The sequence below is a fragment of the Hyperolius riggenbachi genome, chromosome 12 (genome assembly GCF_040937935.1).
Source record: "Hyperolius riggenbachi isolate aHypRig1 chromosome 12, aHypRig1.pri, whole genome shotgun sequence".
NCBI classification, from domain to species: Eukaryota; Metazoa; Chordata; class Amphibia; order Anura; family Hyperoliidae; genus Hyperolius; species Hyperolius riggenbachi.
Window position 1 is genome coordinate 159,591,816 of NC_090657.1, and position 144,179 is coordinate 159,735,994.

At 47.0% G+C, this 144,179-nt stretch overlaps 3 protein-coding genes across 29 annotated transcripts in view; 1 reads left to right on the top strand and 2 right to left on the bottom strand.

The window, feature by feature from the left end:
- Positions 1-26,197: 26,197 nt before the first annotated feature.
- On the bottom strand, positions 26,198-79,710 carry LOC137542565 (opioid growth factor receptor-like). The gene is made up of 8 exons (XM_068264587.1): positions 79,595-79,710; positions 70,430-70,477; positions 64,430-64,480; positions 62,002-62,056; positions 48,797-48,875; positions 37,017-37,083; positions 32,708-32,856; positions 26,198-26,857 (listed from the first exon to the last, which is right to left on the bottom strand). Exons 2-8 carry the CDS (start codon positions 70,469-70,471, stop codon positions 26,230-26,232), a joined length of 1,071 nt encoding a protein of 356 aa, XP_068120688.1. The 5' UTR covers positions 70,472-70,477; positions 79,595-79,710; the 3' UTR covers positions 26,198-26,229.
- Positions 79,711-108,625: 28,915 nt separating this feature from the next.
- Positions 108,626-144,179, top strand: part of GATA5 (GATA binding protein 5) — a 2,064,317-nt gene continuing 2,028,763 nt past the window's right edge. For 20 of the 26 annotated variants that reach the window (XM_068262929.1, XM_068262901.1, XM_068262917.1 and 17 more), the window contains exons 1-2: positions 108,626-109,824; positions 109,863-110,443. The gene's annotated coding sequence lies outside the window, so the exon portion shown is untranslated. The remainder of the gene's footprint in view (positions 109,825-109,862; positions 110,444-144,179) is intronic. The other 6 variants (XR_011025213.1, XR_011025214.1, XR_011025210.1 and 3 more) reach the window with 1 other exon arrangement.
- The window catches only part of LOC137541556 (opioid growth factor receptor-like protein 1), an 84,561-nt gene continuing 67,008 nt past the window's right edge, over positions 126,627-144,179 (bottom strand). For both annotated transcript variants that reach the window (XM_068262894.1, XM_068262893.1), the window contains exon 8: positions 126,627-128,482. In XM_068262894.1, coding sequence (XP_068118995.1) covers positions 127,510-128,482 — 973 coding nt within the window. In that variant the 3' untranslated portion in view covers positions 126,627-127,509. The remainder of the gene's footprint in view (positions 128,483-144,179) is intronic.

The following is a 144,179-nucleotide window of genomic DNA, read 5'->3' on the forward strand; positions in this document are numbered from 1 at the left end:
GCTTTCAGCACTTTGTTGAATCAATGCCACGTAGAATTAAGGCAGTTCTGAAGGCGAAAGTGGGTCAAACACTGTATTAGTATGGTATTCCTAATAATCCTTTAGGTGAGTGTATAACACAGCACTGTACAGAGTATATTGTCTTGTCACTGACTGTCCCTCAGAGCGGCTCACAATCTAATCTCTGCCATAGTCACATCTACATATGTATCGTGTAGTGCATGTATCATAGCCTAGGGCCAATTTAGGGGGAAGCCAATTAACTTATCTGTATGTTTTTGGGATGTGGGAGGAAACCAGAGTGCCCAGTGGAAACCCACACAGGCACGGGGAGAACATACAAACTCCTTGCAGATGTTGACCTGGCTGGGATTCGAATCAGGGATCCAGCGCTGCAAGGCAACAGCGCTAACCATTACAACACCGTGCTGCCCTGCTTACACATTCCTTAAAGAGAATCTGTACTCTAAAATTCTTACAATAAAAAGCATAACATTGTATTCATTATGTTCTCCTGGGCCTCTCTGTGCTGTTTCTGCCACTCCCTGCTGCAATCCTGGCTTGTAATTGCCAGTTTTAGGCAGTGTTTACAAACAAAAAACATGGCTGCTAACCATCATGTGATAGGCTGAGAGAAGCTCAGTCTGACTCATACCCTCTAGATTGTAAGCCTTTGGGCAGGGTCCTCCTCCTTTTGTGTCCTACCTGATCATGCACCTCCATTACTGTGCACCCATGCTATGCATTTGAGTGAACTCAACTTGCCTAATCTCCATGCTCCCATCCAGTGACTGACTAAGCATTACCTTGTACTCATACTGTGCTGCATGATCTGGTTTTTCTTGTTGTCCTGTATTGTCGTATTGCTGTATGTCACCCCTAAATATTGTCTGTAACCGAAATTAATGTTCAGCGCTGCGTAATATGTTGGCGCTTTATAAATACAATAAATAATAATAATAATAATAATAATAATACAGAGCCTGGAGGGGGCTTGGAGAGGGTGTGTATAACTTCTACCTATCACAAGCAGAGCAGCACATTCCTTCCTGAGCTGACAAACCCGGCAAAGGAAAGAAGATTAGATTATATAACAGAGATAATACAGCCATTGTGCAACTAGGAAAGGCTGCAGTAAGACAGACCACATTACAACAGCTATAGGAACTTATAGGATAGAAGAAATAAGGCTGAACATTTTGTTGCAGAGTCTCTTTAAGGCCTGGTTCACATTATCGTGCGCATTATGATGTGTGACACGCAACAACAGCAGAAATGCATAGACAGCACTTCTGCTGTTCCCATCATATGCACTGCGCAGCATATGTTCTCCCCCTCCGGAGCAAGTGTGGTAGTGAGTGGTGGAACGCGTACCATAGGTTGTGTATGAGAGCAATGAAACACATTTAACAGTTGCCTGGCAGCCCTGCTGATCTCTTTAGTTGCAGTAGTGTCTCAATCACACACCTGAAGCAAGCATGCAGCTAATCCAGTCACACTTCATTTAACATCTGATCTGCAGGGGCATGCCGCTCATGTAGCCCTCCATCCGTGTGATGGTCGCAATCCCATCAGCATTTCAAAGGACCTGCATCTGAAGCTTGCTCCTGCCCGCAATCAGACCCGGATATTCCTCACAGGAGCCTACAGGCACAGATGTCCTGGCATCCTAGACTTCACCCTCCATGCAGGGGCGTATCTGGGTAATATAGAAACTATGGCAAACACTGAAATTGCGCCCCCTCCCCACCTCGGTCAGAACCCCCTTCCCCTCTAAAAACAGCATCATTTCTCATGTAAATGTGTTATGTGTGCCAGTGTTTCTGCGCTTGGGATATTGCTGAAGTTACTTTTTTGGAAATATTTTTTCTTATTTCCACTTTCCTCTTTTCTAACACTAACCAAAGTATGCCCTACATACATAAATTAAGTAGCCATGTTCCCCAGATAACAAAATTAATCTGATCTGAGGTCTGAGTAACAGGGAAACATAGGGGCAGGCATGGCGGCGCAGCACAGAAGAAGGCATGGCGCCCATTGTGCCGTGGTGCCCATGGCACAAGCCATGTCTGCACCCCTCTAGATACGCCTCTGGCTCCATGAACCTACAAATCCCACCGAACTCAACCACAAGTGTGCCGGCTGGCCCAGCTGTCACTTCTACCTTACTTCTCTTGCCATCGTAGGTAGCTACAGGTGTCCCTTAGTATTAGGTAACCAGAAGTACCCTCAATATTCAGTAGCTGGAGATGCCCCCAAGTATTAGATAGCCAGAGGAACCTCAGTATTCAGTAGTCTCTTATTTACACTCTCATCTGGACTCTGCATAGGGAAGGAGGGAGGCGCTGTGGGAGGGGAATGAGCGCCTTTCCATCATCAAGCGCCTGTAGGCACGTGCCTACATTGCCTTATGGTAAATACGGCCCTGCCTGCAATGCATGCTGGGAGCTGTAGTTTGTAGATGTGTGTACATCTCCAGCTGGGAAGATGTATGTACTACAGCTCCCAGCATGCATTGCGACCAAGAACAAGCTTTGAAGTGTGGCCAGCTGTAAACGGGATGGCGACCATCACAGGGATGGGGGGGGGATACCCCCCTGTAAGTAACCAATCATGCTCCCCCTAACACCCGCCCCATAGCATTCAGTTTTTCAAACATCCCTTATGGAGAAGTTCAATGTAAAAAAAACATTTTCTGTGCTCATTTCCCTTTAAAGGGATACTGTAGGGGGGTCGGGGGAAAATGAGTTGAACTTACCCAGGGCTTCTAATGGCCCCCCGCAGACATCCTGTACCCACGCAGCCACTCACCGATGCTCCGGCCCCGCCTCCGGTTCACCTCTGGAATTTCAGACTTTAAAGTCTGAAAACCACTGCGTCTGCGCAGCTGCATCCTCGCTCCCGCTGATGTCACCAGGAGTGTATTGCACAAGTCCAGTATGCTCTTTGGTCTGCGCAGTATGCTCCTGGTGCCATCAGCGGGAGCGAGGACACGGAAATGCAGGCGCAGTGGTTTTCTGACTTTAAAGTCAGAAATTCCAGAAGTGAACTGGAGGCGGGGCCGGAGCATCGGTGAGTAGCTGCGCGGGCACAGGATGTCTGTGGGGGGCCATTAGAAGCCCCGGGTAACTTCAACTCATTTTCCCCCGACCCCCCTACAGTATCCCTTTAAAGGGAACCTGAGGTGAAAGGGATTTTTATAGGCATAGCTGCCATATGTAATTCCTATTAAACAGAACCAGTTGCCTGGCTGTCCTGCTGGTAGGATTAGATTGTGAGCTCCTCTGTCGACAGTCAGTGACATGACTATGTACTCTGTAATGTGCTGCCAAAGATGTCAGTGCTATATAAATACATAATAATAATAATAATAATAATAATAATATGGTAGGACATTAGACTATGACTATGGTGGGATAGGCTGACCAGGCGTCCTCTTCTGTCTGGACAGGTCCACTTTTTCAGACCTGTCTGGGCCGTCCTCCCGGGTTTTTGAAATGTCCGGAGCCGGGGTTCACCACATTTTTTCCCCCCTCACCCCCGGGGCCCGACTCCGATCCCCCCCTCCCTCACCTCGGGGCCCCCCCTCCTATTATAAGCGGCAGGAGAGCGGCATATACAGCAGGCTCCGGTAGGGTAATCAGACGCTAGATGTCCAGCTCCCTCCTGCTGGGCTACGCTGTCTCCTCTGTATGCCGCTCGCACTGCTTCCTGGTTTATTGCGAGCAGCATACAGAGGAGACAGCGTAGCCCAGGAGGGAGCTGGACATCTAGCGTCTGATTACCCCGCCGGAGCCTGCTGTATATGCCGCTCTCCCGCCACTCATAAAAGGAGGGGGCCCCAGTTGAGGCAGGGAGGATAGGAGTCGGGGCCCTACCCCACTAAACTACTCGTCTACCTACCTGACGGCTACCTAACTGCCCACCCGGCTACCTAACTGCCCACCCTCCCACCTAACTGCCTACCTAACTGCCCCCCCTCCCACCCAGCTACCTAACTGCGGGCCCTTCCACCCGGCTACCTAACTGCCTACCCTGCCTCCCAGCTACCTAACTGCCTACCCTGCCACCCAGCTACCTAACTGCCTACCCTGCCTACCTAATTGCCCACCCTCCCACCCGGGCTACCTAACTGCCTACCCTCCCACCCGACTACCTAACTGCCTACCCTGCCACCCGGCTACCTAACTGCCTACCCTCCCATCCGGCTACCTAACTGCCTATCCTCCCACCCAGCTACCTAACTGCCTACCCGGCTACCTAACTGCCTACCCTGCCACCCAGCTACCTAACTGCCTACCCTGCCACCCAGCTACCTAACTGCCTACCCTGCTACTCAGCTACCTAACTGCCTACCCTGCCACCCAGCTACCTATCTGCCTACCCTGTTACCTAACTGCCTACCCGTCTACCTATTTGCCTACCCTGCCACCCAGCTACCTAACTGTCTACCCTGCCGCCCAGCTACCTATCTACCTACCCTGCTACCTAACTGCCTACCCGGCTACCTATCTGCCTACCCTCCCACCCGTCTACCTATCTGCCTACCCTGCCACCCAGCTACCTAACTGCCCACCTGGCTACCTATCTGCCTACACTCACACCCGTATACCTACCCTGCCACCCAGCTACCTAACTGCCCACCCGTCTACCTATCTGCCTACCCTCCCACCCGTCTACCTTACTGCCCACCCGGCTACCTATCTGCCTACCCTCCCACCCGGCTACCTAACTGCCTACCCAGTGCAGTGTCTGCACCGCAAAGAGCTTGCCAGCCTGCCCAACCACCCTCCCTCCAGGTAATTAATGTTAGCCCACTATAGACCTGGCTACATATACTGCATTTTGTGGGGAAATCTGGCGACAATCTGATTGCATTTTGTAGGGAAATCTGTCAACAATATGATTGCATTTTGTAGGGAAATCTGGTGACAATTGGATTGCATTTTGTGGGGAAATCTGGTTATAATCTGATTGCATTTTGTGGGGAAATCTGCCTACAATCTAATTGCATTTTGTGGGGAAAGGTGCTGCCAATAAGAGTGCATTTGTGGGGAAATGTGCTGCCAATAAGAGTGCATTTGTGGGGAAATGTGCTGCCAATCTCATTGCATTTGAGGGGAAATGTACTGCCAATCTCATTGCATTTGTGGGGAAATGTTTTGCCAATCTCACTGCATTTGTAGGGAAATGTGCTGCCAATCTCACTGCATTTGTGGGGAAATGTGCTGCCAATCTCATAGCATTTGTGGGGAAATCTGCTGCCAATCTCATTGCATTTGAGCGGAAATCTGCTTTTAATCTCATTGCATTTGTGGGGAAATCGCTGCCAATCTCATTGCATTTGTGGGGAAATCTGTTGCCAATCTCATTGCATTTGTGGGGAAATATGCCAATCTCATTGCATTTGTGGGGAAATATGCTGCCAATCTGATTCCATTTGTGGGGAAATATGCTGCCAATCTCATTGCATTTGTAGAGAAATATGCTGTCAATCTGATTCCATTTGTGGGGAAATCTTTTGCCAATTTCATTGCATTTTGTGGGGAAATCTTCTGCGAATCTGATTGCATTTTGTGGTCGGCTGGCCCTTCACCATGTGGTTTGGAAAAACCCGCAAAGTTGAACAGCACGCTGCTAAGCTCTTTTATATCCCCCCCCCCCCCCCCCATGGCCTCGCCCACATGCTGTTGTGATCGTCCTCTTTTCTGGAAATCAAAATATGGTCACCCTATGGTGGGAATAGAGTGGGAGCTCCTCAAAGGACAGTCAGTGACATGGCTATGTACTCTGTAAAGTGCTGTAGAAGATGTCAGAGCTATATAAATACATAATAATAGTATCATAGGACATTATGCTATGACTATGGTAGGGATTAGATTGTGAGATCCTCTGCGGACAGGCAGTGACAGTTCTATGTACTTTGTAAAGCTGTAGAAGATGTCAGTGCTATATAAATATGCAGTATAATACAAACTAGTGATTTGGATGCATACTTACAGACAATTTGATGGCCATTCTTGATGAATGATGGGAAATGACATGTTCCTCCATATGTGAAAAACTAAAAACTGGGCAGGGCCTACATCAACTTCCTGTAAAACTACATCACTTCCTGCAATTGTCCAGATTATATTGTGAGTAAAGCCACTTCATAAAACTAGCAGTAGAGGGCAGTAGATACGCTATTATACATTATAATTATACTTATCACTAATAATTGTACTAATCACTATAAAAGGTGGCCACACAGCACTAGCAGATTGCCAGGAAAAAGCTAACTGCTACAACAGGGGACCCAATAGCATGGTCCGACTTGCAGCATTGCCATCGTATTGATGGCTGCTGACCCAAATCACTATTGCACCAGGAATCACATTTAAAATCTCTGGACTTTCACGATTCGGGAAATGCTGGCGCTTTGTGATCTCTCGCAAAGCATCGCCAGCCTTAGCTCTGCTGGAATGTAGTCCAAAAAAGCATAATTAACATCTCATTAACTACTTCAAGTTAAAGCTACTTAACTCACCACCTCTTCCCCGGTACTGCCAGAACTCTGCATTCTACACCACCTCTTCCCCAGCACTGCCAGAGCTCTGCATTCTACACCACCTCTTCCCCAGCAATGCCAGAGCTCTGTATTCTACACCACCTCTTCCCCAGAAATGCCAGAGCTCTCCCTTCTACACCACCTCTTCCCCAGCACTGCCAGAGCTCTGCATTCTACACCACCTCTTCCCCAGGAATGCCAGAGCTCTGCATTCTACACCACCTCTTCCCCAGGAATGCCAGAGCTCTGCATTCTACACCACCTCTTCCCCAGCAATGCCAGAGCTTTGTATTCTACACCACCTCTTCCCCAGCACTGCCAGAGCTCTCCCTTCTACACCACCTCTTCCCCAGCACTGCCAGAGCTCTGCATTCTACACCACCTCTTCCCCAGGAATGCCAGAGCTCTGCATTCTACACCACCTCTTCCCCAGCAATGCCAGAGCTCTGTATTCTACACCACCTCTTCCCCAGCACTGCCAGAGCTCTCCCTTCTACACCACCTCTTCCCCAGCACAGTCTCAGCAACAAGCCCAGCAGAGGCTATCGCGGGTGATGACAGAAGGTGCTCACCTAACATTTATACTAGGACTAACCAATCAACTAAAAGAAATCCAAAAGGGGGTCGTGACCGGAAGCTCATGAGGTAGAGACGTGCTTTGGAGAGGCTCCATGCATAAACCCGCTTAAAAGCTAACAACCGACACGCTGGCTGCTTCAAACAACACCCAAACTACTGCTAAGACTCCCCCCAACATCAAGCCTTTCTCTCCGATCATGACTCGCAGAGGTTCCGAGACAGCAGCTAAGCTCCGCCAATTCCAACATACCAGCCAAGATGGTGCTGACGTTCCTAGCATCCCATGCACTCCGGAGAGTATATCGGAAGATTAATCCTCCCAGCCTCCTCCTGAACCAAGCCCTCTGGAACAGCTCTTGGAAGGGGTCACCACATGCCAGACCAGCCTGGCCGCCATTACTGTCAAGCTGGAGGAAGTCTGCGACGATGTCTCGCTGGTACGCCAAGACATGCAGAATCTAAGAGCACGTGTCACACAGACGGAAGACCGCATCAGCGCACTAGAGGATTCTACTAGGCCGCTGCAACCAGAAATGCAAGAGACACAGCGTGAGCTTAAGTAGAGTGACCAGATTTTTGTGGGTCCAACCTGGGACGGGGAGGGGGGGTAGGGGCGAAAAGTGGGGAGGAGCGCGCAGCGACGAAGACTGGGGGCGTGGCCATGCCATTGTATGGGCGGAGCTAACGTAATGATGTAACAGCGAGGCATAAGAAAGCAGTGTTTACGCCATGATGTGGACAAACGAGACTTTGCATCATGGGTGTGCAGAAACTGTGTGATGCTAATAGTATACCGTAACCACAAAGCAGCAAACATAGCCATCTATGACCGTTAAATAATAAATGCAGTAACAGTTACCCCGGACACCAGAAAATAAACGCAATGGGCAACATGTCAGTACAAAATAAATGTAATGCGGGCAACATGTCAGTATAAAATAAATGCAATGCTGGCAAACATGTCAGTACAAAATAAACGCAATGCGGCCAACATGTCAGTACAAAATAAACGCAATGCGGGCAAACATTTCACCAGAAAATAAACGCAATGCGTGCAAATATTTCACCAGAAAAGAAACGCAATGCGGGCAAACATTTCACCTGGAAAAAAAAACACAATGCGGGCAAACATTTCACCTGGAAAAGAAAGCATTTACTCACCTGGCAGAAGTCTCCGGCCTCTGGCGCGCTGCTCCCAGGACCATCTTGCTGCTGATCTTCTCTCCCGCGCTGACAGGGCTACGGCAAGATGGCGCCCGAAGCCCTGTACTGGAGACACAACTAGTCTCCAGTACAGGGCTTCGGCAGCCATCTTGCCGTAGCCCTGCTCGCCTGCCGGTGTCGGAACAGATACCGGAAGAAGAAGGAGGCTGGAGCAGTGCTGCGGGCAATGAACTGGCATGGCGTCTATAGACACCGCTGCCAGTTCATGAGTATAGAGTGGCCAGAGTCCCGAGGCCGGGACGTCCCGCTGCTTAAAGCGGGACGTTTCCCGGGACCTCATGCTGCCTGGGACAGCGGACCCCGAATCCGGGAAGCGTCCCGGGCAATCCGGGACGTCTGATCACTCTAGCTTAAGACCTTACACTCCAGGCAAGATGACCTCGAAAATAGAAACTGCAGATCCAACATTAGAATAGTGGGACTGCCGGAGAAGGTGGAAGGTGCCAACCCTGAGATGTTTGCAGAAACCCTCCTCACTGACATATTTGGCAGAGACTCCCTCTCCTCCGATTTCATCATAGAGCGGGACACGGAATCTCATCCAAGTTACCACCACCAGGTGCCCCGCCGCGCAATTTCATCTTTAAAGTACTGAACTACCGGGACAGAGACACCATCCTTCGTGCCGCTAGAAATAAGGGGGAAATCATCTATCAAAATGCTAGGATTTTATTTTACCCCGACTTCTCTCTGGAAATACAAAATGAACATGCTCACTTCATCGCAGCAAAGAAACATCTCCGTGAACTAAACATAGCTTACTCTATTATGTACCCTGCTTGGCTGCATGCGGCGGAAGGAGCCCACATTTAATTCTTCACAACCCCCCAGGAGGTATTCAACTGGCTAGAAGCTAGGCCTCGTAGCCCTCGTGCTCGCCAGTCGCCTCCTAGATCGCCAGATCAGTGAATAACTCTCGTTTTACACCACACAAGCATTCTACCTTCTACCCTCTTGGTGACTTTGCCAGTTCACTTTGTCTGCATTGTCCCACCGAACTCCACTAATTTGGTGGTCACCTCCGTTGTAAAGCCCACGTTGTATACCTAGCAATGGCTGCTCTGATATGAGACGTACTTACTCACGCCGTACACACAGCAGCTCCTGTACTCAGTTTCGCCAACAAGTTATCAGCTTGTGATGTTATCTTGCTGTATGTGCACTGTTACCTACGTAGCTCACTACAAGGATTAACTTTTTACTTTATGTTGAATTTCTATGCCCTAATGTCGCTTTAAAATGGCCATCAAGACGCCAATCCTAGAAAATGTGGAGTATCTGAACATTTAACCAAGACCAGTTTATTATTGATCCTATGAATCTTATGTCTGGTAACTTAGCCTTCTGCTTCGACACATCAGCATTTCATACTATGTACTTGCCTATACCGGTTGTATCGCAATTGTATGGATATGTAGTGTACTTGCACAACTTTACTTGCTTTCCCATACCCAACTCCCTTTACATCCCTATCCCCACTCTCCCTCTTCCCCACCCTTTCACACTCCTTCCCCCTCCGTTATACCCTTCTGTTAACAACATCATGCCAACAGGTATAATAGTTTTGTGTGCAGGTTATTTCTGTGAACTAGGTAATCACTTTCAGTAGATACTAAGTATCTCCAGGCCAGGTGTGTAATTCAACTATATGGTTAAAATTTCCAATAGCACAGACCCTCTCCAAGACCTTCAAGTATAGTCCCTTTCTTTATACAGTATACTAATGTTCTTTTACCTTGTGCTTCGATTGTGTTGTTTACCCAGCTATCGCCTGAAGTTCTGTTGTAACTCTTTTGATAGCTGGTTTTCTGTTAATCGTTATGGGTATAAAGCCCTCCTCATTTTAAAGGATGGGCAGGGTGGGATCCGGGTTTTACCTTTGCTTTCCAAGATTGCTGGTGCAATTCATCGTTATACAGGTCACTACATAATGGTATATTACTGTGTCTATTATTGTACAAACAAATGCATATTATATATGCTTTTTGAGCTATGGCATCTCCGTTAACATTAATAACGTGGACTGTACATGGAGTGAATGGCAAGATCAAGAGGCAAACCTTGATGTCCTATTTATACAAGCAAAAACCTGACATTGTGGCCCTTCAAGAGATCCATTTATCTGGTACTAAAATCCTAAGCCTTTGTAGGGGATGGGTGGGGTGGGCATATCACTCTAGGTTTTTCTCAAACCTCACATGGGGTATCACTTCTTATTAACTAAAAACTCCAATTTCAACCTTTAAAGGACCACTACCACAAATTATTTAATTTTTAACCATCGCACAGTAGATATAACAAGTATATAGAAGCCTCGCTGTGTCTTTTTTTTTCTTTTTGTAACGGCTCTTTAATTTTCTGTAACTCACTGAAATCCGTGTCCGTCAGTTCCTGACATAACGCTGACGGACTTTAGTAACTAAATAAACATCGCAGGGTGAGCCTTTTCAGGTTTTGGAAAAAAAGAGACATGGTTTAGCCCTTCTTTCTCAACTGACAAAACTACTGCACAATCCACCTGTTGCCCGTCTTCCCCCTCATCAAGAGCCAATACACCACCGAAGGATCCCCCCCACTCAGGCAGTCCGCAGGCTTTGAAGGAGGCAGCTGTCAGCACAGACTCTGCTGTGCAATGAGCCGCTCTCCCTCTCCATTGTTTAGCCTGCGGGTCTGCCAGTGATGACTGCAGCGTAATGAGCCGGTCTGCCGGCGTAATGAGCCGGTCTGCCGTCTATCGCCGCGGCTCTGCCCCCCGATGACGTGCGGCTTAATGAGCCGCTGTGTATGAGCAGCTGCTCCTCCCCGGCTTATTGCACTGCGGCTCATTAAGCCGGACGTCATCAGTGGGCCAGAGCCGTGGCGATAGACGGCAGACCGGCTCACTACTCCGCAGTCATCACTGGCAGACCCGCAGGCTAAATAATGGAGAGGGAGAGCGGCTCATTGCGCAGCAGAGTCTGTGCTGACAGCTGCCTCCTTCAAAGCCTGCGGGATGCCTGAATGGGGGGTGGGGTCCTTCGGTGGTGTAACGGCTCTTGATGAGGGGAAAGACGGGCAACAGATGGGCTGTGCAGTAGTATTGTCAGTTGAGAAAGCAGGGCTAAACCATGTCTTTTTCTTTTTTTCAAAACCTGAAAAGGCTCCCCCTACTATGTTTATTTAGTTACAAAAGTCCGTCAGCGTTATGTCAGGAACTGACGGACACGGATTTCAGTGAGCTATAGAAAATTAAAGGGCCATTACAAAAAAAACAAACAAAAAAAAACAGTGAGGCTTCTATATACTTGTTATATCTACTGTGGGATGGTTAAAATTAAATGATTCGCGGTAGTGGTCCTTTAACAACCCAAATTGACCCAATGGGCAGATTTAGATTTCTTAATTGTACTATAGCGTGTTTGCCTCTCCTCTTGTTGGTGTTTTATGTCCCCCCTCCATATTCGGTTACCCTCCTTAAAGAGGGCCTCTCTTTTTCAATGAAATATCATGGAGTTCCTGTAATATGGACGGGGACTTTAACTCAGTTAAAAATCCGCATCATGATGGATTTCCTGCACAGGCTGACAAAGAAACCTCTTTCTCCTTGTTCCTAAGCGAAATTAACATGCTCGATGTATAGAGCTGCCTACACCCTGGTAAACCAGGATATGCCTGCTCCTCAGTTACATATCATACTCTCTCATGTATAGATTTTGTCCTGGTGTTGCCTCCTCTGCTTCCTTACATATCCCAAATTAAAATATTACCTCGCCTCGTCTCTGATCATTCCCCTATCCAATTAACCATACTGTGGGGCACCCCCCCCCCCCCTCCTCCTCCTAGACCATGGAAATTTAATCCTTTTTGGACGGATCTTATTGAGGCAGATGGGGCGATAACCAGAGATAAAGAAACAGTCAGGTACAATCCGGGTCGGCAAAAGGGTATCAAATCTGCAAGAAGCTTGGTCAAGAGACAGACAGAAATCTGCAACAAGACAAGGCACTTGGTGTGAGTGCAATCTCAGCTACAAGCCCAGCATAGGCTATCACGGGCGAAGACTGAGGGCGCAGAATTCCTGTTTTAGTTCTTTAAAAGCCGCAACAGCTTAGGATTTCAATTTGCTGGGTCAGCCCCATTTTTTTGTGAGATCAGTAAGTGGAGCCACTTTACTGGAGAAATTATTGATACATTTCCTATAGAAAATTGTCAAAACCCAGGAATCGTTGCAAGGCTCTATGGCTGTTCGGCTGAGGCCAATCTAATACAGTTTTGACCTTTTCTTGGTCCATGGTCAACCCTGTATCAGAGATTACATAACCCAGGAATGTGACTTAATTCACCTTAACCACTTCCCGACCGCCGTATTGACAAATGGCGGCCAGGAAGTGGACCCCGCAAGGACCGCCGTATAGACAAATGGCGGCGGTCCTTGTAGGGGCATGGGCGGAGCGATCGCGTCATCCGTGACGCGATCCTCCTCCTCCGCCTGTCGCCGCTCACCCGCCGCAACATCCCGCCGGCCATACGGAAGCGCCGGCGGGATGTTAACCCGACGATCGCCGCATACAAAGTGTATAATACACTTTGTAATGTTTACAAAGTGTATTATACAGGCTGCCTCCTGCCCTGGTGGTCCCAGTGTCCGAGGGACCACCAGGGCAGGCTGCAGCCACCCTATGTCGCACCCAAGCACACTGATTTCTCCCCCCCCTGCCCCAGATCACCCACAGCACCCCTCAGACCCCCCCCTGCCCACCCCCCAGACCCCTGTTTGCACCCAATCACCCCCCTAATCACCCATCAATCACTCCCTGTCACTATCTGTCAACGCTATTTTTTTTACCCCCCCCCCCCCCCTGCCCCCTCCTGATCAACCCCCCACCCCTCAGATTCTCCCCAGACCCCCCCCCCCCCCTGTGTACTGTATGCATCTATCCCCCGTGATCACCTGTCAATCACCTGTCAATCACCCATCAATCACCCCCTGTCACTGCCACCCATCAATCAGCCCCTAACCTGCCCCTTGCGGGCACCTGATCACCCACCCACACCGATAGATCGCCCGCAGATCCGACATCAGATCACCACCCAAGCGCAGTGTTTACATCTATTCTCTCCTCTAAACACCCACTAATTACCCATCAATCACCCCCTATCACCACCTGTCACTGTTACCCATCAGATCAGACCCTAATCTGCCCCTTGCGGGCACCCAATCACCCGCCTACACGCTCAGATTGCCCTCAGACCCCCCCTTATCAATTCGCCAGGGCATTATTTACATCTGTCCTTCCCTGTAATAACCCACTAATCACCTGTCAATCACCTGTCAATCACCCATCAATCACCCCCTGTCACTGCCACCCATCAATCACCCCCTGTCACTGCCACCCATCAATCAGCCCCTAACCTGCCCCTTGCGGGCAATCTGATCACCCACCCACACCAATAGATCGCCCGCAGATCCGACATCAGATCACCACCCAAGCGCAGTGTTTACATCTATTGTCTCCTCTAAACACCCACTAATTACCCATCAGTCACCCCCTATCACCACCTGTCACTGTTACCCATCAGATCAGACCCTAATCTGCCCCTTGCCGGCACCCAATCACCCGCCTACACGCTCAGATTGCCCTCAGACCACCCCTTATCAATTCTCCAGGGCATTATTTACATCTGTCCTTCCCTGTAATAAACCACTGATCACCCATCAATCACCCCGTCACTGCCACCCATCAATCACCCCCTGTCACTGCCACTCATCAATCAGCCCCTAACCTGCCCCTTGCGGGCAATCTGATCACCCACCCACACCAATAGTTTGCCCGCAGATCCGACGTCAGATCACCTCCCAAGTGCAGTGTTTATATCTGTTCTCTACCCTAAACACCCACTAATTACCCATCAATCACCCCCTGTCACTGCTACCTATCAGATTAGACCCCTATCTGCCCCTAGGGCACTCAATCATCCCGCCCACACCCTCAGAATGCCCTCATGCCCCAGCCCTGATCACCTCGCCAGTGCATTGCTTGCATCTATTCCCCCCTCTAATCACACCTTGAGACACCCATCAATCACCTCCTGTCACCCCCTAGCACACCTACCCATCAGATCAGGCCCTAATTTGCCCCGTGTGGGCTCCTGATCACTCGGCCAAACCCTCAGATCCCCCTCAGACCCCCTTCCGATCACCTCCCCAGTGCATTGATTGCATCTATTTTCCCCTCTAACCACCCCCTGAGACACCCATCAATCACCTCCTGTCACCCCCTAGCACTTCTATCCATCAGATCAGGCCCAATACAACCTGTCATCTAAAAGGCCACCCTGCTTATGACCGGTTCCACAAAATTCGCCCCCTCATAGACCACCTGTCATCAAAATTTTCAGATGCTTATACCCCTGAACAGTCATTTTGAGACATTTGGTTTCCAGACTACTCACGGTTTTGGGCCCGTAAAATGCCAGGGCGGTATAGGAACCCCACAAACTGACCCCATTTTAGAAAAAAAGACACCCCAAGGTATTCTGTTAGGTGTATGACGAGTTCATAGAAGATTTTATTTTTTATCAAAAGTTAGCGGAAATTGATTTTTTTTTTCACAAAGTGTCATTTTTCACTAACTTGTGACAAAAAATAAAATCTTCTATGAACTCGCCATACACCTAACGGAATACCTTGGGGTGTCTTCTTTCTAAAATGGGGTCACTTGTGGGGTTCCTATACTGCCCTGGCATTTTAGGGGCCCTAAACCGTGAGGAGTAGTCTAGAAAACAAATGCCTCAAAATGACCTGTGATTAGGACGTTGGGCCCCTTAGCGCACCTAGGCTGCAAAAAAGTGTCACACATGTGGTATCGCCGTACTCAGGAGAAGTAGTATAATGTGTTTTGGGGTGTATTTTTACACATACCCATGCTGGGTGGGAGAAATCTCTCTGTAAATGGACAATTGTGTGTAAAAAAAATCAAACAATTGTCATTTACAGAGATATTTCTCCCACCCAGCATAGGTATGTGTAAAAATACACCCCAAAACACATTATACTACTTCTCCTGAGTACGGCGGTACCACAAATGTGGCACTTTTTTGCACCCTAAGTACGCTAAGGGGCCCAAAGTCCAATGAGTACCTTTAGGATTTCACAGGTCATTTTGCGACATTGTTGGTTTCAAGACTACTCCTCACAGTTTAGGGCCCCTAAAATGCCAGAGCAGTATAGGAGCCCCACAAATGACCCCATTCTAGCAAGAAGACACCCAAAGGTATTCTGTTAGGAGTATGGTGAGTTCATAGAAGATTTTATTTTTTGTCACAAGTTAGCGGAAAATGACACTTTGTGAAAAAAAACAATTAAAATCAATTTCCGCTAACTTGTGACAAAAAAATAAAAACTTCTATGAACTCACCATACTCCTAACGGAATACCTTGGGGTGTCTTCTTTCTAAAATGGGGTCATTAGTGGGGTTCCTATACTGCCCTGGCATTTTAGGGGCCCTAAACCGTGAGGAGTAGTCTTGAAACAAAAATGACCTGTGAAATCCTAAAGGTACTCATTGGACTTTGGGCCTTTTAGCGCAGTTAGGGTGCAAAAAAGTGCCACACATGTGGTATCGCCGTACTCGGGAGAAGTAGTATAATGTGTTTTGGGGTGTATTTTTACACATATTCATGCTGGGTGGGAGAAATACCTCTGTAAATGACAATCTTTTGATTTTTTTTAACACAATTGTCCATTTACAGAGTTATTTCTCCCACCCAGCATGGGTATGTGTAAAAATACACCCCAAAACACATTGTACTACTTCTCCCGAGTACGGCGATACCACATGTGTGGCACTTTTTTGCACCTTAACTGCGCTAAGCGGCCCAAAGTCCAATGAGTACCTTTAGGATTTCACAGGTCATTTTGAGAAATTTTGTTTCAAGACTACTCCTCACGGTTTAGGGCCCCTAAAATGCCAGGACAGTATAGGAACCCCACAAATGACTCCATTTTAGAAAGAAGACACCCCAAGGTATTCTGTTAGTAGTACGGTGAGTTCATAGAAGATTTTATTTTTTGTCACAAGTTAGCGGAAATTGATTTTTATTGGTTTTTTTCACAAAGTGTCATTTTCCGCTAACTTGTGACAAAAAATAAAATCTTCTATGAACTCACCGTACTACTAACGGAATACCTTGGGGTGTCTTCTTTCTAAAATGGGGTCATTTGTGGGGTTCCTATACTGTCCTGTCATTTTAGGGGCCCTAAACCGTGAGGAGTAGTCTTGAAATGAAATTTCTCAAAATGACCTGTGAAATCCTAAAGGTACTCATTGGACTTTGGGCCCCTTAGCGCAATTAGGGTGCAAAAAAGTGCCACACATGTGGTATCGCCGTACTCAGGAGAAGTAGTACAATGTGTTTTGGGGTGTATTTTTACACATACCCATGCTGGGTGGGAGAAATAACTCTGTAAATGGACAATTGTGTGTAAAAAAAATCAAAAGATTGTCATTTACAGAGGTATTTCTCCCACCCAGCATGGGTATGTGTAAAAATACACCCCAAAACACATTATACTACTTCTCCTGAGTACGGCAATACCACATGTGTGGCACTTTTTTGCAGCCTAACTGCGCTAAGGGGCCCAAAGTACAATGAGCACCTTTAGGCTTTACAGGGGTGCTTACAAATTAGCACCCCCCAAAATGCGAGGACAGTAAACACACCCCACAAATGACCCCATTTTGGAAAGTAGACACTTCAAGGTATTCAGAGAGGGGCATGGTGAGTCCGTGGCAGATTTCATTTTTTTTTGTCGCAGGTTAGAAGAAATGGAAACTTTTTTTTTTTGTTTTTGTCACAAAGTGTCATTTTCCGCTTACTTGTGACAAAAATTAATAGCTTCTATGAACTCACTATGCCTCTCAGTGAATACTTTGGGATGTCTTATTTCCAAAATGGGGTCATTTGGGGGTAATTTATACTATCCTGGAATTCTAGCCCCTCATGAAACATGTCAGGTGGTCAGAAAAGTCATAGATGCTTGAAAATGGGAAAATTCACTTTTTGCACCATAGTTTGTAAACGCTATAACTTTTACCCAAACCAATAAATATACACTGAATGTTTTTTTTTTTTATCAAAAACATGTTTGTCCACATTTTTCGCGCTGCATGTATACATAAATTTTACTTTATTTGAAAGATGTCAGCACAGAAAGTTAAAAAAATCATTTTTTTGCCAAAATTCATGTCTTTTTTGATGAATATAATAAAAAGTAAAAATCGCAGGAGCAATCAAATAGCACCAAAAGAAAGCTTTATTAGTGACAAGAAAAGGAGCCAAAATTCATTTAGGTGGTAGGTTGTATGAGCGAGCAATGCGTGAAAGCTGCAGTGGTCTGAATGGAAAAAAAGTGGCCGGTCCTTAAGGGGGGGTAAAGCCCTAGGTCCTCAAGTGGTTAAATAAACATTTTTCCAACTTGGCATATAATCGGTTTTCTCACAATTTTGTTAATTTACTTAACATGGTCACGATGCTCAGACAAAGAGGAAGAAAAAATCAAAATATCATCGAAATACACCACTATAAATTTACCCAGGAACTCACAGAATACATCATTAACCTCCCTGGCGGTACGCGCAGCTAGCACTTTGCTAGCCGCGCGTACAGCTTGATTGCCGCCGCTCTGCGGCGATCGCCCGCACGCAGCGGCGCAAGAGGCCCCCCCCGCCAGAGCCCTGCGCTGCCCGGACCAATGAGTTCCGGGCAGCGCTATGGGCTGGATCGGAGACGTCTGACGTCAGGACGTCGGCTGACGTCCATGACGTCATTCCGATCGTCACCATGGCGACAGGAGAAGCCAAACAGGGGAGCGCGTTATATACGCGTTCCCTGTTTGCTATTGTTGCCGGCGACGATCGAACTAGAGGGACACATGCGCCCTCTAGTGGAATTTCATGTAGCTACCACTCTGGTAGCTTTACATGAAACATAAAATATTTTTTTTTTAAAAATTGGATTTCTGCAATTTTTGCAGAAAAAATTAACCGCCAAGGAGGTTAACAAAGTGCTGAAAGACTGCTGGAGCGTTACATAAACCAAAAGGCATAACCAGATACTCATAGTGACCATCTTTGGTATTAAATGCAGTCTTCCATTCATCATTTTCTCTGATACGGATAAGATTATAAGCCCTTCTTAGATCTAACTTAGAAAATATTTGGGCTACAACCACCTGTGAGAATAAATCATCAATAAATCATCAAAGGTAAAGGGTAACGATTTTTTACAGTGACCTTATTCAGACCCCTGTAATCAATACAAGGTCTCAATCCATCATCTTTTTTCTCCACAAAAAAAAACCCTGCACCAGCTGGTGATGAAGAGGTTCTAATGAACCCCTTTTTTAGATTTTCTTGTATGTATTCTCTCATAGTCCGCTCCTCAGGTCTGGTCAGATTGTACAACCGACCTCGAGGGGGCATACAGAGTAAATCGAGGCGGTGAAACTTCAGCTGCTTTTGGAGAAAACACATCAGCAAACTCTTGGTAAGCTTTAGGCAATTGATGTTCAATGAGTTAAGTACAATTTAACACCACTTTTTGCAAACGTTCATATTTACACTGGATAGACCAGCTAATCAACTGACCAGAATTCCAATGAAACACTGGGTTATGTTTTCTTAACCATGGTAAACCAAGAATGATTGGATATGAAGGCAATCGCAGACAACAGAACTTAATGATTTCAAAATGTAAGGCTCCTACCTGAAAATTAACTTCATTGGTTATCCTTAACCCTTGATTCTGTTGTAACACGGTATCGTCAACTGCAGTGATGCGTATCAAATACTGCAGTTGTCTGAATGGATAACGTTTCCGCTAGGGAAATGTCCATAAAGTTTCCTACAGCCCCACAGTCAATAAAGGCCTGACAATTGTATACAATTTCATTTTTTATTATAGAAACTGGTAACATGATGAGATTTTTATCTGGAGAGAAGTTCTGATTGCTTAGCTGGATTCTCCCCACTCCAGCTAAGCACTAGCGTTTTCCAGCTTCTTGACTTTGTTAGGACATGATTGGACAACATGCCCAGACTCTCCACAATAGAAACATAATTTCTTGGACCGTCTGTCTCTGCTAGTGAAAGTTTCAAAAAATCTAATTGCATTAATTCTTCAGTGGTCGTGGTAACGTTACTAGAAGGAGCAGCTGCACCAAAAGATATATGAGAACGCCCCTGGCGACGTTGTTTGACACGTCTATCAACACGAATTGCCAAAGTAATAGCATCTTCAAGAGAAAAAGGTATTGGATGACTGGCAATGATATTATTAACTGTATCTGAGAGTCCAAACAGAAAGTGATCCATGAGAGCAGAGCCATTCCAATTAGTAGATATAGTTCATTGTCTAAATTCTGTGGCATACTCCTCTACTGTCCGGCGACCTTGTCGCAAGTTCCTTAACTTTTGAACTGCAGTAGAGGTAACATCCGGATTAGCGTGCAAGACAGACATTGCTTTAAACAAATTTTCCACTGAAGATAAGGCCTCATGCTCAGCAGGTAGGGCGTAGACCCAGGATTGCGGATCTGTAACGTCTGAAACTATGGAAACTATGAAACTCTGGAAACGTCTTGCTAAACTATTCAGTCACTGGTGCTGTTATTACCTTCCCAGCTCCTCTGGAAAGGTCTTGCTAAACTATTCAGTCACTTGTGCTGTTATTACCTTCCCAGCTCCTCTGGAAAGGTCTAGTTTAAAGAGAAATTCCAACCAAGAATTGAACTTTATCCCAATCAGTAGCTGATACACCCTTTTACATGAGAAATAGAATGATTTTCACAAACAGACCATCAGGGGGCGCTGTGTGACTAATTTTGTGCTGAAACCCCTCCCACAAGAGCCTCTGAATACCGCGGTACTCTGGGCAAACTGCCACAATGTAACAATGTTCACAGACAGGAAATGGCTGTTTAAAGCTGTCTGTAACAGCCAGAGCAGCTAGAAACAGCTACATAACTTGCCCACAGTAACAATGTCACCATGTAATACATGTCAGAATGTGAATCTGGGAGAGGAAAGATTTTACAATGAGCAAACACTGACTAAATCATTTATACATAATTATGGTAAAAAATGAAGCACTTTTTTTTACTACATTATTTTCACTGGAGTTCCTCTTTAACTATTCAGTCATTTGTACTGTCAGTACAGTACCTTACCAGCCCCTCTGGTAAGGTTTAGCCAAACTTCTTTAGTTCTCTCATTATTAGTACTTTCCCAGCTCCTCTGGTAAAGGTATTGTTATTTGTGCAGCTAGTACCCACCAGCTCCTCTGGTGAGGTCTAGCACTGTTCTCGCAGCTAGTACCCACCAGCTCCTCTGGTGAGGTCTAGCACAGTTGTTGCAGATAGTACTCACCAGCTCCTATGCTGAGATCTATCCATTTATTCTACTGTTGCACCAAACACCACACCTTACTCTCAGCTAGCTATACTAGTATTATTGGTGATACTGCAGATCACCACATAATCAGGTATAGCATCTGTATTATTGGTGATTCTGCAGATCACCAATGATCAGACGTCTGAGTGGCAGCACCCAATCGTTACAGAACAGCAGACCAGAAATAATATGGAGACACTGTGCGATCGGGTGGATCTGCTGGCTACCAATGTTAATGAACTCATTAAAACGGTTAACATGCAGCAGACCCAGATTGACCAACTAATTCAAACAGTTAAATGTTTGAAAGACCCTAATGCACAAGTGCCATCCCCTCATGTCATAGAACCCAGGGTGCCTCCGCCTGAAAAATTCTCGGGGCATCCCTCTGGTTTTCGAAATTTTAAACACAGGTGTTTATCTTATTTTGAATTACGGCCAGTATCATCAGGTACAGAACGCCAGAGAGTTACTTTAATTAAGACGTTATTATCTGGTAACTCACAGTCCTGGGCCTACAGTCTCCCTCAGGAAAATGAGGATTTGACCTCAGTTGACGTTTTTTTTTAAAGCAATGGCAGTTATATACGATGATCCTGATTTAGCCATAACGTCAGAAAGGAAATTGAAGACACTCAGGCAGGGGCATAATCCTGTTGAAACGTATGCAGCTGAGTTTAGGAGATGGGCAGCCTCAGCCAGATGGGGGCAATACGCACTCTTAGATTGTTTTTTGTCGGGGTTATCAGATGCAGTTGCTGACTTGATGTTGGGGCACCCCGAACCTAAATCATTGGACGAAGCCATTTCACTGGCTGTTAAAATTGATCGGCAAGTTCGCTATCAGAAGCAAGCTCGAAGTAAAGGTCCAGGGAGATATGCTTCTAGTACCTTTTCTGCTTCAGTGCCTTCCTCTCCACCTCGTGATGAGCCCATGCAGATTGGGCAAACCAAGCTGACAGAGGTCGAGAAAAACAGGAGAAGCAATGAAAAATTATGTCTTTATTGTGCTGAGAAAGGGCATATAGTGGCTGCTTGTCCCAAGAAGGCGGAAAACTCTATCGCCTAGGAGTAGCTGGAGGTACTACCCTAGGCGATCCAGTCTTACCTCTAAGCAATAAACGTTTATTACTCCCGTGTTCTATCACCTGGAGGGAGCAGGTTCACTCCACTCAGGCGTTTATAGACTCGGGTTCGGCTGTGAATGTCATGGCTTATGATTTTACTGTCAAATTTGGTTTTCCTTTAACTCCTGTGGGACATCAGGTGCGGATTACCGCAGTGGATGACTCCCCTTTACCAATAAAACAGTCCATCACCCAGACTCCTGTGTTGTTGTGTCAGTTAGGAGTCTTGCATAAGGAACAAATACAGTTTCTGGTACTCAAAATGTCCACCTCCACTGTCATTTTGGGTATGCCCTGGCTTAAAAAACATTCTCCTCGGATTGACTGGAGTTCCAGACAGTTGTTAAGCTGGTCTCCTTATTGTCATCATCATTGTCTGGAGAAGTTACCTTAGCCGCTACTGAAATTCAAGTGGAGGGGACTCTTGAGTCGTCCTCGGAACCCCCTGAGATGGATTCCTGGGTGGATTGGGTACCTATGCTAAGCCCATTCCAGCAGGACGTCCCTGGAGGGAAACCAGATGGGGTTCTATTCATCCCATTGCAATTCAGATTTTAGATTCTTCATGCATTCCATACCCATAAAAATGCTGGTCATCCAGGGATTGCTCGCACACAGGAGTTGTTAGACCGTTGCGTCTGGTGGCCTTCGCTAGTGTCAGATTGTAAGGAATTTGTCAACAATTGTTCCGTTTGCGCTAGGAGTAAGTCGTCTAGACGGGCTCCTGTGGGTACCTTCCAGTCCCTTCCAGTGCCTGAGCAGCCCTAAACCCATGTGTCCATGGACTTTGTGGGCGAACTGCCTTGATCAGACGGTAAAACAGTCATATGGGTGGTAGTCGATAGGTTCAGTAAGATGGCTCACTTTATTCCTTTGGATGGACTCCCCACTGCACAAGAGTTGGCAGGGCTCTTCATCCATCACATTTTCAGACTGCATGGAATTCCGGAAAATGTGGTGTCAGATAGGGGAGTCCAGTTCGTCTCCAGGTTTTGGAAAGACTTAGGTCATCATATGGGAATAAATCTATCGTTTTCCTCCGGCTACCACCCACAGACTAACGGGCAGAGCGAAAGGGTCAACCAATTTTTAGAGCAGTTCCTTAGATGTTACGTGGCTGATGCTCAGATGGATTGGGTCAAATTCTTGCCTTTTGCGGAATTTGCCCATAATAATTTGAAATGTGCCTCCTCGGGATTCTCCCCTTTTCAAGTGGTAACTGGGAAATCACCGAAGTTCTCTCCGCTGCCGGTGGTGTCATCACCTTTCCCGGCCTTGAAGGAGTGGCAAGGGACATTGAAAGAGATCTGGGGAAAAGTCAAAGAGAATTTGAAAAAGGCTTTTTCTACCCAGAAAAAACAGGCGGATAGGAAACGTTCTGTGGAGTGGAATTTTCTCCCAGGAGATTTAGTGTGGGTTTCTACTCGACACTTGGCCCTAAAGCAACCCTCTGCTAAATTGGGTCCCAAATTCATAGGGCCATACCCTGTGTCCAAAAGGGTCAACAATGTTACCTATGTTGTCTCGCTCCCACCCAGTTTCAGGGGTGGTAGAACGTTTCATGTATCTTTGTTGAAACCCGCTGTGCAGGTGGATTCCTCTCCCCCCCCCCCCCCCCCCCTGTGGTGATTGATGGAGAAGCAGAATATGAGATAGAGCAGATCTTGGATTCTCGGGTGGTGAGTAACTCCTTACAGTACCTAGTCCACTGGAGAGGGTATGGTGCAGAGGAGAGATCTTGGGTACCACTTTCTCGCATGCATGCAGAAGAACTCAGGGAGGAGTTTCATAGATTGCACCCTGATAGGCCGGGTGGATCGTTTCCGGAGTCCACGGCTAGAGGGGGGGTATTGTAACGTCTGAAACTGTGGCGGCTGCGGATGCGCAGGATAGATCCGCAGCCGCCTTTGTTCCTTGTTCACAGGCCTTATCCGTCCCGGCAGCGTCCAGCACGCCGGGAACGGCATTGTCTCTGGCTCATAGGGTCTCTGTATCGCGCGGGCGTGCGCGGAGACAGGACCTTTATGCTGGAGGAAGGCGCGTCAGCTGACCTGCTGGTCGCGCTCACGTCGGGAGTGACTCACACCGCTAGGATTGGCTGATTGCTAGGGGGGGGCGTGGCGATGGGCTCTCCTCTGCTTCTTAAGCCTTCACGGTTCATTGGCAACTCGTCTGCTGTTGCGAATACACTCGTGTTAGCGCTCAGACCTAGTGAGGTTCCAGTTGATGATAGATGTATATGCAGTGTTTGCAATATACATCTATCTATAGTTAGTTATTATTACATTGTATTTTTGATAACCTGTGTATGATTCTGGCTACTCTCTGACCTTGCTATTGCTAAACGATTCTGTACCTCTGCCTTTCTGACTTTAGGTGCTGAACCTCTGCCTGATATTAACTACTCTCTTGCCTGCCGTTTTGGTACGGTCTCTGCCTGCCTGTTATCGTACTTTGCCTGTCTGACTACTCTACTCACCAGTGGGCCCTTGCCACTGGTGAGGTGCTCTGGCCATTAGAACCCACCAGCTCTTCTGGTGAGGTTCAGACTCTCTAGTATAAGCTCCAGTGACTGTTAGTACCTTCCCAGCTCCTCTGGAAAGGTCTTGCTAAACTATTCAGTCACTGGTGCTGTTATTACCTTCCCAGCTCCTCTGGAAAGGTCTTGCTAAACTTTTCAATCACTTGTGCTGTTATTACCTTCCCAGCTCCTCTGGAAAGGTCTAGTTTAACTATTCAGTAAAAAGTAACAGAATCCAAAACAACCAATCATTCATCGGCGTGTCAGCAAGTCAGCTGACACGCCGGTACGCATGCTGTTATTGTTTACAGCAGCGGAGCACGTACTGAGGACGCGTCTGCCACTTGGTCAATAAGGAAGGAGCGTCATGCACTTCACTGACATCAGAGCTTCGCCCAGACCCATAGGCGTTCCGCCGCCATATGCGGCAAGGTTTTACAGGTATCCTCCTAGCTAAAATATCTCGCAATTACACCACGCCCCCAGTAATAGCATCTGTTTTAGATAACAAAGGAACTGAAATTCGTGGTCCAGAAGCTGTTAACTTTACCTTTCGTGAATTCCATAAGGATCTCGATCGATCAAACTCCCCTGATAATCAGTTGGATTCTGAGATATTCCTATCTGAAATCAAACTACCCCGTCTCACCCCAGATCAACGTGACCAATTAGATGAACCCTTCTCATTAGCCGAGCTGGAGATGGCAATTGCTAGCTTTCCCTCTAAAAAGGCTCCGGGTTTGGACGGAATTCCTATCGAAATTAATAAAACATTCTCTGAGGAATTAGCACCCTTCTCCTTGACCTTTATGATGCGGCCTTTGAGAATGGTAAATGGCACCCTTCCATTTCTTACTTTTATCCACAGCCTGACTATCCAGCACCCTGAATTTCACCTTAGAATTAAAACTGCTGCACTGATTTTGGTACTGGATAGTGTACTGGTTTAAAGATGCTCATACATCAGTTAATGTACGGGCAGATCAACCATGAGACAGATCTCTCTCTGGTTGGACCCGTGTCTTGCCAAGCCCCAGGTACTTTGTGCGTGATGCCACGTGATACAGGCTCTCATGGTAAAGGCAGAGGAGGCAGGGAATCTTGTTGGTGGATGGGTGAGACTTTAACACACTGCACATGAGCACAGGGGATACTTTACACTTGGGGGGACATTAGCCTGGGGTCCGTTGGTCGCCACAACCACCGTGCACCTAATCAGCATTTTTCAGCATGTCCGATCAATCCGCTCGACCGATTTCAGAATGAAATTGATTGAAACATTGATTAGGTGGACATGTTGCAGCACTCATTTTTCTCCAATTCAATAAACTTATTGAAATCGGAAGGTCAATTGGCCTGGAAAATCGCCTGATGTATGGCCACCTCAAGACAACATATTTGATATAGGAGACCAGGGTTTAGATCCTGGCTGGAGCCAGTACCTATTCCTCAGTCCTCGGGCAAGACTCACTAATGCTCCAGTATGGCCCAGGCCCACTGGAGTGGCTGTAGCTCTCAAGTGCTTTGAGTTCAACATGACAAAATACAATATATGTTCCGTCATTGTTTTCTTGACATCAATCCAAATGTCGAAAGCCTTCATGAAAACTATTTTCTGTTAGTCATAAAAGGTATGCTCAAAATTTGCTGGTTTGATGTCAGCAGATCTTCTCCATGAATAAGACCAGACCAAACCTCACTTGTTCAGTGGTCTTAAAAATGGCTTAATGTTTTTTTTTTTTTAAATAAAGTAAATACATTGCATGAGAAGGTACGATTTATTTTCTTACTACTTTTTAAGCTTTTCTACTACACATCAAATTTTTCTTGTCTTCTGTATTTCCAAAATAAGCCTGCCATAGGTCAAGCCATACATAAATGGAAAAACATAACAGGACTATGATAAATGCTCGCTTTCTCTTGTGCAAAAAGGACTTCCAAGTGTTTGCACTTCTTACATATTCTTTGTTATGGTTCTTCACAGGTTGATATTCCTGGAGGAAACTGTTCTTGACAGATTGATGTTTCTGGAGAAAACTGTTCTTGACAGGTTGACGTTCCTGGAGAAAAATGTTCTTGAAAGGTTTACGTTCCTGGAGAAAAATGTTCTGGAAAGGTTGACATTCCTGGAAAAAATGGTTCTTGACAGGTTGACGTTCCTGGAGAACCTGGGCAGGTCCCAATTCAAACTGGTATTTTGGCCGATAGTGGTCCCTGGCAAACTGCACCAGTGCCTGGCATTCACTATTGTCCTTCACTGTAAACATAAAATGGTCCAGAGCACTTCTTTTTACATTCTGTAAGTTGCCAGAACACAGGGTCTCCTCCAGGAAGAACCTGACCAGAGGGGCCTGGAAGTGTTCATACCCCAACTCCCCCAAACACTTCAGAATACGAGTGATCCGCAGGTTGTTGTGGGTGTTTCTGTGGAAATGAAACATCCTTAAATTAATCATTGAATTATGTACAGCAGATTTGTGCTTTGATAAGCTGGATATCCCTAAAAGAACATGAAGAATCAAAGCTGCCATGCTCCAGACATACACTATCCTACATCTGTTGCAGAAAATGTTTATGTGTATTAGTTCCTTGATTAGCCCTCTGATCAACCATGTGCTGACCTATTTTTGCAGGCTACAATCTTCAGAGAGATTGGTTTGTACCCCACTCTTCTGTGTTTTGAACAGCCGGATGATGCAATCCGAACAGTAGCCATGCTCACACAGCCTGCAACTAATTCCCTCCATTGAACACCTAGCCCATTTCTCATGTTGCTGGGGCACTCATTTTGTGACCTTTTTGCTAGCTTCCTGCGAAACGTGTTGCCATTGTGTTACAATACATTCACGCATGATAATAAATACCTTATAGGAGGGTTTGGTGTAATTGCCTTCTTAAAACAGAAGGAAATTTGCAATAATTCAGTTATAAATGAACATTTGTGGTTACCCACAATGCACACCTACTAAATATGCAAATTATCCCTTTTTGCCCTTGGTAAGCCAAGCAAGCATCCAGAACCGCTGGTTTATAGCAAGCCTATATAGGAGGGTAAGTTCACCACTTGTCATTTTTTTTAAACGATCTTAATTATGTAATAGAAATGCAATGCCTCCTATCGGTGGCGTAGCAATAGGGGGTGCAGAGGTAGCAACCGCATCGGGGCCCTTGGGCTAGAGGGGCCCCATGAGGCCCACTCTCAACCACAGTATTAGCTCTTTATTGGGCCTGTGCTTGTAATAAATCACTTCTATACAGTGGCTTGCAAAAGTATTCGGCCCCCTTGAAGTTTTCCACATTTTGTCATATTACTGTCACAAATATGAATCAATTTTATTGGAATTCCACGTGAAAGACCAATACAAAGTGGTGTACACGTGAGAAGTGGAACGAAAATCATACATGATTCCAAACATTTTTTACAAATCAATAACTGCAAAGTGGGGTGTGCGTAATTATTCAGCCCCCTTTGGTCTGAGTGCAGTCAGTTGCCCATAGACATTGCCTGATGGGTGCTAATGACTAAATAGAGTGCACCTGTGTGTAATCTAATGTCAGTACAAATACAGCTGCTATGTGACGGCCTCAGAGGTTTTCTAAGAGAATATTGGGAGCAACAACACCATGAAGTCCAAAGAACACACCAGAAAGGTCAGGGATAAAGTTATTGAGAAATTTAAAGCAGGCTTAGGCTACAAAAAGATTTCCAAAGCCTTGAACATCCCACGGAGCACTGTTCAAGCGATCATACAGAAATGGAAGGAGTATGGCACAACTGTAAACCTACCAAGACAAGGCTGTGTACCTAAACTCACAGGCCGAACAAGGAGAGCGCTGATCAGAAATGCAGTCAAGAGGCCCATGGTGACTCTGGATGAGCTGCAGAGATCTACAGCTCAGGCGGGGGAATCTGTCCATAGGACAACTATTAGTCGTGCACTGCACAAAGTTGGCTGTTATGGAATAATGACAAGAAGAAAGCCATTGTTAACAGAAAAGCATAAGATGTCCTGTTTGCAGTTTGCCACAAGCCATGTGGGGGACACAGCAAACATGTGGAAGAAGGTGCTCTGATCAGATAAGACCAAAATGGAACTTTTTGGCCAAAATGCAAAACGCTATGTGTGGCAGAAAACTAACACTGCACATCACTCAGAACACACCATCCCCACTGTCAAATATGGTGGTGGCAGTATCATGTACTGGGGTTTCTTCACTTCAGCAGGGACAGGTAAGCTGGTCAAAGTTGATGGGAAGATGGATGGAGCCAAATACAGGGCAATCTTGGAAGAAAACCTCTTGGAGTCTGCAAAAGACTTAATACTATGGCGGAGGTTCACCTTCCAGCAGGACAACGACCCTAAAGATAAAGCCAGGGCAACAATGGAATGGTTTAAAACAAAACATATCCATGTGTTAGAATGGCCCAGTCAAAGTCCAGATCTAAATACAATCGAGAATCTGTGGCAAGATCTGAAAACTGCTGTTCACAAACGCTGTCCATCTAATCTGACTGAGCTGGAGCTGTTTTGCAAAAAAGAATGGGCAAGGATTTCAGTCTCTAGATGTGCAAAGCTGGTAGAGACATATCCTAAAAGACTGGCAGCTGCAATTTCAGCAAAAGGTGGTTCTACAAAGTATTGACTCAGGGGGCTGAATAATTACGCACGCCCCACTTTGCAGTTATTGATTTGTAAAAAATGTTTGGAATCATGAATGATTTTCGTTCCACCACTTTGTATTGGTCTTTCACGTGGAATTCCAATAAAATTGATTCATGTTTGTGGCAGTAATGTGACAAAATGTGGAAAACTTCAAGGGGGCCGAATACTTTTGCAAGCCACTGTATATGCTTTGAATAGTAGTAAAGCAGTGGCTGGATAGTGAAATGGTTAAGGGCTCTGCCTCTGACACAGGAGACCTGGGTTCAAATCTCGGCTCTGCCTGTTCAGTAAGCCAGTACCTATTCAGTAAGGAGTTTCTTGGGCAAGTCTCCTTAGCACTGCTACTGCCTACTGAGTGCGCTCTAGTGGCTGCCTCGCAAGCGCTTTGTGTCCGACAGGAGAAAGGCGCTATACAAATACTGCAATTATTATTATTATTATAATCATTAACACACTGTTCCCCATCCCCTTCTTATATTGGTAGGTAAACAGAGGCGCCAGAAGGATAAAAGTACATAAAATTTTTTAAAAATTGCTGGGAGGAAGTGGTGGACTCGCCTCCGTTAAAGCAGACACCAAGGACTGTAAATATATAGATACCGTATATACTCGAGTATAAGCCGACTCGAGTATAGGCCGACCCCCCAACTTTTACCAAAAAATCCTGGAAAAAATGATTGATCCGAGTATAGGCCGAGGGTAGGAAATGCAGCAGCATTAATAATAAAAATAATTCCTCCTCCTCATCTGTCTAATCACAAATTGTAATTTGAACTCTCCTGTGTCACCTGTCAAGGTAAATAAGCTCATTTGAAAGCACAGGATGTTAATATGTCTGCTTCCATGAAAGCAGGAAGTAGACGCACTGCAGATGTATTGCAGGATTTTGTATCAGCTGTAACAAAGAATTGTTTTTCTTTACTATCTTAAGGTGCGTATCTTATAGAGCAGAGAGAAAGTACTGAGTTCTGCGTTAAAAGCTATCACTAATGGCAGCGTGCCCCCCTGCACTCCCCCACCGCAATGTGTAAAAAAAAGGGAAAAAAAGCTGAGCAGCACTAATGATCACATAACTCCCCCCTCCCCTCCTGCTCGTGGCTATGTGTACTGTAATCTGTGCCCCCTTCCCGTTTGCCGCAATGTGTACAGTAACCCACATGCCCCTCTCCCCCGCTATGTTTAACTTGAGTGCCCACCTCCCCGAGTGCACCTTCCTTCCGCAGAGTGTAAAAAAAAAAAAGCTGAGCAGCGCTAATGGTTGATTAACTTCCCCCTCCCGCTCGCCGCAATGTATACAGTAACCCGCGTGTCCTCCTCCCCGCTATGTGTAAAGTGCTGTAATCCATGTGACAGTCTCTCCCCGGCAGACTGGAGTGTGTTGCCAACCTTGGAATTGTCCTCCGTGTCCCCCGAGTGTCACCATATGCAGCGCAGCTTTGAGTAACTCACAGTGATCCGCGCTGTGTTCGGATGCCTCTTCCTGCCTGTCGCAGGCTCGTTGCTATGACGCCGCACGTGGTGCACGTGATTGAGTCATAGCAACGAACCTCCTCTCCTTGACAAAGCGGGGTTGCGCCCGCGTAACTAGTGGGGTAGCTTCGAGGGGATCCTCCGTCTCTCCTGCTGCACGCTTGCATCTTCAATCTCTACTTGGCTAAGTATTGCCCTATTGCACCTTCTCTGTGTACACAATTGTGGGCTGCTGCACTGTCAGATTCCATTAGGAGTTTATTTGCACATACAATGTTATAGTTTTTGTAAGATTGTGTTTATTTATCTTGATATTTGCACTATCTCAGCACTTTGTCCGCGTCTTGGACCTGTTTTTCACTTGTTCATTAACCAATTTTTATTGGTGATATTCACTAAGTGTTATGTTTCACTTATTTAATCATTTTTTCATGGTGTTGTGCATTTCAATTGCCTCTTAAAGTTATAGTACTGCAATACTGAACCCGGGTTCTCACAGGCAGCAGCTTCTATTGAGAAGCTGCTGTCCTGTCTCTTTATCTATGTTTTATTGTTGCAAGATAGATTTTCTCTATATACTATTACAGCAAGCAATATTTATCAGTATGGAGATATTTTATGGGACATTTTATCATGGTTTTTAAGCTTATTGTCAGGTTGTATTCCTGATTTTGTGACTGATTATGCTTAATAAAGACTTTTTGTAATTGTTAATATTGTAGCTGGAGTGGTGCTTTTTGAGGGGCCTCTTTTTTCTACATACAGTATAAATCTTTTTTGACCCCAGCACACTCTACCTTTATTCACAAGGGTGCGAACCAACATCTTTTTCTAAATCCCCTCCATATATCGACACCAAGCAAGCGGGCAGAGAATTACTCACCTCACTTCTGCGTTCCAAATGCTGGAGCGCAGCGTCACCGTCGCCACAGGTCTCTGCCTTCAATGCTGCCCACTGTGGTTCCTGATTAGCGGAAGCACAATGAGCGGCATTGAAGGCGGAGACCTGTAGCGACAGTGACGCTGCGCTCCAGCGTTTAGAACGCAGAAGTGAGGTGAGTAATACTCTGCCTGCCTTCTTGCCGCCGGTATATGGAGGGGGAGAGAAGCAGAAGAAGGGGGACTGTCCCCCCTCCCCGCTGATGTGCAAAGCTCTCCCCTCATGCTGCGACCCCTCCTGCCCCCCAAAACAACCTTGAGCGGGCCCAAGGGTGGGGGGGGGGCCCGCTCAAAATCTTGCAGGGGGGCCCGGGGACTTCTAGTTACGCCCCTGGTGATCAGGCCAGATCTACCATTCATGTACAGTAGGTGAAGCTGTCACACAGGGACCCAGATATAGTAGAGTTGGTGTACTGTGTAGACAGGAGCGGGAAGGGCAGCACAGGGCAATGATCAGACCTGATCTACAAGTCATGTGAGTAAAGCCGTCACACAGGGATGCAGAGATACCAGAGATGATATACAGTGTACACAGTATACGGTATAGACAGGAAAAGAAGGGACAGCACAGAGCAATAATCAGATCTGATCTACAAGTCATGTGAGTCAAGCTAGGTATACACTGTGCAACTGCACCACAATCAAAATAGCATGAAATTGGTCAAAGTACTGCCATTCCCGATCATAGAGTGTCGATCGCGGTATCGTTTAACTTTTACCCAATTAGACATTTGTATGTCAAAAATTGGGCAAAAATATTGTTTAGTTTATCGCCAACTTAAGGCTTCTTGCACACTGCATGCGATTCCGATTCAGATTCCGCTTTTTAATCAGTTTTTACCTCCGATTCAGATTCAGATTTGCAGTGTGCAAGGAGCAAACTGCAAATCTGAATCTGAATCGGAAGTAAAAACAGATTAAAAAGCGGAATCTGAATCTGAATTGCTTGCAGTGTGCAAGAGGCCTAAAGCTGTTACACACATTGGGTAGTCAAAGGTTTCCCATTTTTCTTCCCGTGGCGCACAAAATCAGTAACGCATTATAAATGCACTACTGATCAGAGACCAATATGTAACCATTTAAATTCATTTTAAAAGTACACCTGTCCTTTAGAACCAGACAGCATTTGCACCTAAGGAAAGACAACAATATCATACTTGAGGTTTGTCAGCTGCTACATAAGCAAACACCGGTAACTCACGTGTTTAAGTTGTGAAACCGCTCCATCCAGTTCTCGGCCCGCCAGACATCCCCAGTGTTTTCATCCAATAGCATAATGCCATAAAATCCCAGCATGAGCTTGTAAGACTGCAGGAGGCGCCTCCTGATGACATCATCACTCCTCATCACCTGAAATGGAGTAAGCCAGATCTCAAGTGAGGGATGACAGAGAGAGGAGGACAGACAGCAAATAAGGGCAAGATACTCGCTACCAGTGGCCAAACAGAAACGATTACTCAGGTCACGCTGTAACGTAGCTCCCAACTGTCCCTCTTTTGGAGGGACAGTCCATCTTTGGGAGCCCTGTCCCTCTTTCCTCCTCATTTGACCCTCTTTTAGGACTTTGTCCATCTTTCTATGTAAATATATATATTTCTCTACTAAAAAATGTGTTTGACTCTAAACTTTCTTCCCATCCTTTAAATTGATATATTACTAATTTTAAAATGTTAATATGAAGGAAAATGAACCAGGATAGAAAGGACCAGTGTGGTTTGAATTATAAAACAACATATTTTTCTTATTAAATATTTATGGTATGCCTGACTAGGGCTGTGATGAGGGCACGATCAGGGGCATGGCTTAAGTGTCCCTCTTTCTCATCTCAAAAAGTTGGGAGGTATGCTGTAATATCACTTGAATGATGGGGCTTTGCCCAATGTCTTTATTTGTTTGGCCCGCTTCCTCAGGTTAATACAAAATGCCTTGATAGTGTGAGAAAACGCGGAAAAGCCGCCGCGGGTGCTCAGAGCAAGGCGGCTGATTCCGCGTCCAACGCGGCAGGTTGCGCGCGTGGGCCTACATCTGCTAGCATGACTAAACGCGGAGAAACCGCCGCATGTCCTGAGAACAAGGAGGCGGATTCCGCGTCAGACGCGGCGGTTTGCACGCATAGGCCTACATCTGTCAGTATGGCTGAACTCGGAGAAACCGCCTCATGCTCTGATAGCGGTGCGGCTGGTTCCGCGTCTAGCACAGAGGATGGTTTACAACACGCCTGGTGTGGCTGGAACTGATAGTCCACACAGGTTCAGAAGGACACGCGCGCGCGCTGAGAGGCAGAGCTTTTATGACAGCTAGAAGGGAGTCAGCTGACCAAGCCGGTCAGCTGACAATTCAACCAGTTCCCAGTGGTCCAGCACTTAGGGGATATATACTGGGTGCTGGTCATTTCTCTGGTGTCTGCCGTTGCGATCACTACGTGGAAGCACTCAGACCTTTTTGTCAGAATCTGTGTTATTCCCTAGATCAGTTCCTGGGTGTTGATGACCAAGGACCTCACACCCCAGACTAGGAATTCTGTATATCATCTGTTATTCTCTAGACCAGTTCCAGGGTGTTGATGATCACTGACCTCACACCCCAGACTAGGAATACTGTATATTATCTGTGTTACTCCCCAGACTAGTTCCAGGGTGTCGATGACTACGGAGCTCACACCCAAGACTAGGAATTAGCTTTACCATCCTGTTATATATTAGACTAGTTCCAGGGTGTTGATGATCAAGGAGCTCACACCTAAGACTAGGCATTGTTGATTATTTGTTATGACCATCTGCTTTCCTGACCACTCTTCTGATCTCTGATTTGGTACTTCGCTATATCTGATATTCTGTTGCCAAACCCTGCTTGCCTTAGGATTCCGAATCAGTCTCCTGTCTCTGTATCTGATCTGTCTGTGTGTTGCCGACCTGGCTTGTCCGACCTCGAGAGCTATCTCCCCTGTTAAGAGATAGTTCACAGTTCTGTCAGTGACATTCCTCTATTGGTGTCACTCACACTCTGGTCCTTCCCACTCTCAGCCTGACTCCTCCCTTTGGGGAGCCTCAGGCCATTGGAAGGAACCTGTTCTCTGGGCAGTATCTCTTACTGCCTTGCACCCTCTATACGGGTGCTCTCAAAGTATTACTGTTGCACCAAACACTCATATTACTCAGGTGTCCAGAGGTTAGTGATATATCTGATTGTCGGTGATACTGCAGATCATCAATAATCAGGTATATATCTGTATTTTCGGTGATACTGCAGATCACCGATAATCAGATCCTCTCTGTGTTACATCGATCGTTACAGATAGCATAGGGGTTAGAGTGTAGGCGCCTACACTCTATATCTTCTCTAGATCTTCTGGAGAGGCAAGCAATTACCTCTCTTTATATTCTACAATTTTTATTTGTATTTAAAAATACTAAAATAGAACGCACATTGGGCGCCTCCATCCTACTCACTACCAGTCAGACCTCCTTTGGAGGTAATAGTTTTACAGTTTTTCTGGAAAGTCTATCGTACTACAGGAGAGCGACCACCCAGTATCCAGCAGGACCTGGAGCACCAAGCGGGGATGGTTAATTCCCTGCAGGCCTATACGGTGGTTGCAGGAACTGCAACCCACCTTTGCGAGTATATATTTATGAGTTTATCCTTCCTATACCTAACGATACTGCACCATTGGGCTCCCGGTTAGTGATGATCTAACACACAGTTATTCGGGCTCGGGTCGGCTCGGCCGGACATGGTCCAGATGTGCGGGATATTGGGCTGAACACCGAGCCTAATTGAAGTCAATGGGGACCCGAGCATGCCGCACATCTGGACCATGTCCGGCCGAGCTGACCCGAGCCCGAATAACTGGGTGTTCGATCAACACACTATCCCCGCGGCAAAGGAGTGATTTATTACTTAGAAAACGACCTGCAAAGTTCTACGACTTTGCAGGTTGCAGATCATGCTGCCCTGTAACGCAGGGCTTCTCTTCCTGGAGAGGCTGAGCTTTGACCTGTAGCTCAGCCTCTCCGCAATCAATCTCTGCAGATCTCTGCCTCCTCCCTGCCCCTCTCAATGGAAGAAGACTGAGAGGGGTGGGGAGAGGCGGCGATCAGCAGAGATTGATTGCAGAGGAGGCAGAGCTACAGCTGACAGCTCTGCCTCTTTGAGGAAGTGCAGCCCTGCAAGACCCTGGGGCTTTGCAGGGCTTATCTCTAGTAATAAATCACTCCTCTGCCGAGGGGATGTGGCGGTTTCACTCTGGCATTAAAGCTGAAGAGGAATGTTAAACAAAAGAAGAGAAAAAAAGAGACTTCAGAGTCTCTTTAAGTTAGCCACTAAATAGTACCACCGTGATTCAAAACCTCCTGCTTTTACTGACGGCTGACATGGTATAATGCTCTACTGCTATATCTTTAAAACTATCACACTTTTTCGCAAGATCTCCCAATCCCACTAAAATACCTTTCTAGGGAAAGAAAAGTCATTGTAGTCTTACATAGGTAGGGTTCAGGCTACAGTTACTGTATTTTCAGCATACAAGACACACTTTTTCTCCCCCAAAATTAAGGGGGAAAAGTCAGTGCGTCTTATAAAATCTGGCAAGGTGTTTCCCCCCCCCCCCTTCCCCCACACACAAGCTCCTACCAATGCTGCGGCACGTGCCATCTCCTCTGTCCGTCTCTACCGCTGTGTACAGCCGCTTCCGCTACTGTATACACTCATCCTGCGTGGCCTCCATCCTTCTGGGATCACCGGTGCCCTCTAGCTGCGCACAGAGTCAGGTCATGCATGACGTGTGCAGCTAGAAGGCGCCAGTGTACAGGAAGTGAAAATATCCCCCATTTTGTTGGAATGGGGAGAATTGCCATCACTCTGCTTATTTTGGTGTCCCAGAGACCAGAAGTTTCCTATGATAGCTTTGAAGAACCATGGAGGTCCCAGGAACTGAGTAAAATACACCTTCTGCTAGAGGCGTACAGACAGCAATAGTAACCTAATAATTCTACCCCTTTTCACGCTATGCAAAACCAAAATAAAATGAAATTCCTAGAACTATGCTTTAATGGTACCCTAGCGTTGATCGCCATATTGATTAAGTGGCAATTGGCCTGAACATTTATACTTGTGTTACTACATGGTTCAACAGGTCTTCAATACACAATACAGTCTATTGTAGGTGTCCAGCCAGCATCACAAGAGGGCATCCATTGACACGACTTTAAATTGGCTGAAAAGGCCTATACTGGCCCCTATAGCACACAATTGCTGCAAGAAAGATCTTACTATACCAGAAGAAAAAAAACACCAAAATCCCGAACCAACAGGGTGGATTCTTTTAAGCCCAGCACTGGGGGAGTGTCCGGTTACCGCAGCAACCCCTCCAGCAGTGACTGGGAAAACTCCCTTCCCTTACTACATCAGCACACTACCAAAGGTTTTTGGCAGAATAGCCAATTGCTCTAATTTCAGAAAACATTGCTTTTGTGACCAAATGCTTTTTTTTCTATGCACTTTTCAAATACCTGTATTTCATGTGGTGTGAGGGGAGAGGCATATGGGTTCACGCCACGCTCACGGAGAGGAAATAACCTAGGAAAATATAAATATAGTAGGATTACAAAAACAAAGAGAAAGAAAAAACTGTAAAAAAAAGTATGGGATGGGATCAGGGCTGCCATTAGAAATTTTGGGGCGCCTCACATATCATCAGGCCTGGGCCCCCCCTCCCTGGGCCCACCCACTGGTTGCTGTGCCCGCCCACTAGCTACCCCACCCCCGTGTCCGTGCGTGAAGTGCGCTGCATCGAAAAATGCATGGGTCCGACACCGAAGAAAGCGGCATGCACAGCAATGATGCGTCAAAAAGTGGGCATGACCATGGCATGTTGTGGGTGGAGCCAAATACTAGCAAAATACAGGTAGTCCCCGGTTAACAAATGAGATAGGGACTTGTAGGTCTGTTCTTATCCTTTATCTATTCTCTTTTGTCCCCCTCTTTTCTTCCTGTGCCTCTTTTGTCCCCCTCTGTCTCACCTCAGTTTGTGCCTCTTTTGTGTTCCTCTATGTGACCTCATGTTCCCGTCTCATCTCTTTTCTCCCTGTGCCTCTTTTGTCTGCCTCTGTTCCCCCTGTGCCTCTTTTGTCTGCCTCTGTTCCCCCTGTGCCTCTTTTGTCTGCCTCTGTTCCCCCTGTGCCCCTGGCTAGGGCAGGGGGGCGAGTTGAGACAGAAGGGGACAAGAGGTAACTCAGGGGGTGTTACCTCTTGTCCCCTTCTGTCTCAACTCGTCCCCCTGCCCTAGCCAGGTATAGGTGCCCCCAGTATAGGTATCCAGGCATAGGTGCCCCCAGTATGGGTATCCAGGCATAGGTGCCCCCAGTATAGGTAGCCAGGTATAGGTTCCCCCAGTATAAGTAGCCAGCTATAGGTGGTGCCCCAGTATAGGTAGCCTGGTGTAGATGGTATAGCTGGTTCCCCCGGTATAGGCCAGCAAGATACAGGTGCCCCATGTATAAGTATTCAACTATAGGTGGTGTCCCGGTATAGGTTGCCTGGTATAGTTGCCCCCAGTATAGGTAGCCTGGTATGGGTGGTGCATCAGTATAGGTTACCCAGGTACAGGTGCCGCCAGTATAGGTAGCAAGCTATAGGCACCCCAGTATAAGTAGTCAAGTATAGGTGGTGCCCCAGTATAGGTAGCCAGGTACAGGTAGTGCCCCCAGTATAGTTAGTCAAGTATAGGTGGTGCCCCAGTATAGGTAGCCAGGTATAGGTGGTGCCCCAGTATAGGTAGCTAGGTATAGGTGGTTCCAGCCCCAGTATAGGTAGCCGGTAGCCAGATACAGGTGGTGCCTCAGTATAGAAAGTCTGCTGTAGCGAGCTCACTCATCTGCTCCCCACGTTCAAGCACTGATGTCACTCATCTGGAACGTGATGTGCTGGTTAGTGAACCACAGTTAGTGTGCTGGTTAGTGAACCACAGGCCCGCAGCCAGCACACATGGCCCTTCCAGCGCTTTGGGGGGCCCAGGGCCCCCAAAATCCCTGGGCCCCTCACTGCAGTGTCAGTTGTACCCCCCTGACGGCTGCCCTGGTTGGGATGTTGGAGCAAGAAATCTTACTAATATTATAAATGTGAAAGTTTGCATGTTTGGATGTTTGTTACTCGATCGCGCAGCAATGGCTGAACGGATTTGAATGAAATTTGGCTCACACATAGTACATTACCTGGAATAAGATATAGGATAATTTTTATCCCCATAACCAAAAAGTGGGCGGGAAAATTTAAACTGCAGCCATTCTTACACTGTTAATGGCAGGGTTCTCAAACTTTGCACAGTTGGTCACTGGGTGACTGGGATTAATATTCTGAAAAGTGGGTGGAGCCTTCAAAAGCCAATCAAAATTCACCTATTGATTTTGAAGGGGAATATTTAATTGCTGCCATTCTTGCAGTGTTAATGGCACAAGCCTCAAACCTGCTACAGTTGGTCATTGGGTGACTGGGGCTTAAATTCAGAAAAGGGGGTGGAGCCATAAACAGCCAATCAGATTTGAGTAATTTCAGTGCAAATTATTGATGCCAAAGACAGCAAAGCTCACAAACTAGGCCTTTGAGAAACCAGCCAAATACACACCCGGGCAACGCTGGGCCATCAGATAGTATCTATCTACTGTATATTATTTATTTATCTATTTATTTTTTGTATTTATAAAGCGCCAACATATAACGCAGTGCTGGACATTAGTTTAGGTTACAGACAATATTTAGGAGTGACTGTGACATACAGCAATACGACAATACAGGAATACAAGAAAAACAAGATCACGCAGCATAGTATGAGTATAAGTCAATGCTTAGTCAGTCACTGGATGGGAGCATGGAGATTAGGCAAGTTGAATTCACTCAAATGCATAGCATGGGTGCACAGTAATGGACACGACACGATCGCGAACAACCGACGTTCGCCAGCGAACCGTTCGGGCCATCTCTAATATACAGTATAAACACACACACACACACATCTGGAGTATGGGATACTATTTCAAGCATAACATTATTACAAAGATGGGCAACTAAATGAATCAGGAGGATGGAAGGTCTCACTTACCAAGAAAGGTTGGGCAAACTGGGTTTATTTAGCTTGGAAAAAGGACCGCTAAGGGGTGACCTGATTAACATGTATTAATACATCAGAGCGGAATACAAAAGCTTGGCAGATGGGCATTAGTCCTTAGGCTTATGCAAAGGCCTAAGCAGAAGCAGGTAGAAAGGCAGTTGGCACTGCAGCAGTATGTAGTCAGCATGCTTATGCAAAGGCCTAGATGACATGAGCTGCGTATGTAGGAAAAAAGAATCTGGCATCTATTTAGGAAGGGGCTTTTTTACAGTAAAGGCTCATACACACGGGGTACGGCTGTCGCCGCAACCACGTGGCACGTGCGTGTTGCGGCGACAGGTCGCCTGTGTGTATGACGCGTGCGCCCCGAACCGTCGCCCGTCGGAGCTGTCGCCAGGCGATTGACATGTTCAATCGCCGGCTACAGCTGTCGCCACAACTTCGCCGGAACTGTCGCTAGTCCCGCGTGAGTATGCGGGCTAGCGACAGGAGACCTACGCGAGTGAATGGATGCTCCATTCACAAACAGCTTCTGCTGCGTCTCTGCCTTTCTGACGAGACGTGTGGACAGCTGTTGCGGGCAGGGAGCTGTCGCTCCCTGTTGGCGTGCACGCATGCAACGGGGGACAATTGTCCCCCGTGTGTATGTAGCTTAAGAGTTGTTAAAATGTGGAATATTTTACAACAGGAAACAGTTATGACAAATTATATATCTGCATTCAAAGGAGGCTTGGAAACTTTTCTTGCATGGGAGGACATCTGCCGCTATGATTACTAGGTGATTACCAGCAGAGTTGATCCAGGGATCTGTCTGCCAACTGGAGTCAGGAGGCTATGGGGGCTGCCATCTTTTTTTCCTTTAAGCAATACCAGTTGCCTGGCAGCTCTGCTGATCCTCTGCCTCTAATACTTTTAGTCATAGCCCCTGAACAAGTATGCAGTAGATCAGGTGTTTCTGACACGGAGAGGTTAGTGTGTAATATTCATTTGCAGCTACGTCATGTGTTTATTTTAAATAATTTTACTCACTTCAGGATTTTTTTGCCTTTCCCTGGATCAACTCAGATATGTGAGGGTGCAGGACGGAAAGGTACCTAATGTTTAATTCTTTATTTGTGTTTGTATTATTATTATGGGTGGACTTAATGGATGATGTATTTTTTCAACCAAACTAAATACGTGACTGTAAGGATCCCTCCTGCCGGTTGCAGCGGAGCTGCAGCTGAGCAGTTTTGATTTCTCTACTTGCATTTGGTTGCTTGGTTTTGCTTGCATTTGACATGAGAGTCTTTGCTATTTGCAATCACTCTGCAGCAGGGCCGTGCAGAGGATCATTAAGGGGGGGGTGCTCAAATTTGAAAAAGGGACCCTAATCGATCAATTGTGCTAAATTCTGTATTTAATACCCCCTCTCCAGAAAGCATTAGGCAGTCTTTACCCCCCCCCCCCCCCCACACACACACACACACACACACACACCTTTATAGAAGTATCAGGCAGACTTTGTGTCTTCCTCCAACTAACTCCTTTGGCGCCACCACCCTCAAATCAGCAGTCATAGGTGCCCACTGTTAGAGTGAGCACAGTGGTGCCCACGGTGGAAGCACGGACTCACCTTTCATTACTGGGACCTCTGTCCCTCTAGATCAGCACCCAAGCTTATTTTCAGGCAAAGAAGCAGTGGTTGTGAATATGCAGTGGTTGCTAAGCATTAGTAGATGCAAAAGTGCCAAGGTGCAGTGGGTGCCCAGATGCCGTGAGTGGTAAGATGCAAAGGCCCACTTTGTGCTAAGTTGCAGTGGGTCCCGAGATGCCAAAGTACAGTCTATGTCAAGCTACTGTGGAGACCAAGGTCCAGTTTGTATTGGGTGTTTATTTGCAGTGGGTGCTATGTAGTATTGGGTGCTGAATGAGTAGCAGATGGTGATAAACAATAGTGGGTGCCATGTGAGTGCTAATTGGTACAGGGAGCCATGTGAGTGTTGGACATGAGTGAGTAGGGAGTGCCATGTGTGGTCTGGATGTGTGCCATGGAAGAGTACTGAGTCTCATATGGGTTCAGACCAAGGGTGGGTACTGGGTACTATTTGGGTGCTGGCCATGGATGGGTACTAGGTGCATATGATGGCTTTAGAACTTGGTGCTGTGTGAGTACTGTGCCATATGGGTCTTGATTACGGGGGTTATAGGGTGTCATGTGGGTCTTAGGTGCAAATACTGAGTGCCAAGTGAGTACTGGGAGTGAGTACATGGTAACATGTGGGTAATGGGTGCTGGCTAGTGTGGTATTTGTTGTTAGTAAGTGCTAAATGCAGAAGCTGGGTGCCATGTGGGTTCTGGGTGCTGGCACAGGGTGTCATGTGGATTCTGGCTGTATTGATTGCAAGTACTCAGTCCCTTGTGAGTTCTGGGTGCATGCACTGGATGTCATGTGAGGGCTTGGTGTTTGTGCTGGCCACCAAGTGGAGGCTTAGTGCAACTGGGACTACTGCAGATGAAACATATGGGTGTTGGGTGCAGGTGCTGGGTATCACATTGGTGTGAATACTTGGTACCATGCCTGCACTGGGTGCTAGCTATGGGTGGGTATTGTGTGTCATGTGGATTCTGAGTGCAGGTACTTTGGTGCTAGTACTGGTTATGTGGGTGCAGATAGTGGAGGCTGGGTGCAAGTACTGTGCCATGTGGGTGTGAGTACTGGGTTCCAGCTATAGGGTGAAGGGTTGCCGGTATTGGGTGTCATGTGGCTGTTTGATGCAAGTACTAAGCACCATATAGAGGCTGGATGTGAGTATTGGGTGCAGGGTACTTGGTGCAGGTACTGGGTGCTTGCTATAGTGGGGGTTACTGGTTGAGTATAATGAGGGTGCTGAATATTGGTAGGATTGCAGTGGGTGTAGGGAATGGGAGGTCACTATGGGTAGTGCTATGAATGGCATAGTTGCTGCTAGGGGAGGTAGAGGTCAGTGTGGTTGCGGGGGGATGTAGAGGTCAGTGTGGGTGCTGGGGGAAGGGCAGGTCACTGTGGATACTGCTATGAATGGCATAGTTGCTGCTAGGGGAGGTAGAGGTCAGAGTGGTTGCTGAAGAAGGGAGAGGTCAGTGTGGGTTCTGTGGAAGGAAGAGGTCAGTGTGGGTTCTGTGGAAGGAAGAGGTCAGTATGGGTGCTGGAGGAGGGGAGGTCACTGTGGGTGCTGGGAGAGGTCATTGTAGTTACTGCCTTGTAAGGGTTTTTTTGCCTTCCTCTGGATCAACAGGGATATGTGAAGGAGCAGGCTGGAGTTGTACTTTGTACTGGTTGAACTCGATGGACGTATGTCTTTTTTCAACCAAAATAACTATGTAACTGGAGGAGGGAGTAGTCGTGGATGCTGTGTGTTGGGAGAGGTCCCTGTGAGTGCTTCAGGGGACAGGAGGGTAGCCTCTGGGGGAGGGAAAGATCACTGTGGGTTCTGGGGGAGGGATAGGTCAGTGTGGGTGCTGGGGTAGGCAGGATCACTGCTCGAGCTGGGGAGGGAGAGGTGATTGTGGGTGCTAGGTGAAGGGAAAGGTCACTGTGGGTGTTGGGGAGGGAGAAATCACTGTGGCTGCTAGGTGGAGGGAGAGGTCACTGTGGGTGCTAGGGGGAGGGAGAAGTCACTGTGGGTGCTAGGTGGAGTGAGAGGTCACTGTGGCTGCTAGGTGGAGGGAGAAATCACTGTAGCTGCTAGGTGGAGGGAGAGGTCACTGTGGGTGCTGGGGAGGGGGAGGTAGAGGTCAGTATAGATCCTAGGTGGAGGGTAAGGTCAGTATGCCACACTAGGATTCCTGTCTGGACCTCTTAACTTGAAAGTGTCCCAGGCGGGGGTGGAGCTTCCTGCGGGTGGGCGGGGCTGATTGTAATCGGGGCTGGGCTTATTTTGCGCGACCAGAGGGGCCAATTTTGAAGATTTTAAAAAGGGGGGTACCTGGGCACCCAGAGCACCCCCCTCTGCACGTGCCTGCTCTGCAGTCCAGAGCAGCTCAGGATGTTGTCATGAATCCGCCTATGGCCTGCTGCAGTTGAACTGCAGTCAGACAGCTCTGGATTTCTTACATGCATGTGGTTGCATAATCTGGCATGCATTTGTAATGAGAATCCCTTCCATTCACAGACAGCTTGCAGTCTTCAATCAGTGTAGTACAGGATTGCATGGTTACCATTCAGCTGTGTGGGAATTTGCATGTCTGTTTCCATTGGCTGATGTCCATATAAAAGCCTGCCTCTCATTCCGGACCTCGCCCGACATAACGTACAGCTTACCTGAGTTGTTTCTGGGTCCATGCTGTGAAAGTTGTATTTTTGTATTGCTTTGCTTTGCATTACCTTGCCTGCCTGGACGTTCGCTGCACCCGCAGGGGTGCAGTGAAGTCTTACTATCCTGTTAATTGGAGACTGCGTTCACCACATTGTGACTGGTAGTTATCCTGCTTGCTCTGTTCCTGTGGACGTGACTGTAGCAGCGGTTGCTATTAGTTCTGCTCCTACCTGTTAGTCTTGTCTGTGTCAGTGTGGATGTTTGCTATTGCTAGGCAAACAATCCTTCTGTCTGTCTGATCCTGCTAGTTCTGTTCCTGTGAACGTAACTATAGGCTGCGGTAGCTATTAGTTATGCTCTTACTTGTTGTCTTGTCCAAGTCAGTGTGGATGCTTGCTATCACTGGGGCAGCGATTAGATTGGCAAGCATTCAGCCTGTCTCTCTATTGTCTGTCTTGTTACTCAGTCAGACACTCAGGGCTACGGTCGCCCTGAGCAACCAGTGTGTCTTGTTCGCTGACAACCAATCTGTCTGTCTATTGTATGTCTTGTTATTCAGCCAGAGGCTCAGGGCAGCGGTCGTCCTGAGCAACCATTGTGTCTTGTTTATTTGTGGCGGTTATCGGAAGCTTAGAGCTGCGGTTGCTCTGGGCAATCTTGCTCCCTTGTCCATAACTCCTGTGGTGATCTTCCATCACCTAGCTGCATAGTCTTGTTTGTTCTGGTGGTACTCTGGCTTTCTTGGCCTCAGCTGCTATGCCTTGCACCTCCAAGGTCTGGGTGTAACCAAAGTCGGGCAGGTGTTATTTCCTCACCTCCCGTTCAAGCGGGGACCGGCACATAGGGTGAAGAAGGAGGTGGTAGATTGGGGCATAGCAGCTGAAAGAAAGCAGGAGATCAGCCAGGCATTACAGTAACTATATTGATTTACTTGTATCCACTAACAAACCTTGTCAAAATTTTGTTAGTACTTTTTCGCCTATTTTTGGTACTTTTTCAATACAAAAGTGCTGAAAAGTTATTTAACAAAATTATTTTGATTATTTTCTTGGACCAGAGCTGTCTGGGTATTCTGTAGCACTGGTCCAAGCCCTATCCAATAGAGCCATATCAAACCTTGCCATGCACTGAGGAGAACCAACAGTTTGAAACAGGCTGTATGCATGTTGGGTTGGTGTCGTTCTGTAAAATGTATAAGCTATAGGCTTGCTATATACCAGCGGCTCTGAATGTGAGCCTGGCTTCTGGGGCATAAAGAGATACTGTATATTTCGGACCATAAGACACACTTTTCCCCTCCCAAAGTGGGGGGGGGGGGGGGGGGAGTCAGTGCGTCTTATGGTCCGAATATACAGTCAGGTCTGCCACCCCACAATACCTGCGGCAGCTCTATCTGAAGCCCAGCATCTGCATTCAGCCGAGAATTGCGGCTCAATTCCTGTTTTAAGTCAGGGGACTAAATTAGATCTACAAGTGGCCTGTGCATGGGGTCTGGAGCGGTAGTTGGCGCGATTATGCAGGGCACTGTGGAGAGGCAATTATCGGGTCACTGCTGCAGCTCTCAGCTCCTTACCGATGTTCGATGTTCCATAGTAGGGCTGCAGGGTCCGTGTGGTGCCCCGTCAGATTGGCTTCACAATTCCTGCACATCGCTAAGAGAGAGATGGAGAACCGGAGGGCTGCAGGGTCTGTGCGGTGTCCTGTCCTGGGCAGCAGTGAGAGCGGTACCTGTAGGGATGGCAGTCTGCGGGTCCGTTCAGTGTCCCATCGTAAGCATCATCCTCCTGAGTGGAACTGCAGAGTGGGGGAAGAGGGGAAGAAGTCCGCGGGTGCACGCTGGTGGTATGTTGGAGGATGGTGCTTGCGATGGGACACTGCACGCAGTGGCGTAGCTAAGGAGCTGTGGGCCCTGGTGCAGGTTTTACATGGGGCCCCCCCCAAGAACTTTATACATAGCAATTGATACAGCGCACCAAAACTTGCCAAGGACAACCACAGTGTCAGAGGTGCAAGAAGGGGATTGGGAACAGTGTGTTAAGGATTACTACTATTCAAAGCATCTATAGAAGTGATTATTACCAGCACAGGACCAATAGAGAGCTAATACTGTGATAGAGGGTGGACCCTTCGGGGCCCCTCTGGCCCAAGGGCCCCGGTGCGGTCGCTACCTCTGCACCCCCTATTGCTACGCCCCTGACTGCACGGACCCGCAGACTGTCATCCCTGCAGCTGCCGCTCTCACTGCTGCCCAGGACAGGACACCGCACAGACCCTGAAGCCCTCTGGCTCTCCTCCTCCCTCTTAGCAATGTGCAGGAATTCTGAAGCCAATCCGACGGGGCACAGAAATGACCCTGAAGCCCTCCAGCTCTTCTCCTCCCTGGATTCCTGTTGCCTCAGGCTCAACTCTTCCACTCCTTTGGCCAACCACAGCCATCGACACCACCATGCTGGGCCGACTCCCAGCCAGCACTAAGACCACCCGCGGAGTCAGGCTGCCACATCACAGCTCTCCTCTGGAGCCCTGGAGACATCCACTGTTGCTTGCCAGAAGACCAGCACAGTACCAAGTATATGCCTCCAGATCCCATAGGCTTCATGGCCCACGTAGTGATGAACACACTTGCATATGTGCCAGGGCTGCTGCAGGTAATGGGGCCAGTGTGCCAGGGCTGCTGCAGGTAATAAGGCCAGTGTTCCAGGGCTGATGGCAAATCGACCAGTGTATGGCTACCTTAAGAATAACCCTTTTGTCTGTTAAGTTGCCAGGGCTGCTGCAGGTAATAGGCCAGTGTGCCAGGGCTGCTGCAGGTAATGGGGCCAGTGTGCCAGGGCTTCTGCAGGTAATGGGGCCAGTGGGCCAGGGCTGCTGCAGGTAATGGGGCCAGTGTGCCAGGGCTGCTGCAGGTAATGGGGCCAGTGTGCCAGGGCTGCTGCAGGTAATGGGGCCAGTGTGCCAGGGCTGCTGCAGGTAATGGGGCCAGTGTGCCAGGGCTGCTGCAGGTAATGGGGCCAGTGTGCCAGGGCTGCTGCAGGTAATGGGCTAGTGGGCCAGGGCTGCTGCAGGTAGTGGGCCAATTTTATAATCCCTCCTCCTCCTCCTCCTCCTCCTCCTCCTCCTCCTCCTCCTCCTCCTCCTCCTCCTCCTCCTCCTCCTCCCATCCATCCATCCATCCATCCATCCATCGCAGTAGGGAATTGCAGATTTTCAAAACCGCTTATATACCATAGCTGGGATTTGAACCCAGAACCTAGTGTGTAGTAGGTATCTGTCTTAACCTCTAGACCATGACCCACACTACATGCTAAAGCTGGCGGTAGCATAAACCATACTTCCATTATGATCAATTCGATAGAAAAAGTAGCATGATTAAGGATTTGTACTTTTTGAAAAGCATGCTTATATACCATAGCTGGGATTTGAACCCAGGACCTAGTGTGTAGTAGGTATCTGTCTTACCCTCTAGACCAGGTCAACATACTTCAGACCGCTGGTGGGCCGGAGTAAACATAAAATGATGTAGAAGTCTTTGCGGACCAGACAGTGAAGCATACCCAGGTGACAATCTGCAAGCCAATTGGACAGCAGTGTCACCTGATGTGGAATTTGATTGGAAACCAGCAAAATTTCTGCTTTCTGGCTTCCATGTGGATGGGGGGTGCTGCACTGCTATTCCATATGTGGACCACCAATATTTAAAGATGTAGCTGACTGCATTTATAAGCAATACATTTTCTGTGTGGGGGGCCGGTAAGAAAGCCTTAGGGGGCCACATTCGGCCCGTGGGCCTTAGTTTGAGGACCACTGCTCTAGACCATCAACCACACTCAGGGCCAGGCTTTAGCATGTAGTGTGGTCAGAGGTGGGACAAGGTCCTTCAGCACCCAAGGCTGAGACAGCAAAGTGCGCCCCCCCATCCCTCCCACCCCAGCTGTCACACACTGATTGCTATTACACTAAGAGGTGCCCCAGGGCCCCCCCCCCCCCCCCCCCCAACACCTTAATCTCTACTTATCTGGCTTGCAGTCGCTGCCATGTATCACCTTTTCTTATTTCTTTCTGCTTCAAACACAATTGGGAATGACAGCTGAATGAATTGTGCACCCCCTCCTACACTGCACCCTGAGGCTGCAGCCTCTCCAGCCTCAGCCTTACTCGTGGGTAAGACAGATACCTACTACCATGCAGTGTGGTTCATGGTCTAGAGGGTAAGACAGATACCTACTACACACTAGGTCCTGGGTTCAAATCCCAGCTATGGTATATAAGCATGCTTTTCAAAAAGTACAAATCCTTAATCATGCTACTTTTTCTATCGAATTGATCATAATGGAAGTATGGTTTATGCTACCGCCAGCTTTAGCATGTAGTGTGGGTCATGGTCTAGAGGTTAAGACAGATACCTACTACACACTAGGTTCTGGGTTCAAATCCCAGCTATGGTATATAAGCTGTTTTGAAAATCTGCAATTCCCTACTGCAATGGATGGATGGATGGATGGATGGAGAGGAGGAGGAGGAGGAGAGAGAGATTTTAAAATTTTTCCGACGGAATTCCGTATAAGTCGGAATTCCGCGGAACTGCCCCGGTATACCGTCGGAATGTAACGGTAACGGAATTTCTATATGACGGAATGCGGAATTGTGCCGGAAACGGAAATGGGCTATTCCGACCATGCCTGTTTGACCCAATAAAAGTAATTTATTTCCAATCACAGAGTGATCATTGAGGAGTTTACTGCCTCTTTATTAAACTGTTTGTAATTATTCTATTTCACTTTGGCACCTGTGGGTCGCTGGGAAGCCTAATGAGATAACATATAGAGGGGCCCGAGCATAGGAGTACTCTGGACTCTTCCATAAGGAGCTAGGGTATGATTCTAACGTATGGCTGCTGTTGTGGACTCACCATTGGATGTAGTTGTGGTTCATTTCTAGCTCATAGTAATCATCCTTCCAATAGTAGTGCAGTAATTCTATAAGTGTTCCTGTATATGACAAAAGCAAATGGACAAATTTACAGCTGTCCAAAAAGACTACAGAAATCATCATTGTGTATAATAAGATTGATAGACTGTTGAGCTGATCTATTGTCCTCAATTTTCTTTTGTGATCTGCAAGTTTTGTAAGTTGTGGTATGTAGATTATGTAAAACCTTTTCACGCCCTCTTTTGTGATTTACAACTTTCGTCAGCATCCTTTTGAGTTTTAAGCTGGCCATACACTAGGCCGATTCCCCGCCGATCGACAGCAGATTCGTTTACTGGGATCGAATCTGCTGTCACATCGTTCACGCTACACGCTAAATTTCGATCTATATCGTCCTGAAATAGATCGATCCCGTCGATCGCTCCGTGCGGGAAATTACTGTCGATCGCCCGCGGGTAGGGAGCGCGTCGCTAGCGGCGTTCGAGTGCCCGACGACCGACGCAATACAGCTACAATACATTACCTGCTCCGCCGGCGCGACTCCCCAGGACTCCGCTGTCTTCTCCGCTCTGGTCTGGTCTCCGGGTCCGGCATGCTTCCTGGCAGGAAGTTTAAACAGTAGAGGGCGCTCTACTGTTTAAACTTCCCCCAGACAGGAAGAAGTGAAGCATGCCGGACCCGGAGACCAGACCAGAGCGGAGAAGAAGACAGCGGAGACCTGGGGAATTGCGCCGGCGGAGCAGGTAATGTATGCGGGGGGGGGGGGGGTAGCGTCGGCAGCAGCACCACCACCACCACCACAGGTTGTGAACGGTTTCATGCTGAAATCGATTCACAATCTGTTTGCAGTAAAGGCAGCCATACGATCCTTCTCTGATCAGATTCGATCAGAGAGGGATCTGTTGGTCGAATCTAATGGCAAATCGACCAGTGTATGGCTACCTTAAGAATAACCCTTTTGTCTGTTAAGTTGTAATGCAAATAATCTGCTTGTCTGGTTTTCTACAGACTCAGTAAAATAAGTTAAAGTGCCCATAGATCTTCTGATGTATGGGCTCCTTAACATAATTTTACTGAGGCAGATCTCTCGCTGATTGAATCAGAATCAAATTTTATTTCACCAGGCACGACTGGGTCATGCCCAGAATTGGATTTAGCACAAGAAAGTGATACAACAAAGGAAATAGAAACAACACAGAGTTACAGAAACAACATGTTACAAAAAGGTAAAACAGTAATATTATTACAACCTACAGCAAGACAGAGAACAGTGAACAGTGCAATGATGACCGTAATCAGAAGGCAGTCAAGCAGGCCTAAGGGAGAGGGACCGCAGGGGAGCGGGTTGCATGGGCAGAGTTTAAGAGTCTAACGGCTCCAGAGAAAAAAGTGTTCCTAAGCCCCGTGGTCCTGGCGAGAATGGTACAGAGCCTCCGGCCCAATTTGAGCCAACTGAAAAGGCTATGGCCTGGGTGGGAGCTTTCGCCAGCAATTTTCATTGCTCTAGAGTGCAGTCTGGTGTTGTAGATGAGGTCTAAAGGGAAAAGGGGTCTCCCGTTAATTCTCTCTGAGCTGATGACCCTCTGAATTTTGTACCTGTCGCTGGTGGAAGAGCCAGCATACCAGACCAGGATGGACGAGCGGAGGACCGAATTAATGGTGGTGGAGTAGAAGGACTTCAGGAGTTCCTGAGCTATACCAAACTTCTTTAGTTGGCGAAGGAAAAAGAGTCGTTGTTGCGCCTTATTTTGAGTTGAGATGGTGTAGGACCTCCAGGTCAGGTCATCAGAGATGGTTGTGCCCTGGAGACAGACACTGGGTACTTGTCACACGAGCCCCACTGGCCGTGAACACGCAAAACCGTCCGATCCGATTCTAGCACACAGATTGAGAGCTATGGACGCAATCTGCGTAGAATTGGCGGAGTTTGAGCGTCACGACGCAGTAGGGAGCCTGTGAGGTTACGAAAATACACTTTTACTCCAACCCAGGGGTAGATTTGCCACCATCTCTGTTTTCTATCAGCCCAGAGATAACTGCTAACTGGCTATAGACCTGTGAAACAAACAACCGGTTAAAACTGTGCAATTCCTATCTATCTATCAAAACAGTAGCGTCCCTTCGGAAGTTTAGGTCTCGTCTGTGTATACTGAATAGAAGGTTTTACTGAGAGGTAAAGACCTTTTAAAAAGCCTTTATTTGTTACAATATAAATAATTAATATATACAGACAATCGTGAACAATTAAACGATGAGAGACAGTGATAACACAGTACATAAAAGAAAAAGGGATAAAAAGAACGAATACTTATGATTCTGTGGAAAGTCCGTTCGGGAAAAGACAAAGTTCCTTTGTTGCAGTTAGTTCGCAATATGGCCGAACCACATGGCCGTTGCTCCGCCTGCAAGATGGCCACTGCTATTTCCCCAAGCAGTGGCAGTCTTTTCGGTATGATGGAAAGTGGGGGAATTGGCTGGGGGTCCTCATGCAATCAGTTTTGAGCACTGACATTTCTGGGCGGAGTCTCAAGCTCAGCCCAGGGGCGTGTCAGGCAGTGAGTTCTCAGGGGAGGAACTTCCAGCCATCCACAGAATATGTCCAATTTCATACCCCGCCGGGGTTTTGTCGCACATGCAAACCGATTTCATATTCAGATTGGGCTGAGAATACACGTTCATAGGACATCAAACTTGCAATATTTGGGGCGCACGGGGACCCCATTATTCATATCTCAGCCCCTGCTCGGGTTACCTGGCTATGTCTAGTATCACCATATTCTACAGAATTAGGGAAACAAAATTATGTAATTTTCATATTCCTCCCATGGATGGTATTTGCAAAATGTGACAAAGTTATCAACACCATGCATTCCATACTCAGTTTAGTCGGTGCCGTCAAGACTGGGAGGAATGTAGGTGTCAATAGACCTCATGCTGTGCTAGCTTCCCCTGTTGAATAGACTCTGTTGGTATTTCAGCTCTGCCCAATTAGCACATTAGTGTCACCAGAGCTTTTCCGGGAGCCTTAACAGGATTTCTTGCTAAACCAGGTTGCTTTAGCCATATGCTAACGCAGGCCCATTCAGCCCTCATGGCAAAAGGGGGGGGGGAAGGCAGGAAGGAAAAACTTCTATTTTAAAAATAAAGAATGTCAGTTTTCCGATCACGGTTGCGATCGGACAATCGGCCGCGAATCCTCGGACGACTGGGCGTCGCCCGGCGTCACACCTCCCCCTTCCCGAGCTCTGCTCAGGGAGGTGTCAACAGGACGCCTTCCGTAGCAGCTATTGGCGCTGTTGGGTCGGGTTCCCCCTGACACCGCGACAGCCCATCAGCGTTTTGGTGTCGGCTGCCTGCTTTGTGTTGGATCGTAAAGTCGTACTGCTGCAATGACAGGCTCCACCGTAGGAGCTTGCCGTTGGTTCCAGCAGTACGGTTTAGCCAACTCAGGGGATTGTGATCAGTGACGATCGTGAAGGAGCGGCCGTACAGATACGGCTGCAGTTTCTGTAGGGCCCACACGATCGCCAGGCACTCCTTTTCAGTTGTGGAGTAGGCTACCTCTCGGGGCAGGAGCTTCCGGCTCAGGTAGAGGATAGGGTGTTCATCCCCCTTTCCATCCACCTGGCTGAGGACTGCGCCGAGACCGTAGTCAGAGGCATCGGTTTGCACCACAAACCGACGACTGAAGTCTGGGGCCTGAAGCACAGGGGCGCTTGCGAGGGCCTGCTTCAAGGCCTGGAAGGCATTCTCGCAAGCGGGGGTCCAGCTAACAACCTTGGGGTGCTTCTTGCTAGTGGCATCGGTCAGGGGCTTCGCCAGTGTACTATAGGCGGGAACAAATTTCCTATAGTAGCCGGCGGTCCCCAGGAACGCCTGGACCTGCTTTTTCGTGATAGGTCGAGGCCATGCCAGGATGGCGTCCACCTTTCCCGTGTCAGGTTTCAGGGTGTTACCCCCCACCCGGTGACCTAAGTACTGCACCTCGGTCATGCCAATCTGACACTTACTCGGTTTAACCGTCAGATTGGCCATGGCCAGCCTCTCTAGTACCTGGGACAGGTGTTTGAGGTGTTCTTCCCAGGTGGGGCTGAACACCGCAATGTCATCCAGATACGCTACAGCGAACCCTTGCATTCCCTCTAGCAGGTCGTTCACGGCCCGCTGAAACGTGGCAGGGGCGTTCTTCATCCCAAAGGGCATCATCGTGAACTCGAAGAGGCCGAACGGGGTGATGAAGGCCGACTTTTGCCTCGCGTCAGGTGCAAGTGGTATCTGCCAATACCCCCGGCTCAGATCCATGATTGATAGGTACCTGGCTGATGCCAGTGTATCTAGCAGCTCATCAATGCGAGGCATGGGGTAGGCGTCTGTAGTGGTGATGGCGTTCAGTTTCCTGTAGTCTACGCAGAACCGAGTTGTCTGGTCCTTCTTGGGGACCAGGACAACAGGGGCTGCCCAGGCACTACTGGACTTTTGAACCACCCCTAACTCCAGCATCTCCCTCACCTCCTTCTGCATGTCCGCCTGTACCTCGGGAGAGACACGGTAAGCGGACTGCCTGATGGGGGGATGGGTACCTGTATCTACCCCATGCACCGCCATACTGGTCCGCCCCGGGATACCGGAGAAGGTGTGCTGGTACTGGCCCAGCACCTTCTGTAACTGCTCTTGCTGGGCTGAGGCGAGCTGTGGATTGACGTTTAGGTCGCCGTCCACATCTCGTACGTCAGCCAGCAGGTCTAACAGGGGGTCTGCCTCTCCCTGCTCTAACCGGCTGCACACTGGCAGCGCATACTGGGTCCTGTCATGGTGGGCCTTCAGCATGTTTACATGAAAGCTCTTCTGCTTCCTGCCCCCCATGTTCACTAGATACGTCAGAGGGTTTAACCGCTGCACTACAGTAAAAGGCCCCTCCCAGGCTGCTTGCAGCTTGTTCTGCCTCACGGGAAGAAGGGCATATACCTTGTCACCCACATCAAATGACCGCTCTCCAGCAGTGCGGTCGTACCATGCTTTTTGTTTGGCCTGAGCCTGGGCCAGGTTGTTGGTCACTACTGCGGACAGGGACTCCATTTTGTCCCTGAACTTGAGGACGTAATCGACCACGGAGACATCAGTGGGGTCGCCCTTGCCCTCCCATGTCTCCCGCATCAATTGTAAGGGTCCTCGGACATTCCTCCCATACAGGAGTTCAAACGGGGAAAACCCGGTTGACTCCTGCGGCACCTCCCTGTACGCAAACAACAGATGAGGCAGGTATCGTTCCCAGTCCCCACCTTGCGACTCAACAAACGTGGTCAGCATTTGCTTCAGCGTCCCGTTGAACCGTTCACACAGTCCATTGGTCTGCGGGTGGTAGGGACTGGAGACAATGTGCGTCATGTGTATCTTTTTGCACAGGGCCTCCATGAGTTCGGACATAAACTGGGATCCCTGATCGGAGAGCATCTCCGCAGGGAACCCGACTCGGGAGAAAATGTTAAGTAGCGCGTCTGCTACCTTGTCCGCCCTCAGGGAGGAAAGCGCCATGGCCTCAGGATAGCGGGTGGCGTAATCCACCACCGTCAGGATGTACCTTTTGCCACTGCTGCTGGGAGTGGGCAATGGTCCAATTATGTCGACTGCCACTCTGTGAAAGGGCTCACCTATGATTGGCAGTGGACACAAGGGAGCCTTGCGGGGGTTCCCAGCCCGTTTTACCTTTTGGCAAACAGTACATGAGCGGCAATAGTTGGTCACATCGATCCGCATCCTGGGCCAGTAGAAATGACCCTGGATACGGTCAAGTGTCTTGTGGATTCCCAAGTGCCCTGCCAGGGGAATGTCATGTGCGGACTTCAGCACATGCCCCCGGAAGGCACTGGGTACCACAAGCAACTTGGTACCCACACTTGTTTCACCTTCGGTGGGCTGTACAGGCTCGCTGTACAGCTTACCACCTTCCCAATATACCTTGAAGGTATCTTCATTCGTGAGGGGCTCCGAAGCCTGCCTTCTGAGTGCCTCGAGGCTAGGGTCAGTCTGGAGTGCTTGCACAAATGCAGCACTCTCGCTCTCAGCCAGCTGGCCCGTGGCATATGCAGTTAGTGGCTGAAGGCTACCATCCCTGTGGTCAGAGGAGGGGGAGGAGGCCGGAACCTCTTCCACCTGCTCTGAGCCCAGGTTCTGAGCAGCGCGGCTGCGTGTTACTGCCAGTACAGGTACACCTTCAGACTGGCACATACTGGCATTACTCACATCCTGGCTGCATGCATGAATTACAGTGACAGGTACAACAACATTTCCATCACAAACAATCGGTATATCAAACACAGGTACCTGTGACACAGGTACTATTGGACTCGGTACCCCTGGACTGGGCACATTCAACCCACCTCCCCCCTGTTCTTGCCCCTTGGTGCAAAGTACCTTAGTGTGGGCGGAGAGTCCGTCTCCCTCCTGGCAGTCTGAGGGGCTTGGGGCAGGTTCATAATAGGACACAAGCTTGCCCAGGTCGGTCCCCAACAAAACTGGGACCGGCAGTTGGTCCAGGACCCCAACAACCTTCTCTTGAACCCCCACCCCCCAATCGATGGACACCCGAGCCTGGGGAATGCGAGAAAGAGTGCCCCCCACTCCAGTGAGGGTAAGGTATTTGTCAGGGAGGATATTTTCCGTCAGGGCCAGGTGCGCACGCACCAGGGTGACATCCGCTCCAGTGTCGCGGAAACCGGTAACAAGCTGGTCGTTCACTGTAACCAGCTGGTGGTTGCTCGTAGCGGAGTGGATCCCTCTCCCACCTGCGAACATGACGTTGTTGGGTGCTCCCGGCTGGGGTGCGCTGGCTGGCGGCAGTTGCCGTGGGCGAGGTGTAGGTGGTGCAGGAGCTGGCGCGGTCTGCCTCCGCTCCGGGCAGTTAAACTTCATGTGTCCGGGCTTGCGGCAAAAGTGACAGGTGATACCCTCTGTTACTGCAGGCCTGGACGCAGCAGCTGCGCTGGATGGCCTCTGGGGCGCACGGCTCACAGAGGTAGGAGAGTCTGCAAAATTGTGGGACTGACCTCCTCTCCAGCTAGATGGGGCAGTCCTGCGGGTCTCCGGCACCCTGGTCGTTGCAAAGGTCTCAGCGAGGTCTGCAGCGACCGTCGCTGACGCCGGTCGGCGCTCCAGCACAAACTGGCGTACATCAGCCGGGCAAATGTTCAGAAACTGCTCCAGGACGATTAAGTCCTCCAGGACACCGTAAGACCCTTTAGTGAGGCCTAGCGTCCACTGGCGGAGTGTGGTGAGCAGACTGCTGACCACATCTTGATAAGAATCAGTAGATTTTTTCTGCCAGGACCTGAACCTTTTCCGGTAGGCTTCTGGCGTCAGCTGGTACTTAGTGATTATAGCCTCCTTTATAGCGGTATAATCATTGTCCTTTTCCACAGGCAGCTCTGAGAAAGCATCAAGCGCTTTGTAGCGCAGCAAGGGTGTCAGATGTCTGGCCCACTGGTCTTGGGACAGACGATACTGACGGCAGGCCTTTTCGAAAGACCTCAAAAACAAGTCAATGTCAGTGTCTTTTTCGATAATAGCAAATTTAAATTTTGCACTTACTGGAGCGGCAGTCCCTTCAGCAGGGAGGCTGGGCGTTGAACTCCGGCTGGCTTGCTGCACTTTCGCCATGTTCAGCTCATGCTGTCGTCTCTCCCGCGCCTCTGCAGATTGGCGTTCCTCTCGCTTTTGCTCCGCCATGTACTGCAGGTACTTGTCCACATCAGTTTCCATCAGCTTTTGCAATGCCTGCTGCATTACTGGATCAACATAACTGGACAGTCCAGTACTGGCCGGTTCCAGGCGAGTACTTTCAGGGGTTCTGGGGTCGGGGATCACACTGACAGCCTCCTGCGTATCTGTTGCCGCATTGCCCGCGGGTTGCTCAACCTCGGTACGCACAGGATCTTCAGTCTCTGGTTCCCCTCGACTTGCGTTAGATGAGCCGGTGTCCTCCACAGTGGACACCTCCAGCGTCCGCAGATTCTGGCTATCCCATCGGTACAAGTCCGTTATCAGGTCCTGCTGTTTCTTGCCGCGGATGTCCATGCCTCTCGCCTCGCACAGACTCTGCAGGTCGGATAGGACCATGACCTTGTAATTCCCGGACATTTCCATGCCAAATAAAAGAAAACTTAGGGGAGGGGTACTGGTTACACAGTCTCTCTGTATATATGAAAAATATATTGCACTCAGTCACTACCAACGAATTAGTTCGTTTCTCGATAGGGCTAATTCGATAGCCCTACCTGAGATACTATCAGCACACACAGATCCCAAACGCTGCCGACCACTGTCACACGAGCCCCACTGGCCGTGAACACGCAAAACCGTCCGATCCGATTCTAGCACACAGATTGAGAGCTATGGACGCAATCTGCGTAGAATTGGCGGAGTTTGAGCGTCACGACGCAGTAGGGAGCCTGTGAGGTTACGAAAATACACTTTTACTCCAACCCAGGGGTAGATTTGCCACCATCTCTGTTTTCTATCAGCCCAGAGATAACTGCTAACTGGCTATAGACCTGTGAAACAAACAACCGGTTAAAACTGTGCAATTCCTATCTATCTATCAAAACAGTAGCGTCCCTTCGGAAGTTTAGGTCTCGTCTGTGTATACTGAATAGAAGGTTTTACTGAGAGGTAAAGACCTTTTAAAAAGCCTTTATTTGTTACAATATAAATAATTAATATATACAGACAATCGTGAACAATTAAACGATGAGAGACAGTGATAACACAGTACATAAAAGAAAAAGGGATAAAAAGAACGAATACTTATGATTCTGTGGAAAGTCCGTTCGGGAAAAGACAAAGTTCCTTTGTTGCAGTTAGTTCGCAATATGGCCGAACCACATGGCCGTTGCTCCGCCTGCAAGATGGCCACTGCTATTTCCCCAAGCAGTGGCAGTCTTTTCGGTATGATGGAAAGTGGGGGAATTGGCTGGGGGTCCTCATGCAATCAGTTTTGAGCACTGACATTTCTGGGCGGAGTCTCAAGCTCAGCCCAGGGGCGTGTCAGGCAGTGAGTTCTCAGGGGAGGAACTTCCAGCCATCCACAGAATATGTCCAATTTCATACCCCGCCGGGGTTTTGTCGCACATGCAAACCGATTTCATATTCAGATTGGGCTGAGAATACACGTTCATAGGACATCAAACTTGCAATATTTGGGGCGCACGGGGACCCCATTATTCATATCTCAGCCCCTGCTCGGGTTACCTGGCTATGTCTAGTATCACCATATTCTACAGAATTAGGGAAACAAAATTATGTAATTTTCATATTCCTCCCATGGATGGTATTTGCAAAATGTGACAAAGTTATCAACACCATGCATTCCATACTCAGTTTAGTCGGTGCCGTCAAGACTGGGAGGAATGTAGGTGTCAATAGACCTCATGCTGTGCTAGCTTCCCCTGTTGAATAGACTCTGTTGGTATTTCAGCTCTGCCCAATTAGCACATTAGTGTCACCAGAGCTTTTCCGGGAGCCTTAACAGGATTTCTTGCTAAACCAGGTTGCTTTAGCCATATGCTAACGCAGGCCCATTCAGCCCTCATGGCAAAAGGGGGGGGGGAAGGCAGGAAGGAAAAACTTCTATTTTAAAAATAAAGAATGTCAGTTTTCCGATCACGGTTGCGATCGGACAATCGGCCGCGAATCCTCGGACGACTGGGCGTCGCCCGGCGTCACAGTACTCTTATGACTTCGGAGCCATCAATATAAATCGGGGGTGGGTTAAGGGCATGCTTCCTGAATTCAATGATCATTTTGACTGTTTTGGTTTTGTTAAGGACTAGCCTGTTCTCTCTACACCAATTGTAGACTGTCTACCTCCCGGTGGTAAGCCTGCTCATCGCTCTTACTGACTAGGCCAACAATTGTGGTGCTGTCTGCAAATTTGATCATTTTGACAGACCTTGCTGTAAATGCTCAGTTATTCATGTATCCAGAGAACAGAAATGGCGACCAGACGCAGCCCTGCGGGGCCCCAGTGTTGGTCACTCTAGGTCTGGAGGTGATGTCACCCAACTTAACAACCTTGGACCTGTTCAAGAGAAAGTCTGTGATCCAAAGACTGAGAGTTTGATGGACATTGAGCTCCGTAAGATTGTCATGCAGAACGTGTGGGCAGATGGTATTGAAGGCCGACCTGAAGTCCAGGAGGAGGATTCTGGCATACGAGTCTGACCTGTCCATGTGATCAGTGACAAACTCCAAGCAGTTAATAATGGTGTAGTAAATGGACCGGTTTGCTCTGTATGCGAACTGGAGTGGGTCCAGTCGGTCCAGTGTGGTGTGCTTGATGAGGGACAGGACCACTCTTCTCAAAGGTCTTCATGACCACAGAAGTTAGGGCCACAGAGATCCACAGAGATCTGTTGCCTATCCACACAACACAGGCAATTGCAGATCGATTTCAGCATGAAATCTCTTGGTAATCACTGTGATGCTGCATCCACTGCCTCCGCGCTGTCACTCTAATGCAAAATGTGACCCCCCCCCCACAATGCCCGGTGCAGTATACTAAAATATGGCAAAGCCATTATATAAAATTCAATAGATTAAAAAACCAGAGATGACATGGTTAGGCATCAAGAATGTATAAGCAGCAGACACATATTTATCAAAACTGTGTAATACATAATATATGATGTCCAAATAACAGAACACTGCAGACATCTGTGAAGATGAAAAGGAAAAAAAGGGGGTGGGGGGGGGGGGGGGCGGGGGATAATCCCCAAAAAGTTATGTTCTCATATCCCTAGAAAGGTTATGTTCTCACATCATAGGTTAGGCTGATGTCCATTTTTGAATTCAACTCTGTGGGCAAACGTGTTCCCAATTTCCATATCCAAAAAGCCTCCCGTTTTAACAATAACCCGCATAGGTCACCTCCTCTAGGTGAAAGTGCCACTCTTTCTATGCCTTGGAAAGTAAAACTAGCCATGACACCCTGGTGTTCCCTCAGAAAATGCTTTGATACACTGGAAACCTGGGTGACATATGTTTCTTTCCTAAGGCACCTACCTGGTCCACTGTAGTGCTCTGAGATATGTTGTCTCAGGGGACGGTAGTACACCCCACGTACTGCAGACCACAAGCAAGGCAGGTGATGAGATAAACAACATTACTAGAATTGCAGTTAATGTATGGTTTCATTTCAAATCTCTCACTTTTTGAGATAGAAAAAAAACGCGGGAGATTTTTTCTACCTCAAAAAGTGAGAGATTTGAAATGAAACAATATATTATATTGTCCCCCCCCCCTCTTTTTTTTCCTTTTCATCTTCACAGATGTCTGCAGTGTTCTGTTATTTGGACATCATATATTATGTATTACACAGTTTTGATGCCTAACCATGTCATCTCTGGTTTTTTAAGCTATTGAATTTTATATAATGGCTTTGCCATATTTTTACATGTAATATTTGTATATGTCTCTTTAAGAGGGGTAGCCATGCCCTTTGTGGGCGGGCACTCGATTACTTAAACTTGTGATGGATTTGTGTATGCTGGCTATGATTAAGGAGCCTCTTAGAGCTCCGATACACGTCAGCTTTGTATGTGTTTACTGATGTGCTAATAAAGTTGAAGAAAAGTTTTTACTCAGCCTCGGTGTAGCGGAATACCCTTTTTTTTGCCTATATGCAGACAGGAGCTTAAAACCAGCGACAGACAGGTAAAGTATACTGCACCGGGGGGAAATGTTAAATTAGGGGCGGCAGCGCTGGGGTTTCCGTCTGGTTCATCACTCGTCCCAATATCACACGCCTTTACCGCCACATACCCAATCCAGCAAGTCAGCCCTACATCTTGCAGCATGTCCGGTCAATACATGTGACCAATTTCAGGCTGAAACTGGTTGCATCATCGTTCGCGCATGCTCTTGGCAGCACCAGTATTCATCCGATCCCATTATAATAATCGAATCGTGTGGTCGATCATCCGCCAAGTCGCCAGATGTATGGCCACCTTTAGTTGACCAGCTGGCTGGGGAAAGTGCATTAACATTTTGCAGTTGGAAACTTTTAAAAGAAGATTTTTAAAAAAAATATATAAATGTTATTCTTATTTCATGCTTAATCTAATAATAGATATCGATCTCATAGTCCCCAAGGTGCTTTAAACCTTGCACAATCTGGACCCCTAACTAGGATGTCAAGATAGAGATCTTATAGCATACTCGAGGTAACATGAGACATGATGAGATAGACATGTGCATGTACAGTGCCAAGTTTACAAATAACTAGGCTGTTTCTTCTTTTTCTGCCTGAAAGCATTAACTTTTAGGTTTTCAAGTGACAGTTTCTCTCCAGTGTGGACCTGATTGCACCTGATATCCTAGGCTTACAGTCCTAATCAGTGCTTTGATGGGCTTTGTGGGACAAATAGGTAACTGTATTGATGTGTGTATCCTTTAAAGTGGACCTGAACTCTTGCACAAGACAGAAGAAAACAGAATAAATGTACCCTGTATGTATTGAAAGAGTGTAGCCTGTCTAATTCCCCACTCATCTGTGACTAATCACCACTGTAATTTGATCTCTCAGCTGTGTCAGCTGGCTGCCTCCAATGAGCAGCTATTTTGTAAATGTTAATACTGAATCCAGAATGTTAACCCTATGTCTGCTTCCATGAAAGAAGGACGTAGAAACACTGCAGCTTTATCACATGATTGGTATCAGCTGTAACAAAGGAATGTTTTTCTTTAAAGGATATTATGCTGCTGCTTATATTTAGAGCAGAGAGGAAGTTTTCTGTTCAGGTCCGCTTTAACCTATTCCGGATGCAGCCTGCTGCGTCATGTACGCCCTGTCTGCAATCACTTATCTCTGCCAGGACGTAGATTTCAACAGACCAGTTCCGATTGCTTGTGCCATGATCGCACTTCCCTGTGACGGACAGAAGTCGATTTCATTGGCTCCTGACCCTATGATTGCTGTGAACCAATCATAGTGGGCATAGAGTAAAAAATAAAAAAACGTTTAGATTCTTATGGGGCCAGAGCCACACAGTCCACAACAGGATAAAAGAAGCAGAAAAAATACTAATAATAATAAATAAATAAATGCAGCATTTATATAAAAAAGAAATACATTTTGCCTGTAAATACACATGCAAGAAGCCTGGTCATATAAAACCTTTCCTCAGGACTGACCGTTAGGTTGAAAAGGTATCTCATTTCGGTAGAACCGCACATTGGGCATTAATTCCTGCAAGGAAAAATTATAACTGCGTTAGTTAGGTTCTCTTGGGATGGTGACCAATCAATGACATAAGTGACTCCTAATTCCTGTAGTGGATGCATTGAGAATTGTCTTACAGGGCACCAGTGGCGTACCTAGGGCATTTGGCACCTGGTGCTGGGTATTAAAAGACACCCCCCCCTTTAAAAAAATGGGCGTGGCCACAACCGGGGAAAAAATGGGGCGTGGTCATGACCACATGAGGGCGGAGCTAACTGTAATTTAAAGTATTAGCTAGTATAGTTGCCCCCAGTATAGCTGCCCCAGTGAAGCTAGTATAGTTGCCCCCAGTATAGCTAGTATAGTTGCCCCCAGTATAGATAGTATAGTTGCCCCCAGTATAGATAGTATAGTTGCCCCCAGAGCTGCCCCAGTATAGATAGTATAGTTGCCCCCAGTATAGCTAGTTTAGTTGCCCCAGTATAGTTGTCCCCAGTATAGCTAGTATAGTTGCCCCCAGTATAGCTGCCCCCAGTATAGCTAGTATAGTTGCCCCCAGTATAGCTGGTATAGTTGCCCCAGTATAGCTAGTATAGCTGCCCCCAGTATAGCTAGTATAGATGCTCCCAGTATAGCTAGTTTAGTTGCCCCCAGTATAGCTAGTATAGATGCCCCCAGTATAGCTAGTTTAGTTGCCCCCAGTATAGTTGCCCCCAGTATAGATGCCCCCAGTATAGTAGCCCCCAGTATAGCTAGTTTAGTTGCCCCCAGTATAGCTAGTATAGATGCTCCCAGTATAGATGCCCCCAGTATAGCTAGTTTAGTTGCCCCCAGTATAGTTGCCCCCAGTATAGATGCCCCCAGTATAGTAGCCCCCAGTATAGCTGCCCCCAGTATAGCTAGTTTAGTTGCCCCCAGTATAGCTGCCCCCAGTATAGCTAGTATAGATGCCCCCATTATAGCTAGTTTAGTTGCCCCCAGTATAGCTGCTCCAGGAGGGGGGAAGCAGCGCTGGAAGGAGGGGTGACAGGGATAGCGGCGGGGAGGGGAGAAAGATCCCCCCCTCCCTCAACTGGGTCCCCTCCTTCCGCCTCTCTTCCCCTCCAAATGACAGCGGGGGCAGCGGGCAACTTAGAGTAAGGGCGGGCGGGCGGGCAGAGACTACTCACTTTACGTCTGGCTGCGTTCCAGCAGCTGGAGCGCTCCGTCGCCGTCACGTGCCTCTTCTCCGCCTCCAATGCGTGTCACAGAATTGGAGGCGAAGAAGAGGCATGTGACGGCGACCCAGCGTTCCAGCTGCTGGAACGCAGCCAGACGTAAAGTGAGTAGTCTCTGCCCGTCCGCCCTTACTCTAAGTTGCCCGCTGCCCCCGCTGTCATTTGGAGGGGAAGAGAGGCGGAAGGAGGGGACCCAGGTGAGGGAGGGGGGGGATCTTTCCCCCCTCCCCGCCGCTATCCCTGTCACCCCTCCTTCTAGCGCTGCTCTTCCCCTGCTGCGGGTGAATGGGGGGTCGTGGCGACACCCCCCTGGCTGGCTGTCACCCGGTGCGCCACGCCCCCCTGCGCCCTATTGTAGGAACGCTACTGGGCACCCCATTTTTCTCCAGGGGGCCATTGCACCGAAAACCAGCCCTGCTCACAGCCAGACACATCCCTTGTTTCATTTTCAAGCCACCATTGTAAAATAATAGTTGGAAGCGAGAAGACAAGCAATCCAGAGGAACCAAAGTTCATTCTCTCGTACATGGAGGAAGAAAAATGTATACATAACACACGCTTCCACTTCCTGTTACCAGACTTAGAAATCAGAGATTTCAAACATGGATTCAAAAGAAAATAAAAACAAAAGGGACAAGCCTCGGGAGCCCACTATGGTGTAGTAAGTTTGGTTAATGGTGGGTTGGTGTGGAAATATGTGAGGTGTTGTGGCTTATTTTTCGACAGAATAAGTCTGCTCCCAATATTTTTGCCTGATGAAGCGGGCTGTTGACCTGTGAAATGCGTTGCAACCCCCCTACCTTTGCTTAGGAGTAAAATAAAATAAATATCATTGCACCAATATCTATATGAAGACTTTGCTGTGGGGAGGTAAAGTCCACCATTACCCTTACCCCCCCCACCCATTTTTATTGTTTTTAAATCAAATGATTTTATTCTTGCTGGCACAAGAAGGCACACAGCAGTCAAATATTGTCCCTCTTTGTATCTGGACATGTTTTTACATGACTAGGTACGTTTTTTATTTTACACAGGTTTGCGGTAAGTGGGTTAAGAACATGTCAACTTGGCATCCACATTCCACTAATCCGCTTTTATTTACACAATCCAGCCTGTAATTTGTGTTTAGTGACTCTAAAAACTAATTAATTTTTTGCAATAGGACCTCGAAGAAGAAACTTACTGGGTAACCATCATCTCTGTAATTTTGCAGGTTCTGCTGTTCCCTGGAATCCTGTAGTGGTAATAGAAGTAAAATGAATAGCACTGTTAGCACAGTATTAGAAAAAATAAAATAAAAAAAACAGATGAAAGGTCAACTCAGTTCAATGTGATATAATATAGGAAGTGCTAAAGGGTATACAACAGTGGGATGAAACTCCATTTTAACTGAAAAAAAATATCTAATAAGAAATTAGATATTTAGCCTTCCTATCCTGTTTTTTTTGTGTTCACTGTCAGATTTAGGAGAAATATGATATAAAAAGAGGTTTCCTTTTAAACAATACCAGTTGCCTGGCAGTCCTGCTGATCTCTTTGGCTGCAGTTGTGTCCAAATCACACACCTGAAACAAGCATGAGGCGAATCCACTCTGACTTCACTCAGAGCACCTGATCTGCATGCTTGTTCAGGGGCTGTGGCTGAACATATTAGAGACACAAGATCAGCAGCAACTGGTACTATTTTAAAAGGAAAAATCCATATCCCTTTTCAGTTTAGGTTCCCTTTAAGCTGCATGGAATACATTTTAGATGCAGTATACATGGCATGACAGCTTTCCAAGCTACTCATAAGGAATCACCCTGGTGACCACCTGTATTAGCCATCTGAGCATCACCAGATATATTCACCAGACATAATCAGCTCCGTCACACAGGGGCGTAGCTAAGGAGCTATGGGCCCCGGTGCAAGTTTTACATTGGGCCCCCACAAGCACTGTTTACATAACAATTGATACGGCGCACCAAAACCTGCCAAAGTCAACCACAGTGTCAGAGGTGCAAAAAGGGGATGGGGAACAGCTTGTTAATGATTACAACTATTATTATTACCAGCACAGGACCAATAGAGAGCTAATACTGTGTCTAAGGGAGGGCCCCATGGGGCCCCGATGCGGTCACAACCTCTGCAACCCCTATTGCTACGCCACTGCCGTCACAGCTTTTGCATCTAGACAGTTTTGGGCAAAAGTAAGGATCGATTTGATCCTCAAATTTCTTTCCCGCTATGTAATTACCGTACAACTTTTCAGTTACATTCAAAAATTGTTACACTAGTTCCAGCAACATTCACATAATGAAGTGATAGGGAGATGGATTTAATTTTTTTGTCAATTCTTACCATAATCCTTCTACATTATTTTCTCTTCATTTCAGCAATTATTTTTACCCCGTCTATGGCAAGAGGTGTGAAGAACGAATAGAGGAGTTGAGAGACTTTTAAAGCTATGGGCAGTGGTGAGGTGGGGTTGGTGAATGCGAGGATATGCACATTGCTATCTATTCTGATATAACAAGGGGATGGGAAAGAAAAATTAGATTAAATATTGCCAACATTTTCCATTTTCGTATTCCTTTAGGAACTGGATCAATTAGTTCTCTGTGCAGAATCGGTATCTGTTGAAAAGGACGCCAGGGCTGCCTGGGTAAAAAGGGGCTTCTATAATTTCAATGTTATTAGCTTTGATTAATGGCTATAAGCAGTGAAAAGAGCGGCCGTTATTTTATATCGGCTATATTTAGGTGCCTGCTCTTTTTTCAGCTATATATTTTCAACCAAAATTATGCGGCTATGCTTTCCCCAGAAATAAATTGCCTATATTTTGCTGCTATAATTTTTAGCTATATTTTCCCATCAACTTCTCATCTGTATTTTCTATTATTAACATTGCGTCTATATTGCTATAATTTTCGGCAATACTTTCCCATCATTTTTTAGTCTCTAGTAACATTTTGTTAATATGTTCTCAAGAAAATTATGCGCTACATTTTCCCTACACACCAAATACTGCTTATATCCTTCAAAAATCGCGGCTACAACAATCCCACTGAATACCATGGTTAAGGATAGGAACCAGCATGGCGGGTTAGGCATGGGGACAAATTATAGGAATCCACTTCTCAAAGTGCATATCAATTTTATTGTTCCAAGGTACATAGAAAAACCCCCATACTCAACTCCCTCCCCCCTAAAAACAATGCCAACTTCAAGAGGAGTGAACGTATAAGCCGCCGGTTAGGAGGGTAGTATGATGATAAAAAGGGCTGTGAAACGCCCCCTCTCTAGATCCACAGCACTGGCACTGAGGAAGCCCACATGACGTAGTGGGCGTAACGCGTATGCAGGCGTGGCTACTAGCCGTCTGGGAGTGAGCATGGAAGCTCGGCGTCCTCCCGTCCGCTCGTGCAGATAATTCTGGCCGGCCAGGGAAGACTTCCCCGTGATCCACAGTACCAGCAAGTGTGGCAGCGTATACTGTGGGACTTCGCAGATACAAGCCTGTTTGGACCTTAAGGTGGATGAGCACGAGGAATGAAGAGGTGGTGAGTGCTGCCCGGCAGCGTTGAATTGAAAGGACACTGTTTGAAATAAATGCGAGCGTGATCACGCTGTGATAGCGCAGTACAAGCAGGACATGTCTTGGATATGGTTACAAGGAGCAGATCCTTATGTGGATTGAGGTTGTTCCAAGCAGCATTGCAGAAGAACAGTGTTAGCTGTGCTGTAATTAAAGGACTGGTTCTCACATGAAGAACTGTGATTCCATTAGTCACGCTGTTTCCAGCAATTCAAATCACCTTAATCCCTGGCCAAGGACAGTGTGTGTATGAGTGTGGAGTGAGGTATGCAAGGAGCGCTCCTCTTGAAGTTGGCATTGTTTTTAGGGGGGAGCCGGGAGGGAGTTGGGTATGGGGGTTTTTCTATGTACTTTGGAACAATAAAATTGATATGCACTTTGAGAAGTTGATTCCTATAATTTGTGCACATTGATCATTGGTTCAGCTGCTCCCCCTTTTGGGGTTTGTGCTTCATTAATTACCAGTTCACCGGTATTATTATCTTGCTATCGGGTTAGGCATTAGGGCCAGTGTTGCCAACCAACATTTTTTTTTACCTGACAAAGATCAAAACATTTTACTGACTGAACTTTTTTTTTTTTTTACTAACGTTTGATATTACTGACATTAAATTAACCACTTTATCCACCGCTACAGTATATTCTACATCTGATGTGACTTAATCTAAGTCACAAGGACGTAGATATACGTCCTGTAGCTGAAGCAGTGCTGTGCAGGATTGGGCTTGTTCCTATGCACACCTCCAGCACTATCTGATGCAGCACTAATTGGGGAAAGGGATTATATGTTCCATAACCCAAGAAGATTGATTTTGACCATTAAAAATACTTTCATTTGCTCAGTTCATAGTGAAAAATACACTCTGTAGCATTCATTCAGAATCAAATATCTTCACCATAAATTGTGACAGGAACATAAATCTAAGTTTTGTGATAAATGGTAGAAATAGCTGAACAAAATTAGTGTTTTTTTATCTACAGTAATGCTTTTTATTTTTAAACCGGAATTGGTAAAACTGAGAAATGATGTGTTTCTTTTCTATTTTTTTCCTCTTTTTCCTAATAAAATGCATAGAAAACAAAATTGTTTGAGGGAAAAATTGCCATACAATGAAAGCCTAGTTTGTCACAGACTGCAAGGGCCGGTCCGCGGACGGGCCAATTAATCGAGTCAGAAATCCTCTCACACTGTCATTTTGCTCATCACGAAGCATAACCTGACTTCGCAAGTTGATGAACTGACTAGCGGAGGGCGTTCGGACGCCAAAGGATTCACCACACACATACAATTCAAAGATCTGCCACCAAGCGGGTTACACAGCCCGCTACTGTACTTATGCTAATACTTTGAGAACGCTCTGTTAACCCCTTGCAGTATGCAGGAATCTGGGTCAGATCTGAATATCTGAGCCGGGTTCACGCATACGGGTTATACATGTACACTTCTATTAAACACAGGGTAGCGGTTTCAGGAGAATAGGTACGATTGTGTATGTTCAGCAACAGGTCTTAACCGCTAAACGAATTTTTAAACGTTTAATAACAAAAATGCATTACATACATTTATATACACTAATTAACATATACACACAAAGCTTAAAAATAAAAGGGATAAAATCAGAAAGTTCTTACTTTAGTTACGGCTGAGCAGTCCATTTGGAGAATGAAGAAAAAGAGTCCAGTTTAAATGAGCATTAAGAGTCCTTGGAAAAATGCATGCGTTCGGTCCTCCTGTGGAACGCATGCTCGAAGCTCTTCTTTAGCAGATGAAATGATGAAGGACAATGCGGGCTCTGCTGGCCCCAGATTTATACAATCTTAGAATTGGGGCTGGATTATCTCCAAACTAGGTGGGGGGAAGGCGGGGTTATCTCCTGGCAGCAAGGTTGCCGCCCCCAGAACGCAGAGCAAAAAATGTAGCATTTATTAATCATCTGTGTGACTCCGCCCCAGATTGGCGTATCACAAATCCAAGACTACATTCATAAGCGGCCTGCGACCCTGTATCACATGAGGCTACACATGCCTATTCTATCGTGTTCGGTCTGTGCAGGCTGAATAAAGCAGTTTCCCGACTGACCCCTGACAGTTGGAAAATTGTAATTCGGGTGGATGACAGAACTGGTTTATCGGGGTATCTAAAAAATGTATTTTTTGTCTTTCTATGACAAGCCTATGTTGAATTACAAATACATTAAACTTCTCTTTGCTTGAGTGTAAGATTTTGGAGGGAGCTTTTATCTCAGCCAGTTCGATCTGGCTTTGGAGAGGGGCTGTCAGCACCAAGTGGTCTCAGCAGGAGGTTCAGCCACGTGTGAAATTCCTCTGTATACTATCAGGACACTGGGGAAGTGGGTGAGGGGTTTTTGCTGTCATTGGGAATGAAGCGCAAGGAAAGACATTTGTTTCAATCTACACAGGACTGACAGTAATGGGGCTGGACCATTACGCAAGTCGTTGGCGATTACGCAAAACTTTCCGTAATGTTCATCACATAGTTCGTCGTGAAAAAAAACATATATATTTCATTTAGGTGTCATAAATAGGGATAAGGCTATTACTGGTTAAATAGGGACATAGCTAAAATGTAAAAACTGCTCTGGTTCATAAGAAACAAGGTCTGGATGTAAAGTGGTTAAAGATGTCAGACACGCGCCCTGCTTGAAATACACCGGCAACCACGTGTTATGCAAGTGAAGAAAAAATAATGCAGCAACATCAGCGGACACCACTGCATGGTTGGGGGTACATCTACATTACGGGGGACTGGGAGTTTCTGTCGCATTCATCAATTACGATTATCGCATGGCATTACTGCAGGGTTAGGCACCACCATGGGTTTAGGTTAGGCGCCAGGGGATCTAAGGGTTATGAACCACCATAGGGAGGTTAAGGTTAGGCGACATGGGGGGTTAAGGTTAGGCAACATTATGGAGAGGTTAAGCTTAGGCACTAGTCTACCATGGGGGGTTAAAGGGAATGTCCAAGCAAAATAAAAAAATTAGTTTCACTTACCTGGGGCTTCTACCAGCCCCATGCAGCCATCCTGTGCCCTCGTAGTCACTCACTGCTGCTTCAGTCCCCAGCTGGCAGCTTGCCGACCTCAGAGGTCGGCGGGACGCATTGCGTACATTTTTACGCATTCCCGCTAGTGCAGGAACATTAACACATACATTTTTACGCATTACTGGTTCAATGCGTAAATTTTTACGCATTGAACCAGTAATGCGTAAAAATGTATGTGTTTATGTTCCTGCACTAGCAGGAATGCGTAAAAATGTACGCAATGCGTCCCGCCGACCTCTGAGGTCAGAAAGCTGCCAGCGGGGGACTGGAGCAGCAGTGAGTGACTACGAGGGCACAGGATGGCTGCATGGGGCTGGTAGAAGCCCCAGGTAAGTGATACTCATTTTTTTATTTTGCTTGAACCTTCCCTTTAAGGTTATGATTAGTGTTATATTCTAATAGTGGCTACATCTGCTGCCTTTTGTAAATGGCATCACACTCATTGACTACAAACAGGCACATTTTTATAAACAAAATCACATTTTTTGAGTATATCTGGTAACCTTTTTTCTAGGCTTTCTTTTGGAAGATGCACTCACTGGGTGGCCACGTCTGTATCTCTGCAAGTCCCTCGCTGCCATGGTAAACTACAGAGTTAAAAAAATAAAATGAATAGGTGTTATATATCTCAAGTAGTTTAGTTGCTCAAAGTGGTTAGAGAGAACTTTACAGAGCACATGAAAGCTAACCTGGTATGGTGTGTAATCAGGGGCGCCTCTAGCCATTTTGTCACTCCAGGCAAGAAAACCTGTGGCGCCCCCCCCCCCCCCCCATGAAAATAATCTTAAAGTACCCCTGACCCAGACCTTGGTCCCGATATTTTTAATATCGTTAACGTTATTGGTGCTGTGTGACTAGCACACAGCACCATCCTCGCCCTCCTGTGCCCCCTGTAGACCCCATTCTGCTCAGTCGTAATCTTCGACTGAGCAGAACTTCAAATATGGACGGGGAGAAATTGGCAGTTCCTCGTCCCCTCTGCCCATCCATAATGCAGCCCCCTCCACCTGCCGCTCTGGTTCCACTTATGAACCACTGCACACAGCGGGCTGCGGAGCTGGACTGTGTGCGGACTTGTGATTATTGAGGTCGGATATCCTTTCAACCTCTATCACCACAAGGCCGCACACAGCACAGCTCCCCTGTGCGCTGTCTGCAGCAGATCATAACGGGAACTAAAGCGGCAGGTGGAAGGGGCTGAGTTGAGCACGGGCACAGGGAGGAAGAACTGCCACTTCCTCCCTGCCCATATGTGATGTCAGAACGGGGGCCGCAGGGAGTGCTGGAGGTGGGAGGATGACGCCGTTTGCTAGTCACACAGCACCAGGGAGGAAAACATATTAAAAATACTGGCGTCAGGGGTACATTAATGCTGCAATGTTTCACCATAAATCATAATGCTGCAATGTTAAATCTTAATGCAGCAATCTTTCACCAAAAAATAATGGTAACGTGCAGTATACGTTACCTGTCTGTGTCCACCAATGGCTCCGTCTCCGCACTGCCTCACATACACACGCCCCGCGTGGTTACCAGCGTATATGTGGGTGCCTGTGTGATGTCACATACACACCCACGTATACGCCGGCAACCACGTAGGGCACATGTATGTGAGGCAGAGCAGAGATGGACACTGCCAGGTAACCTATACTGAAAAGGGCACCTGGGGACACAATTTACATTAGGGGACAGCGTCGGGCGGTCAAATGCGGCGTCACAAGACCAATTCCTGATCATTTTCAGCATGAAATTGATCGGGAATCAGACTGTGGTGTATGGGCAGCTGACAGATCTCTCTCTGATCAGATTCGTTCAGAGAGAAATCTGTCTCTTGGTTGATCTGCCTATCATGGCTAGATGTATCATGGGCACCCAGAGCGAAGTCCTAGATAACTGCTTTAACTTGTGTGCCCTTTTTCATCTCCCCCACCCTTCCCCCCACTGTTAGCATGTATGCAGCTATTTATTGCTTCCCCTCCCCCCCAGCACATGACGGTCAGCGAGGGTATTTATCAGGAGTAAGGATCTCCTGGCAGCAGCAGAGCTGATAAGAGCAGGGGTCAGGGGATGTGTGTCAGTCTCCAGACAGGCAGCTTTGCGCTGTGAGCTGCTCAGAGCTGTGTATACCAGCATCGTTCTGCTGCTCACGTTACAATGCCGATATACACAGCTCTGGGTGCACAGCTGCCTCCTCCTCCTCTCTCCTCTGCAGGGATCAGCATTGCTGTGCTGATCCCATTCTCCCCCCTAGAGCTCACCTCTGCCAGCTGGTCACACACTCAGGGGGACACAGGGGAAGCATGGTGGATGGGTCAGACAGCGGGAAGCCCAGCCTGCCCAGGGACCCGAACTTCTGGCTGGTGGGTGGGCGGAGTTAGAGGCGGCACCGCATGCACGCAGTAAACAAATCGTGCGGCTGCTGCTAGGAGAGGGGCGGGACAGGGGATTAGGAGGCGGTTGAGTGGGTGGGACTCTAGGGATTTCCTGGCTGCAAGTCTATTGGCTGGGCCTGGGCGGGGGGGGCGTGGATACAAGCGGCAGAGCACGTGGTGTAAATAAACCACGATCAGAGCAGCCGCAGCTGATTGTAATAGGGCCGATCAGCCTCCCCCGCAGCAGCGCGCCCCCCTTCCTTCATGCCGCTCCAAGCAGCTTCATGCCGCTCCAAGCAGCTGCCTTTAGTGCCAGTGGCTGTAGGCGCCCCTGTGTGTAATGTGTTCAAACCAACAGTGTAATGTGTTCAAACCAACTGATCATAAAGGATTTGGGCACAGACTCCTCGAAGGCAGTCAGGCGTACTGTCCTTGACTCCTAATATCTATATTGTCTGTATTGTATGGTCTGTGTCTGTCCTGCCAAGTCAAATTCCTTTTATGTGCAAACTTGTTTGGCCAAATAAAATTGATTCGGATTCTAAACCTGATTCTCCAAGTACCTCTTAACTGGAGTAAAATCTATTAAGTTGTTAAACTCAAACTGGAAGTTTGCATGCGTCCAGTTTGAGCCTCTCTAATGCAAACGGATGTACAGGCACGTCCTGGTAATCAGCAGTGGGTGCACGTGTGTGTGCCGCTCGTTTATGGAGGTACTTACACATGGGAGATTGGTGAATGGGAAGATGTGTTCCCTGAGACAATCAAAGTGCCTGGGAATGAATGAACATGACTCCAATCAGGAGCCATGTTCATTTATACGAATGAAAGTAAAAATAGTGTAAAAAAAAAATGTTCAAACACTTCCTGGTAATCCAGGATAGTGTATAGCACCATTTGGTGGCCAAAAAGTACAATTAAAAATTCATACTTTGATAGTTTAAAAAAATACAGTTATCTTATGCATCTTTTTTAAAGTGTGCCTGAGACAGGGGTGGGGGAAAAAACTCATACATACTTGCATACAGGCTTGCTTCAGCCTCTATGAGAGCCTTTGGCTCCCTTGCCGTCCTCCCAGGTCGCCTCGATCCACCGCTAGGGCTCTCTGAAGTTTCTTTATTGGGGGCGCATGTGCAGTTCAGCTGCTCTTTCTGGGCCATTGTACACCCATCACCAGGAGCATTCCGCAAATGTGCAGTAGTACTGCCCAGACGCTGTACGTTCCTGGTGACGGGAGAGCAATGGGGGCTCACACGCACAGCCGAGCCACTCGTGTGCAGTAGGCCCGGATGGGAGACACTTCAGAGGATTCTAGTGGCGGAACGAGAATGACCGGGAGAACAGCAAGGGAGCCAAAGGTCTCAAAGGGGCTAAAGGAAGCCCCAGGTATGTATGAATTTATCCCCCACTGCCATCTAAGGTTCCCGTTAATATATATTAATTAATATGTCGTTAGGATATATTCCTGATATCTTTGCAAACAAGACTTGCAATTATTGCTAGGGTACAGTGAGAAAGCAAAAAACACTATTTCCAAATATTATATTGTCGCCATACATTGTACTAAGAACATAATCTAAATGCTTTGATAGCTAGGGCAAATAAAATAATATAAAATGTATGGGTTTTATATACAGTAGCATAGTTTATTTTAAAGTGACTCTGTAACAAAAATTACAACGTTTTTTCTACCATCCTACAAGTTCCTAAACCTATTCTAATCTGTTCTGGCTCACTGCAGCTCTTTCTACTATAACCATCTCTGTAATAAATCAATGTATCTTTCCCCTGTCAGACTTGTCGGCCTGTGTCTGGAAGGCTGCCAAGTTCTTCAGTGTTGAACTGTTCCTCTATGCACACTCCAGTTTGTGTTTTATTTACATAAGCCAGCAGCTTCTCTGCTATCTTATCAGTGATAGAAGAGAGCTGGATAAAAATCCTCCTCTGGAGGCTGTGAAAGGAGCTGGTCTGTCACATACTGAGGAATTAACGACATAGGCAGAGCTGTCTGCAGGAAGCCTGTAATGTTCAGTGCATGAGAGAAGCTGGGGACAGAAGGTAAACACACACAAGTGATCTCTTGAGATTCAGAAGTAAGGCTGTATACAGCCTGCTTGTGTATGAATGTATTTTCTATGTGTGGACATGCTGTACATCAACCTACTTCCTGTTTTGGTGGCCATTTTGTTTGTTTATAAACAAACTTTTTAAAACTGTTTTTGACTACTTTTAATTAGGGATGAGCGTAATGACCTAATTACGAATTTCCGAAATTTCGCGAAATTACTACAATTACGATTTTAGCAGTAATCGAAATTTCGTAATTTTCGCAAATTACGCAAATTTTCGTAATTACGAAATTTAGTATTTTAAAGTTTGCAAAGGTTTCTATCCCTCTAGATGCCTTCGTAATCGAAATTTCACTCCCGTAATGACGAATTTCGTGTCTCCAACCGAAATTTTACTGTTTCAGGTTTGTAAGGGTTTCTATCCCTCTAGATGCCTAAAATGAATAGCATAGCACAGCCAGCCAGCCAGCCGCCTCCTCCTCCTCCTCCTCCTCCTCCTCCTCCCCCTCTCTCTCTCTCTCTCTCTCTCTCTCTCTCTCTCTCTCTCTAGTACTGTAGTATCTGTAGATCTGTAGTACTTCAAAACCATACTCACATTCATGACATGTCCAGGGATCAAACCCAGGCCAACCACATGGAAGACAGCTATGCTCACCACCATACCACCAAACACACACTAAATAGACTGCTAACCTAAATCTTACTTGTAGACAGTCATATGAGACACATGCTGGGTGCAGGGCTTTGTGATTGGACCATGCGATAGAGTGAGGTGCAAAAATGAAATCATGCCTAGCAGAGGATGGTTTCACAGTGCTAAATGCTAGGCTGGCTGTGGTGCAATTGGTTAGTGTGTCTGGCTGGTAACAGCAAGGTTACAGGTTCAATTCCATCCAGGCATGTCTTTTCCTTTTGCGTTCAACAGTTGTCCAAACAGAGCCAACAGAGCCCCAGATAGCCATGTAGAGTTAGGTCACAGCTAGCCTGGCTGTGGTGCAATTGGTTAGTGCGTCTGGCTAGTAACAGCAAGGTTACAGGTTCGATTCCATCCAGGCATGTCTTTTCCTTTTGCGTTCAACAGTTGTCCAAACAGAGTCAACAGAGCCCCAGATAGCCATGTAGAGTTAGGTCACTGCTAGCCTGGCTGTGGTGCAATTGGTTAGTGCGTCTGGCTGGTAACAGCAAGGTTACAGGTTCGATTCCATCCAGGCATGTCTTTTCCTTTTGCGTTCAACAGTTGTCCAAACAGAGCCAACAGAGCCCCAGATAGCCATGTAGAGTTAGGTCACAGCTAGCCTGGCTGTGGTGCAATTGGTTAGTGCGTCTGGCTGGTAACAGCAAGGTTACAGGTTCGATTCCATCCAGGCATGTCTTTTCCTTTTGCGTTCAACAGTTGTCCAAACAGAGCCAACAGAGCCCCAGATAGCCATGTAGAGTTAGGTCACAGCTAGCCTGGCTGTGGTGCAATTGGTTAGTGTGTCTGGCTGGTAACAGCAAGGTTTGATTTCATCCAGGCATGTCTTTTCCTTTTGCGTGCGCGCGCTGCGCCATTGAACCCCATGGGGTATTTTGCGTGCGTAAAACTTTACGCATGCAAAACTTTGTGCTCGGTGTTTGGACAACTGTTGAACTCAAAAGGAAAAGACATGCCTGGATGGAATCGAACCTGTAACCTTGCTGTTACCAGCCAGACACACTAACCAATTGCACCACAGCCAGGCTAGCTGTGACCTAACTCTACATGGCTATCTGGGGCTCTGTTGGCTCTGTTTGGACAACTGTTGAACGCAAAAGGAAAAGACATGCCTGGATGGAATCGAACCTGTAACCTTGCTGTTACCAGCCAGACGCACTAACCAATTGCACCACAGCCAGCCTAGCATTTAGCATTGTGAAACCATCCTCTGCTAGGCATGATTTCATTTTTGCACCTCACTCTATCGCATGGTCCATGGTCCAATCACAAAGCCCTGCACCCAGCATGTGTCTCATATGACTGTCTACAAGTAAGATTTAGGTTAGCAGTCTATTTAGTGTGTGTTTGGTGGTATGGTGGTGAGCATAGCTGTCTTCCATGTGGTTGGCCTGGGTTTGATCCCTGGACATGTCATGAATGTGAGTATGGTTTTGAAGTACTACAGATCTACAGATACTACAGTACTACAGAGAGAGAGAGAGAGAGAGGAGGAGGAGGAGGAGGAGGAGGAGGAGGAGGAGGAGGAGGAGGAGGAGGAGGAGGAGGAGGAGGAGGAGGAGGAGGAGGAGGAGGAGGAGGAGGAGGAGGAGGAGGAGGAGGAGGAGGAGGAGGAGGAGGAGGAGGAGGAGGAGGAGGAGGAGGAGGAGGAGGAGGAGGAGTGGCTGGCTGGCTGGCTGGCTGGCTGGCTGGCTGTGCTATTCATTTTAGGCATCTAGAGGGATAGAAACCCTTACAAACCTGAAACAGTAAAATTTCGGTTGGAGACACGAAATTCGTCATTACGGGAGTGAAATTTCGATTACGAAATTGTAAATTACGATTTGAAAATTAATTACGAAATTACGAATTTGGGTCGTAATGTTAAATTTCGCATTCGTAATAAAAGCAGTTCGAAATTTCGAAAATTTCGGCTCATCTCTACTTTTAATGCGGCGGGGAGCGGTGAAATTGTGACAGAGGGTAATAGGAGATGTCCCCTAACACACTGGTATGTTTACTTTTGTGCGATTTTAACAATACAGATTCTCTTTAAAACGATAGAAGATGGAATCTGAGAAACAGGGTATTTTTCCATTTTTTCCTTGTTTTTCCTTCAACAATGCTTCCAGAATAAAGTGATTACGAAAAACAAGATCTAGTTAATTGAGGTGAGATAAGCATAGATAAAGTTATAGTCAGATGAATGGGAGGAGTGCTGATAGGTGAAAATGGTTCTTGGTGGCAAGGGTAAAATAGCTTGTGGGGTGAGGTGGTCACATAAAGCCCATGGTGGGCTGGGCTAGATTATCTTTGATCACCAGTGTCCTGGCACTGCTTGTTGCCATCAGGGTAATTCCTTTCCCCCCCCCCCCCCCCCCCGGTCCTCAGGGCTGATGCTTCCGTTGAGGCAAAGAGGGCAGCTCCAGGGGTCCCCACGACCCCTCTCATGTGGGGACCCAATGTTCACACAGTATGTAGACTGCAGAACAGAAGCAATAGTGAAGCCTTCATGCAGAACACCAGAGAAACACTGTCACAGAGCTGCAGCAAACAAGTGCAATATTTACAGCATTTGGTGCCCTTGAAACTGCTTGCAACAGTTTTCTACTCCTCAGTAACTACACTGATCGCTCATGTCTACTTTTTTAGATGCTCGTGTGAATTAGGCATAGGCAATCATGGTATGACACCTACAATAGGTTTGCTTTAATGTGACCCTGAAGTGACAAGTAACATGATGAGGTAGACATGTATGTAAAGGACTAATCCTGCATAGAACTTGCCTGTGTTCTTTTTTTGCTTTATTTCTCACTGAACGGGTAAATAATCCGAGGCTAGAAATCACACTGCAGAATAACGCTTGCTGATAGCCAATTAAAGGACATGGGTGGACTGGGAGGTGGGAGGACATGACTTGAGTAGAAGGCTAAATGCGCGGCAGCTGAAACTTAGTGCTCCCCGCCCGAGGAAGATCGCGAGAGCCCTCCAGTGGCCACCAATACGGGGGATAGCCCGTGGAAATAATCTATGAGCAATTTTATTAAAGAACTAGTAAAAAGGCCCACCCGTTAAAAACGGGCGCTAGGCCACGACAGCTAAACCCCGGCAATGCGCATACCAATGCGTCCTGCTCATCCGTCTCCCACCACTGTCCGAAGTACAGTATATGCACACAGGGAGATGTTGCTTGCTTGGCAGTTGGAAAAACTGTTATTTCCCACAATGCAATGAGGTTCACAGACAGCAAACTGTCAAGCCTGGAAGCAGCGACACCCACACACAGGGACAGGATGCAGAGACACAGGGGTTTTACTATATGGGATTTGTAAGCGCAATACATTTTATAGTTTTTTTGAAACGGAAACAGTATTATGCTATGGAGGCTTTTTATTTGGAGGTATGTTCACACTAACACACGTGGAAGGGAAAATGGCGGCAGAGTGAACCAGAACAAACCACACAGCTCAGAAACTAATCGAGAGGGTCGGGGGTGACCCAGGAATAACCCCAAGGTGCAACTAAGACCTAACTGGTGCTTTTAGTAGGGGGTGAGTCGTTTCCCTATAGGGTGTGGTGGTGGTCTGGGTATGCCTAATGGTGCCCATACATGGTACAATTTTTTCATATTTTTTGATTAGATAATTTTGTTCAATTATTTTCATTAGATCGAATATAAAGATTTTTCCAACATGTCCGGTTGAATTTTTATTGAAAAAAATGGGACAATCGTTCATTTTTCTTGAGCGAAAAAAAAAATTGTTTTGGACTTTCATTCCATTTAATCGTTTTGGTTAATGGTGTATGAGCACCATGAGAAGCAGGAATATTGGAGAAGTGTACTAATAAGAACTGTGTTGCGCTATTGACTGCATACATCTTACCTGGACTTTTATAACATAGGCGCACCATCCTAATAGAGCTGTAAAATAATACTACCGTGCATTTATTTGATAATAATTAGAGGACACAAAGAGGGTGGCTGAGAAAAACACGTCTGAGTGCGGTACACAGATAAAAATTGAACAAATCATCATTTGTCTTTATGGGAGTAGATAAGGGTAAATAATGACAATACTTAGGAGCATGGGCGTAGCAAACACCCCTGCGACCCCTGCATCGCAGGGGGGCCCAGGAGCTGTGGGGGACCCTCCTCCTCCCTCGCCCCAACCACTAGTGCAGCCAATTAGCAAAAAAACCTCCTTGTTTGTTTACAAAAACTGTGTGCAGGAGCGTGTGTTATTTTCCCTGCTTCCAGACGCTGTTTAACAGCTGAACACTCTCTGCTGCCATTCGCTGGCTCCCGATCACATGACCTGCATGGGGTTTGGGTACCAAGGGGTTCCCATGCTACCATTATTGCAGGGGGGCCCTGTTAAGTTTAGTTACGCCCCTGCTTAGGAGTATACAGTTTTAAATGTAAACATGACCACTTGCAATGTAAACAAGCAACAGATGGTCCCTTTATCAGCACACCAATCCTTCCCTGGAATTTATGTAAAGAAGCAGATAATGACAGTAGCAGTGCAAATGTGGGCATTTCTGCTTCATGTAAGAGAACAGACAGACATTTGTAAATTGGTTTCTTACCGGATAACCAGCGATACAAACACAAGAATTGAGATTGCTCAGATCATGTCGTGTGTGCTCAGAGCCATCACGCCGTGATTGCCACACACAGGAGAAGTCAAAACTTAGTTCTGACGCTTACTGCAGCCTAGCTGTACTAAATGTACTTTCACTTTCATTTCCTGAAAAATACAGACCCTGCCCATTTCCTAAACTCACTGACTTGAAACGCCCAGTTAAAAATTGCTCAGCAAGCTTTAAAGTGAACCCGAGGTGGCACGCAAAGGGGCAGATGGGACAAAGACGCATGTTCCTTAATCCTTGACATGCCTCTATGTTACGTATGTGCTGCTCTCGGGGTCCGTTAAAAATGGCGCCAGTTATCGTAAATAAAAAACGGCGCCCCATAGAGAACCACTATCGCTAGTTATTTTTCGTTTTTGACAGCTAAAAAACGGCGCCGGCTTTAAAAACGATATTTATCGTTTATATTTATATTTGTATTGCTCCCAAACGATATTTTTCGTTTTAACCCTTGCTTTGCTGCCGTTTGGAAAATATCTGCCCGCCGGCTTTAATGTTTAATAGCAAAGCCCCCTTAAAAGCTAAAAACACCAAATTTGCAGGGAATGTTAAGAAGAAAATTGTGAACAAGAGGAAATTTTTTTTTTCAAAAAGACCTTATAGTTTTTGAGAAAATCGATTTTGAATATTCTTCTTCTGACCGTGGGAAAATTAAACGCCCGCTGACTTTAGCGGTTAATAGCAAAGCCCCTTTAAATGCCAGAAACACCAAATGTGTAGGGAATGTTAAGAAGAATAGTGGGAACACGAACAAAAATTTTTTTTTTTCAAAAAGACATAGTTTTTGAGAAAATCGATTTTAAATCTTCAAAGAGGAAAATTTATCTTTTTAAATCGCGTACTGACATTTCCGCGGCGGAAACAATTCCCGCCGACTTTAGCAGTTAATAGCAAAGTCCCCTTAAATCCTAGCAACACCAAATTTGCAGGATATGTTCAAAAGATACTGGGAAACAATATTTAAAAAAAATTTTGGGGTTATGTTCAGAGTGTGGGAAATTTTTTGAAAAAAATGACGTGGGGTCCCCCCTCCCGAGCCTCTGTAACCCCTTGTCTCCCATGCAGGCTGGGATAGCCAGAATGCAGAGCCCCGGCCGACTGGGGCTTCGCACCCTGAGATATACCAGCCCGCATGGTCCATGGTATGGGGGGGCTCTGGGGGGGAGGGGCGGCCAAGCCTCCCCCTTCCCCCCGGAGCCCTTGTCCAATCCATGGACAAGGGGCTCTTCCCCACCTCCGGTGCCCCAGGAGGAGCTGGGGGCGACGACTCCCTGGGGGGGGGGTTCATGGTGGCTTCTGGGAGTCCCCTTTAAGAAGGGGACCCCCAGATGCCCACCCCCCTCCCAGGAGAAATTAGTATAGGGGTACAAAGTACCCCTTCCCCATTTCAACAAAGGGTAAATGAAATAAAAACACAACCACGAGAAAAGTATTTTAATAATCTTAATTAACCACAAATACTTACCTGTACCTTTAAAAAAATGTTCCCACGCCAACATATCCTCGGAAATGATCCAACGAATAACAATATCCTCTTATCTTGCGATCTTCAATTAACTTGATTGAAGATCTCCCACGCCAATTAGAATACTATACCTTACAATGCGTCCAGCGTAGGGACGCATAGCACGGCTCCCGCTGTCCTCCCCGCCTCCTCACCTGTCACCCTCACCTAGCCTGGCACCTGGTGCACCCATGGGTGCCACCCTAGGTGAGGGTGACAGGTGCAGGCAGACGGGGAGAGACAGCGGAGCTGGCAGCTATACGTCTGCACAGGACGCATCCTAAGGTATAGTAACCGGCTCATAAATGAGCCAGTTCTTTTTGTATTGAATCAAATGAATCGATTCATTTATGCGTCCTGTGCGGACGTATAGCTGCCAGCTCCGCTTTCTCTCCCCGTCTGCCTGCACCTGTCACCCTCACCTAGGGTGGCACCCATGGGTGCACCAGGTGCCAGGCTAGGTGAGGGTGACAGGTGAGGAGGCGGGGAGGACAGCGGGAGCCGTGCTATGCGTCCCTACGCAGGACGCATTGTAAGGTATAGTATTCTAATTGGCGTGGGAGATCTTCAATCAAGGTAATTGAAGATCGCAAGATAAGAGGATATTGTTATTCGCTGGATCATTTCCGAGGATATATTGGCGTGGGAACATTTTTTTTAAAGGTACAGGTAAGTATTTGTGGTTAATTAAGATTATTAAAATACTTTTCTCGTGGTTGTGTTTTTATTTCATTTAACCCTTTGTTGAAATGGGGAAGGGGTACTTTGTAACCCTATACTCATTTCTCCTGGGAGGGGGGGTGGGCATCTGGGTGTCCCCTTCTTAAAGGGGACTCCCAGATGCCACCTTGAACCCCCCCCAGGGAGTCGTCGCCCCCACCTCCTCCTGGGGCACCGGAGGTGGGGAAGAGCCCCTTGTCCATGGATTGGACAAGGGCTCCAGGGGGGAGGGGGAGGCTTGGCCGCCCCTCCCCCCAGAGCCCCCCCATACCATGGACCATGCGGGCTGGTATAGCTCAGGGTGCGAAGCCCCAGTCGGCCGGGGCTCCGCATTCTGGCTATCTAAGCCTGCATGGGGGACAAGGGGTTACAGAGGCTCGGGAGGGGGGACCCCACGTCGTCTTTTTTTTTAATTTATTTCCCACACTCAGAACATTAAAAAAATAAAAATTGATACCAAATTTTAAAAAAAAAACGACGTGGGGTCCCCCCCTCCCGAGCCTCTGTAACCCCTTGTCCCCCATGCAGGCTGGGATAGCCAAAATGCGGAGCCCCGGCCGACTGGGGCTTCGCACTCTGAGCTATTACCAGCCCGCATGGTCCATGGTATGGGGGGGCTCCGGGGGGGAGGGGCGGCCAAGCCTCCCCCTCCCCCCTGGAGCCCCTTATCCAATCCATGGACAAGGGGCTCTTCCCCGCCTCCCTTCGCCCCAGGTGGAGGCGGGGGCGACGACTCCCTGGGGGGGGGGGGTTCATGGTGGCATCTGGGAGTCCCCTTTAAAAAGGGGACCCCCAGATGCCCACCTCCCTCCCAGGAGAAATGAGTATAGAGGTACAAAGTACCCCTTACCATTTCCACAAAGGGTTAAATGAAATGAAAACACAACCACGAGAAAAGTCCTTTAATGTTCTAAATTAACCACAAATACTTACCTGTACCTTTAAGAAAAAAATCCCACGCCAATCAGGTCCCACGACAGTATCCTCTATCTTGCGACCTTCTTATACATGTTGATGGAAGATCTCCGCCGCCCCGACGCCACACATACCGCCTCCGCCGCACTGCTCTTAGCTATACTTAGTATAGCTAAGAGCAAAAAAGCATCTTTAAATTTTAGCTCCAATGGTCCCCATTGGTCCCTAACAGACCAATGGGGATCAGGAGGATTCCCATTGGTTGATAAGGAACCAATGGGGAGCCTTGAGCCAAAGTTTAAAGATGCTTTTTTGCTCTCAGCTATAAAGTATATCTGAGAGTGCGTCTATATAGATGCATTAGCGCTAGCTGCCGCTGCCCTCCCTGCCTCCCCCCCACCTGTCACCCTCACCCATGCTGGCACCCAATGCACCCATGGGTGCCAGCATGGGTGAGGGTGACAGGTTGTGAGAGAGGCAGGGAGAGCAGCGGCAGCCAGCGCTAATGCGTCTGATGCACTCTCAGCTATACTTAGTATAGCTGAGAACAAAAAGCATCTTTAAATTTTGGCTCCAAGGCTCCCCATTGGTTCCTTATCGACCAATGGGGATCCTCCTGATCCCCATTGGTCTGTTAAAGAACCAATGGGACCATTGGAGCTAAAATTTAAAGATGCTTTTTGCTCTAAGCTATACTAAGTATAGCTGAGAGCAGTGCGGCGGAGGCGGCGTGTGTGGCGTCGGAGATCTTCAATCAACATGTATCAGAAGGTCGCAAGATAATGGATACTGTCGTGGGACCTAATTGCAGTGGGATTTTTTTCTTAAAGGTACAGGTAAGTATTTCTGAAGATCGCAAGATGGAGGATACTGTCGTGGGACGCAATTGGCTTGGGATTTTTTTCTTAAAAGGTACAGGTAAGTATTTCTGGTTAATTTAGAACATTAAAGGACTTTTCTCGTTATTGCGTTTTTATTTCATTTAACCCTTTATGGAAATGGGTAAGGGGTGCACCCCTATACTCATTTCTCCTGGGAGGGGGGCAGGAATCTGGGTTCCCCTTCTTAAAGGGGACTCCCAGATACCACCATGAACCCCCCCCCAGGGAGTCGTCGCCCCCCACCTCCTCCTGGGGCACCGGAGGTGGGGAAGAGCCCCTTGTCCATGGATTGGACAAGAACTCCGGGGGGGAGGGGAAGGCTTGGCCGCCCCTCCCCCCCTAAGCCCCCCCATACCATGGACCATGCGGGCTGGTATAGCTCAGGGTGCGAAGCCCCAGTCGGCCAGGGCTCCGCATTCTGGCTATCCCAGCCTGCATGGGGGACAAGGGGTTACAGAGGCTCGGGAGGGGGACCCCACATCATTTTTTTCAAAAAAAAATTCCCACACTCTGAACATAACCCAAAAATTTAAATTAAAAAAAAAAATAAATACAATTTTTCAATTTTTTTAAAAAATATTGTTTCCCAGTATCTTTTTAACATATCCTGCAAATTTGGTGTTGCTAGGATTTAAGGGGACTTTGCTATTAACTGCTAAAGTCGGCGGGAATTTTCCGCCGCGGAAATGTCAGTACGCGATTTAAATAGATACATTTTCCTCTTTGAAGATTTAAAATCGATTTTCTCAAAAACTATAAGGTCTTTTTGAAAAAAATTGTTTTCCTCTTGTTCACAATTTTCTTCTTAACATTCCCTACACATTTGGTGTTTCTGGCATTTAAAGGGGCTTTGCTATTAACCGCTAAAGTCGGCGGGCGTTTAATTTTCCCACGGTCAGAAGAAGAATATTCAAAATCGATTTTCTCAAAAACTATAAGGTCTTTTTGAAAAAAAATTTTTTCTCTTGTTCACAATTTTCTTCTTAACATTCCCTGCAAATTTGGTGTTTTTAGCTTTTAAGGGGGCTTTGCTATTAACCTCCTTAGCGGTAACCCCGTGTGTGACACTGGGTAAGCCGCCGGAGGGTGCCGCTCAGGCCCTGCTGGGCCGATTTACATAATTTTTTTTTTGCTGGACGCAGCTAGCACTTTGCTAGCTGCGCCAGCACACTGATCGCCGCCGGCCCGCGCCCGATCGCCGCTATCCGTTGCGGCGCGCGGGCCCCCCCCCCAGACCCCGTGCCGAGGGGTGGATCGGGACTCCCAATGACGTCCCGACGTCGCTGACGTCATCCTGCGACGGGGGAAGCCCTCCAGGAAATCCCGTTCTTTGAACGGGATTTCCTGATCGTAGATCGCCGAAGGCGATCGAAGCGGGCGGGGGGATGCCGCTGAGCAGCGGCTATCATGTAGCGAGCCCTGGGCTCGCTACATGATTTAAAAAAAAAAAAAAAAAAAAAACTGCTGCGCTGCCCCCTGGCGGAATTTTTCATACCGCCAGGGGGGTTAAACATTAAAGCCGGCGGGCAGATATTTTTCAAACGGCAGCAAAGCAGGGGTTAAAACGATAAATATCGTTCAGGCAGGACAAAAAAAAAAAAAGTTTTAAAACGATAAATTTCGTTTTTAAAGGTCTGCACTATTTTAACCTTTTAAACGATAAATATCGTTTTAAACATATATCGGGCAGAAGGGGGCGCCATTATTTTGCCGGCGCCATTTTTCACTAGATGCGCTGCTCTCTGCCCCCGCGCCGTGACCCCCGAAATTGCAGACATTCAGCTTGTCGCCGATCTCAAGGGGTAGGGGTGTCCCTAGCAGAAGAAGATTTGCAAAACGGCCACTGGGGGCGTTCCTAATGCCCCTTCCCCAGCTGCCATTGGGCATCTCTGTCTCTAACCCGGCCCCTCCCCCTGCCGCTCCCCCGCCTCCCTGCACACAGAGCAGGGCTCCCAGCATCGTGACCCCAGGGGTTACAAAAACAAAGTGATGGATTGCAGGTCACAGGGACGGCGGGGATTGCAGCTACCTGATCCAGCCAGCCCCACGAATCAGGTAGTATATTTTTGTTTTTAGAAATATCTCCACCTTGGATTCCCTTTAAGTCCTACCTACCCCACAGAGCCATATTAATCCATGCCATGCACTGATGAGGATCAACCAATCATTCATGTATGCATGTTGAATTAGTTTGGCTCTGTACAATTAACAAGCTGACACATCATTGCATTCCAGCAGTTATGGAGGTGTGTTTACCTTTCAGGTACAACAAAAGGATGATTGATTTGCATATTCAGCAGTGAAGCATTGTGGGAGACATCATATGCTCAGAGGTACAGACTAACCAGCAAGCTCATGGTGAACCAGAACTCATTGGAGTGTGTAAGGGGCTACAATGGTCCTAAAAGCCCCCTTACTAAAATGCTATGAAAAACAAAAGTTTGCTTTCTTAAAACAGAAGGAATTTGCAATAATTCAGGTTGGAGTGAGCTCCGAGATGTCTCCCAGTGCATCACTGCTGAACAAATGCAAATTAACCATTGTTGCTCTTAGAAGCGAAACACACCTCCAGATTTGCTGGAATGCAATGATGTGTCAGCTTGTTAATTTGTACAGAGCCAAAATAATCCAACATGCATACAGACTGTTTCGGATTGGTTGATCCTCATCAGTTCATGGCATGGATCATAATCATCATATGCTTACTCCAACCTGAATATTCACAAAAACCTTTTGTTAGGAAGGCTGTGTTCACAATTGAGCTGAGAAGGGACATTTTTGTCCGTTCTCCGATCATCGCTAAACTGATAGTGAACGGCTCCTATTTTATAAATCGGAACCAGTCACACTTCACTCTGCAACGAACCCATGGGCTCCGTTCCAGTAAGCAGGTTACACTTCTGTGCAGTCAACAATAATCCCAGGCAGACGGATGCGTTCCCCCATGTAGCCTATGGGGGTAATGCATCTGCCCAGGGCTACAGCAGGACCACGTGTCCTGCCGCTGATCACCGCCGCTTGGTCCATCTACACAGCTCGGTGGCCGGCATAAGCCGGAGATCTCCATTGGGCTGCAAAAGACCAATGAGAATGCTCAGCAACAGGGAGAATTTTCATTGGTTCATGGTGGACCAATGAAAATTCTCCCTGTTGCTAGATCTAAAGGCTTCCCTCTCCCAAGGTAAGTAGTATTTTTTTTCTTTTAAATTATAAACTTACAGATTCTCTTTAAACTTTTTCACTTCACTTTTGCAGGGAGCACCGAAAGGGTTAAGCTTTAGTGATTTACTGTATGGGTATGGTGATTTACTGCCTTGGCAGAGGTCCCCTGCAGTCTATTCATAGCTATTAAAACAATAAACACTGCGCCACAGTCTATATATTACACATATAGCTACTGTCCATCAGATGCTGGGATCGCTGCAGAAAGTCCAGTTTAGGATGAAATGCTGTAAAGAAGACTGCTGCGCTCTCCAGACCTGCAATACATATGAACTCCACAAAGGGTAATACTGTTCAAATCATATAAAAATTACTTCCAACTCCTCCACACCATCAGTGGCTTGTGCACCCCAAGTGACAATCTCTTCAGTGCACCCGCCTCCCCTCTCTCTAAATGCTCACCAGATATGAGCCACCTCAGCTCTCAGGTGGATCTTAGGCAAAATTGATAATCAGCTCTCTTAACTCTGCAAGGGGAAGAAAGGAACTCCACATAGGGTAATACAGTCCAGGTAGCAACACAGATTGTGCATCTCTACCATCAAAACTCCACACTGTCACCAAGTGAATGTGTCACTCCACACACTGCAAGCCACACTACTCACCAGATAGGGCCCACCTCTAGATTCAGGTGGAGACTGCGTTTGAAATGCTTCCAGTTAAACCACGAACACTGCCTCTTTCAAAGTCTTTCCTTTTAATCCAGTTAAAAATAGAAGGAGGTCAAATGAAGTACCCCGTCCATAAGAGCAGCCTTCCAGGAGGAGGGGGGTTAGAAGGGAGGATGACTTGAGCCTAGAGAAGCAGGAATTAACTCAGTCAGTCACCCAATGCCCTGCCCTTCTTATATGATTTGAACAGTATTACCCTATGTGGAGTTCATATGTATTGCAGGTCTGGAGAGTGCAGCAGTCTTCTTTACAGTATCCATAGCTATTGATCAGGATTTAGACAGTTTGATCTGGCTAAACAAACACAGAACACAGAGAAGTGAATTTCTTCAGCAACTGTATGTGAAATTAAGATTGTTCCTTGTGTGCTTCACCAGAGTTTGGAGACGCTTTATTACCAAGGATTTGTTTTTTAGTTTTAGCTTATAAAGAGATCCGGACAAGCATGATAAGTAAACTGAGCAGAGCAGGTGTGTAACATCCATCTACCCTGCAATTATCTTGTGTAAACAGGGATTCATTTCCCTATAGACTCAAGAGGTTAAAGCAAAGTTAACCCTTTAAGGCATTTAGTGCAGGCGCAGCCCCTGCCGTTCTAGCACAACAGTCACATCTCACTCTGCAGAGAACAGGCGTCTGCGCTTTTCCATACAAAGCAAGACTCCAGCCTCATTTGAGTGGTATCACAAAACTCCATGAAACTCTACATGTGCACACAACACATGCAAAGTTTTCAGGCTCCATGTAAACGTTGTTGTAACGTTTGCGGAATAGTTTTCGTGGTCAGCGCACAAGATGCGCACTAACACAGCGAAAACCCTCCACAAGCGTATAATTAGGTGAACCCAGGCTAGGTGCAATGCACCAGCAGAGTGCAATTCCCACCGGCAGATGGCGCTGTGGAGTGCAGATGAGCACAGCCTCTGCACAGCCACAAATGCCAGATGAGAATTGTACAGATCTAAGACAATGCGGGGCTAAACAGCCCTTAAAGAGAAAGAGCACAGATACAGGATGAATGTGTGTTCACCAATCTAGTCGCGACCCTGCGACGGTGAACACACATCAGCAGAAACAAAAGCAAGAACGCGATCGCGAGAAAGGCGATCGCCAGAAGTGACACAAGACTGATCAGAACAGAACACAAGAGTAGCAAAGGCAAAGCAAACGACAATGAAAAAATAACAAAAATAACAAACGCTAACTAAACGCGAACACCGCACTCATTCGCAACAGCGAACGCGTTTACAGCACGATCTCCGCACGTTAAGCGCAACAGAGACAAGCACGCCTAACTAACCACCGACATACAAACACGAAACAGAGAACGCGAGCGCTTGCTTAATGGTTACCTCACCGAGCCTACAGCAAGCGTTCGTATCAGACAAGACAGACAAACGGAAAACAGGAATAAGAGAGGAAAGATCCACTGCTCTTTCCATCAGAGCGAGTGCGATCCGGGTTCAGGAACAGGCTAGGGAAGATCCACTGCTCTTTCCGCCAGAGCAAGTGCGATCCGGGTACAGGGACAAGAAAGCAGATCAGAAGGATCCACAGCCGCTACCGCTAGGGGCTAGTGCAATCCAAGCAAGACAGACAGATGAGATAGCAGGTAGCAACCGCTGCTCCAGCTATACTCCAAGAAAACAGATCAGAAGGATCCACAGCCGCTACCGCTAGGGGCTAGTGCGATCCAAACAAGACAGACAGATGAGATAGCAGGTAGCAACCGCTGCTCCAGCTATACTCCAAGAAAGCAGATTAGAAGGATCCACAGCCGCTACCGCTAGGGGCTAGTGCAATCCAAGCAAGACAGATGAACAGAAGGGGCTACCAGTAGCAACCGCTGCTCTGGTGAGCACCCCCAGACAGACAGAACGATTTCCTGACGACCACCGTTGGCGACAGGACAATCGCAGCAGAGAGGCAATACAGACAAAACAGATAAGCCTAACTGCACTAGGGAAGCTGCCTAGTGCAGTCCCAAGAATTACTCTAAGATAACTTTAACAAGAAATAGCACGGCTGACACTCTAGGAGTGTTTAAACAAACCATGAAGGGATGACCAGCAAAGGACTCTGGGAAAGCATAGCTTTTTATACTGCCAGCCTACAAAGGAGGCAGCTAGGTGATCTGCATAATCAATGTATGCAAATTCCTCAGCAGCAGAGCAGATCAGAAACTTGCAAAGGAAAGACAGGTCTCTCTTCCAGAGACCTGCAGCCCACCGACTAGAGGAATGGTCAAACAGCTGTCTGCCCATGCAGCCAGCTGAGCGGATCATTACAGTTGTAATACGTTTTATGACATTAGGAAACTCACATTACATTGCAACGTCTGTTGATTGCATAACGCAGATTCTACCCTTTTCTTGGGTAAGTAACCATTTGGGACAGTTATTTTTTTTACAGTTGCACTGTAACTACACAGGGTAATGGAAGCCACCTCAGCAGCTGTCATTTAACCACTTTGCATCCAGACCTTGTTTCCCCCTTATGGACCAGAGCAGTAGTGACATTTTAGCTATATCTCTATATAATCAGCATTAATGTCATCCCTACTTACTACTAAATGGAATATAAATCATTTTTTTTTCCAAGACAAACTAGGCTTTCATTGTATGTCCTTTTTCCTCACAAAAAAAAACAACAAAAAAACACATTATTTCTCAGTTTTACCAATTCCAGTTTAAAAATAAAAATCACTATTGTAGATAAAAACTCTAATTTTGTTTGGCTATTTCTACTGTTTATCACAAAACTTAAATTATGTTTCTTTCACAATTTATGGTGAAGATATTTGATTCTCAAATAATCCTACAGAGTGTATTTTTCACTATGAACTGAGAAAATAAAAGTATTTTTAATAGTAAAAATCAATCTTATTGGCTCAGGGAACATATATTCGCTTTCCCCAATAAGTGCTGCAGCAGATAGTGCTGGCGGTGTGCACAGGAGCAATGCCCAATCCTGCACAGCTGTGCTTCAGCTACACGACTTATATCTACGTTCTCGTGGCATAGATGAAGTCACAGAGGGCATAGATATACTGTAGTGGTGGGAAAAGTGGTTAAATTGTTAATCAAATTAACATTATTTTCTTCAGATAGACACGCTGAAGCCGCCAAGAAGTCTAAGCAACATCAGAGATGCATTTTCCAGAGGTATTGGTGGTAGGTGGTCCACACATGATGGATAAAGTTCATAACGCTCACCACCTCAAACTAGCAATTGGGGGAGATACTGTACAGTATAAAGACTCTGTTCGAAACCTTGGGGTGATCCTGGATGGAAATCTAAAACTCAGACAGCAGGTATCAGCTGTCGTCAAGTCTTCCTTCTTCCATCTAAGAAATATAGCGAAAATCAAACACCTTATCCCAGCTGAAGAGACCTACCTGACCTACCTGCCCTGGTTCATGCATTTGTATCCTCCCACCTAGACTACTGCAACGCCCTGTTCATCGGATCTACAGATAAGGTTCTGCGCCCCTTACAGCTAGTACAGAATGCTGCAGCCAGACTCCTAGTCAATGCCCCCCGCAGCTCACACATCACCCCAGTACTGCAAACTCTTCACTGGTTGCCAGTAAAATGGAGAATCAATTTTAAGATCTGCCTGCTGACATTCAAGGCTCTACACCACATGGGACCCAAATACATAGCGGATCTATTGGAACTAGAGTGGGGCCGAACCTCCGATTTTAGGTTCGCGAACCGGGTTCGCGAACTTCCGCGTAAGGTTCGGTTCGCGTAAAAGTTCGCGAACCGCAATAGACTTCAATGGGGATGCGAACTTTGAAAAAAAAAATTATGCTGGCCACAAAAGTCTGGATTTGAAAATCTGGATTTGACGCAAAGCAGCGTTTTAAGGGCAGAAATCACATTGAATGCTAAATGACAGGCCTAAAGTGCTTTAAAACATCTTGCATGTGTATATATCAATCAGGTAGTGTAATTAAGGTACTGCTTCACACTGACACACCAAAGTCACCGTGTAACGCACCGCAAACAGCCGTTAGCCAATCAGGAAGGCCCTGATGAAGGTAGGCGTTTCCTGCCGAAACGCGTAGGCCCTGATTGGTGGAGAAACGAGGTGACGTCACCCGGTAACATCCCGTTCACGGAGAGTATCACCGCCAAAGCAGTAAGCGGCTCCGAGCCCCAGGAGTCTCCGGCCGGGACCAGGGAGCTCGTAGAGGCACGCTGTTCAAGACTCTTTTGTATCCAGTTGACAGAGGAGAAAACGTCCAGCCCTTCCATACATCAAGGGAGACGTGAGTCAATAAGTAACACGCTATATGCGGAGCAGAGAACTGCTATGAACTTCACTGTCTAAGGTTATTGATGAAACATTGAATATATGAAGAGGACATTTACAGTATATACAGGACTGGAGACTGAGATCTGTTATACATATATATATTTATTTTTATGGAGGATCTAGCGCTCATTAAGCGTTTATACAGCGTTTGAAGCACTTTTTCCGCAAAAACGTTTTGGAAAGGCTATTTAATCTACACCGGACTGCTATCCACCTCATTAATTTAAGAGAACAGGCCTGCAAACTACTAACAGACACAGCGGAGGTGGGGATCCCCCTGTCTGATCACGGGCGGCTTTAGGCTGGCTTTTCAGTAGGTAGAGATCGCAACCATCGTGAGCTGTGGCTGTGGAGTGTGTGTGGAAGTATTGAGGTGTGGTGAGGTCAGCTGATCTCCTCTAGTAGTTTGGGAGACACAATTGTTGTTTTAATTGAGCTTGTTTTATAATTAAAACTTTTATATTGGAAAACAAAGTGTATTGGTCACTGGGGCGCAGATAGACTAATTTTACCTGTTTAAAGAATCGATAAGGTTAAAGCAGACCTTATAACTCTCCCTGCAGCCCACTAAACACCAGTCTACAAGCGCCACAATTAATTTTGAAATCAATTTTAAGATCTGCCTGCTGACATTCAAGGCTCTACACCACATGGGACCCAAATACATAGCGGATCTATTGGAACTAGAGTGGGGCCGAACCTCCGATTTTAGGTTCGCGAACCGGGTTCGCGAACTTCCGCGTAAGGTTCGGTTCGCGTAAAAGTTCGCGAACCGCAATAGACTTCAATGGGGATGCGAACTTTGAAAAAAAACAATTATGCTGGCCACAAAAGTCTGGATTTGAAAATCTGGATTTGACGCAAAGCAGCGTTTTAAGGGCAGAAATCACATTGAATGCTAAATGACAGGCCTAAAGTGCTTTAAAACATCTTGCATGTGTATATATCAATCAGGTAGTGTAATTAAGGTACTGCTTCACACTGACACACCAAACTCACCGTGTAACGCACCGCAAACAGCCGTTTGTGTAGTGACGGCCGTGCTGGACTGGTGCGCACCATGGCGAGAGTGCAGGTTTTGGTGGCTTTACAGCCCATATGGTCGCCTGGCTGATGTAGCTGAGTGACAGAACAGTGACTGTCCAGCTGATCAAATTTGGTCTGACCACAATGAGGCAACATCCTTATTATCGTGGGTGTGCCCCCCGAGACACTCATCTAGGCGCCGGTCATTGCTTCATTGTGATACGCAAGCCCCTTCACCACGGCAAGGTAATGATCACGAAGGGGAATGGGCGCATGTACATGCCTTTTCTTTTGTTGTTGCAGCTGCCCGCAGTGCAGCCAGAAAAATTAGGCAGTCATGTACACGCACCAGAAAAATTATTACAGCGGCCGCTGCTAGCAGCGGCCTAAAAAATTCAGCAATCCGCCTGGAGTCCCGGACCCTGTTGGTGGTGGCGGAGAAGGTAGTCAAGCGGCCTGCAGGCAGACATGCTGTGTGGAGGGACTGGGAGCGACTTAGTCTTCTTGGGGCAGGCCAGGCAGCCAGTCACACGGCGTGCAGGCAGAGATGCTGTGTGTGCGGGGACTGACTGACTTAGTCTTGGGGCGGGCAGCAGCCCTCCGAGATCCATGCCTCATTCAGAACAGGTATACAGTGGCGGGTTCACAGAACAGGTATGCAGTGGCAGGTTCACTGAACAGGTATACAGTGGCGGGTTCACTGAACACAACAGGTATGCAGTGGCGGGTTCACAGAACAGGTATGCAGTGGCGGGTTCACTGAAGAGTACAGGTATGCAGTGGCAGGTTCACTGAACAGAACAGGTATACAGTGGTGGGTTCACTGAACAGAACAGGTATACAGTGGCGGGTTCACTGAACAGAACAGGTATGCAGTGGTGGGTTCACAGAACAGGTATGCAGTGGCAGGTTCACTGAACAGGTATACAGTGGCGGGTTCACTGAACACAACAGGTATGCAGTGGCGGGTTCACAGAACAGGTATGCAGTGGCGGGTTCACTGAACAGTACAGGTATGCAGTGGCAGGTTCACTGAACAGAACAGGTATGCAGTGGCGGGTTCACTGAACAGAACAGGTATGCAGTGGTGGGTTCACAGAACAGGTATGCAGTGGCAGGTTCACTGAACAGGTATACAGTGGCGGGTTCACTGAACACAACAGGTATGCAGTGGTGGGTTCACTGAACAGGAATACAGTGGCGGGTTCACTGAACAGAACAGGTATGCAGTGGCGGGTTCACTGAACAGAACAGGTATGCAGTGGCAGGTTCACTGAACAGGTATACAGTGCTGGGTTCACTGAACAGGAATACAGTGGCGGGTTCACTGAACAGGTATGCAGTGGCAGGTTCACTGAACAGGTATACAGTGGCGGGTTCACTGAACACAACAGGTATGCAGTGGCGGGTTCACTGAACAGTACAGGTATGCAGTGGCAGGTTCACTGAACAGGTATGCAGTGGTGGGTTCACTGAACAGGTATGCAGTGGTGGGTTCACTGAACAGGTATGCAGTGGTGGGTTCACAGTACAGGTATGCAGTGGTGGGTTCACTGAACAGGTATGCAGGTATCCAGTGGGCTCACTGAACAGAACAGGTATGGTGGGCTCACTGAACAGAACAGGTATGCAGCCAGGAACAAGCTAAGCCTAACTAATCTTTCCCTATGAGAGACAGTCTGCAGCAGACTGCCCTACTCTCACTAACGCAGGCACACGAGTGAGCGTAACGGCCGCCGCTGCCTGCCTTTTATTAGGGGGGGAGTGGCTCCAGGGGCTAGTGTAGCCTAATTGGCTACACTGGGCCTGCTGACTGTGATGTAGAGGGTCAAAGTTGACCCTCATGGTGCATTATGGGGCGAACCGAACTTCCGCAAAAGTTCGCCTGCGGGACGCGAACGCGAACCACTGAAGTTCGCATGGAACCGTTCGCAGGCGAACCGTTCGGCCCAACTCTAATTGGAACTTTATGCCCCTCCACGCACCCTCCACTCTGCCAACAAGATGAAGCTGGTTATACCCAGGATACACTTAACATTTTGTGCTCGGCCTTTTCCTATACAGCCCCTACTCTATGGAACTCACTTCCACAATCAGTACGAGAGTCTCCTTCTCTGGACAGCTTTAAAAAAAGGCTAAAAACTCACCTCTTTTCCATAGCCTTTGAGACTGCATTATGCAGGGTCACAGCGCTTTGAGTCCCCAGGGACAAACGTGCTATATAAATATTATTGTTATTGTTAAAGGACAACTGAAGTGAGAGGGATATGGAGGTTGCCATATTTATTTCCTTTTAAAGAGGAACTGTAACAACAAAACGTCCCCTGGGGGGTACTCACCTCGGGTGGGGGAAGCCTCCGGATCCTAATGAGGCTTCCCACGCCGTCCTCCGTCCCTCAGGAGTCTCGCTGCAGCCCTCCGTGCAGCGGTGACGTCAATATTTACCTTCCCGGCTCCTGCGCAGGCGCTCTGACGGCTGTCGGCTCCGAAGTAGGCGGAAATACCCGATCGCCATCGGGTCTGCTCTACTGCGCAGGCACAAGTTTCTGGCGCCTGCGCAGTAGAGCGGACCCAACGGAGATCGGGTATTTCCGTCTATTTCCGTGCCGAAAGCAGCCACAGCACCCCCGCTGGAGCCAGCAAAGGTAAATATTGAAGTCACAGTCGGGCCTGTCGCCGGCTGTTCGGAGGGCTGCAGCGAGACCCCCGTGGGACAGAGGACGGCGTGGGAAGCCTCATTAGGACCCGGAGGCTTCCCCCACCCGAGGTGAGTACCCCCCAGGGGAGGTTTTTCATGTTACAGAGTCTCTTTAAGCAATACTAGTTGCCTGGCTGTCCTTTCCCTCTGCCTTTCATAGTTTTAGCCATAGACCCTGAACAAGCATGCAGCAGATCAGGCGTTTCTGACATTATTGTCTGACAAGATTACCTGCGTGCTTGTTTCTGGTGTGATTCAGACACTACTGCAGCCAAATAGACCAGGAGAGCTCAGCTGCCAGGCAACTCGAATTGCTTAAAAGGAAATAAATATGGCAGCCTCTATATCCCTCTCATTTCAGTTGTGCGTTAAATATAGAGATATATCATGCTAACAGCTAAATAACCCTTCTAGTACAATGTGCATCTCTGTTCCCAGGATCGGTGAGTGTCTGTTTGCGCATAGGCAGACATCTGATAAAGGTAAACCAGCTGGGTAAAGCTAAGTCTGGAATTTGCCAATATGCAAACCTGAAAGCAAACCTAAACTGAAAATGAAAAGTCAAGATAAACATACTTAAGTCATACTTACCTCCTGTGTAGTCTACTTTCATCAATCTCTTTCTCCTCTCCTGTGTCCTCTCTGTCTACTGTGATCAATGGAATTCTCCATCCTCTATTTTGAATATGGCCTTTACCCCATAACAGCTTCCTGGAAAGCACATTGTTGAACTGTAATATTGCCCACTTCAGCCATAGGGAATTATGGACATTACCTTGTTCATCAGTTGCCCTTTCAGTTACAACTGACTGCAACTGATATAAACCTGACAGCAACTGATATATTTCAGTTCTGTCAAAATCTTGTCAGAGCTGCAAGTATTTTTTGTAAGAATAAAATGGTGAGCTTCTGAGAGGAACTGACATTGTGGTTAGTATGTAATATTAATTTGAAGGTAAATCAAGTGTTTATTTTAAACAATTTTACTCGCTTCAGGTTCACTTGAAGTAAAAACAACAGGGGCATGTGACACTTCCCATCACTGTTATATTCAAAACACTTTTTTTTCCAAACCTTTAACCACTTCATGCCATGGGCTGAAGGGAAATACACGTGCATGCTTGAGAGTCTCTCTTTTGTTAGGTACACACTATGAGATTTTCTGGCAGATTTACTGTCAGATCGATTCTTTCCAACATATCTGATCTGAGTTACGATCGTTTTTCCATAAAAGTGAATGGAAAGTAGTCGAAAATCGATTGGAAAATGATCAGAAAACAGATCGAACATGTTGGAAATAATCGATCTGATGGTAAATCAGGCAGAAAATCTCATAGTGTGTACCTAGCACTACACAGCACATGTACACGTCGGCAGAGTAGCCAGATTTATATAAACGTCCTATTTGGTGTTCATCCAGAGGAAAATCATGCATGTAATACTCCATGGAACGTGTCACCAAGCCTCTAAAGACAGGCAAGGCATGAAGCAGTCGTCAGGCAGACAAATGACAGCAGGGCTAGAGCAGAAAGGATCAGGGCGGTGCTGACATACAGGCAAAGGGTGAACTGCCCTAGGGCCCCAACCTCTGCAGGGGCCCCTGTGCCGCCCGCCCTGCCAAATGTTGCTCTCCCCGCACTGTTCCCCAGGGCCCTTGCATGTGTAGCAGCATTAATAACTCACCTGCCCCGGCAGACTGCAGCTGCACCGTCAGTGCACTCTCAGCCATGCTGCCTGCCTCTTCTCTATGACCTTGCGTGTGTTTATACATAACAAGCAGCATAGCTGAAAGTGCACTGACGGTGCAGCCACAGTCCTCCGGGGCAGGTGAGTGATTAATGCTGCTACACATGCAGAAGCCCTGTGGCGCAGTAGGGTAATGATAAGGGGGTAGGTATGGGGACCCCTGCTTAAGTTTGCTCCAGGGCCCCTTAAACTAGCTCTGGAAAAGATAGCATTTCCCTGGCACGCTCACTTCCTGTCAGTGGCTTCTATGAACCCCACTAGGCACTTGCAGGCACTTGGTCGGGCAGTATGTGTAAGCATCCATCCCCTATATCAGAATCATCTTTATTCGCCAAGTGCGACAGCTGACACACCCGGAATTATTTTTGGTACACACAGCAATTTCATAGTGCAAAAAAACCCCATGACAACATATGACATAACATGCGGCACAGTGCAACTGATGGGAGACTAACATAAGGACACACACAAGGTAGACAAAGGTGGAGTAGGCTAGCACCCCAGAGGTACTAGGGTTGAAGTCCGAGAGGTTGCATCCATGAGGGGGCTTGAGTTCAGGAGGAGGACTGCTTGGGGGAAGAAGGTACAGTGACCATACGTCCTGCTTTACCCGGGACGCGTCCCACCTTCGGGGTCCGCTGTCCCAGGCTGCATGAGGTCCCGGGAAACGTCCCGCTTTTAGCCGCGGGACGTCCCGGCCTCGGAACACTGGCCACCGTACTAATGCATGAACTGGCCACGGCGTCTAATAGATGCTGCGCCAGTTCATAGCCCACAGCCCCGCTCCAGCCTGCATAGTCTCCGGCAGGCAGAGCAGGGCTACGGGAAGATGGCTGCCGAAGCCCTGTACTGGAGACTATTTGTGTCTCCAATACAGGGCTTCGGGCGCCATCTTCACGTAGCCCTGCTATTCCATTCCAGCGCAGGAGATTGGAGGAGCAAGATCTCCGGGGGACACACCAGAGGCCGGCCGGGAAAGAAGACTTCTGTCTGTTTTTTGCAGGTGAAATGTTGCCCACATTGCGTTTATTTTGTGCTGACATGTTGCCCATTGCGTTTATTTTGTGCTGAAATGTTGCCTACATTGCATTTATTTTGTGCTGACATGTTGCCCATTGCCTTTATTTTGTGCTGAAATGTGGGCCACATTGCGTTTATTTTGTGCTGACATGTTGCCCATATTGCTTTTATTTTCTGGTATCTGGGGTAACTGTTGCTGCATTTATTATTTAATGGTCATAGTTGGCTATGTTTGCTGCTTTGCGGTTACGGTATACTATTGAATAGCATCACACAGTTCCTGCACACCCATGATGCGAATCCTCGTTTGACCACATCATGGCGTAAACACTGCTTTCTTATGACTCGCTGTTACATCATTACGTTAGCTCCACCCACACAATGTCATGGCCATGCCCCTGCCCCCCCCCCCCCCCAGGTTGACCCCACAAAAATCTGGTCACTCTAGTACCCTGACCAGATGTCCCGCATTACCTGGGACATGTCCCAGGTTCAGTGTCCCCTGTCCCAGGCTGCAATGTGTCCCAGATTATGTCCCACTTTTGGCCGCTGGGTGTCCCAGCCGTGCAACTCTGGTCGCAGGAGGTAATGTTTGCCTCATTTACCGGTTGCAGAGTGGAACTAATTGTTTTCTGCAGGGCTGTGGAGTCGGAGTCGTGGAGTCGGAGTCGTGGAGTCGGGCAATTTTGGGTGCCTGGAGTCGGAGTCGGGAAAAAATGCACTGACTCCGACTCCTAATGAATTTGTAACTGTAATTAATATGATAAAATGTTCTATTTCTCAGATAATAGTCATTAAAAATAATGTGTATATATACAGTATATATACAGTAATAGCTGTGCTTAGTCCACAAAAATGAAATAAACCAATCAAAATTAGTTACTTGTGCTGCTTCAATAAAGCAGTCCCCGAATTTTTAAGGTCAGATATACATATCTGATTGTGACTATATATATGATGTGTACACAGGAATCTCTTATATATACACTAAATAACATCTATGCTGTAAGAATAAAGCCTGATGTCTGTGTAGCCGTGTCACTAAAAAAGATGGTCAATGAGATGGAAATAATTCTGCATTGATGCTGATTTATGCAAATGTATGCACTCCCTTTGCTGATGAAATCAAATCATTTGATATGTTGTTAAAATTTGGTTTGGCGACTACAAATTAAAGGGTACCTGAGACGGATGAAAAGTAAAGTTTTATACATACCTGGGGCTTCCTCCAGCCCCCTTCAGGCTAATCAGTCCCTCGCTGTCCTCCACCACCCGGATCTTCTGATATGAGTCCTGGTAATTTAGCCAGTGAGCGCTGTCCGGCCGCATGCCGCTCCCACAGCCAGGAACATTCTGCACCTGCGCAATAGTGCTGCACAGGTGTAGTATGCTCCTGGCGGCGGAGTGTGTCCATGCGCATGGAGTGTGTCCATGCGCACTACGCCCGACTGGCTCAAGTACCTGGACTCATAGCAGAAGATCCAGGTGGTGGAGGAGGACAACAAGGGACTGATTATCCTGAAGGCGGCTGGAGGAAGCCCCAGGTATGTATAAAACTTTAATTTCATCTGTCTCAGGTTTACTTTGTTACACAGTAGTACTATACTCTACATATGCACTCCCCACAGAGCTGCAGGGAATCCACTGAGAATGCTGTGCACATTGAACACAGAGGTGTTGTCTGTCACCCATAAACCTTGTTCAGATTGTGCATGAAGAATGTGTAATAGAGGAAGAATCTCCTCATTCCCCTGCAGAGTACCTGCACATCATTCTTACATGTACCCACAGTTACATGGCCTAGGGCCTGATAGATGTCCTTTGTTCCGGTCTGTACCTTTTACAAGTACTCTTACCAAGGACTAGTTTTAGTCTAAAGGGAATAAATATAGTAGTCTACATATCCTTCTCACTTCAGTTGTCTTGTAAAATTCCTAAACGTTGGCAGTTAAGAGACGAATTTCATGTTACATACTTTTAATCAACAAATTTGTAATATGCAAATTAGAGGAGTCGAAATCGAGGAGTCGGAGTCGAAGTTGGTGGAATCCTAAACTGAGGAGTTGGAGTCGGAGTCGGTGGATTTTTGGACCGACTCCACAGCCCTGGTTTTCTGCTGCATTTCATGTGTCAGAGGTAACGGTTATTGTAATTCATGTGTCAGAGGTAACAGTTGCTGCAGTTATTATTTGATGGTCATAGAGACTGCATTTGCTACTTTGGGGTTATTGTTGCAGCATTTGGCATTTTGGGGGCTCATAATTATTTAATGGTAATGCTAATACTGTAGCATCAGCAGCTTTTGCAGATTTCACGCACAATCTAATCCCACCATAGTTATAGTCTAATGTCCTATGATACTATTAGCCCGGTCCTCCCCAGCAGCTGTCTCCACTACAAGGACCCTGCCCACCACGGAGCCCACTTCGTCCTCCTTGATGAGCTACCGTGTCCTGGTAAGAATCCCCTGCTCCAATCATCTGCGTGCTGCCTGCACACACTTACTCAGCTGCTACTGCTTATCTGGTCTGTCTGAAGCACAATCTGCTATGCTTGCCCTGGCTGCCACTGTTACCTTGATTGCTGCTTAGAGGACTGCATGACCTGGAACTGCTTATCCCATGTACTGCTACTGTGGCTTCTGACCCCATCCGACTCACTCAACTGCTTGTCCACTGTAGCTTTCATTGCTAATCCACTGTCCTGCTTAACTGCTGTCCACTGCTGCTTTTCATGGTTCACCCACTGACCTGTATTGCTTTGAACCTGTATTGCTTGAACTGACGGATCTGTACTGCTTGAACTATGTTATTGTACTAGATACTGGCCAGGGTCCGCATCACCCACCGATCCGATCAGTATGATCTGACCGGACTCTGTGGCTGGCAACACTGTGAAATGCCATGCTCCTTCACCCCCCGCTGGTGCCCCACACCCGCCAGCAACTACGCCGCCACACGCACCACATACTCCAGGGAGCAACTTCTTGAGTGGGAACAGCGCGGCCCGTCACTCACTGAAGCCAGGCTCCTGCCAAATCTGGTACAGAACTATATCCAGCAAGTCTTGGACTCTGCTTCTTGGCCCAGAGCAGGCTGGCGGCGAAGAGGCTGTCGAGCTGGGGCTCGTGTGAGACTCAAGAAGAGGGGCCTGAGGTCAGCCATCCCCTCGGTACTCCTGGCAAATGTCCGCTCTCTCCCAAACAAACTGGATGAACTACGTCTCCTCTGCGGCAGGTGGGAGCTGGGGATGAACACCCCAGTACTCTGCTTCACGGAGACCTGGCTACATGAGAACATCCCGGAGAACGCTTTACTCCTTCCAGGTTTCGGCCTCATACGAGGAGACCGTGACCCTTCCCTCTCTGGGAAAAAAAGAGGCGGTGGCATCTGCTTCTACGCCAGCTCCTCATGGTGCCCCACCCCACCAGTACTCGACAGGAGGTGCTCCCCGGACCTAGAACTTCTACTCGTAAATTGCAGGCCGGCATACTCACCTCGGGAGTTCTCCTCCTATGTCCTTGTCGGAGTATACATACCCCCTGACGCTGACGTCAAATCCGCCCCGAGTACCCTTAGTGATACCATCTGGCGGTGGGAAACATCCCTCCCAGACTCTCTGTTCATCGTCATGGGAGACTTCAACAGGGCAAATCTCCGTCATGAGCTGCCACGCTACCATCAGCATGTTGCCTGTCCTACCAGAGGCCTGAACACACTCGATCATTGCTACACACCTCTGAAGGGTGCCTACAAGGCTACCTCTGGGGCAGCGCTTGGCTCCTCTGACCATTGCATTGTCCATCTCATCCCTACCTACAGGAGACTCCTGGAATCCGCAAAACCGGTTTTGAAGTCCTCGAAGGTATGGTCAAGCGAGGCTAAGCTCCACCTTCAAGCCTGCTTTGACAGTACGGACTGGAAGTCCCTGGCAGCCCCAGACCTGGACGAGTGGGCGGACAAAGTCACCTCATATATCAGCTTCTGTGAGGCCTCCTGCGTCCCAACCAAATCCTTCAAGGTCTACCCAAATAACAAACCTTGGTTCTCCAACAAGCTTCGGCTACTGCGGAAACAAAAGGAGGCGGCACGCAAGGCGGGCAATCGGGAAGACTTCAGGAAGGCGAGGAACTCTCTGAAACGAGAGCTGAGAACCGCAAAAAAGGAGTTCGCTGAAAGGTTGAAGCAGAACCTGCGCTCGAATGACTCACGAGCGGTTTGGCAAGGGCTCAAGGCTGCCACAAACTACAAGCCTCCACCGCAGCACGCATCTCCCAGCGCTGGGCTGGCTGATGAACTAAGCAAGTTCTACTGCAGGTTCGAGAGTCAGGATGAGCCTAGGGAGCACCTACCACCTCCTACTCTCTCCCCACTCCACGCGTATAGCGAGCCAACTGAGGACTCACTCTCTCTGGCGGTGGGAGAGGCAGATGTTCGGCGCCTCCTGTCCAAGCTAAACGCCAGGAAATCCTCAGGCCCTGACGGCGTGTCCCCAGCCTGCCTCAAGACCTGTTCGTGGCAACTTGCTCCCATCCTCACTGCAATCTTCAATAAGTCACTGACAGAGGGCAGAGTCCCTGCGTGCTTCAAGAGGTCCACCATCATACCTGTACCTAAGAAACATGGCATCTCCGAGCTCAATAACTTCAGGCCGGGGCCCTGACGTCTGTCATCATGAAGTCACTGGAGAGAGTGGTCTTATCCTCCCTCAAGCTATCCACCTTGCCCCTACTGGACCCACACCAGTTTGCTTACAGGGCAAACAGGTCTACCGATGATGCCCTAAACATTTGTCTAGAATACATCCTTAACCATCTCGACAGACCAGATGCGTACGCCAGAGTACTGCTATTAGACTTCAGTTCGGCATTCAACACGATATGTCCACGCATCCTTCAGGATGTCCTGACTACACTGGGGGTCCACCCCACCCTGCGCTTATGGATCACGGACTTCCTCTCTAAGAGATCCCAAGTTGTCAGGCTGGGGGACATCTACTCGAGAGAAGCGACAACCAACACAGGGGCACCCCAGGGCTGTGTCCTGTTCCCAATGTTGTTCTCCCTCTACACAAATAATTGTAGATCCACAGCGGCCTCTGTCAAAGTCATAAAATTTGCTGATGACACCACCATTGTTGGTCTCGTCACCAAGAACAACATTCAGGAGTATCAGCAGCAGGTGGAGAGAATATGCCAGTGGTGCACTGAGAACAGTCTGGTGCTCAACACAGCCAAAACTGTTGAGCTAGTAATTGACTTTAGGAAGTCTGCTCCCACCCCGCCTCCCATCTACATTGACGGTGCCGAGGTGGCCAGAGTGCCCTGTGCCCGCCTTCTGGGCACTACCATCTCTAGCAATCTCAGTTGGAAGGCCAATATCATGGCAACCCAGCGGAAAGCCCAGCAGAGATTGTTCTTCCTCCGCCAATTGCGGAAGTTCGGCATGGCGAAGGAGATCCTAACATGTTTCTATTCCGCCACCATTGAATCGATCCTCTGCTCCTCCATCTTGGTCTGGTATGCGGGAGCCACTGCCAGTGACAGACAAAAACTACAGAGGATCATCAGTTCGGCGGAGAGGATCATCGGGAGACCTCTGCCCCCACTGGACATCCTGCACAGCACAAGACTGCGTGCCAGGGCACTGAAGATTGCAAGTGACCCCTCACACCCAGGGCACGACTTTTTCACCCAACTTCCACTGGGCCGGAGACTTCGGGCCATCCACACTAAGACCTCCAGGCACAAGAACTCTTTCTTCCCCTCGGCCGTCAGCCTCCTAAACTCCCTTAACATTCTCCCACCCTCTGCCAATGGCCTACCACCCAGGGACGGATCTAGACCAAGTTGCCCCAAGTTGCGCCTGGGGCAAGGTCAGGTTTTGGCGCCTAAACTGCCATTCCCCATCCAAATTTTGGCGCCTTTTTAAGAATTCAACAATTTGCGCCTGGGGCAAGAGACCCGCTTGCTCCCCCCTAGATCCGTCCCTGCTACCACCTGCAAAGTAGCGGCCGGCAATATGCACACGGACGCTGAGCGCAGACTGTGCACTGTCTTTTTCCTTTTTTGAGTTTGATATGTTTTGTTTGAGATGTCCCTATTGTATTGTGACGCTCTCACTGCCTCTTGTCTATGTACCTCTTAGAAGCTATGTATTGTGCCAAACCCAATTCCGGGCATGACCAGTCATGCTTGGCGAAATAAAATGATTCTGATTATGTATTTATATCACACTGGCATCGAAAGGCAGCACTTTACAGAGAATGTAGTCATGTCCTTGGAGAGCTCAAAATCGAATCCCGGCCATAGTCAAAGTCTAATGTCCCGCCATATCATTATTATGTATTTATGTAGTATTTGCATCCAGGGATGCTCAAATTCGGATTCGGGAGATACCCGGATAGTTGCTATCCGGATATCTCCCAATAAACCTGTGCGGGCTGGGCGTGGGGGTCAAGCTTACCTATCTGACGTCTTCTTTGGTCCGTCCCTTGGCGCCTCCCACGATGCGATCCACGCGGCGGTCACATGACTACAAACACTTCCTCCTTCCGGGTTGAAGGAGGAAATGTTTGTAGTCACGTGATGCGCGTGGACCGCATCGTGGGAGGCGCCGAGGGACTGACCGAAGAAGACGTCAGATAGGTAAGCTTGACCCCCCACGCCCAGCCCGCACAGGTTTACTGGGAGATATCCGGATAGCAACTATCCGGGTATCTCCCGAATCCGAATTTGAGCATCCCTACTTGCATCTTCTGCAGCACTTTACAGAGTACATAGTCATGTCATGGACTGACATCCATGATACAAATCTCCCATTTCACTACATCATTGTGGGAACACTGCTTTCCTTTGCATTTGGGGCACATTGTCTAATTACCTTTAGGGTCACTTTGTCTATCTGTGTTTCAGGAGGAAACTCTGGCCCACTGCCTCAGAGATACATTACAGTTCGCTCTGCTCACACCAGGTCATGGCCACCCCATTTTTCCACCACGGTCATGGACATGCCCATTTCCCATCTTAGGTTGAGCCTAGAAAAATCTGGTCACTGTACTTTAAGGCTGCTTACACACAGGGACGTTACAGGCGCACGTCAGTGCGCCTGTAACGCTCCCCCAATGCACAGCAATGTAACACAAGTGGGCTGTTCACACAGCCCACGTTGCGTTACATATAACGCTGCACGTTCTTAAGAATGTGCAGCATGCTACGGCGTTAGAGCGGCTTAAGCCGCGTTAGACTGTCTGCACATGCGCAGTCATGTTGGGGAGGAGCGGAGAGCGGCCAGGCACATGGATAATTAATATTCACTGCACGTTGTGACGTGCAGGGTTTACTTCCTGGAGCGGCCGCTCTGTGCGGTGATGGGCCGGCAGGACCACGTGATGCCGCATGCGCACAAGAGTACGCATCACGGACGCCAGAGTGAGCTGCACAACGCGGCTCACTCTGACGTCCACATAGAAGAGCACCAGGCGTCGCGTTAGGTGCACGTTATGCGACCTTAACGTGGCACCTAACGCAACGTCTTAGTGTGCAAGTAGCCTCAGGGGCTAGAGGCGGCACATCCTCAAATAATTAATGTACTGTATATTCCTGCGTATAAGACTACTTTTTAACCCTTGAAAATGCTCTGAATAGTTGGGGGTCGTCTTATACGCCGGGTGTCATTGATGCCGAGTGATACGCTCTATCCTGTTAATGCCTCTCAGATCTCCCTGCTGAGGGAGCGCAATCTATTCTTCCATACCGCTCTGATAAACAGGTAGACAAGGAGAGCTGACCAATCCACTTAAGGAGAGTTGACCAATGCAACAAGTCAATGACTATATCTGGTAATATACTGGGTAACACATACAGTACAGCACCAGTATCTGTTCATACACAGCAGCAGTATATGATTTTTTTATTTTATTTTAATTTGATGTGCGTTGGAAGAGGGGTAGTCTTATACAGAGAGTATATCCCAAACTCTATATTTTAACTGGAAAATTGGGGGGGGGGGGTCGTCTTATACGCCCAGTCGTCTTATACGCCGGAATATACGGGTAGTTGCAAATGAAAAGCAGACATAAAAACTGCCCTTTATTCTTGAGACCAGATACTAATGTTAGAAATGATTGCAAGAAACATGTTAAATGATGTGTTTCCTGTACTTACCATCAGGCTCACAGCGCGTCCAGTTTTGGCGGAACAGCAGGTGGATCATTGGTTCCTATGGGAAAAAAATATCCACATTCTAAAGGTGCCACTTACCAATACAATTTTAGTGTATAATTAATCTTCCAATCCGATAATTGTGATCGGAAGAAAAATTATCAGGCCCATAAATGGGTCGATAGTATGACCAATAAATAGATTGTTTGATGTCAAATGGCATCAATACCAACAACATGCAATCGATCAAAAGGTCGATTGCTCGTTAATAGGCACCTTAACCTATTTTGGTTCCTGGACGTAGTTTCTACGTCCAGGAACCATGCACGCTACCGCGGCCGATCGCGCGCGTGCACGCGCACTCCCGGCCGCGGATTCGGTAGCCAGGGAATCAATGTATCGGGCTATGGTGCCCGATCATTGATTCCTCTCCCCCGCTGAAAAAGCGACAGCTTCTCTCGGAAGCTGCGCCTTTTCTGGCCGTTCCCTCTCCGATGAGTCACTCTAGCGTGTGTTACGCTTAGAGTGACGTCATGTAAACAAACTCATGGCCGCCATCTTGTGGCCAAAAAGTAATACTACACCTGTAAGGAAAAAAAAATACAAATTAACACACATTTACATTATAAATCTATTGTTTACCTCCCACCCTCCCAAAACTACCCAAATAAAATGTTTACTATAAAAAAAAACCCATTACAATAATAAAAAAAAAACAACATGTAAATATTTACCTAAGGGTCTAAACTTTTTAAATATCAATGTAAAGATGAAATATTTCTATATTTTTTTTTATTTTAAACTTGTAAATAGTGATAGATGCAAAATGGAAAAAATGCACCTTTATTTCCAAATAAAATATTGTCGCCATACATTGTGATAGGGACATAATTTTAACGGTGTAATAACCGGGACATATGGGCAAATACAATACGTGAGTTTTACTTATGGAGGCATGTATTATTTTAAAACTATAATGGCTAAAAACTGAGAAATAATGAATTTTTCCATTTTTTTCTTATTCTTCCTGTTAAAATGCATTTACAGTAAAGTGGCTCTTAGCAAAATGTACCCCCCAAAGAAAGCCTAATTGGTGGCGGAAAAAACAAGATATAGATCAGTGCATTGTGATAAGTAGTGATAAAGTTATAGGCTAATGAATGGGAGGTGAACATTTCTCACGTGAAAACGACGGAACCTGAATGGGTTAATGTACAACTTGCAAAGATTGTGTCCAGTGTAGCACTATTTCATGGTTATGATAGGTTGTTAGTAAAGATAATCAATGAGATGCCAGTAATCTGGGCTTGCAAACAAATTTAATGCAAATACCATGCAGATTGGAACAGGCAGGTCATGTATACTAGGAAGTTCACCTGACCAACCTCAAGCTATTGCAAGCAAGCTGGACATTAAATCTTCTTATTGACCGTCCATAGATTATTAGGCTCTAGTGAGTTCGTGAAACTAAAACTCCTCAGGCCTGTTACACAGGCAAGACCCACAGGCAAGACCCACCCTAGTGACACAATCACGCCCACATACTTTCCATGCAACAATGCTGTATATTCACAACTTGCAATGTTATTCTGAAAAACAACAGTCTATATATCACTAGCTATTCTAGCAGAACCATATACTGTAATATGACTAACCATCTTATGGTCCTCTGAGGCCCCTCCCCTCTACCTCAGAGCATATTGGCTGCCCTCAGCGGTACAGCCCCCACCCCCTCTACCACGGAACATATTAGCTGCGCTCTGAGGTAAAGGCCCTCCACTCTACCTCGGTGCATAATAGCTACCCAGGTACAGGCCCCTACCCTCTACCTCGGAGCATATTGGCTGCCCTCTGAGGTACAGGCCCCTCCCCTCTACCTCGGAGCATATTGGCTGCCCTCTGAGGTACAGGCTCCTCCCCTCTACCTCGGAGCATAATAGCTGGCTGCCCTCTGAGGTACAGGCCCCTCCCCTCTACCTCGGAGCATATTGGCTGCCCTCTGAGGTACAGGCCCATCCCCTCTACCTCGGAGCATATTGGCTGCCCTCTGAGGTACAGGCCCATCCCCTCTACATCAGAGCATATTGGCTGCCCTTTGAGGTACAGGCCACTCCCCTCTACCTCGGAGTTTCCAGAGCCGCCTCAACTGGTCTTGTGACTCTCCTCAGAGATGATGCTGTCATTTTGTAATGCCAGGTGATTTTAGTCAAGGAAGGTGTGGAGACTGGAGAGCCCAGACAGGAGGCAGCTGTGAGGCACTGACATCCATCATATGATACAACCTGTGTGGAGTGTGAGGGGACTAGAGACAGGAGGTAGCTCTGAGGTTCCATGAGCCTTGTGAAGGCACAGCCTGTGTGAAGAGAGCAAAAAGGAGAGCTACAATGAGATACTGGGAGCCATTTTGTAATACAGCCTTTGTATTGTGGAGTGTGATGTGTGAGGGGAGCCCAGACAGGAGGCAGCACTGAGGCACCAGCAGCCACCTTGTAAATAAAGCTCAGACAAGAGTGCAGCAATGTATTGGCAGCCATCTTGTGGTACAGCCTGTGTGGAGTGTGAGGGGACCACAATCAGAAGTGCAGCACTAAGTCACCAGAAACCATCGTAGTACAGCCTGTGTAAAGAGCTGCACTGGTACACTGGCAGACATCTTGTAAAACAGCCTTTGTGATTTGGAATATGGAGAGAGCACAGAAAAGAGAGCAGCACTGGCAGCCATTCTGTGGTACAGCCTTTGAGGAGAGCACAGACAGGAGGGCATCTGAGACACTAGCAGCCATTTTGTAATACAGCCTTTGCATTGTATAGAGAGACTACAGAGAAGAGGGCAGCACTGAGGCACCAGCAACCATCTTGTGGTATAGCCTGTGTGGAGAACAAGGAGGGCTACACTGAGACACTGGCAACCATCTTGTGGTACAGTCTGTGTGGGGTGTGACAAAGGAGCGCACACAGAGCAGATCAGTGAATAATGGCGCACAGCGCCTATGCATAAAAATGGCGCCACATTAAAAAGATACGCTTATCGCTATTTATCGTTAGTACTGCATAATGGTGCACAGGGAAAAAAGAAGAAAAATGGCACACAGTAACGTTAGTTATCAATAGCGCCGTCCATATGCCAAACAGCAGACGTTATTTCGCACAGTAACATTATCAATAGCTAACCTACATAAGCCAAACTGCTGAAGTTATTTAACTGCCAAACGGTGAATGGATTTAATGCAACATTGTCAAGGTTAGGGTTAGGCACCACCAGGGGAGATTTAGGGTTAGGTACCACCGGGGGGGGGGGGGGGGGGGGTTAGGGTTAGGCACCACCAGGGGGGTGGTTAGGGTTAGGCACCGCCAGGGAAGTGGTTAGGCACCACCAGGGGGGTCTAGGGGTTAAGGATAGGTACAGAGAGGGTTCTGTGTGTGTTAATGCTAAATAACGATAAGGCTTTAACGTTAAATAGCGATAAGCGACAAACGGATTAGCGGCAACACCGTGCACCATTATTCACAGGCACCATTTTCAGATGGATCCCTCACAGAGGCAGTAATGGAACACCGGCAACCATCTTGTGGTGTATACAACTAAGCAGCAGATTACCAAGGCTAATAGGAAACAGTGGCCCCAAGATCAGGAAGAAGCACTGACCAGCAGGCCAGACATCAGTTTTCTAGAAATGTTCCTGGACCATATAAAGTGACATAAAATTAAAGTATGGAAAAAAAACATTATAGGCTGTAAAAAGAGCCACTAATGCCATTCACAAGTATTTAAAGTGGACCTGAACTGAGAAGAACCAGGAGGCTGCCAAATTTGGTTACAAATAGATTAACAACACCAAGTTTGAATGAAGTGCAGAAGAACTATGATCGTGAATAGAGCAGTAATGGATCAGCATAGGTAAGATATGTAGCTGCTTTATTAAAACTGAAATGTGTTGGATTAGATTAAGGACCTGTAGAGGAACAAGGATGTTTATCTTTCCTGGACCTAGGCCTTCAGTCAGCAATACCTATACCACGGTAATTAATAAATTGCTGAAAGCTCGTCCAAAAATTAAAGCCATGTCTAAGGCCTGGTGCCTGCTTAAAGAGAACCCTAGGCGGCATACTGAAATCCTAATAGGACCCAGAGGCATGTCATGTGCACAATGACATGGCTCTGGGTCATTGTATTGCCTCTGCCAGCCCCCCCCCCCCCCTGCACTCTGCTGTTCCCCCCTTAAAGGACTTCCGAGGCCAAAATCCGGCCCCCAAATGTAAAAAAAGTTATCTACCTGTATGACTTTCTAAGGCACGGAGGACGCCGTCCGCGCCCTCCGTGCCGTTCCGCCGGGTCCCCGCCTCTCAATACGACCCCGAATGGCTCCCGACCCCACGGCCAGGGTCGGGCTCTGCTGCCTGTATAAAGATGGCCGCCGACCCTGGCCGCGCACTCCGCATGGCCGCTACTGCGGCTGCGCAGCACTAGGGCCAACCCCCCGATCACGCTACAGGAAACAGCCTGTTGCGTGGATCGGGGGGTTGGCCCTAGTGCTGCGCAGCCGCAGTAGCGGCCATGCGGAGTGCGCGGCCAGGGTCGGCGGCCATCTTTATACAGGCAGCAGAGCCCGACCCTGGCCGTGGGGTCGGGAGCCATTCGGGGTCGTATTGAGAGGCGGGGACCCGGCGGAACGGCACGGAGGGCGCGGACGGCGTCCTCCGTGCCTTAGAAAGTCATACAGGTAGATAACTTTTTTTACATTTGGGGGCCGGATTTTGGCCTCGCAAGTCCTTTAAAAGATTGCCAGGCTAGCAACAATCTGTCGCTAGCCTGCTTTGTTTATGGGAGGCTTGTCAATCAGCCTCGTAGCATCTTCCCTCGATAACACGCCCCCCCCGCCACTCTCTGCCTCTGTTAGCTTCCTCCAATAGGGAGCCAAGCCGCGACTCTGGAGTCCTTCCTGGGTCGCGGCTTGACTTCCTATTGGAGGAAGCCAACGGGTTGGAGCGTGTTATGGAGGAGGAGATGCTACGAGGCTGATTGACAAGCCTCACATAAAGCAGGCTAGCAAGAAGCAGATTGTCGCTGGCCTGGTGATCTTTTAAAGGGGGACAGCTGAGCGCGATGGGGGGGGGGGGGGGGGGGGGTGCAGGCTGTGACGATACATTGCCCCAGAGCCATGTCATTGTGCACGACATGCCTCAGGGTCCTATTAGGATTTCAGTATAAGTAGGCGCCAGGCCTTAGACATGGCTTTGATTTTTGGACGGGCTTTCAACAATTTATTAATGACCTAATACAGATCTGTCTCACGTGGCAAATTAAGAACCAATATTTCTGCCGAATATGGCCGAAACTTAATAGGTTGAAAACTGATCAATCAAATGCTACTGCAGAAAGTCTCTATCAGACAGACAACCAAACTGCACACTTGCCGAGCAGTTCCACATCCCTTCTATCGCCAAAGAGTGCAATTTACATGCAACTAAATGGCAACGGTTTTTTAACACCACTCCTGTTCAACATTTGATATGTGTGTACAATGCATCAGTTTTCACGTGGATGTCTGTTTGAGTTAACCAAAGTGTGCATGTATCCAGAACAGTTAGTGGTTTTTTTATTGTTGTCTGTCTATGGCTATGGTGCATACTTGTACTGGCTTTGTGATGTACTGTAATGCATCTGTTGTCATGTGGGTAGGGCCGGATTTACCTTAAGGCACTGTAGGCACGTGCCTACAGGAGGCGCCTGATGATGGAAAGGCAGCTCGCTCCCCTCCCCAAGTGCCTCCCTCCCGCCTTCTCTATGCAGAGTCCAGAGTGAGAGTGTAGATGAGAGGTTACTCACCCGGGACTCAGCATTCCAGTGACCCAGATCTACCTTCAGTCAGGGGCAATGCTATCTACCTTATACTTGAGGGTACCTGCAGCTACCTGTGATGGGCAAGTAAACTAAGGGAGAAGTGACATCTGGGCAGCCACTTTACTTATAAGTTCATGAAGGGCAAAGTCTAGGGTTCCAGACCACCTATAGGCTCCAGTGAGGTAAATCCGGTCCTACATGTGGGTGTCTCATGAGGTGAAGCTTAAGTGTGCATGTAGCCAGAACTGTGTTTTTATTGCTGCCTATGTCACTGCTAAGCTATGTTGCATACTTGTACTGGCTTTGTAATGTAATGCCTGTGGGTGTTGAGTCAGAGAGAAAGTGGTTTTATTTTTGTCTCACACATCCCAGGTGGCTGGAAAACCGGTCTGGATGCGAGTTCATGTGTGGGTGTAATTCACATTACGGTCTATGGCAGCACGAATTTAGCTGTCTCGATAGAGATACACATTTGTTATTGTGTTACCCCAGGGCCATAATGCTGAGAACACACTACCCATTACATCCCCAGGACCATAATGCTGGGAATACACCACATATTATATATCTACAAATTCATAATTATGGGAATACACTATATAATACATCCCTGGGGTCATAATACTGGGAATACATCACTAGGGATGGCTCTGCAAGTAATGTAGCTAAGAAGCAGTGGGCCCCGGTGCTAGTTTTACATTGGGGCCCCCCAAGCACTCAATACATAACAATTGATATGGCGAGCCAAAACCAATCAAGGACAACCACAGTGTCAGAGGTGCAAAAAGAGAATGGGGAACCTTTTGTGAATGATTACTACTATTCAAAGCATCTATAGAAGTGATAATTACCAGCACAGGATCAATAAAGAGTGAATACTTTGATTGATGGAGGGCCCCACGGGGCCCGATGCTGTCGCAACCTCTGCACTCTCTATCGCTACACCACTGGGCCCTGCCTAGGAGAACTCATGGAGAAGCATGTGATCAGTTTGATCAGCTGATAGATTTGTAAGGCTCTGATTTGCTGTAAACACTTCCTGGTTTAATGCATAATCATGACCAGCAAATCAGAGCCTTTCAAATCAATCAGCTGATCAAACTGATCATATGAGTTCAGCCTGGCATGAGTACCAAAGAGGAACTGTCCCTCCAAAAGAGGCAGAGTTGGGAGCTATGGTAAAAGTACATGTTAGCTTGTTGCTTCTACAGAAATAAAAGGGAAGCCTTTGTATATAGACAAAAGAGAGGAGTGGAGGAGACACCACAAAAAAAGAATACAATAATTAAAACAATTTAGGATTTTCTTTCCTACAAAGAAGAAGATGTCATCTTTGTGGGTGAGCAATCTCTTCTGGGCAGAGGCGTAGTTAAGGAGATGTGGGCCCCGATGCAAGTTTTACAATGGGGCCCCCTAAGCACTTTATACATAACAATTGATACAGTGTCAGAGGTGCGAGAAGGGGATGGGGAACAGTTTGTTAATGATTACCACTATTCAAAGTATCTATAGAAGTGATTATTATGAGCATAGGACCAATAGAGAGCTAATACTGTAGTTGAGGAAGGGCCCTTCTGGCCCAAGTGCCCCGATGCGGTCGCAACCTCTGCAACCCCTTTTGCTACGCCCCTGCTGCCGGGAGCACAATTTTTCAGACCATAAGACGCACTTTTTCTCCCCCAAAAGTGAGTAGAAAATACTGTGCGTCTTATGGTCCAAATGCTACAATATTAGACCCAGCGCTAGGTATCCCTCTCCACACTGCAACCCCGTCTTCAACATTCTAGCTTGCGCGCTCTGATTCCTGTTTTTATTCCCTTCCTGCATATACACTGTTGGGCGGAGTCTCGTCTCTGCAGCGGTCGGTGAGCGTTCTCATTGGGTGTGTACCCAGAAGCTCTGGACGGCATGCACGCTGAGCACTGGGGATTACCGTATCCTGCTTGTACTGTTCGAATAAGCTGGCATAATGTGAGAAGCTCCCTGTTCTAAACAACAACCATGTTGTGGCATTCTCTGTGCTCTACTCTGCATCCACATAGTAGAAAACACGCTTCATGCTTGCATTTACGCGGATGGGCGGAGTCAAGTCTCTGCATCGGCCGGTGAGCGTTCTCATTGGTTGTGGGCCCGGAAGCTCTGGATGGCATGCACGCTGAGCCCCGGGGATTACTGTATCCAGCTTGTGCTGTTTAATCAGCTGGCGCTAAAGTGAGAAGCTCCCCGTTCTACACAACATCCATGCTGTGGCATTCTCCGTGCTCTGCATCCACATTTTAGCAATCACCCTGCTTGCATCCACGCTGATGGGCGGGGTCAAGTCTCTGAAGCGGCCGGTGAGCGCTCTCATTGGCTGAGTAAGGCCCCATTTACACTTAACCAGTTCAGCCTTCAGTGTATTTTCACCTTATGCATCCGAGCAATTTTCACATTTCAGCGCTCCTCCCATTCATTCGCCAATAACTTTATCCCTACCTATCACAACAAAATGATCTAGATCTTGTTTTTGCCCCCACCAATTAGGCTTTCTTTGGGTGGTAAATTATGCTAAGGATTATTTTTTCAAAATGCATTTTAATGGGAATAAGAAAAAAATTGAAAAAAAATCATTATTTCTCAGTTTTTGGCCATTATAGTTTTAAAATTATATATGCTACCATAATTAAAACCCAAATATTTTATTTGCCCATTTGTCCCGGTTATTACACTGTTTAAATTATGTCCCTATCAAAATGTATGGCGCCAATATTTTATTTGTAGATAAAGGTACATTTTTCAGTTTTGCGTCCATCACCATTTACAAGCCCATAATTTAAAAAACAATAATAATATACCCTCTTGACATACATATTAAAAAAAGTTCAGTCCCTAAAGTAACTATTTATGGTTGGTTTGTTTGTTTTTTTAAATTGTATTTTTTTTTTATGCAAAAGTTTCATGTGGGTATTTATGGGAGAGTGTGGGAGGTAAGGGGTTAATTATAGATTATGTGTAGATCTCCTTATTAAAATAATTGGGTGTATGTGTAATTTTACTATTTGGCCACAGAATGTCCTCAATCATTAGCTTACTGTGCATGCTTTTAGTAAGCAAAACAGGAAGCAATGAGTGTAAGGCCCGGTTCACACTTGCGGTGGCCCTCTGGAATCGCCGTGCCGGAGCCGCACCGCCTGCAGAACGGACGGAACGGACGCACGGCATAGCAATTAAAGCCTATGCGTCCGTTCACATGGGTCCGTTCTGCAGAACCGGAGCCGGACCGGATCCGGGCCGGATCCGGACTCCGGCCTCCGTTCCAACATGCGCTATTTTTTCATCCGGCCCCTCCGGCAGCCGTATCCGGGGCGGAGCCGGACTGCACCATCCGGCCAATACAAACAAATGGGAACCGGAGGCCGCACAACACACTGGCTGAGAAATCCGGATGTTCTACCCCACTTCCTATGCGGATTGTTGCGGCGATATTGGCTGGGGACACATGGGCAAGCATTTTGGAGTGGAGCAGCACGAGCTGGAGATGTTGGCAGGATGTTGGCAGCATGTCGGAGGTGGAGGTGAGTGCTAAACAGCAGAGGGCCTGATTCCACAGGTCCCCCTTCTGCTGACCTCCCAGACCCCAACATTTTTTTTTTTTTTTTACGTTACTTTGCCAAACGGATCCGGATCGCATCCTGATTACCACCTGATGCAACCTGACCGGATCCGGATCGGATCCGGATCAGAACCGTACGGTTCCGATCCGGATCCGGTCCGGATCCGGTCATCCGGTCCGTTTGGCAAACAACCGCTAATGTGAACCGGGCCTTAGGGTAATTACAGTGTTTACAAATGACCGCAGGCATCACATTGCTGCTGCGATCCTTGACACGGGGGCCTAAAACAATGAATGGGAACTGTGTTCCCATTCATTGCTTTCCGGGCTAACGGGTGGCGGTAATAACAAGCACAGGATCGCACGCACGGGCAAGCAGGAGAGCGCAAAGCAGCGATTTCGACAGAGGACGTATATTTACTCCTCTGAGGCTTAGATGAAGGTTTTAGGGGAGTAGATATACTGTACTAAAACCATTAAGTGGTTAATCAGTTAGTGTGCATTAGTACGCGTTTTTTTCCATAGCAGTGCATTGGGAAGAAGATTTCAGTTAAACCGCGTTAAGTGTAAAAGAGGCCATAGAAAAACATGGGCATTACTTTGAAACTCAGTTTTCTTTCAGTTATAACTGAGAGCAACTGATTAAGTGTAAAAGGGCCCAAACCGGGAGCTCTGGACAGCATGCGCGCCGAGCCCCGGGGAGTCTCTTATCCAGCTTGTGCTGTTGAATCAGCTGACTTACGTGCAAAGGACCTGACTATCGGAGTATGCAATGGATATAGGTGAGAACATTTTGATTTGCCTGGGTTATAGCTATGATAGCTGCATTTTGAAGTTGTCAGCCGTTCACAGCCTATCCATATCCCCCCCAACCCCATTTTGTCTCCCTTCTCTAAAGACCCTGGAGGACTTTGGTATCGGTACCAGAGTGCATGTAGAGATGTTATGTGTGGTGTGCAGATGGGAGGGCTCCACTTTAGGCCACTCTAAGTGTTTTTTATTGCAGAGTCTTGTGCTGTTCTGTCCTATTGAATTTAAGTTGATTTGTGTGACTTCAGTTGGAAATGGGGGGCATTACTATTTGCTGGGGGTCCTGGTGTGAGTCGGGTTGCCAGGTGTCCGGTTTTACACCGGACAGTCCGGTTTTTGTGCGCTGTGTCCGGTGCAAAAAGGCATGCTAAACCGGACAATTAAGTTGTCCGGTTTAGAGCCCCCCCCCCCCCCCCCCCCGCAGCGCAGGAGGAGAACAGCGCAGCAGAGAGAGAGCTGGGAGCAGCGGTGGAGAAGGGGGGCAATCTCCCCCCCTTCCCTCACCTTAGGGCTCTCTCTCTCCCCCGCTGTCTCCTCCAGGATGATGTGCAGGCTGGCGAGTGGCTGCAGGCGGAACTTACCTCTGTGTCGCTCCAGCGCCGGAAGTTCGGGTCCCGCAGCCGCTGAGATTCGACTCAAAAAAGATCCGGATCAAAGATCCGAATCATTCATGAGCCGGACAACACTAATCAGTCTGAATAGTGTTGTCCGGCTCATGAATGATTCGAATCTTTGATCCGGATCTTTTTTGAGTCGAATCTCAGCGGCTGCGGGACCCGAACTTCCGGCGCCTGTGACACAGAGGTAAGTTCCGCCCGCAGCCACCCGCCAGCCTGCACATCATATTGGAGGAGACAGCGGGGGAGAGAGAGCACCCTAAGGTGAGGGAAGGGGGGGGGGGGGAGATTGCCCCCCTTCTCCACCGCTGCTCCCAGCTCTCTCTCTGCTGCACTGTTCTCCTCCTGCGGGGGGGGGGGGGGGGGGGGGGGGGGCACCTGGCTACCTAACCTATTCTGGGCACATATAGCCCCTGGCTACCTATTCCGGGCACATATACCCCCTGGCTACCTATTCCGGGCACATATACCCCCTGGCTACCTATTCCGGGCACATATAGCCCCTGGCTACCTATTCCGGGCACATATAGCTCCTGGCTACCTATTCTGGGCACATATACCCCCTGGCTACATTTACTGGGACATATATACCCCTGCCTACGTATACTGGGACATTTACACCCCTGCCTACATATACTGGGACATATATACCCCCTGGCTACATATACTGGGCACATATATCCTTGGCTACATATACTGGGAACACTGGCTGTTTGTCATTATGTGCATTTAGTGGTGAAAAGCTGTCTCTTTTGTGCATTTACTGGTGAAAAGCTGTGTCTTATGTGCATTTACTGGTGAAAAGCTGTCTCTTGTGCATTTACTGGGGAAAAGCTGTCTCTTATGTGCATTTACTGGCGAAAAGGTGTCTCTTATAATGTGCATTTACTGGTGAAAAGCTGTCTCTTATGTGCAGTTACTGGTGAAAAACTGTCTCTTATGTGCGCACTGGACCAGTACTACTGGTGAGGACAGTTAGTGACATGGCTATGTACTCTGTAATGTGCTGCAGAAGATGTCAGTGCGATATAAATACTATAAAAATTTTTTTTAAAAAGCCCATTGCTTAGCCCCACTCTACATAAAAGTGCGCTTCTGACTCCGCCCCTAACTCCACCCCTAACTCCACCCCCTGTCCGGTTTTCTCCATCAGCCGACCACCGTGTGACAGTGTTATTACAGAGCTGTTGCTCTGTGCTGGGGCCTGGAGAGCATAGGAGACAAAGAAGCCTGGGGGACAAGGTCCACAAGATGCCCCTGCACCATGGACGTACCAGGTTTAGAATATTTTTCCCCCCTGGATTTTGTCCTCTAAACTTAGGTACGTCTTATGCTCTGGAGCATCTTATAGTCCGAAAAATACGGTAATTGCTCCCATGCATTTTGCCTATGCAGAAAACGCATGTGAAATCCCATATAATATAAGTCTTTGGGCCACACAAAAATCACATTGCTGTGTGATTAGCAATGCAATTTTATATGTGTTTTAAAATAGCACAGCAAGTTTCTTCTCCCCTTATACTATATGCGAATCGCATGCAATTAACACACAATGCTTTCCTATAGAGCTGCAAAAGGTATGTGTTTGTGCTTTTTTTTTTTTTTTTTTACATAGAAATGTAATTTTTTTTCGTCTTTGAAAAAGGCATGAGATTAAAAAACCGCAAAACAAAAACGTATAAAACACGCACATAAAAGTGCAAACAGAAAAAATAAGGCAGACATGCATATGACAGAAAATGCATGGTTTTCTGCAGACAAGTGTGCCCTGTGCCCCAGCACACTTTGGGGTCAATTCATAAAGCATTACCGCATTCGGTAATGCAGAAAACAGCTGACTTTTACTAAACACTTAAAAAAACGTCAATTCATAAAAGCGGTTACCGCATGAAAAGATGAAATTACAGAGCAGTGAGGTAAATCACAGACTTGAGCGATAAATACCTCAACACATCAGTAAATGTCTATTCATAAAGCCGACAGTCTGCTTTGAAGTGGTGAAAAGAGTGCAGAGACTGCGCTGGGATCCGTGACTCACAAGCAGAGGCAGCTGTAACTGACAGGAGCAGGGAGCCAATAGAAACAGCCCGTCTTCTGCAAGTCTGAATGCTAGAATCTGATAGGACCCACAGCCTTCGCTGGCGGGACAAGCTTTTCAACCCTGAAGGCAGCAGCAGAGCGAGATTGGAACAAAACAGGCTTCCCCTGAATACCTTAGGGCCCGTTCAGATCACAAATGCAGATGGCCATGCGTGCGGAACGCGTGTGGACCGCAACGCGTACGAACGCATGGCCATCCGCGTTTGTGTGCATTGCGTGGCTGATCCCATCACTGAAAAGTGAATGGGACAGCCACGCGTTTTAGCAAAATCTGCGTGCAGCATGCGTTCCCGGACCGCACAGGTCCGGAACGCATGCAGTGTGAACATCAGACATTGCACTCTATGCAATGTCTGATGTCGTGCGTATCGGCCACCTGCACGCGTTTCCAAAACGCGGCTGGAAACGCGTGCAGTGTGAACGCTCCCTTAGGCTGTGTGTCTGTTTAACCTCTTGGGTACTTTTTTGAAGATATGTAGGAGCTAGAACGGGAAATCACCTAAACATGGCATGTGTAAAGTTTCTTGAAGTTAATCTAAGCTGTGGCAATTAAGGACCAGGGGTGCTTTGCAGGATCTGTGCTGAGTGGGCTCTCCAGCCCACAGCACAGATCAGGAATAAGGCAGGGGGACCGGACTTCCCCCCCCCCTTTTTTCCCCACTAGGGGGATGACCTGCTGGAGGGGGTGTCTGATCACCGCCGCTCCGTGTGGCCGAGCTCCCCTTCGCTCCATGGGAGGCACAGAACGGCGATGCATCCTGTGCCGCCTCTGATAGGCTTCAGCTTATCACACGTCGGCGATCCCCGGCCAATTAGAGCCCAGGGCTCGCTGATTTCCTTTACACAGCTGCTGCGCCGTATTGATGTAAACAGGGGGAATTTCTTCCCCGTGTGTTTACAACTAGCCTGCGAGCCGTGATCGGAGGCTCGCAGGCTGTTCATGGAGACACCCTCCATGAACGGACATTCGAGCGGCCATTTCCATGTAAAACCACAAATGACCAGCCTCCGCCTATTGGCGTTAGGCGGTCGTTATGTGGTTAAATAGAATGCCTGGAGTTATTTCCAGATTCAAGGTCTAAAAGCCATACATTTTTTTCACAAGCTTTTAGACACTAAGAACAAGAAGAAAAACATACTACAGAGAGATATGCAGCAGCTCCTGCATGAAACTCACTCAGGCACGGAATTACCACCCTGTTCTGCAGCTTTCCGTCCCGAGCCTAACTCGGAATTAACGCTAAGGAGGTTAAGAAAGACCAATGGACAGATTCAGAGCAAGCAAAGGCAGTATAACAAAACATTCACATCTAAAGGGATGTTGAGATGCCCCGCAATGCCCTCACTGCACGGAACAGCTTGTAACAACACAGAGACATTCCACTCTTCTGTTAAAAACAGGTTTTTTGTCAATGTGCTTCGGTAATTTACCACACTTCTACTGCACCTGTGAAAATTTTTATGAATTACCACATTAAAGAGGAACTGTAACGACAAAACGGCCCCTGGGGGGTACTCACCTCGGGTGGGGGAAGCCTCAGGATCCTAATGAGGCTTCCCACGCCGTCCTGCGTCCCTCGGGGGTCTCGCTGTAGCCCTCCGTACAGCCGTGACGCAATATTTACCTTCCTGGCTCCTGCGCAGGCGCTCTGATGGCTGTCGGCGCCGAAGTAGGCGGAAATACCCGATCGCCGTCGGGTCTGCTCTACTGCGCAGGCGCAAGTTTCCGGCGCCTGCGCAGTAGAGCGGACCCGACGGAGATCGGGTATTTCCGTCTATTTCCGTGCCGAAAGTCGCCACAGCGCCCCCGCTGGAGCCAGCAAAGGTAAATATTGAAGCTACAGTCGGCTCTGTCGCCGGCTGTTCGGAGGGCTGCAGCGAGACCCCCGTGGGACAGAGGACGGTGTGGGAAGCCTCATTAGGATCCGGAGGCTTCCCCCACCCGAGGTGAGTACCCCCCCAGGGGAGGTTTTTGTTGTTACAGAGTCTCTTTAAAGAGAACCAGAGACAACAGAAAAAAGATATTATACATACCTGGGGCTTCCTCCAGTCCCATCAGCCTGGATCGCTCCCATGCTGCTGTCCTCCGCTGCCTCTATCCGATGGTACCGGGTCCCGTCATTTCGACCGGTCGGGCCAGTCGACGCATGCGCAGTGCGCTCCCTCCGTACTGCACAGGCGCATGCGTAAAGATATGGAGGGAGTCCCTGCGCTTGCGTACAATTGGCCGCCTCCGCCGGAAGTGCTGGGACCTGGTACCAGCGATAGAGACAGCGGAGGATGGCGGCGTGGGAGCGATCCAGGCTTATGGGGCTGGAGGAAGCCCCAGGTATGTATAACATCTTTTTTTCATTTTTTTAAAGACCATTTGTCTCTGGTTCCCTTTAAACATTTAAGCCCGCGGGCATTTTTCACCTTATGGACGCGAGGAATTTTCCCATTTCAGTGCTCCTCCCTTTCATTCCCCAATAACTTTATCACTACTTATCACAAAGAAATTATCTATACCTTGTTTTTCCACCACCAATTAGGCTTTCCTTGGGTGGTACATTATGTTAAGAATTATTTTATTCTAAATGCATTTTAACAGGAATAATTAAGAAAAAAGTGGAAAAAAAATCATTTCGCAGTTTTCAGCCATTATAGTTTTAAAATACTACATGCTACTGTAATGAAAAGCCACACATTTGATGTACCCATTTGTCCCGGTTATTGCAACATTAAAATTATAACCCTAGTATAATGTATGGTGACATTTTATTTGGAAATAAAGGTACTTTTTTTCAGGTTTACATCCATCACTTATTTTTAGCCCATAAATTTAATACAATATGTCCTCTTGACATACAAATTATTTTTTTTTTTATTACCCAAAGTCAGTAGGTGTAGATTTACCATTTGGCCACAAGATGTCCCCACTGAGCAAATCCCTATGTAGCGTACAGATACGCTACATAGTAAAGAATGTGTTGCTACGTTGTAACTAAGGAAGTAACACAGGCTTCAGTGGAAGCCTGCATCATGGGTGGCCAGCGGGCAGATTAATGAATGGGAACTTTGTTCCCATTCATAAATCTAACGATCGGCGGCGGAGGAAGGAAGCGCGGCAGCTCTATTTAAATAATAAACCCTGGACGTGTACAGATTGGCACAGGGGACTTTTGTCCCATGCAGCCAGTCCTCCCTGTTTGCAGCAACATCACGATCGCCCGCAATCCACCCCAAGCTGCAGCGGCGTGACTATCGCGACCCTGCGGCTGTAGCAGCTGCTGCTGTGGACGTGAAGCTCACGTCTGCACGGCATAAATGGTTAAAGTCTAAAATACCGAATGCGTTATTTTCCCGACCCGATTTTTTCACACAGACTTTTATGAATTGACCCCTTTATCCTTTTTTTTGGGCTCCTCCTCCCCTTCTTTCTTGTTCCTCACCCTCCTGTGAGGTCTGTTACCAGCCAGTGTCTTTTATCCTTTTTTTTGGGCTCCTCCTCCCCTGCTTTCTTGTTCCTCACCCTCCTGTGAAGTCTGTTACCAGTAGAGATGTTCAATGATATGCAAATACTAACATGTTTATGCAAATTGGGTAAATTTTCAAGCGGCTTATATTTGCATAACATTTGCATAATATTGGACATATTTGCATACCATTGATCATCCCTAGTTACCAGCCAGTGTCTTTCCAACTGTTGGTCTATTTTTGTCAGTATGACCACCATCGGGGAGATATTCACATACTTGAGAGAGGACGGGCGTTACCCACATGTGCAGACTGTGGTTGCTGGTTAGCAACCCAGGATTTTAAGTTCCCATTCTACTATAATCTCATATCTTACACCTTGCAACTGCTTACTGACATTGGGGTCCCGATGTTTCTGTGTGTGGGTTTTTTTGGGGAGGATCTCACCAACCCACAAAACCTGAATACCTTTGTAAACCGGCCCCTAATGAAAATACCTTTCTACAGGTTTTGTAGGGTTTTTATCAATTTAATAGTAAATATGGGAATAGGAGGACATGAAAAACTTTGCATATAGATGGGTTTAGAGGGGCTCGGGTGTGATATACGGGTTTACTGCCATGAAGTATCATGCTGTCCACATGCTCTGATCTCATATGCATATTTCCAGATTGCTTTCTTAGGTTTCAGACTTCCTTGTTCTCCAGGTATTTCCATCCATAGGTCTTGCGGTTGTGCAGAGTGTGGGAATTTGGCCCGCCTCCTCTGTGCTGTTATCTGCCTGTTCCTGGTATTCTATATAGCTGTCACTGTCCACCACTTTATAGCTTAGGTTTACTGGATCTCCTGCCTACATTCATTCCCTCAGCTTACAGACATGCCTGCTCCATTTTCATGGCCCTGCATAGCCTGTTCTGCTGCTCTGATCAAGCCTTTATTGCTGACCTCTACTCCGGGCTTTTCTAGCCTTGTCGTCACTCCAGACAAGAAGTCCTGTCCCCCCCCCCCCCCCCACACACACACACACACACATACACACACACTAGAGAATATGAACCATGTAGCATATAAGGTGGATGCTTATTACAGGGAGTCCCCGTGATACAATCAACCTACTACTTTTGTCGCATTTTGTTGCACACCTCCTTTCCTGCACTACACCAGCTTAGTGTGTAAATGCAGAGTACAGTGCAGCAGAAGCTGTGCTCTCATCTCTCCGCTGGAGTCCAGTGCTGTGCCTGTGCGACCATCCTGTCTGTCCCCATCCTCTTCCTGCACTACCCCAGCTTAGTGTGTAAATGCAGAGTATAGCCCAGCATAAGCTGTGCTTTCACCTCTTCACTGGAGAAAATATCATATGGTTCTAGATAGTCGAAGTTGCAGGCAGTTGCTCTTCAGGACACCGATCTCCCTGCTGCTGCGCACATACATGCAGCAGAAGCAGTTGATAGAGCACCCGTGGGGGTGGGGTAGGCCCTAATCCATGAGCATAGTTGCCTGGAATGCCTTTGCCTAAAAACAGCCCTGCCTCTACTAGAGAATGTTTAACTTCATTAAAATATCCTCCCAAGATTATCACCTGAAACAACACATCCGGATCTCAAGTGATCCATCTTCATATTTACGCTCACTGGTCACTGTAAAATTGTTATGCAGTTTTCCAATCTGGGCAGACATGGATTTAGTTCAGGTCTCAAACCACCCCTTCCTGCTACTTGTACAGAAACTACCATATACATCAACTCCTCCATACCATGTGAGCAGTCCTATCTATACCCGTAGCAACCAGCCTCTTCTGTGTAAAGTATCTCATTACAACAGCCCTCTCTGTGATGTACAACCCCCCCCCCCCTCCCCCCCATGCGCCCACACACACCAGGCCCAATCTTCCATGCGCAGCAGCATTCTCACAACCCTCATATGTAAAATATCTACTATCCTATGTGCAACAACCCACGAGCCGCCCTGCCCCTTGGGACCATTCTATTGCTATATGTAGACAGCCCTATGTAGTCCCCCCCCAAAATACACACAAACACACATACCCTCCCTTCATAACATATTTGCTACTCTGCAGCCTACGTGGCCTTTACAGATCTCCAGCCATGTTGATAGGTGGACAGTTTTTTTCATCTGATACTCTCAAGTCATATTTCTTTCTACCAAGTTAAAAAGTTGAACAGCGAGGAGAACGCCAGAGCATACCACTAAGGCTGCATCTGAAATGACCACCAGCTCAGCGTGCAGCATCTAAATAGATTTTCTGCACACTTCGCATTCAATTTAGAAGAAAATCATATGCAAATCTGCTACTACTTATCATGCAAACAGGAAACGAAGGAGGAGGGGCTGGGAGCAGCTAATCTGACAGTTACATAGTTACAAGTTAAGGAAAGGTGGGGGGGAAAGGCTGCGCATCCCTAAACACATGTTGCAATTGAATGGTTAATCGCACAGGCATACACGGCCTCTGCCAGACTGAAAAATGCATGCCCTGCATCCAAGACAAGTGCTAACATTTATTAAACTAGGAGGAACTTTAGCTTCCAATATGGTTTGCAAGCAAAGTATATTATACTAGACACTTGCGCCACGGTGAGGCAAACCTCCGGGCAAGTGACCTAACCTAAATTTAAAACCTTGGGAGCAGCTAAGCAAAAAAAGTGTAACTTACATTTGGTTGAACAGCGAGGAGAACGCCAGCGCATACCACTTGCCTCACCGTGGCACAAGTGTCTAGTATAATATACTTTGCATGCAAACCATATTGGAAGCTAAAGTTTCTCCTAGTTTAATAAATGTTAGCACTTGTCTTGGATGCAGGGCATGCATTTTTCAGTCTGGCAGAGGTGGTGTATGCCTGTGCGATTAGCCATTCAATTGCACCATGTGTTTAGGGATGCGCAGCCTTTCCCCCCACCTTTCCTGAAGTTACAAAGTTGTTCGGGGCATTTGCTTAAAAAAAATAAATAAAAAAAACAACACTTATATAGTGCTTTTCTCCTGGCGGACTCAAAGCGCCAGAGCTGCAGCCACTAGGACACGCTCTATAGGCAATAGCAGTGTTAGGGAGACTTGCCTAAGGTCTCCTGCTGAATAGGTGCTGGCTTACTGAACAGGCAGAGCCGAAATTCGAACCCTGGTCTCCCGTGTCTGAGGCAGAGCCCTTAACCATTACACTATCCAGCCACCCCTAAGTGGACCCAACGCTTAAACAGCACAGAATGAAAACAGAGAAATGCACCCTGTATGTATTTAGAGAGTTTAGCCCGTCTTATTAACCCTCATCTGTGACTAATCACCACCGTAATTTAATCTCTCAGCTGTGTCAGCTCAGGAATCTCCTCTGCCATGGCAGAGCAGCTAGTTTGTAAACACAGGATGTTAACAATATGTCTGCTTCCATAAAAGCAGGAAGTAGACACACTGCAGATTTATATCAGCTGTAACAAAGACATGCTTTTATTTAAAGGTTATTATGCTGCTGAGTATCTTTTAGAGCAGAGAGGAAGATCTTAGTTCAGGTCTGCTTTAATGCTTTCCCGTTTCCTAATTCTTTGATATTATCTAATGAGTATTTAGAACATCATTTTTCATCTTCTCTTTAAAATAAAATAATGAAAAAAAGTAGGTGAAGAGTACTGTCACAATTATTCTGAGTATATTTTTGTTTGCTGGTGGCTTAAAAGGCATTTTATTGACAGGTTGTGAAGCTACCGTATCACCTAGGAGAAAACAAGGGAAAACGTTTCCTCATTCCTATTGCAGTTCTTTTCAGCAATTGCCCTCTGCACCTTTGTCCATATAACCTTTTGGTTCAGTTGTCTTTATTCTGCTCCACTCTTTGTAGGGTCTCTGGAAACGTGTGTCCTTTGTCTCTGCTTTATTACTAGTCTCTATTATGCAGGGCCGGGCTGAGGCAGAGGCGAGAGAGGCTCCAGCCTCAGGGCGCAGTGTAGGAGGGGCTCACAACTCAGCTATCATTCCCCTATTGTGTTTGAAGCAGAGAGAAATAAGAAAAGGGGATACATGACAGTGACTGTAAGCCAGATAACTAGAAAATAAAGGTACTGGGGGCCCTGGGGCGCCTCTTACTCTTATAGCAATCAGTGTGTGACGGCTGGGGTGGGAGGGACGGAGGGGCGCACTTTGGTGTCTCAGCCTTGGGTGCTGGAGGACCTTGTCCCGGCTCTGCTATTATGTTACTAATATTACTTTCCTTCTCCTTGATACTCCCGGTATTTGTATTCCCACTGCAGGTTTCTTCCACTTCCCTTTTTCAATTCCCAGAGTTTATATTGCATTCTGGTGTATTTTCATTTTCCCTTCGCCTGTGTTCATTTTCATTGAACTGACTAGATGTCTACATTGTGTTTTTGCAGTTCATCTTTACTTTTTGTCTGCTCAGGTTCTTTCCTGTCAACTTTACTGCTTTCTCTTCCAGGATTTTTCATGACATTTTCACTGTCCTGCCTCAGTTATCTTATTCTATCTTTCCTCTCAGGTTCTTTTAAGTCATCCTCATGGTCTTCCCTCTCAAGTTTTTTCTAATCATCCTCACTGGTTTCCTTCCCAGGTTCTTTTATGTCATTTTCACTGTCTTCCCTCTCAGTTTCTTTCTGATTATCCTCACGGTTTTCCTTCCCAGGTTCTTTTATGTCATTCTCACTGTCTTCCCTCTCAGTTTCTTTCTGATTATCCTCACGGTTTTCCTTCCCAGGTTCTTTTATGTCATTCTCACTGTCTTCCCTCTCAGTTTCTTTCTGATCATCCTCACTGGTTTCCTTCCCAGGTTCTTTTATGTCATTTTCACTGTCTTCCCTCTCAGTTTCTTTCTGATTATCCTCACGGTTTTCCTTCCCAGGTTCTTTTATTTCATTCTCACTGTCTTCCCTCTCAGTTTCTTTCTGATCATCCTCACGGTTTTCCTTCCCAGGTTCTTTTATGTCATTTTCACTGTCTTCCCTCTCAGTTTCTTTCTGATTATCCTCACGGTTTTCCTTCCCAGGTTCTTTTATTTCATTCTCACTGTCTTCCCTCTCAGTTTCCTTCTGATTATCCTCACGGTTTTCCTTCCCAGGTTCTTTTATGTCATTCTCACGGTCTTCCCTCTCAGTTTCTTTCTGATCATCCTCACGGTTTTCCTTCCCAGGTTCTTTTATGTCATTCTCCCTGTCTACCCACTCATCTTCCCCATCTTCTTTGACAGGTTTTTTCATGTTGTCTTCACTCAAGTGAAATTTCCCAGTTAGTCTACGGAGTTTTTCCACAGGTCCCCAGATAAATTTGTCTTGTGGTTCATAGTTCTGCCAGGCAAATAACACCAGTTTTCGTCGCTCAGCCTTGTTCTTCACAGTAAACATAAAATAGTCCAGAGCACTTCTTTTTACATTATGTAAGTTGCTACAACACAGGGTCTCCTGCAGGAAGAAGCTGACCAGAGCGGCCTGGAAACGCTCATAGCCAAACTCCCCCAAACACTTGAGAATACGAGTGATCCGCAGGTTGTTGTGGGTGTAGCTGTAGAAAGAAAAGATGTGTAAGTGGACTGTTTAATATTCACATGAGGAAGCACTATACTCACACACACAAAAAAATATATACCATCCAATTAAATCCTTGCTAGGCCTGGAACCCACTAGCAGCGCTTTTCTAAGCACTTGTGATTTGAAAAGCTCTTGCTAATGTAAATGCTGTGGGTGTGATCCCACTTGAGGGATGTGATTTTTTTTTTAAATCCCCCATAGCATCACATTAGCAAGAGCTTTTCAACTCACTAGTGCTAAGAAAAGGGCTGCTAGTAGGTTCTAGGCCTTAAAGGGGCACTATGGTTAAACATTTTAAATATGTGCAAACATAGCAAATAAGAAGTACATTTTTTTCCAGAGTAAAATGAGCCATAAATTACTTTTCTCCTATGTTACTGTCACTTACAGTAGGTAGTAGAAACAGAAGCGACAGGTTTTGGACTTGTCCATCTCTTTGTGGGGATTCTCAGCAAGGCGTTTATGCTTTATAAAGATATTCCCTAAAAAGGATTTAAAAAATTATGCTGTCCAGCTTCCCTGCTCGCTACACAGTTTTTGGGCAGTTGGACAGAGCAACTGCCATTCACTAAGTGCTTTTGAAAATAAAGAAATCCCTGTAAATCCCCCATGAAGAGATGGACTAGTCCAAAACCTGTCAATTGTCAGATTTCTACTACCTACTGTAAGTGACAGCAACATAGGAGAAAAGTAATTTATGGCTCATTTTACTCTGGAAAAAACGTACTTATTATTTGTATATGTTTGCACATATTTTATTTTCTCCAAAATGACTGATGATATGGCTTTTCATTAATCCATAGAGTACGTCAGTTTTATCCAATCATATTAGCAGGAAAAGCAGTATATATGTTTTAGGGCTTGTACCCAGTACTTCTTGTGTGCATTTCAGCAATGCATACAGGCTTCAATTCACTAAGAAGCGTTCTGTAAAAATCTCATGTTCAGTAATTTACCTCATGTGGCAGTTTAGACTTTTTTCTACCAAAACAAGATTTCTTCACATGCAGTAACAATGTCAATTAGTGAATTGTCATGCAATTTTTCTGTAAATTACCAAAGATTTTTACCTTGAGTATTTCATTCTGTAGTTTTAAGGAATCATGTAGTATTTATTAAGTATTTGTGTACGTGGTTCAGAGACATAAAAGCATACCCCCCAACCGTCCCGTTTTCGACTGTACCGATTTTGGGGGGCTCTCCCGCGATCCCGGTATGAGCCCCCCAAGTCTCGGGCGGCAGTGGGCAGAGAGGGTTAAAAAAAAAATGATCGAGGCGGCAGCCACGCCTAAGTGGGATGCCGGCAATACATTAATACCTCCCTCCCTCCCTCCCTTGAAATCTGCCCCGTGTCCCCCCCATTAGTAGAGTGCGCAGGGCAGCGGAGCGGGCTGTCCTCTTCCCGGCGTCCATCGATGCGTACCGGTATCCAACTTCAATCTGCTACCTGTGACGTCACAGGAAGTTGAATGAAGCCAGATGTTGGTACGCTTCGATGGACGGAGGTAAGATGACAGCCCGCTCCGCTGCCCTGCGCACTCTGCTAACGGGGGGACACACAGGTGACAGATTTCAAGGGAGGGAGGGAGGTAGTAATGTATTGCCGGCATCGCAATCCCGCATCTCACTTAGGCGCGGCTGGCGCCTCGATCATATTTTTTTTACAGTGGCACCCATCCTCACCCTCCTCCCCACCCACGGGCACCCTTACCCTCCTCCCCACCCACGGGCAGGATATATGAGGGTTATTTTTATGAAAAATTATAAGGCTATCAAAATTCATTAAAAAAAAGATTTATAAAAACTATGGTAAGCGTGGCTAGGGTGTGTGGTTAGGGGTGTGGCCTGTATCCCGATTTCAAATTTTAAAATATTGGGAGGTATGTAAAAGTGAAATATAATTATTATCAATCATCCCCGGGTTAAAAAACATTAATAGCTAGGTTAAGAACTAATTTTATTTATCCAAATGAACGAAACACTCACAGAATTAGAACGCATTTCTCTGGATAAGGTTCCTGATTCTTCAGACATATAAAGAGAGCAAAATGAGCCATAGTAGAGCCTAGTGCCTTAAAGAGAACCAGAGGTGAGAGGGATCTGGAGGCTGCCATGTTTATTTCCTTTTAAACAATGCACATTGCCTGGCAGCCCTGTTGATCCTCTGCCTCTAATAATTTAAGCCCTAGCCCCTAAAAAAACACGCAGATCAGATGTCCATGACAAATCTGACAAGATAAGCTGCATGCTTGTTTTAGGCATGTGATTTAGACCTTACTGACCAGAAAATTCACCAGGACTGCCAGGCAACTGGTATCATTTAAAAGGAAATAAATATGGCAACTTCCATAGGTCTCTCACCTCGAGTTCCTTTTTAATTAGATATTTTGAAGGATTATTACAGTGCAGGGGGAGTGGATGAAAGATGTGATACATTTTATTATACTGACAAGTAAAGTGCAAGTCCAGCTGCATAAAATTGACATTACATTTGTATCAGGTCACAACCATTAGGCTCCCAGCACACTGCATGCGATTCAGATTTTTAATCGTTTTTTACATCCGATTCCGATTAATAGTATACTGCATGCTGCATTTTTCCTCAATTTTTCTGTTGATTGCATTCAGAGAAAATCAGAATTGCAAATCGGAAACGGAATTGCAAAACGGATTTGCAGTTTGCAGGGAGCCATAGTATCGTATTAACTGTTTTTACATACTACATAATACTGTTAAATTAGAGAAATATGTTATTACTATCCTTATTTTTTGAATACTGTAATTAGTTTTCATCTTTTTTCTGGTCGGTTTCCCCGCTTTATAACCTTCTGAATGGCGGTTTGTTGCTGGCAGCTCCAGGCTGGAGAAACCAAACTTCTCACTTGTGTTACCGAGTGTAAAAATCTCTGTGAATTGACATTTATAGAGGCAATTTACCTCACTTGTTGGTAATTTCAGTTTTCCACATGGTAACAGCCAGTGACTTGTCATGCCACAGAATGTTACACTGTTTTCTGCTTCACCGAATGCAGTTACACTTAGTGTCACAGGAGCCCTAGTGGCTGACCGCACTTAGCCTTCTAAACGGTGCCAGCGCACAGATCGTGCGAACTCTGGTCGCAGTCAATGCGCAGGAACCGTTAAGAATTAGCCGCAGACAACTCAGCAGGAAGCCTGTGAGACACGGGTGATTACCACTTCACCCACTGGTTCAGAGTAAACTGCCACCACCGCGGTTATCATGGGACCGTGGGGCCCACTAACTGACTGACTAATCCTGCGGATAAAACGGTTAAACACACGATATTCTGTCTAGCCAACAACAAACAAACAGTAGCGTATCTTCAGAGACCCGGGATCATTTCTGTGTGTGCTGATAAGCAGGGTAGCGAAACAGTGAATGACTTGGAGGAAGTCTTTTATTCACAGCAATATAAATAATTAATATATACAGACAATTATTAAAATCAACAATTATTAAAACAGTAATAGCCAGTATGAAAAATAAAAGAAGGGAGAAAAATACTTAGTTCCTGGAAAGATGTCCTTATTGTGGGAAGAATCATAAAGTTCTTGGTTTCAAAGTCCAGAGTTCAGACCAGGTGGATGCCAGCATATCCTCGAGCTGGCCTCTGATGAGTGCAAGATGTTTCAGTGTGGAGGACCCTGAGTTTGGGTCCTGAGCCATTCTTATGCCCCTGCTTCAGTAGGAGGGAGTGAGGGCGGGGAGCCATACACCCCCTTAGAAGATGAGATGAGCCCTCCCCTTATCCTGGGGGCTAGAAATCATATCTACCCATATATGGGCTCTATCTCACAGAACCGTACAGGTCAGGGCAGATTTATTAACATTTTCAGGTCTGTCTCGATTTACCCAGCGCCCTGATACCAGACATGAGGGGTGGGACCCCTGTGGTATCATCAGGGCATTTTCAAACTGCCTAACTGGCAGTCCTTACCTCAGAATGTTCTGAAACTTCCTCAGAACCAGCACCGGGGCTCATGCTACACTTCCCCCACGTTTGGTGAAGCTGCCATCTCAGGAACCCCAGAAATATTACAGATCTGGGAAGTTATGGATTATGCCATGAGCCTCAGGTTAATTCAGGAGGTGTTCTAGCTGCTAACAGCTGACTTTCCTTTGATCTTTACTAGGGAGCAAAGTGTCAAGACCTCCCGTGGATTCGTAGCCTGCCTGGCTGTACCTAGGCATCCTTTGGTTAATTAACATCTCCATGAGATCAGCTAAGTGTCACCTGGTTCCCAGAACCAAAAGGGGAATTGTGCCTTCCACAGGGAATATGTCCAAGCTAATTAACACCTTCCCCCCAGGCTGTCACTTCAGCTAAGACAGATCCCCCAGCTGTCCCTAGGCATAGGGATACTACACGTCAAATCTTGGTTCTATTGATCTGAGGCGCAATCGATGCAGGAATCGAGTGCGATCGTTCTTTTCTTCACGGGCGGTTCCAGGACGCGCCTGCGTCCCCGCAACCGTCCGTGACACTTAGCAAATTGAAGCCAATAAATGTGTGAAATATGTAAGGACAGCAAAAGTGCATAGACTGCGCTGTCTCATCTTCCCACTGATCCATTATCCCAGCACACGGCTGAGTGAATTTTTGTCCAACATAGTGTTTTTTCAAAACACTGAATAGAATCCGCCCTTTTCATGATACACTGCTATGGAGGAAAACAATGCAACTCATACTAAGGCATACCTAAAGGTACCCATACACGTTCAGATTGCCACCCAGTGCAGCAAACAGATCAATCCTTCCCCCGATCTGCATGTGATCATGGAAAATCAGTTCATAAATCGAGAAGGCATTCTCATAGATAGAAGGCAAATATCTCAACGGGCTTCTAAAAATCAGGGTAATACTGAATAAAAATTATAACCTTCTAGGTGCTATGGAAACAGAGTTATTTAGAGTTTGGTATTACACATGTTAATCTGTCAGTGTTTGGTATCATTTGATAAAGTGCTACCTGCAGGTTATAAATCTGCCCCCAGATTCACTGTAGGCCAATCCAGAGGGAAATGGCAAAGGTTATTAATAAATCGTGCCATTTCTGCTTGTAAAAATCCTTGCCCACCTTGGAGAGCCGGATTAAGACCACACAAGGCCCCAAGCAGAGCAATAAAATTTGGGGCCCACCTCCTCAGCCACCCTGTTGAACCCCCCCCCCCCCCAGTATAGGTGACCGGATGTCCCTGCAGTATTTAGTTGTTGGATGTCCCCCTACTATAGGTAGTAGCCAGATGTCCACCCAAAATAGATAGCAAGACAACCCTCCAGTAAAGGTAGCCAGATGTTCCCCCAGTATAGGTAGCCAAGTGACCCCCCCACTATAGGTAGCCAGATGACCCCCCCTATATATAGCCAGCTGTCACCACCCAGTATAGGTAGCCAGATGTCAACAGATGTTTGGTCACTTTAATTCCCAAGGCTCATTCCTCCCCTCACTCACTTATGTCCTCCCCTTTGGCACCATCTCCCTCTGTCAGGCCACACATCTTTATTGACCTCCCTCCTGGCACCATGATCCCTGCCTTGCTAATGCTAATTTCCGAAGTTTCGGTACCCCTTCTTCCATCACTGTTTTCACCTCCCCTCCATGCCTTTTTGGTGGTCAGTGGCAGTTCATCACTGTCTGCACACAACTAACTTTACTATAGTATGAAACCCTATAGGCCACATCCCTACTCAGTACTGGAGTAGGAAAAGCCATTATGATTTGATCATAGTGAAATAATCTGTCAGTAACAATTGATGCATGTATGGCCAGCTTTAGATTATGGTTTCTAATAAGATTGGAGAGGGAAGAAAGAAGGCAAAGCAGGTGGTTTTGGTGCACAGCGCTCAGCACCGGTTACCCAAACTAACAGACCCATAGCAGCAATAATACAGGGAGGGCAGAATTATTAGGCAAATTAGTATTTTGACCACATCATCCTCTTTATGCATGTTGTCTTACTCCAAGCTGTATAGGCTCGAAAGCCTACTACCAATTAGGCATATTAGGTGATGTGCATCTCTGTAATGAGAAGGGGTGTGGCCTAATGACCAACACCCTACATCAGTTGTGCATAATTATTAGGCAACTTCCTTTTCTTTGGCAAAATAGGTCAAAAGAAGGACTTGACAGGCTCAGAAAAGTCCAAAATAGTGAGATATCTTGCAGTGGGATGCAGCACTCTTAAAATTGCAAAGCTTCTGAAGCGTGATCATCGAACAATCAAGCGTTGTATTCAAAATAGTGAACAGGGTCGCAAGAAGCGTGTGGAAAAACCAAGGCCCAAATTAACTGCCCATGAACTGAGTAAAAGTCAAGCGTGCAGCTGCCAAGATGCCACTTGCCACCAATTTGGCCATATTTCAAAGCTGCAACATCACTGGAGTGCCCAAAAGCACAAGGTGTGCAATACTCAGACATGGCCAAGGTAAGAAAGGCTGAAAGACGACCACTACTGAACAAGACACACAAGCTGAAACGTCAAGACTGTGCCAAGAAATATCTCAAGACTGATTTTTCTAAGGTTTTATGGGCTGATGAAATGAGAGTGAGTCTTGATGGGCCAGATGGATGGGCCGTGGCTGGATTGGTAAAGGGCAGAGAGTTCCAGTCCGACTCAGACGGCAGCAAAGTGGAGGTGGAGTACTGGTTTGGGTTGGTATCATCAAAGATGAGCTTGTGGGGCCTTTTCGGTTTGAGGATGGAGTAAAGCTCAACTCCCAGTCCTACTGCCAGTTTCTGGAAGACATCTTCAAGCAGTAGTACAGGAAGAAGTCTGCATCCTTCAAGAAAAACATGATTTTCATGCAGGACAATGCTCCATCACACGCGTCCAAGTACTCCACAGCGTGGCTGGCAAGAAAGGGTATAAAAGAAGAAAAACTAATGACATGGCCTCCTTGTTCACCTGATCTGAACCCCATTGAGAACCTGTGGTCCATCATAAAATGTGAGATTTACAAGGAGGGAAAACAGTACACCTCTCTGAACAGTGTCTGGGAGGCTGTGGTTGCTGCTGCACACAATGTTGATGGTGAACGGATCAACACACTGACCGAATCCATGGATGGCAGGCTTTTGAGTGTCCTTGCAAAGAAAGGTGGCTATATTGGTCACTGATTTGTTTTTGTTTTGTTTTTGAATGTCAGAAATGTATATTTGTGAATGTTGAGATGTTATATTGGTTTCACTGGTAAAAATAAATAATTGAAATGGGTATTTGTTTTTTGTTAAGTTGCCTAATAATTATGCACAGTAATAGTCACCTGCACACACTGATATCCCCCTAAAATAGCTAAAACTAAAAACAAACTAAAAACTACTTTCAAAAATATTCAGCTTTGATATTAATGTTTTTTTGGGTTCATTGAGAACATGGTTGTTCAATAATAAAATTATTCCTCAAAAATACAACTTGCCTAGTAATTATGCACTCCCTGTATGCTGCGCGGGGCGCAAGGAAAATTCAGGGCTCCGGTGATCGCCGTACCCCAAATGACACCTCCCTCAGAGTTGCGACGACTTGGAGAGGGCAAAGTATTTATCGCCGCCGGGGAGTTTATTGGCAGCAGGAAGAGCCGTCATTCGGCACTCCCGGCACCCAACTCACCTGCAGTGTACAAATACTAAGGGCTCAGACACACTATAAGTGATTTTCTGAGCGCTTTTAGCCATCAGAGCTTTCTGAGAGCTTTTTAAAAAAAATGCTCCCATTGATTTACATTAAAATCATGGTAAAATCGCGATCACGGTATAATCGCTCAGAAAAGTGCTTATAGTGTGTCTGAGCCCTTATGCAGGGTGGGGAGAAACAGTGAGGAGAGAAAAGCTAAAACAGAGGGAAGATGATATTTGCCTCACCAGGATTGCACTTCTAGTTAGCTTTTCTGTATGACACAAGAAGACACAAACACCCAGCACTAGGTGAAGAGGGAAACAAAGGTGAATGAGGGAGGGCTTGTGCACACCAAGAGCAATTTGAAAAGCGCTTGGCTAATGTTACTCTATGGCCTAGTGCACACCTGAGCGGTTCGGCTGCGGTTTGCGATCCGCTTGCGGGTGCGGATCCGCTAGGGTAATGTATTTCAATGGGCTGGTGCACACCAGAGCGGGAGGCGTTTTGCAGAAACGCATACTCCCAGGCTGCTACAGATTTTGGATTGCGGATGCGTTTCTGCCTCAATGTTAAGTATAGGAAAAACGCAAACCGCTCTGAAAAACGGCACTTCAGAACGGTTTGCCGGGCATTTTTTGTTACAGTAGCTGTTCAGTAACAGCTTTACTGTAACAATACATGAAATCTACTACACCATAAACGCTTCACAAAAACGCAAAATACTAGCTGAAACGCTACAGAAAAAGAAGAAAAAGCGTTTCAAAATCTGCTAGCATTTTGCGGATCTGCTAGCGGTTTTTGGTGTGCACCAGGCCTATGAGGGTGTTCCCACAGCAGTATTGTAATTTTTTCAAAATCGCAAACATGCTGCATGTAGCATTTTTGGGAGCAATTCATTCAAAAATTGCTCTGAAAATCGCTTCACAAAATCGCACTCACAAATTGCTAGCAATTGCTATTGCGATTTTGGCATGCACTAGCCCAGAGAAAGGTGGAGTGGAGAGAAATTGAGAATAGCCTGAGATGGAGCAGAGAGCTTATCTGTATTGCAGTCCCACATCACAGAGGCTACTTGCCTGTAATAGGACTCCTGTTCCTGCCAGTCTCTCACACAAGTTAGGAAGCAGCCCTCCTGGAGTCTAGAGACTGTCAAAAATGTTTCAACTTGTTTAACACCTTATCCACACATGCAGTCATTATAACATTGGGGAGAGACCACACAGATTTTATCCCACAGACCCTCCAGGCAAGCTCTGCATCATGCTGTGTATATTTACCAGCTTGCCTGCCCTCTAATTGCACTTTTATCAGCTAGCCAAGTGTTTCACTTTGCCTTACAACAACAAACCTGAATTACCAGCCCTAAATCACTGAATGAAAGGTGGTCTGGGGGGAATCTCCTCCCTTCTCCCCTGTAATAAATACTTTGCTCCCCTCTGCTCACACTCTGCAAATTGCACCTTTTTTGCTGCCAGATGATGCCACAGCATGCCAAACTAACAAGATTCTGTCTCAATATTTTATTGAATGAAAATTGTAAAATACAAACATGAAATAGTAATAATATTAACAGTACACTCTAAATTAGCAAAGTAAGCTCTTAGAAATCAGTTTAACATAGCTTTGGGAGTTAAAGGGAACCTTAACTGAACGGGGGGGTGAAGAGTTTCACTTACCTGGGGCTATTACCAGCCCCCTGCAGCAGTCCTGTGCTCTCGGAGCCGCTCTGGAATCCTCCGGTCCCCCGCTGTCACTTAGTTTCGTTTTTGACGACTCACCAGTTGGCTGGCCGCCATGCGTATTATTGCCTTCCCTACTGCAATTAGTACTGTTGCGGACCGCAACGCATACAAAAATACGTGTTGCCGCATATCTACTCGTGCGGAATGCAACAACAAGTATTTTTGTACGCGTTGCGGTCCGCAACAGCACTAATTGCAGTAGGGAATGTGTCCAATAATACGCATGGCGGCCAGCCGACTGGTGAGTCGTCAAAAACTAAACTAAGTGACAGCGGGGGACCGGAGGATTCCAGAGCGGCTCCGAGGGCACAGGACTGCTGCAGGGGGCTGGTAATAGCCCCAGGTAATTGAAACTCTTTACCCCCCGTTCAGTTAAGGTTCCCTGTGTACCAATGCATTTCACAAATGTCTTATTAATTGTACAACCCACGGTACAATGTCATTAGCAAACTTAAACTTACTGAGATAATAAGCATATACCATTCATAACAGCTTGTGTTAGCTAGCTAACACCAGTAACATTAACATTTAGGCGTTTCACATCCTCTCTCAAGATATTAGTGTTGCATCTACGCCTTATACCTTTAAAACATATTTACCTCCATCTTTCCACCTACTAACCTATTCGAGTGGAAAGAATGGGGTTCCAATAGACATCTCCCCGTAGCGACAAACCTCAACCATCGCAGCCCACCAGCTACGATGGCTGTGTTCTAGGTGTATGCGAGACCGGTAGGTATACTAACAACGCTCAACTATAAAGTAAAGCAAAGTAGAGTAGAGTAAAGCCCAAGGGGTAAGTGAAGGTGAGTGAGCAGGGGAATAAGGTAAAAGGGCTGGCAAGGGGTCAGTACCTCAGGGACTGAGTATCTTATTATTCTGGTAGGGCGTCCAAGGTAGGGCTTGTAATCAACGCTCATTTAGATCTTGGTTAAAGCTAATCCATCTGTCCCATATTGCATGATATTGATTCATTGTGCAATGTGCACTATGGATTAGCTCCTCCAATTTTTGTATCTTTGTTATTTTTTTGCAGCCAGTTGTGTATAGAGGGTATTGTTTTTTGTTTCCATAGGGAAGGAATTTGTGATCTGGCTGCGTTGATTAGATGTGGTAGTAGTGAATTTTTATACTGGTGGTGACTTGTGCTGGAGCAATGTAGGAGAAAAACTTCAGATGCGAATGGGATGGGGGATCCATAGAGCTTTTGTGTTATTTCATGCACTTTGTTCCAGTAAGATTGTATGGAAGGGCAGGTCCACACCAAGTGGAGAAAGGATCGTCTCCTTCGTCACATCTCCAACATTTGTTAGGTACCTCTGGAGCAAATTTGTGTATAACTTCAGGAGTTCTATACCATAGGGTCTGGAACTTAAAATTTTGTTCCTGTGACCAGGCATTCCTAGACGATTTGTGTGTATTTAAAACTATTTTCCTCCATTGCTCAATCGAGATTTCTTTTTTTAAGCGTTCAGTTTTGGTCTCAAGGCTCGCCGCCCCAGGGTACTTAGGGTTGAGCGCGTGCCTTATCGGTGGATATTTGGTGAAATCCCCTTTGAGGGGTAGTTTGTGACTAGCAGTAATTGCCTGCCACAGAGTACCCTCTCAAGATGAACTAGGGGTGTTTTCGGGGTTCCCTGTTATAATGGTCCCTGATGTGGGGTAATGGTTCTGGGCTCTATTGAGAGTAATCAAAACAGTATAGTAGAAAGAGAAAAAAGAAAAAAAGTTTTAAACAGTAAGGATTAAGTCCGAGATCTGTGGACCCTACTTGTTGCAATATATAACAGATTTTGTGATGGGCTCTCAGGTTGTCTGGTCTGCATTATAGCTCGATTAGATATGTTGTTGTGCAATCTTAGTGAGTGATCATAGTTAGGGGGTTTATTTAAGTGTTTGCCAGATAGTCTTAAAAAACCATCATTGCCCCTCTAGATTAGATAGATCCTCAGCTAATACTATAAGGTTATACTTTACATGGAAGTTATGTGTGATTCTTAATGCTGGTACTGATGCAGAAATTGTTTGATGTGTGGTGAATAGTAGGATTAAGCTTTATATAAATGTTCTCGCAGTAGGCTTAACCTCCCCATGGTGCCCCCCCCTTTTCCCTCATCCAGCACACCTATTTTTATCTTGTAGCATCATTAATAAATAACCATTTTATGTATGTTTATGTCATACTTTAAGTTATTCTGCATTCATAACTCAGCGATGATACAGCATTGTTACCGAAGCATAGGATAGAGGGGAGAGGAGATTTGTAGCTTTCCAGCGATTAGTAGAGTTATATCACAACTGCAGGTTAAAGGCTGGCTTCTTCAGCGTGAGGTGGGAAAAACACAACAGGGGGAGCCAGCTAAGTTAAAGGAATACTGTAGGGGTCGGGGGATAATGAGTTGAACTTACGCGGGGCTTCTAAAGGTCCCCCACAGTCATCCTGTGCCGGTGCAGCCACTCGCCGATGCTCCAGCCCCGCCTCCGGTTCACTTCTGGAATTTCAGACTTTAAAGTCTTAACCAGTTCACCCCCAAGGGTTTTTATCCTAACGGACCAGAGCAATTTTCAGTTGTCAGCGCTCCTCCCTTTTATTCCCTAATAACTTTATTACTACTTATCACAAGAAAATGATCTATACCTCGTTTTTTTCGCCACCAATTAGGCTTTCTGTGGATAGTACATTTTGCTAAGAATTTTTTTATTCTAAATGCATTTTAATGAGAAAAACAGAAAAAAAAAGAAAAAAAATCATTATTTCTCAGTGTTCAGCCTTTATAGTTTTAAAATTAAACATTCTCCTGTGGATAAAACAAACACGTTTTATTTGCCCAGTGGTCCCGATAATTAAACCGTTTAGATTATGTCCCTACCACAATGTATGGCGACAGTATATTATTTTGAAATATAAGTGGTTATTTTTCTGTTTGTTCTGGCCATAATTACAAGCCCCTATGTAATAAATTAAAATTAATTTTCCCCCATAAAATATAGAATAAAAAAAGCTGAGTCCCTAAGGCAACTATTTATTTATTTTTTTAAGCTGATTTTTTTTTTTTACAAGTGTTTTTTTTGGGGGGGAGGGTTGGAAGTGTAATTTTATTAATGATGTGTATATACTTGAAAATGTATGTGTTTTGTAGGTGTAATATACTTTTTGGCCACAAGATGGCGCTGGTGAACACTCATAGGACGTGTTCACTTTTTTTTTTTTTTTTTTTTACACACTTTATTAAACTGTTACATTTCCTGTTTATGTGAATGGACGTAGCCGCTGTTCGCGGTCACGTCCATTCACTCCAGGCACTGCGATTGGGTAGAGGACTGTTCAGTCCTCTTCCCCAATCGCCCAGCACGGGATCCCGACGGTAATGGCGGCGGTAGCGGCGGACACACGGCGGTAGCAGCGGCGGGAATGCGCGACGTATTAAAACGTCATGTTGCTGTTAATAGCGGTAAGCATGACGTTTTAATACGTTAGGATGGCGGTAAATGGTTAAAACTACTTGCCCTGCGTTGCCGCATCCTCGCTCCCACTGACGTCGCCAGGAGTGTATAGCACAAGCCCAGTATGGTCTGGGCCTGCACAGTACTTTCCTGGCGACATCAACGGGAGCGAGGACACGGCAATGCAGGTGCAGTGGTTTTCAGACTTTAAAGTCTGAAATTCCAGAAGTGAATCGGAGGCGGGACCGGAACATCGGTGAGTGGCTGCGCTGGCACAGGATGTCTGTGGGGGACCATTAGAAGCCCCGGGTAAGTTTAACTCATTTCCCCCCTGACCCCCCTACAGTATTCCTTTAAGCAGATAGATCATGCAGTCATCTCAGCTGTCAAGTCCAGCAGTGAATTGCATCAGACATATGCCACGTTTACGTGTGTAAAAGTAGCTGGGAGTTCTATACACTTATAGTGATTGCACACAGTCTGTCCGGCGTTAAAACCTGGAGACCTTTACATTATGTTAGCTTGTAGGTATCCCATGAGCTGTGGGGGTGCAGGATCCAAATATGAAGTGTAAAAGGGTGATTGAGTCCAGTAATCCAGCCAAAGCTTGGCGTGTAAGAGATTATGCCTTATCATAAACTTTAGTACATACCATATGGAAGGATCAGGATACGCGTTCCCTCCCGAGTAAGTTCGCTGTGGTAACTTACGATCTCAGTGGCTGTTTAGGTGGTGTCCCCATCCTCTGAACCCGAGGGGCTTGATTCATTCCTCGTAGCTTTCTTGTTCTTTTGCGAGTGTGTGGGAGAGTCAGCTGGGTCCCCTCTTCCTCCCGAATCTGTAACTTTCGCCTCTTGTACTTGGTATTCTTCGTACCAGCTGGGGAGAGCGATCTTAGGTAGGCCCAGAAGTTTAGCGAAGCCTGGCAGATCTTGCGGTGTTCGTAGGATCGCTGTACGACCCTTATGTAGCACTGTTAGCGCGAAGGGGAAGCGCCATCTGTATTGCATGCTCTTTTCCTTCAAGATGGCCGTTAGTGGTTTGAGCGCCCTGCGTTTTGTCAGAGTGATCAGGGAGAGGTCCTGATATAAGCATACTGCGGAATAGTTGAAAAAGATTTCCTCCTGTGTCCTGGCCGCCTTCATGATGTCCTCTTTCAGCTGGAATGACGCCAGGCAGCATACCACATCTCTCGGAGGGTCACTATCCGCACCTCTTGGTTTTAGGGCTCTGTGGGCCCTGACAAAGTCTATCGGAGTGTCCATATCCCTCCCCAGGAGCTCGTTAAAGATTGCCGATAGTACGTCTGTGAGAGTGTCATTGGAGACCGACTCTGGGAGCCCTTTCACTCTTATATTGGATCTTCTCCCTCTGTTGTCTAGATCCTCTAGGTGCCTGCAGTGATCTATTAGCCTGCGATTGTGTAAGTTCACCATTTTGTTCAGCCCTTTTATTTTAGTGTCCCTCTTCCTCCCCGCCTGCTCTATTTCAGACAGCCTTATGTTTATGGCGGCTACCTCCTCTTTGACTTCGGCTATAGCTGATGTAATGGAGGCTTTAATGTCCTCAGCTAGGGCTCGCATGTCTGCCATAGTGGGGAGATCCGCCCTGGATGGCTCTTTAGGAGAAGGGGGATTCTTACTTTTATCGGGAGATTCCTCTGATGGAGCAGGGGAGGCCGCGGTCTCGCTGTGTGTAGCCGCCATTTTCCCGGCCGTGTTGTTCTGCTTCCTCGCTTGCTGATTCTTAAATATCTCAGGGACCGTTTTGCCTGCCGGGTTATAGCCTTCCATATGCGATCTCTTGTTGGTCTGGATTCGGGTCTGCATGCCCAAAAGCGGAATAGCTGCTTCGTTTGCTTATCCTGTGGGTCAGTGTTAGCTCTGGGTTCGGAGCTCAGCTCAAGCGTCCGCCATCATCGCGTGCCTAGCCACGCCCCCCCCCCCCCCCCCCCCCCAAACTAACAAGATTCACCTCTGAGCATGGCTGTGGCCACACTCAGGTATAACTCGGGTGATAAAACTAAGGGTAAATGATAATGCTATCATGGAAGAAAAATTAACTACAAATGTACCTGTAGCCTTGGCCCTGGCTAGCAAGTAGTTCTGCTGTTTATTTTCAAAACATTTTTATTAGTGGAGAATGCTCGACAGAGATTACACAAATATCATCCCAAGCCTGTGTCTGACAATTAAACTAAGGAGGGGGGGGGGGGGGGGGGGGGGGGGAGGATGCAGGAGGAAACACTGCCTGTATGCGTCTTCTCTGTTACGGAGAGCATTCCTGAAGACTGTTTTTAACGGTCCATAAAGAGTTACATTAACGGGGCAATGAAACTTTATTGGGGCTGCCAGGGCACGTGACCTTTCACTAGATCAAAGCAACTGCCTCTGTTGCCTGGTTGATAATCCGGCTCTGCCACCTTGCTCTCTAGGGAGCTGGAACCAGGGCTGTGGAGTCGGTACAAAAATCTTCCGACTCCGACTCCTCAGTTTATGAAACCAAGACTCCGACTCCAACTCCGGGTACCCAAAATGGCTCCTACTCCTCGACTCCAACTTCTTAGTCTAATACTTAACAGGGCTGTGGATTTTGTACAAAAATAATCTGACTCCTCAGTTTATGAAATCAACGACTCCGACTCCGGGTGCCCAAAATTGCCCCGACTCCAACTCCACAGCCCTGGAACGCGTACATCAAAAAAGGGCGTCGGGAAAAAAGGGTGCGTGGTGTAAACGATAAGCAGTATTATCGTTTATAGAAATATTGTGTAGAATTTCGTTTACAAATAGTGTTTTAAGAATTTATAAATCATTAATGTGTATGAGATCGGCAATTCTTAAAACGTT

Coding starts and splice junctions, on each gene's coding strand:
- LOC137542565 (XM_068264587.1), bottom strand. CDS start 70,471: ATGGCAGCGAGGGACTTGCAGAGATACAGACGTGGCCACCCA. Junction 64,481..70,429: donor GATACAGACGTGGCCACCCA/GTGAGTGCATCT, acceptor TTACCACTACAG/GATTCCAGGGAACAGCAGAA. Junction 48,876..62,001: donor GATACCTTTTCAACCTAACG/GTCAGTCCTGAG, acceptor TGTCATATACAG/GAACACTTATAGAATTACTG.